This window comes from Sparus aurata, chromosome 20 (genome assembly GCF_900880675.1).
Source record: "Sparus aurata chromosome 20, fSpaAur1.1, whole genome shotgun sequence".
NCBI classification, from domain to species: Eukaryota; Metazoa; Chordata; class Actinopteri; order Spariformes; family Sparidae; genus Sparus; species Sparus aurata.
The window spans coordinates 23,208,572-23,352,750 of record NC_044206.1 but is presented as its reverse complement, the minus strand read 5'-3'; the positions used below and the strand labels follow the sequence as shown (position 1 = coordinate 23,352,750).

Here is a 144,179-nt window from a genome sequence, read left to right as displayed (position 1 = left end):
TCGCCGACTTCCTTCATCACTCTCTGATGAATCTGATGACAGGCGACCAAATGAACCACGAGTTACGATTAATAAAAGTCTGGAGTTCTCTGGATTTGAACATTTGTCGGATTTGGGACGATGCAATCACACAAAGAAGAGATTTTAATGTGGAGATGTTACGTATTACAATGTATATTCAACTTGAATCATCGGATACTACGAATGACTCCCGCACGTTTATTTTACGTATTTGTGATGATAAATACGTGAAATGTCAGAACATGACTTGCAGTTTTAAGAGATCTTTAAAGGAGCATTCTACCAACTTCACACATGTTTAAATCACAGGGATGAAATCTTGGTTATATCTGTGTGTTTAGGCTTAACTTAACTTTAAGCCTGACAGTGAATTACAAATCATCGATGTGGAGAATGACATGGAGGATCTCGCTGACTCTGCTGCTTTGATTCACAGCGTCTTTATTTAAAATCCATTTGTTCAAAGTCCAACAACTGCTGGAAATCCCCTTTTAATAAATCTTGGATCCACACTAATATTCATGACGCAGCTTTCCACCAAACTCCCATTAGAACTCTCGACAAGTCTCGACAATCACTCAGCCGAGACGACGAGTGTGTTTTATTGACACCTGAGCTTCACCTGAGCTCCTCCGGCTGAAGGTGTTTCAGCGGCTCGTCTTCACTCGCGCTGCTCTCCGTTCTCACCTTCAACACGCCCACGTCCAGACGCTCAGTCGCTCGCTGCGGTCGGCGTTTCCCCGTCACTCACACATCAGTGCTACTGTGGTTACCGTGGTTTCATCGCGGCCTTAGCAACAGGTGGAGAGAGGAGGCAACACTTATCTCATCCCAGCAAAAAAAAAAAAAAAACATCTTCCTCTCCCTCTTTTTTTTCCAGATTACTTTCTCCTCTCCTGATCTCTCTATTTATCTTGTCTGCTCCCTCCTTTAATAGCCTTCCTCTATTTTCTCCTCCTCTTCACGTCCCTTCATCTGCCTTCCTGCCTCCTCCCTAAAATAGAGCCGTCAAGAAGCCTCCCTCTCGTCCCCCCACACTCGTCTTTTTCATCTGCTCCTCTTTCCCTCCTCCACTCCTCCACGCCCTGACTGTCTCCTCCTCGCAGGATCGCGGCGACACAACAGTCGTCTCTCATCAGTCGAGACGCCGTCTCACAACAGAATGGCGAGGTTATCGTTCCAGACTCTTGATGGTTTTATCTCTTTCTGCCCTCCTCACCTCCCGTCTCCATTCATCCCGACTCTCTACGCCTCAGCATCTCTTCCTCCACACCCTTTTTGTGACTCCTCCTCCTCCTCTCCTCTTCCGGTCTGTTTCTCTCTCTGTTTGCTTCCTTTAAAATACAAAAAGAATCATTAATCTCCGCAGCAGGTATCCAAACACACACAGGTACAAACTGTAAGAGGACGCAGCTTCATATTCTGAGACGCACTAAATCATAAACCCTGTTTGTTGTCGCCTTTGTTCCGCTGCGCGAGCCAAAAGCACCTGTTACACAGAATAAACAGAGAAGACTGCGGTGTGTGTGTGTGTGTGTGTGTGTGTGTGTGTGTGTGTGTGTGTGTGTGTGCAGGGAGACAATTAAGAACAGCTGACTAAACATAAGGCTGAATCTTATAGAATAAAGGTGCTGAGCCAGCAGCATTTTCTCACGGCAGTGTGTCGGCTCTGCACGGAAACACACACACACACACACACACACACACACACACACACACACACACACACACACATATACTGTAAACGCACAGAGATGTTTATGCACAGACACACAACCACAGACGTTAAACTCTAAATGTCTGTAAATTGCGACATCACATCTAAAAACTCGAGTGTGTCCTGTTACTTTTTACTTGAAGACACACATTGTACTTTTTTTTATACTCCACTACAGTTATTTACTAACTTTAGTTACTAGTTACTTTACAGATTGCAGATACTTTCAATCAATCCCTGAGCGAAATATTGTACTTTTTTTCTTTCTAGGTTGCAAGTTTTAAACAAAAAATGAGGCATTATTTGTATTATAACATTTATTTTGATACATTTAGTTACAAGTTGTATAAACAGTTATTTTTTATATTGTAGCAGTGATGGAATGTAATCAGATACATTTCCTCAGGCAGTGTACTTTACTGTATCTTACTAGAGTATTTTATACCTCCACTCCGCTACATTTAAAAAACAAATATTGAACTTTTTCCTCCATTTACATTTATATCCTAACTTTAGTTACTAGTTACTTTGCAGACTGCAGATACTTCTACTCAATTTCAGAGATAAATATTTTACTTTTCTCTCTGCTACATTCATTTTAAAGCTTTAGTTACTTTCCAGATTACAATTGTACTAAGAAAAAAGCCAATGCATTAGATTTATTGTTACAATTATTTGATTACTTTAGTTTCTAGGGACTTTACAGGTTAAAGAAACATTGATTTTGATCATCAGAAAAGGGAAATGATTGAATCTGATAGTTTACTTGTACTTTTTATCCTGAAGTACATTTAATATCATGGTACTTTAAGACTTTTACTCGAGTACTATTCATCTGGGTGATGTTCACTCCTACCAAAGCAATATTTCTACATTATAGCTTTATTTTTTACTCAAGTGTGACTCTTGACTACTTTTTACAACACTGGAAAAAACAAATTTCTCCTTAATGGTGTGTGTGTGTTGTCAGAGTGCGTTGAGCTCTCAGGACCGATGTAAAGAAGTGAGATAACGCTCGGCTCCAGAAGGTGTTACCTTAAATTACTGTCCCCTTATTAATGATTTATATAAACGGCTGACTCGGGAATTCACGACCAAGATAAAAATGTTGAAGAGAGTGACGAACACACCGTGACACATCCTCCGTATTTGCCTTTTTCTGCTTGTGTCTCCAGCTGTAATTACATGCCACCAGTCTTCTGTGACTGTCACAGGAATGGGAGGGAGGAGGAGAGGGAGTCGCGGGGGACCCGAGAGCTTAGCAGGTGTGTTAATGGATGTAACCATGACAACCAGGGACCCGCCGGGAGAAGGAGGAAGTGAGAGAAGTTTAGTCATCAGGTGGAGAAAATCACACACAGCTCGACATCGAACATGGAGTCGGTTTAGAGCTGCGGACCTTCACGAGTGCGTCTGTGATTGAACTGGATGAACTCGAAAACAAATTGATACGAGCCGCCTCGCCCTGCACTTTGAGTGTGTGTGTGTGTGTGTGTGTGTGTGCGTACACACATATGCGACGGGCTCGGTATGCAGTTTTACATATTTGCTTTGTAACTCAAAGCCCGTCGGGGTGAGTCTTGTAACTGAGGAGGGAAACAGGAAGACGGTGGCAGACGATCCTCTCTGGCGAGACACGTGTACCGAGAAATACCTCAACAGAGTGCAGACGCCAAATAATCAGTTTAATGTGCTCGAAATTGTTGCTTTTTTTCCCCTAAAACTGGATGAAAACATCAATTTGGCAGCTGCACGGTACCAATTTCTGCTAATAATTGGAATCAAAATCCTGGACATGACAGGATATCATCAATATAATCATAATTTGTGATTATTTTATCTTTGTTTGTGAGCAGAACCGGCGCTCCGCTCTGTGATAATGACAGATCCACTCTGATAAAACATCCCATCTGTTTCGAGGGAGGCGAGCAGCACATATATGCATGATGTATCAGTGTTTTTGTGCTGTTTTAACTGAGAGAAGTGGACTGTTGCTTATGTAACATGACTGCCCACGTTCAGTCATTTTTCAACCCACACCCTCTCCAATGTCAATACTGTCAATGCTTTCAATAGGCATGAAGTGGTAGCTTCAGCACACTGGCAATCTGATTTATCCAAAGTGCAGACTAAGAAAAATAGACAGTGGAATTGTACTTTGTCGTTTTCAGATCAATACATTTTGTATGCGAGTGACCGATGAACCTCCAGTCATTCATTCTTTTTTCCCATCAGCAAGTTTGTGAATCTCAACGGGAGCCGCGCTCGATTTTAAAGTGATACTCCGACCCAAAATCTGTCTTTTAGAGTAGGAAGCTCTCGTCCTCTGTGAGGCTGTAAAAAGGTTGGAGGAGGTTTAGTCTTCACTGAGGCGGTGGTCAGCTCGGATCACATCCAGAGATAAAGGTCAGCTTCTGAAACGTACTCCACTTCTCTGCTGTCGTCTTTCTACGCTCAGTATTTTCCAAACAGACATCAAACGATAAATAATGATGTATAGATCATTTAATAGGAGGGGTGATTAGATTAGATTAGAGTAGAGTAGATTAGATAATGAATAAGAACCAGAGATATCTTCCTTTTTAAATGTGTTATTGTTGTAGTGGAAAATGTAGCATGTAAATGAATGATGCTAGCTTCAAGCGGTGTTTATTCCTTTTCAAACAGCTTCGACTGGAGCCACAAAATACTTTTATACAAGTCTTTCAATACAGATTATTGAAAGTAACATTTCTTTGGAGTACAAGTGTCAAAATACTCAATCAGCGGAGAAATGTACAGAGCTAATTTTCAGAAAACTGTGTTGGAACGAACCTTCAGGACTGCTGCAACACGGTGGGCGGTGCCTGCTCAGGCCTGAAAGAGCTGACCAATCAGAGGAGCTGGGCTTTTTTTGCTGGGGGCGGGCCTTAAAGCGACAGTCACTCAAACAGAGCTTTCAGACGGAGGGGGTGAATATAGGTGCTGCGGCATTGACACAATATGAGACAAATAATAAAACCATGAACCTGAAAATGAGCATTCAAATGTGTGACACTGAACTGATTTCACACCTCCTCTTAGCGATGCGCTCTTTTGTTTGTTGACTGCAGTATAAGTCGACCCAACACATCCATACTGATGTATACACGTATAGTGTTTGTCTCTCTTCATGTCCTGCTGCTGCCTTGAAAGCGCAGACGGCCGCACATCTCAGGCAGATACAAACAGGTGGAATCGCTCTTCAACACCAGTTGAACCATATGCTCGCTCGTACGCCGTCATGGTTCCAGGCAACACGAGGGTAATTCCACCTTGGACTGAGTTTCCTCGTCTTCCAGAAGGGTGGTACTGGGTGGAGTCAGACAGGTTACTCTATACCAGGGCGTAATCCCAGCTGGAATGCCCGGCGCACAGCATTTCATGAGCACGGAGCTGGCTGCCCTCCGGTACAGTTCATCACTCCTGACAGACGTTGCCAGGGATATCTGATCACTCCTCGGGCACTATCACGAGCCATTCAAAGGGTTTGGCCGGGTTGTACTATGGGTGCCATATTGCTCACGCTTCTCTGAAAGCAGGAAGTGTTGGCTGTAAAGTGAAACATTAACTGAGCTGCCCATTCTTAAATTCTGCTGCCTTGCTCAGAAACTCAGCAGTGTTAACCTTAAGTATCACCCCCGACAGGATCTGCCTCTGGAGTGAAAACAGGGGAAGCATTTATGAGCACCGGTTGTAGAAACTACTGGGCCAGTCAGAGCCTTTTGCTGGTGTCATTACCACCGCGGGTCAAGAGTCAGATAGATCAGAACCAAAAGAGGTAGCTGGGTTAGCACAAGCAAGCTACTGTTAGCTTTTAAAGACCATGAATGCCCAAGGTACTAGCTTACAGATCAACATATGGTAAGGATGGCTCAGACGCCTCGACAATTATGCTGTTAGCATGATTACTGTCACTGGCTGGAAACTCAGTGAAGACCTGAAAAAAATATAATGTGTTAAAATCCAAAAGAATGTAATAAACTCACCATTGATGGAAGATGTGACCTATTTTTTACCTGTTTGATGAACACTACATTGTGAATACATGTAGAAATCAGCAGGAGGAGAGCTAATTAGCGGTTAGCAGCAGTGTGTTTAACTAAATGAAGAGAATAGCCTCAAACTAACAGAGCTAACAGAGCAAACAGCTATTGAGCAAACAGCTAACAGAGCTAATAGCCCACAGCTAAGAGAGCTAATGGAGCTGATAACCTATAGCTAACAGAGCTAACCAAATAACAGCTAATGGAGCTTATAATCCAAAGATAACATAACTACCTGAGCCAACTACAGCTAACAGAGCTAATAGCCTACAGCTAAGAGAGCTAATGGAGTCCGCCGGCTAATGGAGCTCATAACCTATAGCTAACAGAGCTAACCAAATAACAGCTAATGGAGCTTACGACTTGTAGATAACAGCTAATAGAGGTTACAGTCAACAGCATTAACTGAGTAACAGCTAACAGAGCTAACTGAGCAAAAGCTAAATTGCTAACTGAGTAACAGCTAAAAGAAGCTAAATTGCTAACTGAGTAACAGCTAAAAGAGCTAACTGAATAACAGCTAACTGAGCTAACTGAGTTACAGCTAACTGGACTGATAACTTACGGCTAACAGAGCTAATGCAGCCAAAACCTAACCACGCTGAACAACTACAGATTACAGAGCTAACAGCTAATGGAGCTGATAGTCAACAGCTAATAGAGCAAACAGAGCCAAGAGCTAATTGAGCTGATAACCAACAGCTAACAGAGCTAACTGAATAACAGCTAAAGGGACAGAGAACTTATGGCTAACAGAGCTAACTGAGTAACAGCTAACAGAGCTGATAACCTACAGCTAACAACCCTTACTGAATAACAGCTAACTGAGCTAACTGAGTTACAGCTAACTGGACTGATAACTGACGGCTAACAGAGCTAATGCAGCCAACACCTAACCAAGCTGATAACCTACAGATTACAGATTACAGAGCTAACAGCTAATGGAGCTAATAGTCAACAGCTAATAGAGCAAATAGAGCCAAGAGCTAATGGAGCTGATAACCTACAGCTAACAGAGCTAACTGAGCAAACAGCTAACAAAGATAATAGCCAACGGAGCTAAACACACAGCAGGACTGCTCGGAACATGAAGCAGTCGACTGTTTGAGTATAATGTAGAAATATTTAGATTGATTATACTCTCAGCTACAAACCATAAATGATTATAACTTCATAAAGAACTTTTTCGGGACAGTTAAAACTGTTTTGTTCGAGGAAGGTGGAGGATCTGGATCTTTACATGTGGCTTTCAAATGCTGGAACGAAGGCTGTAGTAATAATGTGGTAAGGAAATGAACATTCAGTCTAAATATCAGCCACCATTTGCTTTTCACAAGATTATTCTAATGGTGAAGGACTTTTTTTGTGTGTGCAAAAGGTTACATTCCTTGGAGTGATGCACAGAAAAAGTCAAGAGCTTAATTCAGACCTTGTTTATAGTTTAAGTCTGCTGAGTCAACCGAGTGCCCTTGAATTGCAGAAGAAACCCGGCGCACAAAATGTGATTTTGATAAAAACTGAAGCAGCCATGATGATATGAAAAGCACACATGTAGAAGATAACAAGCAGACTCAGCGTTAGTACACGGCGCTGCAATTTTCCTCCCCATTCATCACGCAGCGATTTTTTCACCCCCCTCCCCAGTTTATTGTCCTGGTAGATTCTCCAGCCGGTGATATTCTTCGGGGTGAGAGTTGCTGCCAGCCGGGTCCTTTAGAGCCAACATATTGTGTTTTTGCTGAGGCAGCCGTGGAGCAGAATGCTGCGCTTGGCTCTATTTCTCACACTTCACGGGAACAGGATGAAGCTCTGTTAGCTCTGTTAGCGCTGTTAGCTCAATGTACAGGCCTCTCTCTCTATCACATTTAAGAGAGAGAGACAACGAGGAGTTCATGGGAGATGATAAGGTGAAGGGGTTGAGCGAGGCGAGGCGAGAGAGAGAAACAAAGTGAGATGGTCCGACTTGTTGGCCTGGATGTTGATGGTTCTGTTCCAAATGCACTTTCAGCAGTTGACTGCGACCCAAGACTTGCAGATCTTTCTTCCCAATTGAGATCTTCGCTTTAATCAACTCCTTAATCCTCAGCGAGACAGAGTATCTGTGCAACATCCACTCGTAATTACAATGAAAAACACGGGCTAATGGATGAATATACTGATTTGTACGCCCTCTGATCTGAGGACGACGTTGTTCTCAAACAGCGATCGGCTCTAAATGCCTTTAAGGTTAATGAATAAATGAGGTCCACATAGACCATCAGTAAGAAACAGGAAATGAACGGCACGTCGAGTTTAGTCTGTTTTCAGCTTTCATCCTTTACATTTCTACATGTTTATAGGTCTTTCTTTATTTTCTCTTCAGCTTCCTGTCTGTGTTTCATCCGTCTGACTCATTCCATCCCCGTTGTTGTCACGACCACTTACAGTATATTACTGCTGACATCATCACAGAGTCTAATAGCAGGACTTTCTCCTTTTTTAAATGCTGCCTTCCAGTGCAAAGGACAGTAATTTAAAGATAATCAATAGTGAGGAGAAAAAACGTTTGAAAATGATTTGGTATTAAACATTTTGGGGTTTCAGTCAGGGCTAAAAGTAATAAATTATACCAGTTTACAATAGCAAGGTGAGACGAGTACGTTCCTGCTCTGTGGTGAACATATTAAACTAGTCGTCATATTTATATCTTATTCCCAAGGCTCGTTCCAGTTTATTAAAAACAAACACAGCCTCGGTGTTGCTCTTCACTCGACACGTTGAGCCGATGTTAGCAGTTATAAATGTAATACATCCAACTGCTGAGTGAAGTTATTGCTGAGCGTGAGAGGCTGTAGAGAAAAGTAAAAAAAAGAAAAAGAAAAAGTGCACAAACGACACATCGCTGGTGAATTAGCTTAATGTTACAGCGACTGCCTAAGCAGCAGCGGTGGTCTCAGAAGGAGCCGTGGTCTGCAAGAAAAGCTGGCGTAGTGTCAGCTATAGATCACCGCTGAGCAGCTACAGCAGCAGAACCGTACTCAGATTAATTTCTTATCCTGGTCCTGATGGAAGTGGAGGGGCGGGGATCCCCCGAGGGGTCGCACGAGGATACACAGGACAGGAAAACTTTTTTTCAGATGTTTCTTTTCTTTTATTGTGAATTATCAGATTCATTTACTTTAGCAGGATTTTGAGGATTATTTAAATCAGTCAGTTAGCATTTTAGCACCTCCAGTTCAAAGTTAGAGGTTTTTTTAATGATTTTTTAATAAATGCCTAAAAGAAACATAAACGTAAGAAACTGAAACAAACTCAAATACCCCTGCTGTTATTTTAAAAGCATTAACATGTCTTTTAATAATGGTTGCTAACTTTTTTTTGTCAAAGGGTGATGCTAACTCCCAGGCTAGCCTACAAAAACACGTCGCCCCTGCTGCTCCCCACTGAATCACAAGCGGTGATGTTAATCTGACGAATGTAAAGCATCTAAAATGTTTCATCAGAGGTACTCGACACCTTTCCAACGTCTAAAACGCTGCGTCAGACCATTTCTGTAACTTTTCGATACCTGCCAGCTATTCGGCTGCCATCTTGGCAATGTTTTTCCAGGCTAACAAGATCAGGCATCTCGCTTAATGAATGGGAAGAGAGCCAGAACTTCACTTGAAATAGTCACTTCTACATAAAAATGTAATATATTGCACATTTATAGTTTTGTATTAAAAAATAGGTATTCTGTCTATCTCTAATGTCAAAAGTGACCAAAATCGCTACAAGACAGTGATATTTTCTTATTGGTAGAATATGTTTGATGAGGGAGAACTCATGAATGAAATTAGTAGGCTATATGACAACAACAAAGTGGATGATGGCGTCATTTTTGGTGAACTGCTTCTTTACCCTCTCTGGAGACTCCTGCAGCTCTCAGGCTCAGTCCCAGCTGATTGTATGTACACATAAAAACAACGTGGACGTTCTTGTTCCTTTACAGTCCTCTCTCGTGTTGTGTTTTCCTGTTATGACGCCTAATTGGCTCTAGACTCGATCTCCAGAGTCATTTGTTCATCATATCTCTTAAAGCAGCCTCACTTTGGCCTTCAGGCGGGGGGGGGGGGGGGGGTGAAATACAATAGATCAGCTTCCATTCAAATCAAAAGACAGGAGGAGGCAGACAAGACACAGTCAAGTGTACAAAGACCTGGAGTTCAGGACGAAGGCTAAGCGAAGGTGTCAGACGGTCGTATGATTAGGCTAATGTGACTCTGTAGCCATGGCAACAGGAGTGTGCAGAAGGTGATGTAATGGTTTCAGGGGAACCATCCATCTCTCTCCTTTCATATTTGTCACCGTGCATCACTCTGTCTTTTCTCTCCTTTCTCCTCTTCAATCCCGTCTTTGTTTCTCTCTCTTTCTTTCACTTTCAGTCTCTCGTTTTTATGTGTTGTTGTTGTTGTTGTCGTCTCTCTCTCTCTTTGTTTTTTTTCTTTGTCTCACTCACACATCCTCCCATTACCTCCTCCTCCTCCCCTCGCTCACTTCCTCCACCCTCCTATCTCCTCTTTCTTTTCGCTTTTTCTGGTGGAGAGGACGGGCAGACAAAGGCAGAAGTAGGCTGTGCCAGGGAGAAATGTGGACAGACGCTTATGTAGGTCAGATGTTTGGAAAGTAAACTGGCACAGACATCTTAACCCTCTGAACCAACATCTGCTCGTGCTCAGTTTCTTCTCACTTTAGTTACCGTCTTGTTGCTGGTTCAGTACTGTCTGAAGGTCTTTTATCAGGTTATCTGGATGAATCAGGCTACTCAGAACTGCTAACATGTCTAATGTACTTTCAAAGCCCTGTCAATAATGGAACCACTGGCATATCAGTCTATTGTTAGCTCACTAGGCTAATTCATTGGTTTACATTAACCTTTAGCTAAGTATTTCAACCCTCTACTGCTTTTAAATGTTTATCACATACAGTATTTAACCCTCTTTTACTTGTACTGTAGCATAGGCTACATTTAGCTTTCTGTTTCAAATGTGTAGGCTATCCATTACTGAAAGCTAAATATTTATACATTGCTTTTAGCTAACTGTTTCAGATGCTTGTTAAATAGTTCTAGCAAACTGTGCTATGTTTATCTATTAGCACACAGTTTTAACTGTTCATATCCATTTCCCAATAGCTTACTATTTGATCTATCCATCTACTTTTAGCTAACTATAATACTTAGCTAAGTCTTCAACTGTTTATCCATTGTTTTTAGCTAACTAGTTCAAATAGGCTACTTTTAGCTGTTTATTTTAACTTTGATTTAATGATTTAATCTGTTTAACCTTTACCCTTCCTATTATTTTAGCCAATTATCAATTTTGTTGGCTAACTATTTCAACTTATACTTCTAGCTAAATCTTCAACTGTTTAGCCTAGCCATCTCTTTTAGCTAACTATTTCAACTGTTTATCAAATACATTTAGTTGACTTTTCAAACTTTCTGTTTAGGCTATCTGTTGCTCTTAGCTAACTATTTTAACTCTCCTCCTTTTAGCTAACTCTGAAACTATTTGTCCATTGGTTTTAGCTCACTTTTCAGCTGTTAATCTACTTTTAGCTTTTGGTTTTTAGTTGTTGTTTTCTTTTTTACTTTTAGACCATTTAACAATTGTTTTAAACCAACAACTTCAGCCATCTTTGTTGTTTTTAAAGCTAATTTTATCACACATGTTTATCTAACAGGCCTGCTTTGAGCTAAATAGGACTATTTCAGCCATTAATCCAGTAGGATACTGTTTATTTTTAGCTAACAAGGTTATTTCAAAGGGTTTTCCAGACTTTGCGCTTAGCACTAGTGCTACTGAGCGCTAAACTAAGAAACCGAGTAGCCTAAAACTATTCCTTTAACATTAAGGGGAAAGTGTGGATAGTCTGAGCCTCAGTGATGTCACAGAACATTGAACAGAAGCTTTAATTTCTGTGGATTTTGTCACTCTCTTTAATGGTTTGAATGATGTAAACAGTGAGTGTGACAGTGTGATGCTGGCATGGAGTCAGTAAATTAACTGAGTAACGACTCTGAGAAGAAGGCTGACCATTTATGACACAGCATGCATCAGTCAGACGCTCCTGTAAGGCTTTAACTGCTTCGAGCAGATGGCGGACAGACGAGTAAACATGACAGATAAAGAAATAAAGAAAGGAAGAGGAACAAGTGATGATGTGAGGAGGACGAGGAAAAGGCAGAAGGCGGAGGGGTTTCTGAACTGGAACATTGAGAGTACTGGCAGGTCGCCTGCTGGAAATACCCAGACTGTTCCTCACACACACTGAGATGGACGTCATCATTGTCTGCATGTGTGTGTGTGTGTGTGTGTGTTTGGGCTCTAGCGAGGACTGTGTGCTTACAGTTAATCGCGCCATCATCCATCATGTCATGTTGCGCCGCTAAAGCTAAAGGTGCAAAGTAGCAGACGCACACAATCTGCTTGTTTAGTGTCGCACATGAACGGCATCGTCCCTGCAAACAGCACATCAGAGAAGCAGGCGTGACATCTTACATCCTTAATGTTACCGTCTATCTGTCTCTGTCACTTAGGCACACACACACACACACACACACACACACACACACACACACACACACACACATACACACACCAATATCCACTATGGCAGGTCAGCACAAAAACAGCACACATGTACGTTAAAATAATCGGTTTCATTACACGGTTGAACACAAATAGGTGCAAACGCAACATTTCTGAGCTGACTGCATGTTATTAAACCCACAATATTAATACGACTGCTGGTAAGATTAACATCTGTGTCCAAATATGACCTTGTTGCGTAAAAACTCAGCGCACCCTCGTCCCTTCTGCTCATGTTCTGATTCCTTTCAGAGAATTTTACTTTTCTTACACTTGACAAAATGTAAATAAAGACGGAGGGATCTGAGTTCTTGATTTCAGACTTGACGTATAAAGCTGAACATAAATCCAACTTTTGTGGCGCTTGTGTATCAGTAACACACTCACACTCTGCCACTGTCAAACTTTTTCAGACTTTTTGAGCTCGTTGTCGTCTGCGACACCAGAAGTTCTCGGCTGCTGAACAAGTGATTCAGACTCCGGTGAGCTTCTGTAGTCATCGTTAAGAATCTCGTTTATACTCGTTATAAAATGACTTCCTCTCTGGCAGCGTCACAGTCCCTCGAGGAAGTTGTAATGTTGCAATCACAGCAATGAAGACAAATTCAACCGATCCCTGCGAGTTCTGCACGAGCTTGCAAATCTTGCCCGCAAATTTTGAAGACGCAGACGATATTCTGACGTTTACCAGCAAAACAATACTGCTCGAGACTGTGCGAGGAATTTCCCTTATGTGTTTGTCACATTGTTTGCATCGGAGCGTGGTTGTAGTTGAACATGCACATACAAACGCTTTTATTCTGCAGAACACACCCAGAAATGGAGGGCATGTTTGTGTTTAACAGCTAAAACGCTGCAACATGCATCACATTTTTTTAGAAAAGCTGCTGAAATCAGACATTTTATGCCTCAGTTATAAAAAAAAACGTCTGCGAAATCCTGGAGGGACTGCAAATACATGTTAAATTACGAGAGAGCCATCAGAAACTCCAGCAGATTCATGAATAAAGGGATAAAGATCAATTAAGGGGACAAAAAGACTGATCAGGTGGAATTAGAAGTCTGTTGATTGATTACTCGTCCTTGTTCTGTTGAACACAGAGAGCAGATGCTGGCCGACACCTGCAGACACATTAGTCTAGTTTACAGCATCGTTAGCCGCCGTCCTCGTTCGCTCCTTCATCACCTCCTCACCTCCCTCGTCTGACTCGTTCCGCTCTCTTTTATCTTGTTTCTCATCACGGCTGCTTCCGCTTCCTCTCATTCCTCATTTTTTACCTCATATGACTCCTTTTTTTTCCCCCTCCATCCTCCATCCTCCTCCTCCTCCTCCTCCTCCTCCTGCCAGTGACCACATGCCTGCCTCTTGATGTGTTGCCATGACAGCCGGCCAAGGTGTCATCGCCAGGGTCATTTGCATAGCTCTACTGAGCATGCCCACCAGAGTCGGGTCAGGATACCCGTCCTGAAGCGGCCGCGTTCCTGTTGCGCCCGAGTATGCTTCACTTGTGTGTCTGTGTGTGTGTGTGTGTGTGTGTGTGGAAAGTACATGCTGTTTGTGTGTGAATACGCGGATTAGGATGAGCTCTCAGTGTCTATAATGGAAAGTTCATGTCTAATTAACCTTTATAATGTCAGGGAGGGTTATCATTCCACGTGGATTAGAGCGCAGCCTCCAGACGCACACATACATTCAGATCAGACGAGGGTGGCGGACGTATTAAGATCTGATCTCCGAGGACGACGTCGTGAAAGCGAGCTTTTCAAGATGATCCTCAAGGAGGCGACGCGACGGTGTTGTAGAGCCCGAAACATTTATTGAATGTAGCGTCGTCTTGTTACGCGGCTAAAAATAAAAATATACTACTCATATTCTTGTTATGAGGGGACCCAGCAGACGCGCCTCGTGCAAACCAGAAGTTATGAAACTTGCATCATTATTTCATTAGAGGACGAGCTGCAGTTTTAAAACATGAAATAAACATGAAATCTTTTGCCTCCGTGAGTATTTAATACTGACTGAGCTGGGAGAAACAGGAAGTTATTTGTTTCCATTAATTATTTTGCTGATTAAATGTGAGAAAAGTGATTTTATTCAGGTACGTTGTTTTATTCAGCGAACAGTCTGAAACCCAGTCTTTTTTAGACGTCTCACTTGAGATGTCCGAGTGACATCCTTCAAGGTTTTTACAATATAACTTTAGACAACTTTTCAGCTTCAGGTACAGACGTCTGAAGAACTTCATGTGGTTTAACATCTTTCAGCAAAAGCTACAGGTTGGATTTAAACCCCGAGCCTCGACGTCAGCAGCCTGCATGAGGCGTTCTCTTTACCAGGAGAGCTATTTTTTTTATACAGCTTCATGTTTTGGTGATCAGCATCAACAACACCTGATGAAGGTTGGATATAGATTGTTCACATGTCCTTTAAATTTAATTTTCAGTGTGAACAAAAGTTAAAATGATATAAAAACATAGTTATTGAATGTTTGATGTGTGAAAATGTGGATTACCTTTTTTTTTGTTTTTGTTTTAAGGAAATCGGTTAAACGAAAATGTCCCTCTCAATTTTTCAAAGACCAGAACTGATGTATGTATTCAGCTTAATACATCAAGTACGTATTAATATTCATATAATTATTCAGGTAAGATCCTTTTTGGGGCACGAGCTGAATTCTGAAAGACCTAAACTAAAACTTTACAATATTTAACATCACACCAATCACACAAACGGTCAGTCAGGAACAAATATAAAGACCTCGTTTCTCAGATGAATGAGATCTATCTGCTGCTGCGGAGTGTTTTGAAGTGTGACGGGCTGCGATGTGGTTCGATGTGGCGGAGGGATACTCTGCTCGGAGGAGCTATTTGTGGCTCGTGTATCCGGTTGCCTTGGAGACAGCTGGCAGAGAGCCAGCAGGAGACCGAAGTTGACCTCAGACAGGCAGACAGACAGTCAGAGAGACAGACAGTCACAGATAGATGAATAACAGGTGGATGTAAACACGGCAGGCAGACAGATTCTCCTAAATGTTCAATACACTGGCTGATTGATTGTCTCCCTCCCTCTCTCTCTCTCTCTCTCTCTCCTGTAGGTAAGTGGCTGTCATGGTCTCTCTCCCTCTGATTGTGGTCTCGGCCCCTCAGTTAACCCTCGTTTGTCACCCGGCCCACCAGCTGGGCCTCGCTGTCTCTTATCTTGGGAAGTCAGCAGGTAAAAGCAGGAGTTTCCTTTCCTTTTTTTTTCACTCTCAGATGTGATTATCCTGTTTTTGACATTTGAGAAAGGCTGGATGGAGGCGCATGTACGAGGCTGCTCTGCCCACACGAGCTCGACCACGTTGTTAATGGACATTTATCTTTTTCTTTTTACGGCCTGTCTGGTCGAGCCACACCCAAACTCCCTCTCCTCCTCCTCCTCCTCCTCCTCCTCCTGAATGTGATCTAATATTCCTGTCCTGATTCTGCAGGCCGGCATCATCTAACAGTCGCTTGAGTAATATGCACTTACTGTATATGCATCCTTATCTAGTGTTTTTAATCGGGTTTTACGGTGTGTCGGATGTCTGGATTGTGCTTTGTCAGTGTCGGTGGAGTGAGCGAGGGAGAAGTAAAGTGTTTGAGAGCGTCAGAGAGATTCACAGAGAGTCTATCAGACAGAAGATGGAGACAGCCAGAGGAGAGAGAGAGGGAGAGAGGGAGAGAGGGAGGGAGGGAGGGAGGGAAGGAGGCCACGTTCTGTCCAAACAATGAGAGCACTTCTCAGACATGACGGCTGAGAGTCGCCTCCAGGGCTCAGCTGGAGCATTTTATCGTATAGTTATGAGAGAGAGAGAGTGATACTGAGAGTTAAAAGGTGTAGAAATAAATCTGGTACGTAAACACGTAACGTAAAAAATAAACTTTTCTTGTAAGTGTGGTATTTAAACGATGGTGGTGAAGATATTAAAGATATATTTCATGCCTGTTTAATGATTGCAGAGCCCGGGACAGGAACAGCATCTGTTGCTCTGGTAACGACTAACGGAAATACAAATAATTTATTAATTTACAATTAATGACCCACTGCTCAAGAACTTTATAAACTACACTGCTGAAACTTTTAATATAGTTCGTTTAGCTTGTTGTTTACAAAAAGTTTGAACACGTGTTAAAACATGACTGAACATACGAAAACACACATTGAAGACACAAACTATCCCTTTAATATAGTTTGATTGTTTGAAGTTATTATCTACTGTTTAGAGGCAAAGTGTCACCTGTAGCATCATAACAACACATAAGCGTCACACCACCTGTGGAGCTGAGCTGATTGGCTCCCGCTAACGAGCTACACCTGACAGATACCGGTGTGCTGAGCGTACAACGAGCACTGTGTAGTTTTGGAGATTATATTCACACTCAGAATATTCATACAAACTCATAAATATAACTGAATGAACGAGCTGTTCTCAGAGATAATAAATAAGGTCCCCAGGATACTGTTTGGAGCTAGAAAGGTGGCAGGGTCCGCCACATGTAAACAAAGTAAAACGGTATGAAACTGTGGTGTCAGTTTGTTTCTTTAGTCAGTGAAGATCTTTCTCTCTACTGATTGAAATGTTTGATTGAAAAACTACACAGTGCACCTTTTAACGTAACGTGAATTAAACTGTATGACATTACATCGTCCGATATCGTTTCTGCAGAGGTTGTTTAACGTGACCTCATTCCACCTCATGACATCATTCTCTTAATTGTTTCGCTGACAGAAGTTGCATACGGTGGATTTAAAGCCTCTTTTGGTCCCATTTTTTTCCTCCTTTCTCTTCTTTACTCCTCAAAGTCAAAAATGGCCCCAAACGACAAGAAAAAAAAAATAGTATTAGCCAAAATACTTTATCAGATCAATGTCAGTGTCTGGCTTAAAAATACAGTATTGATCGTTTATGGGAATGTTCTTAATGTCGTCTTGTTAGGAGGTGAAGCTTGTTGAGGAAATCTAAATATCGTTCCTCTTCAGTCTTAAACGCATCAGACTTGACCTTTCATACGGAACGCTGTGACTCAGGTGAGACGCCGCGAAGGTTGTTTTTTTTCACATTGATCTCAGAGACAAAGAGCTCTCCTCCAGCACTGTTTTCATTTTAAATGTCACACCACGTTTGCTGTAATTTGGGGGGTTTGAAGGCCGAGGGGGTCGGAGGCTTCTCACATATTGGCCCTGAAATATGTTCCGGCATCCGCGTCTCCGTTTCGGTTAATTAGTATATCGGTTTGCAAGGTTGTCTGTGCCCTCACACGCTGATACACAAATAGAGACGGAGTACGGCTGCCAGCGACACGCAGCGTAGCGGCAGCACCAGGACGTCCACGTGTCCTGTTTGTAGTGATAAGGCTTCGACGATCAGCAGGTGTTGTTACAAGATAAAGAACAAACAGAGGTGGGTATCGGTTACGAAAGGAAACTCAAAGAGGGTTGTAGAGATAATTCAAAGCAATGCAGCGACCCCTCCACGCTGTTTTATCAGTTAAAATCCTGCTTTTCTGGAAACCAGTGGAGAAAATCTGCTCGTGCGGTGCGATTTTGCTTTCTTCCAGTCAGCTCCTGAGTTCAGTCTTGAGAGAATTGTATTATCGAGCACCAGCAAAGTAAATTCTTTCTCACATTGTCAGCATATATTTGTGTGAATGCAGCTGCGACGGAGAAGACACAAAGCTGTATGATTTTCTGGGTGTTTGCGTCGTCAAACCGCAGCTTCTCTTCGCTCCCGTTTCCAGCAATGTGAAAAGTTTCTGAGTGGAGTTTGAGTCCCGATGAAGCCGCATGTCGAAAGCGTCTTAATGGCATCAAATCGGGGGCACTCTCCTATTGATTCCGGATACTGTGGTGGGACATAATGCAGGGTAAATGAGTGGGACATCGTTGTTTGACCAATAAGATGGAAATTAAAGCTCCAAATGGATTAAGGGATACCACACAGGACCGTGCAACAAGGAATCACATTAAAAAGTAATTCCATGGGGGAAACTTTAATGGAACATCGAATGACACACCGCTAATGTCCTGATGCTGTAATCCTCACCCACCTGGTGCTCTGCGCAGGTGGAGGCACATTGCAAAAACAAGTTTTAGTGCTTAAATAGTTCCTTTTGTTCCTGAGCAGATGTCCATGTTTCTGTCTTAACATGGAGACGTTTAAAGGAACAGAATAATGGATACCACATGGAAAAAATGAAATATTAACAATGTGTCATTCTTCTTCTGAAAACGCTGTTAAAGAGGTCATATTATGCTGATTTTCAGGTTCATGTTTTTATTTGGGGGTCCTAGTAGAACAGGTTTATATACTTTTACTTTCAAAAAACACATTATTTTTCTCCCATGATGCATCGCTGCAGCATCGCTTTTCACACTGTGTCATTAATGCTGTGTTTTAGCTGCAGAGTGAGACCTCTCGCCTCTGTTCAATCTTTGGTGAGAGTTGCACATGGGCTTTACTTAAAGTGAAACTCTTGCCAAAAAGCAACCAAGGCTTTATTTGTGATTGAATACGAGTCAAACCTTCGTGTAAAAGCGTTGTTACAATGAAAGAGACACTTTTAAGATTTAAAGTAGTTTCGTTTTCGCGCAAGCTAATTTTCAGTGGGAGTGCTAGGGGCACTTTTACGATAGCATCAAAATCTCTATTTTTAAAACACTAAGAAGTCTCGACACAACATGAAACTTTGCTCGTAGTATCACCAGGGTCTCTACACATGAAGACGAGCATTGAGAACATTGTTTGTGTACACAGAGTTTACTAAAAAGAAGGTTTTTGGAGAACTCACGTTAGCAGTAGCATCTCCGGCGCGCCGCCATCATGGCAGACAAAAAATGTCGAACCCCAAGTGCGACCTAACTGGCAAGAGAGTAATGCTGGACCGCTCAAGCCTTCCTGTTAGGTTGCACTCGGGGATCAACACTTTTTGTCTGCCATGATCGCGGCGCGCCGGAGATGCTACTGCTAACGTGAGTTGTCCAAAAACCTTCTTTTTAGTAAACAAAAACGAAACTACGGTAAATCTCTAAAGTGCCTCTTTCGTTGTAATTATGCTTTTACATGAAGGTTTGACTCATGTTCAATCACAAATATAGCCCTGGTTGCTTTTTGGCCAGAGTTTCACTTTAACGGGCAGGATGTAGCCAATCAGAGGCAGAGTAGGACGGGTCATGCCGAGCAAGGTAGCGTGATCTAAAATAACGGCTACAGCAGTAGCAATCGAATGTCTGCTGAATGAATAGAGTGTATATCTTTTATAATGAATATATAAAAATATATAAAAATACGTTATATATTGACACACATGAGTTACTAGTTCCTTATAAGTTAGTCAGGGACTTTTTATGTGTACTTTTTCATGTACATAAATGCTACATAACACGATAAACGATTAATCCATAATCAATGGATATGACTCTACACTGTAGCTCATTATAAGAGATGTCTGAGCTCTGCGGTTCGCTCACTTTGTGTTCCTGTCAGCTGGGCTGGAGTCCAGCTGGAGGATGCTGAACTGGAGTGCTGTGCAGTCACTTTATCGACAGAGGCCTGAGCTCTTTACTCTAATTAATCACCAACTGCACCACATATCAGATTAAATTTGACTTCCGGCACAATTTAAATCTATTGAGCAGCTCACCAGTAATGAGGGACTGCTAATGTTGGTGCATTAAAAATGTCATATGTCTGATTTGTGCAGCTGATGAACTCCAGTGAGGCTGAACGAGACCTTAAGGAAGGCTGGTTCAACTGATATTCTCACTTTATTAAGAAATAACCCTCAGTTTGCTTTTTGAAAGTGAGCAGAAAACAATCAGCGAGGCGTCCACTCTCCTCTCTCTCTGCATGATGCTGCCCCCGAGTGGTCAGATATAAAAACTGCACCTGGTACACATTATACTGCATCAACAAAAATGGGTTTGTGTTTAGTTTCCATGGCTCTGTAACCAGTGACACCCTAAAAGTAACACACACACTAAACACACAATCCAGATCGTATCTGTGTGGATCAAAATGAACCCTCAGTACATCTTGTTCTGCAGAATTCAGGCAGGAAACTCACATCACTGTAAATTAACTTCACACGCTCTATATTACCTTCTATAGTATTTATTAGGGCTGTAAGTCTAGTGGCTGGAATTGCTTTGCACCCTTCATGTGTGGATGAATAATTCACATGGCCTGTAAACGCCTGAAAGATTTAACATCCACTCTGGAAGACGTGGAGGCTCATGTGTTGCCACTAGAGGGAGCCAGACGCCACAGGAAACCCCTGTAAACATCAGCGTTTGTGCATGTAAAGGTGCAGAACAGTTTGCTTTTGATTATTATTATTATATAAAACAATACATCTTAATTCTTCTGTACTTACCACACCTCTCAGCGTATTTCCTGGGAGGGATGTAAACTCCACCCAGGATAAATCACTCCCTCTCAGATTTATTCATGCTTCCTCTCTCCCCTCCTGTCGTTACGCTTTTACCGCCTGACTCTGATCCATTAGGCACAAACACAACCCGACGCTCTCATGTATGATCACGCCTGCACATGAGATGTCTCCAGTATATATACTGTACATTGTATGTGAGCAGGTCAAACAGGAATGTTTAGTTTTTGCTTTACATTTTTGATCGGCTCTGCGTTGTGCAATATTCTGTGGTGTGCGGTTATGAGTGATTGTGTGTTTTACGGTCTTGCGTTCCCTCATCCGAGCTCCGGTCCTCTACAGGAGGCCTGGGAGCTCAGTATCTCAGCTGGTCTTACCGTGTTGGAGGCTGATGATGAACATCTGGAGTGCGCGTTGTCTCGTAGTGTCCTCGGGCTCTCTGGTAGATGGTTACCAATCGTGTTCTGGACGGGTTTAATCCTCCCCTGGGTCGAGCCAGTTGGAGATGTTTCCAGTGTGACCGCCTCTCCCAACGATCAATGGTTTAATATTGAGTCGCTCCAGAAACGAGGTGTTGTTTACGCTTCTGTGGCTTTTATATTCCTCGGTGCATCATCATTCATCACGCCGCAGTATAAGCAGCAGTTTGCATTTTACATTTTAAAGACAGCGATTCACTGTTAAAGATTTCGAGCTTCGTTAGATGTGAAAGTTTGCTTCTGTTATCTGTTTAATATGATTGTACGTTGAATATCTTTGGATTTTGGGCTGTTAGTCAAACAAAAACAAGCAAATTAAAGATCTCGAGAACACTTTCGGGGCATTTTATATTGATTTATTGCAAAAATGTGCTAAAATGATCATTAAAAGAGCTCCACGTTCTCACTGGTCAACAGTTTAAATCACATGATGATGTTTTTTCTAATATTTATGTTGTTATGTTCGCGTTTTCATTTATAAAATGTGCCTCAGTTCTCCGATGAACCCTCGAGGCCGCGCTGTGTTCACGCTTCCAGATTGCAATATTGTTTGTACCCTGTGGAGGCCAGTAACACACACACGAGCCCACGACTTGATTAACTGCAGTTTCGTGGTCGTGTGCACCGAGCAGTTTGCTGCAGGGAGCGAGTAGCATTAGGAGGGGTGAGATCAGCAGCACGGGGACACGAAGATTGATACGGCAGGGGTGGAGAAAAACAAACCAGAAAGGATGTAGGAGGAGGGAAAAGATGATGAACGAGTACACGGAGAAATAATGCATCTGACTGGCATATTTGCTGCTGACCCACATCCAGAGCCTGACGTTACTCCTGAGTGTGCTGTTTCAGAAAACGGCGGCTGTGCAGCGAAAACAGGGAGAGAAACATGAAAGTGTATTAAAACGGAGAGGAGAGTCGTGTCGCTGTGAAGACATCAACCCCGAGACGAGCGAGCCGAACTCCTAAACCTTTAACATCATCATCTTTTGTTGGGCCACTTTTAAATTTCTGATCCGTGTTCAGAGAAATCACCTGCTGTTAATCCCAGATCCGACACAGACAGACGGCCTTTATGGTCCCATTCATAAGCCCCTCTTACAGATGGAGATAATGAAGGATTACTTTAATGTATCTGAAGTCGCTCTCTGACTGATGACTTATTATAACGCAGTAACTGCAGTTTGGTTTATGATTAGGCGGGACGAGGATTTACTGCTTAATGTACGATCTCACTTTGAACATGTTCTGTTTTAAAACGCCGTCGGAGCGTTTGTCACATTAACCTGAGGAGAACCAGAGATTGTGAATAAAAGGCGAGAGAGAAAACTTTTTAACGAAGGTGAACGACAGTGACGGGCTCCATGAACTCACAGGTGTTAGACAGTTTATTTTGCACACTGCTGCAGAGTTGGACAGATTCATAGTGTGTAATAATGCTTCAAGCGTTGGCGTTGTAACCTTTAACAGCTGCAGAGTGCAGCTGTGCAGTCTGGGGCAACATCTGCAGCCGGTGGTGGATTCTGGGAGATGAAACCGTGGAGCTGGATGATTCCATCCCCACCAGTTATTTCACTGTTGTACCATCATGTCAGCCGAAAGCTACAAAGTTAGCATTGTGTATTATTGAACTATTTTTAAGGCTTGTGTCGACACAACAAGTTTCTGTATCCTGCGTGTGATTTGTTCATTTCTCGTTCCTCCATTCTTCTGTAAATTTTCCTTCCTGAATTCTTCTTTTCAGGAGAACATCCCGACTCACCGTCCGTCTGCATACCGGTTTCTATCTTGCTAATGCTACTAGCTAGCAGCTGCCGTCGTGTTTCTTACCTTGTGCGAGTGTTTTCTTCCCCTTTCTGATGGCCATAGTCATTCACCTGCTATAACTCACCTTACTCTGACATTACCTTTAATAAATTTGAGTTTATCGGGCATCTTTTGAATGTTGCTGTCCGGAGCCTGTTGCCTATGCTGCCATTACGTCGAAAGTCGATTTGTTAATTTCTAACGAGGGGGCGAGCTCAGTGGGAGCAACGCCAACAAACCAACACACGCTCAACCTCCCAAGTTTAGTCTCGTTTTTTTCTAAATGATCATAGAAATATTTTGGGAATATTGCAGGAATGTTACAGGCAGCAGTGTGTCTGTACGATCCTGTCATGACTACATGTTCCTACTTTTGACTTTGATAATAAAGACAACAGTACTCTACAGATATAGTATAGAAATTAGTATTCACAGTGTATTGTTTGGAGATGCTGCTGAGTAATCATAAGAAATATTTTAGAATATTACAGGAAAACTACAGACTGTGTCTCTATGATCCTCTCGCTCTTCCACACTGACATGTCGCTCGCCACTTTGATCATGAAGCTGACATTAAAAAGGCCACAATATAATACAGAGCTGAGTATTTAAACCCTGGATTTATCAATGGACAGCACAGTTAGGCTGATGATGTAGGTTGTAACAGCGAAACACGCGCAGCTGTCGGAACCCAAAAAGGTTTATCACCCGACCTGAACTGTGGCCGCTCCTGCTCCTGAATTATACCCGACGTCATGCACAATAAACGTGGAGTGCTGTTTACACTTGATGCTGCGGTTAATGGCATTCAAGTCAGGTCCAAGTGTTCATTCACTGATTGGCTCAAGCCCAGAGGGAAATATCTGGGGCACGAGCTGTGGAGCAGCTTGGCTGTTACACTCAAAGGTTGGTATAAATCATATACTAGTGTGTGATATCGCCACAGATCATCCTCAGGCGTAATGCGGACAGATAATTAAATATGTAAGATCCCTTTATGTCTTTTAATCAGCAGGTTATGAATCGTATCATCAGCGGTAGAGTTGATGTCTATGAGATGCAGGTTTTCTGTATTAAGACGTCTTCTCCTCTCTCTTCTTCTTCTTCTCTCTTTGTTATTGTCCTGTAGTGGGTTGGGATCTTCCCTCTCCAGGTAGCCAATTAGGGCTCGCTCACATCCCAGACAGCCAATGGCGAGGCTGCTCTGCTGTCACATGTCGTTGTCACGGCTGCAATCCTGCATCCCCGCTCCCATGTTGTTAATATTCAAAGGCTGCAATCCACCGACATGAGCTCATACAGGCACTGATCACACACACACACACATGGACACACAATGCAATGATGCTCTGATCTCTTCACACACAGCTGTAAATCACCTTCATGAGCACATTCTGACACACAGAGGACGACATCACAGGTCTGAGCATGTTGTCAGGTTTTAGTTCTTGAGCTTGTGTTTTGTTCAAGTCGAGAAATCTAATCATTGTTGTCGCCTGAGGCAAAAATCTGCACGTCTTTCTTCTCATTAGATCAAAGCTGATGGATGCAGCTGCCTTGAACGCAGCTAATTTCTCAGATACCTTTAAGGTACGACTCTCCTGTATCTGTGTACATCAGTTTATTATGAATAAAACATGAGTTTCTCAATAATTGATCTGTTATTGCACAGCAGCCTGTGTGAACCTCTTCTGTTCATTTCTAAAAGTCGAGTGAAAGTGTTTCTTTTCCAGTTCAGTGCCGGCGAGGATTATCGTAATCAATCCCGTGTTTGTTGACATATTGAGATGCTAGCACGGCTAACAATGCTAATAGCTGTTAAATTTCTGGTAAATGTTTATTTATACATCCAAAAGAGTTTGTGAGTTGGAGCTGGATCGTCTGACTGAATCGAGTCCATTGAGGTCGACTGTGAAAGCAGCTTATTGTGACCCATTTGTAAATGTTCTGTTAGGTGGTGACCTCTAGTGGTCGTAGTTATTATTACACCTGCAAAGGAGGGAGTGAGGTAAATAAGCATAAAGAGCGACATAGTCTGTATAAGGAGGTACTCAGGATGGACAGTCGGGTTTAACAAGCGCAGGACTTTCAAATAGGAGACCTGAGACACGATGATTTCCTGCCTGCGAGTGTGTGACGACGTTCTGGTACGACTGTCGCTGGTACACAACGGTCATGTTGTTTTGGGAATCACTAACAATCAACCTGTTCTGTTGTTCATGTATCAGGATGTGTTGAATTCATAGCATTTATCTCCATGACAGCAAATGTCGCAATAAACTTTTTTTTGCTGATTATCAACATCAGTTCATTTTGTTTCTTGTGCTGGCTCACTTTGTCTTTGTCTCCAGGTTTATTATACAGTATATTGTCTTTCAAACTGTTTTTGTAAAAGCTGCTGTAAACTTCCAGTCTTTTTTCCTCCTCTCTATGTTCAGCACAATCACACGACTGTCGAGGCAGCTCTCTTTGTCTCTGTTTGTCATCTTTTGGCCTGTTTGGTGGTATAAGTCATCACCAAAGCTCTGGAATTGGTAGTTTTCCCATTTCTGATGTTGTTTACCAGAACAGGAGGATCTCTGCAGGTTCACGAGCAGCCTGGACCGCCTCTTTATGGAGATCTCCGTCCTGATTGGGTAAAGTGTGCAGGGATACCACAGAATCCCAAATGTCACGACATTATTTGCACTTCTGCAACTACGCAGATTCGTTTATTGAACATTTTGGTCAGTTGTCATAATTATTGTCTCCGTCTGACTGTACGTGATTCAGACGTCGTGGTTTCTTTAGTGAATTTCACGTCAGAAATCTGAATTCCGTTCGTCGTCAGCTCCTGTTTTCTCGGTCCGGAGGCAGAGCGGGAGGTATCGGCTCGCTGAAGAGGCTGCGCTGAAGAAGTTTCATAACAGGAGCGTCATGGCTGCACACTTCCTGCACACTGAGCTCTGCTGGACTCCCAGCGTGAGCGTGTCCTGTACGTACCCCGTGAGAAGCATCATCCCCCACCTTCTCTCTCTTTATCTCTCTCAGCCGTAGCCAGCTGGTACTAAGCAGAGGTATTCATCCATCCCTTCTCCCTCCTATTTTTTTCTTCTTCTGCTGTCCCAGCTGCTCTCTCTACCTCTCTCTCTGCCCCCTCCTTCCTCACCCCTCCCTCCCTCCCTCCTCCTCCTCCTCCTCCTATCTCAACCTCCTTTCCTCTGTCATTTCCATCCTGTTCGTATGTCCCGGCGAGACGTCGCGGGCTGAGCGTGAGAGAGTGTGTGTGAGTGTGTGGTTGTGTGTGTGTACATAGAGGATGGCTCAGAGCTCAGGTGCAGGCGGCAAGCAGCTCTGGGAACCAGTCAAGCAGGCAGCAGGACCAGTTAATGTACCCAGGAGACAGAGCACTCTGCTGGGCTAGAGGCTGGAGCTCGGACCTCCAACCCGGAGCGCCACGAACAAACCTGGACCTGAGCTGTTTTTATACGTTATTCTTAATCAAGGGGACATTTCATCAGGCTGTGGACCAGATACATGAATTGTTTTTGTATTTTTCTCTAATTGTTTTGCACTTTGAGCACTGGGCAGTGGAAGCAGCTGCCTTCAGCGGTGGAGGAGGTGAACCACAGGAGTATGAACAGTCCCCGTCCTGCCCCGAACTGGACCGGCGTGGATAACTGCTGAGGGAGATACGGAACAAAAGAAAAAGAGGGAAATCTTGACAACAAGGAGAGGAAAACCCTTCCCCTCTCACACACCTGTCAGGGCTCCTTCTCTGACAAAAAAACCCCACTCAGCTGAGGAACAAAAAGATAATTAGGAGCTGAGAAGAAAAGAAGCTAAAGAGCAGACTTTGGGTCCACGCTCTATTCATCCACCCATCCCTCCATCCTTCTCCCGTTTCCCCACCTGTGAGGATTTAATTGGGCTGGAGCAGCATGGCGCATGCCGCCTCGCAGCTGAAGAAGAGGGCGGATGAGAACCTCAACGCTGCGGAAGATGAGAAGGAGAAGAAGAAGGTGGCGAGGAGGCGTGCGCGCATAGAGAAGAAAAAGGTAGAGAAAGAGAAGGAGGAGGAGGAGGAGGAGGAGGAGGAGGAGGAGGTGGAGGGAAAGTGATGGTGATGGTGATGGTGATGGAGGAAAGGGAGCTGACACAGGGGAGGGAGGCTGGAGACGTGTCGGTCTAGTGGAGTCTAGGAGGTTCTCTTTTGTCATGATGCAGCCTCCTCACACACACACACACACACACACACACACTCATGCACACACACACCCAGTGCGATAATAGTGCCGGGTGGTCCCACTGGGAATACAGAGGGGGGGGGGGGGGGCAGGGAGAGACCGAGGGAGATGGATGAGTCGAGAGCACGGACAGGGAAGAAAAGAAAAGATAACAGGAATCAGACAGAGAGGACGGATTTTAGGCTGCGTGTTGCCAATAATATGACGAGTGTGTGTGTGTGAGTGTGTGTGTGTATGTGTGTGTGAGAAAAAGATGGAGATGATGACTGCTGAGTTATGAAATATTTCTCACAGACATGAAATGAGTTGTAATGACTCTAAAAGCTAAAAATAGGATTAAATGTACTTTCATATCCAAAATGACTCTCTCATGATTAAGTTGTGTGCGTGTGTGTGTGTGTGTGTGTGTGTGACTTGCACTCAGTCACCCCGCTCCGTCTCCATGTTTTCACTTTCATGTACAAAAAAAAATTCCTTCCTCTGTTTTATCTCCCTGATCTGAAAATAATGTGTGTGTGTGATATTTTGGTGTGAATTCAGGGAGGAATCTGTTCTGAAGCCAGGAGCGTCAGCAGTCACACCCTGCGGTTAGGTGTGGGTTGTTTTGGTGCATGTGTGTGTCTGTGTGTGTGTGTGTGTGTGTGTGTGTGCATGCGTCATTGTGCAAGGACGAAGTTAAGACTTGATTCGGACACGCAGGATCGATTGGTCTGACTTGTGATCAATAATCATTCTCACTTCAGTGGCGGCTTTTGACAGAGCAGTTCAGCTGAAGTGTTTGGATAACTTTGTTGACCCGTGTGTGTCTGTGTGTGTGTGTGTGTGTGTGTGTGTGTGTGTGATTATGATTGGCTCGGTGCTTGAAATCATTTGTGTTTGGCTCGAGTGTGTACATGCTGACATTTGGGCGTGTGTGCATGTGTGTGTTTGCTGACTGGCCCGAGGCCGCCATTAGCCTGAGGTCAGCCACCTGTCACAACGAGTCGATACCGGTGACCTCATTAGCATCAAGGTCAAGATGGATTGAGAGGTGACTTCCTGTGGATCCAGGAAGTCACCACGTTGTTGGGAGGTAGCTTTACCACAAAGACGAGACTCCAGAGAGATGAACGCTCTCCGGAGGGGCGTCTTCAAAAATCACAACGTGTCCTCCCAAGAAATGTCCCGTGGTTTTGGAAAATGCCAACAAACGACAGATGTGCCCTTCAGCGGTCGCAGTAGGAAGTTAGCAAACGTTGTTATAAAGTACTTTTCTATCCGCCTGATTTAAAAAGGTCATATGTTCATACTTACATTTTCAAAAAAACACATTATTTTTCTCAAATGGTGCACTGCTGCAGCATTGCTTCTCACACTGTGTATTTCACAGAGTGAGACATCTCGCCTCTGTTCGATCTTTGGTGAGCAGGGTGGGTCATGCCAAGCAAGGTAGTGTGATCTAAAATAACGCCTGCAGCAGTGGTAACTCTATGTCTGCTGACTGACTGGAGTATTTATATTTTAGAATAAAAATACAAATAAACATATTGTTTCAGGCAGTACAGGAGTGTTTTCTGTGGGAGACAATGACTCTTTGGCGTGGACTTTTTCATTTGGCGGAACTTTTACATGAACAAAAATGCTTCATAACACAATAAAGTCGAGGCAAAAACCTAAAAAGCATCAAATGACCTTTTTAATACACATTTTTACCGCATAAATGTTGAACAATGTGGTAAGCAAAAACTTGCTGAGGCGGAAAATTTGGTGTATGTGTAAAAGAATACAAAACACGGATGTCAGTATTAAAGGTTAAGTGTGTAGGATTTAGTGCCAGCTAGAGGTGAGGTTGCAGATTGCAACCAACTGAACACCCCTCACCCTGCAGAGGCCACAAACGACGAGGAAAAACACACAAAACAATCCGTAGATCCAGTTTGGTTTGTCCTTTCTGGGCTACTGTAGAAACATAGAGTCCTCCGCTCCTTCTTTATATATATGAAAGTTTCATGTTGAGGAAATAAAAACCCAATTTTTAGTTTCAGGTGGTGAAAACATAATCCTGTACACTGGACCTTTAATTCACATTTTCTTTAGCAGATTTTCTGGAAATTCTGTTCAAGTTTACATTTAAAGCGACACGAAACTGTTAACGTTGGTTTCGTTTAACCAAGTGGTTGTTATTGTTCTATTATAATGACAGTAAAGTTTGTTACCGGGAGATGAACGCCATCCTTTAGAAGACCAAATGTTTATGACAAGTTTTTTTTAACTTGTGTTTAAATGGCTCGGTGCCACACTCACATTTCTTCACAGATCAGCCAAGAAAAACAACATTACATTTGTAATAAATCTCATTCTGGTTTGCAGCAGCATTGTAAATTACATTACACCCACATTTTTAAACACGTTTTGACTTGGAAGGCCTCAGAACGTATTGATCCTCTCCCTCGTGTTGGACTTGTGATCGATCTCCTGCATTATGACGAGCTTCCATCAAACAACGACAGGATTATCGAGGCAGAACTCTCTTTGGATTCTGCCGCTGAGGCCTGAATGTGATTAGAAATGGAGGAGGGAGGTTTGACCTTGACTGCGCAGAAACGTGAGCCTTTTGTGATCTCAGACTCACGGTTTCCCTAAAAGGCACCAACAGGTGAGGGAAACGTGTTGCTGGAGTATTATGTGTGTCAGGTGGCATCAGCAGTTTCTCTGTGCTTGTAGCGTAGCGTTGTAAGGAGGGTATCAGCTGTCCCGGGATCGCTCAAGGTAAATCCATAACACCGTCTGCCCTCGGCCAATTCTTGGCACCGCTGGGCAAAAATATCCTCTCCCTCCTCGGATCGCAGCACCTCAATTAGCTTTCTTTTATTTTCCTCGCCTCACCTTACCTCACCCCTCTCCTCCAGTCGCTCCTGTTGTGTCTTTACCTGGCTCAGCTTCCTGTCTCCCTCTCAGGTGATTAAACAGACACTCGTCCTCTCTCAACCCTCCCTCAACAATTCGGTAATGATACATATTTGCTTTCTTTCCGAGAGCGACACGAGAAGATCGATATCAAATTTCATTTCTGTGCATTAGCCTGAGTACAGAGTCAGAGTCAAGAACGTGTTAGCATAGCTTAGCTTCAACAGCCTGCCTGGCTCTATACAAAGTTAACAAAATAAATCCTCTAATACGTCTATGATTATTTTATTTTATTTACAGCTGTTCGTTTCCCACACATGAACGGAAACAACACTACTAGCAAGCTAATCTGCTAGCATGTCTAGCAAAACGACTGTGAGCTGTTACTACAATTTTATTTTGTTGTCACGTATACCCACATATTTTTTTAAATAATATGCAGCGCTCCATGTAATAATATCGTTCCCTTCCGTTGAACCTTTAATTTTAAATTGATTCAGTAATGCGTTCCAGGACGGTTGCATCCGCTGGCCCGTTCCACGCACCTCTTGGTGTGTTTATGGGTCTTACAGGAAGAAAACAACAGCCGTGCATTACGAGCAGCACTCAGACGGATTCACCGTGCAGCTGCCATTAAATCTTTTAGCTGCATGCTTCAAACAAACATGTAATATCGAATTAAGTCATGCTTTAAGCTGCGATGTATGAGCCAGTCGATCATACTTTTCAGACTGGCTGGTTGGTAAGATGACTGACTCGTCCACTCTCGTCTGATTGGCTTATTCATTAAGAGGCTGTCTGTCTGATTGCTCAGCTGAGTTTTTGTCCAACTGTCCGGCTGACAGTCTGAATGATCGGCTAAGCAAAGCTAAAGCTACGCATCACAGTCGTTAATATGCAACTTCTTCTACGTTTGAAGCAATCAGTCATTTTCAAACACAAATATTGATATTTGTGCAAAACGCCATCTGTGTGCTGACCTCCCGAGGCAGTCGGAAGAAAGTAATATATGTCTTCCAGCAGAGACTGAAATTGGCAACCGGACAGAATCAGTGTGTGCAACCAAACGGGTGTAATGAAAACGCTCCTCTCAGTCAGAACTGTTGGCATCACTCGTCTTCTCCCACTTGTTTCGTCTCATCATTTCTGGATCTCGTGCTTTCAGTGAGCGTGGAAGTCCAGACGATCGGCAGCAGCTTCACCTCCGCTCTGTCCTCTGTCTCAGATAACTCTCACTCAGACATGAAGACGATGACGGAGCACGATATAATCAAAGAAGAAGAGGTTATCTCGGCATACATCACGGCGTGTATCCTAGTTTATCTTTGAGTTTGTTATAATAAAATTTCAAAGTTGACAAAATGATAAAAACGGGATTATTTATAACCTCAACCTAAATTACGCAGATTATTTCAGAAAGAATAAAGACAGTACTTTCATAGTTTTTGCTGAAAGATGTGACTCAAAATTATTATTCTGAATAATATCACGATCATAACGTCTGTCAAAATAATAGCAATTTGATTTTTTCACCGTATCCTGCAGCCCTAGTTTGTAGTACAGCCTCAGTTGTGCTAATTAGCAAATGTTAGCATGCTAAAAGGATAAACCGATGGTAAACGATAAACCTCTTCAGCATCAATGTGTTAGCGTCCACATTGTGAGCATGTTAGCATAGCATTTAGCTCCTAGCATCACCGTACAGCTTCACACATGTTCTTTAAGTCTTTAAATATAACTTATTATTATACAAGATAGTGAATGTTGATATCTATAGAGTCTTCACATCATCTACATTTAGGTTGTTCCATATAAACCTCACGTTCACTGTGCAGTTTTATCTGCTAACAGGCACGAAATGAAGACTGACTGGTGATCTGCGGTCGCCCGAGTTGCAGCCTGGCACCACTTACATCTGATTTATCGTCTCCATTAGACACTAAATGAGTAAACTGACGCCTCGGCCTGTGTTGTCGCTGCTCTGAGTGGAAACGAAGAAATAATCTGTTTGCAGCGGCGACGAACGACGCTGCCTGGAAAGACGGCGCGGGGAGGGGGAGCTGTTTGTTTCAACTTTAAGGGAAAAAAGCAATTTCATCCAAATCTGTTAAAGAAATACTGTGGGATTGTTTGAGAGGATTAAGATTAGATGGCTCCTCTGAAGCATCCTATAGATAATCTCACAGCTGACGTACACCGCAGATCGTATACTGAGATGATTTTAGATGAGAATAATCGAGGGGAGGATGAAAAAAAAAACGCTGCTTCTTCTGAGGTTTATTTTTGGGACGGACACGATTCTGGCTTCTCTTTTTTGTTTTTTTTTTGTTCATCTGCAGCCTCGACTCCTCTCCTCTCCTCTCCTCTCCTCCACTCTGCTGTCACTCCCCCACCTCCCTTTAGCTTCCCCTCTCCCTCCCTCCCTCCCTCCCTGCATCCCTGTCAGCTGGCGGTGGGCTGTATTGTTCTGCCACACTTCTGCTTCTGGGACCGGGGGGGAGGAAAGCTGGCTACGACACACACGCACACGCACACACACACACACCACACACACACACACACACAGGTCCCTTGTGACCAGGCATTGTACCACATTAATCCCCCGACACTTATTTAAGCCGAGATTCATATTTCCAGCTCCTCGTTTCGTCCTCCTGCTCTCCAGCCAGCGTCTCTGCATCTCTTTGTTCTCCACTTAAAAATATTCAATCCTTACGTTTTGGTTTAGTTTTGAATACACAGTCGATTTACATTCGTCAAAGGCTGCCCGACGTATTTAAGAAAGAAAATATGTCTTTTGGTAGAAGATTCGGGTCGTTTTGCAGAAAAAAGGTGTTTAAAATAGCTGAGAATTCACTTTAGAAAACTGACATTTGAGTGAATATCTCCTTTTTTTAATCAATCAATAGATCAAACTTTGTTTATCAAAATGCAATTCAAAGTGTTTAAAAGTAATTTTATAAAATGGTTTATTAAGAAGACAAAAACAGAGAAAAAGGGACGAATATGATGAGAAAAATAAAAAAATTAAAGATAAATAAACAAAAATAACGATAGAATAAGATAAGATTTTTGAAAATTGTAATCATAATATAATGATAAAAATAATAAACATTAAAATGGTAATATAGATATAAAGAATAAAAGGCTATGATTAAAACAAAAATAAATCAGAATATAAAACTATAAACATTAGAACCATAAAATTATAAGACGCTACATGAGAGCACGACTGAATAAATTTCAGAATAAAGTTTTATGGTTTAAATTTAAAAATATTAATATTTCCAGCTCCTCCTTCAGTCTTCAATCATCCATCTGTTCAAAGAAGCTCGACATTTTTACATTTTTAGCGTACTGAGCAAATCAAATAACGAGCGGATCAATAGATGAACACAGAAGATTAATTTGCAGCAGTTTCAGTAATTTTTCAGGCAGAAATGCCAAAATTCTCAGACTGGTGAGACTGAGTGCTCGTAATCACAAACGATCTCTGGCTACAGAAAGTAATCAGCAAATTGATTCATATTGGAAATAATCATTCTTGTCTTTGTTCTTGTTTTTCCTTCCCTCAGTCTTGCATCAATCCAGTCAGTCAGTTAATCAATCACTGTTGACCCTCGGGGCAGTGAAATGCAAACAAGGGGTAAAACACAAAAGATCGTGTGTCGAAATATAAAATGAGAAGTGAAACATCTTTATAAAGCTGATAAGACGAACATGATCAGTGAATTGCCTCCTTTTTCCTCTGTTTTTGGTCTCCACCACCTCCTGAAAGAAATATGTGACTCATTAGCTGATAAAACTTTCTACTGGTTCTTCTGTTTATATGTGGCGGACCCTGCCATCTTTTATAGCTTCAAACATTGTTCAGTTTTCTGAGAACAGCTTGTTTGTTCACTTACGGAAGTAAATTTCTGTTATTACCACATAAATATTGTGAATATTAAAGTTTTGAGTTTGAATTTTTCTCCAAATCTACGCAGCACCCCTTTAATAACCTCATTCCGGCCCTTTGATTGTTTTGCTAGAAGGCCAATTAGCCCGTTTATTAGTTAAGTTAAAAAAATATATATGAATACGTATAAAACTGTCCAGTGTTTTTTCCCCTGCTGCCTTCTTTCAGATGTATATTGTTTCTTTTTTCATTTTGAAAACTAATAATCAGGAAGAATCACAACATTCACATTGCACATAATTATAGATATATTGATTGGCAGCAGCTCGTAATTGTACGAAACAGACGTCTTTTATGTCTTTGTGTTTTGCAGTAAAGTGAAGCTCACAAACAGCTCAAAGAAAAAATGAGACTCGACTCAATTACAGCTTCATAAAACGCTGTCACAACATGAAACATGGCCGTCGTCTTCTGTCACTCTCTCCTTTGTTGCCTTTTCTTTTTTCGAGCTAAAGCAACTTATTTCTGTCATCGAGAAGAATGCCGTCGTTTGTCAGTGTAATGTTTCGAAAAGGGGAAAAGGGGGAAACACATGTGGAGCAACACTGAGAATCTGCCAGCTCTCAGCCGGAGATGACAAAGTCGGAAACGGGTAAACCGGACAGAGGAGAGAGCGTTTATGAATTATAGAATAAATCCATTAGGAGAGCAGAGAAGGGACGACAGCAGGAGTGGAGGGAAGACAGAGAAGAGAGCTGAGATGAAGTCTGAAACGAGAGGAGGAGGAGGATGGAGGGGTTAGCATGGCGTCTGTTAAAGGTGGCGTGGTTGATGCCACCCTCGCGGCACCAGGCTGTAATGTTCACTGTAGCACGGCTGTCGAGGGGGTTGCTGGGCCAGAGGATTGGTGCAGAGCCTGCCAAGCATCGTGATTGGAGGATCGGGGGGGGGGGGTTGGCGACGAGGAGGGGTTGGATGTGGATGTGGATGTGGATGTGGGGGAACACATCCCCAACATACTGCGAAAAAAGAGATAGAGAGCGAGAGGAGGAGGAGGAGGCGGATGGGATCAAATTAAAATGAAAGAAGGCGTGCAGAGATGGAGGGGAGCGATTGATGAGGAGCAGAGAACGAGGGGGGGAAACTGGAGAGAGAGAAGATGAGGATGTTGTTCGTTAGGCCTTTCATCCTCCTCTCCTCCGCCTCCCTGCAGCTCCTCGCTCTCCTCTCCTCTATAAAGTGGAAGATCGACACTCAGAACTGGGACAGTCCATTTACTCACACACTCCCACACACACACACACACACACACACACACACTCGCATATCAGCATATCCACATTTCACCGAGCACGCCGCTTGTTTTTGTTTTCATTTTTTCTACGGGCGGATTAGTGTTTAGCTGCAGTGACACGACAGTATATTAAATTAATCTGGCTGAATGAGACACCTCCGTGTTTTTATATGTGCTGTGTGCGGCTTTTACAGGCGGTTACTGTCGCATGTAGCCGAGCGCTGATGTCACGATGTCGTCGCTCCAGTGTGCATCCTGCAGACAGCCGCGGTTCTTAAAGAGGAAAAAAGGTATTAAAGATAAGTTGCGTCTCGCTCAATTGAAAATGAATTTGTGCGAGCCAGATCAAGCGCTTCACCAGATGTGGCAGTGGAAACATTACCTCACTCGTCCACAGGGGGCGCCAGAATCAACAGAAAGAAAAGTTTCTCGTTGCTGCTTTAACTAGAGTCAAACCAATGCTTGATTTTTAGAGCTGAAACTGATATTAGCATCATTTTCTGCAGAATTATCAAGAACAAGTTTCCATATTGTTGCACATCTGACATTATATAAGCTGATACTTCTTTTTCATATGTCATTACATCGTAGTGAGGTCACAGCAGAATGGAGAACGTGACTTTACTGACTTTTTAGTGTCTTTTATTATGTCGTGTCGGTCGTAGACGGCCCCCTCACTCTCCTGGATTTCTTAATTATGCAAGCTGACGTAATACGCATAATTTTACTTAAAGCATTGTTGCAAATGGCAGGAGGAAGTTTACAGTATTTGGGGTCGGGACAGGTGCTCAATGGTGTCGCCACAAGGTTCAGGGTTTACATTTGTTGACTTAACATTTTCCTTGCAGCTGTGTGGTTTCCTTCTGGTTCCTCAGCTTTGTAGACAGGTTGGGTGAATTTGAACCATAAAGCCTAATTACAGGACTAAATACTTCTCGTTATGTGAGTTTAGAAAACTGCTGGGTGCGTTTGTTTAAACAAAAAACAAAGTAAAGTTAATGTCGCTGCTGGTGTTCTCTTCACACGCCAGGCAAGAAAAGCACAAGCAGAAAACAGCAGTCGGTATAAACGGTGTAAGAAAATCTACGATCGAGGGAACACCAGCAGAAGAAAAGAGAGAGAACCGGAGAAACAGGATCATGAGATGTGTGGACCCCGTGTCGGCTCTCAGTGGGTGAGGTGTTGATCCGCGGCTCGGGTCCAGCACGGAGTCACGACAGAGACAGGATGTGAGTCGTCTCTGAGGCTGTCTCCTGTATTCTTAGGGTGCTAGCGGACATTTTGAAGGTGAGCGGCAGACAGATGGAGGATCACACAGTCACACACAGTTCACCGAGAAAGAGAAGCTGGTCTTTGACTCGACTCGTGTCGAATTAAAAACGCTGGTTTATCATTAATTCACTCCGGTGCTTCCATGCGCCTAATTAGATCCCGTTGTTGTTTGTCCGAGGCCGAACTTATTCTCATCTCGTCTCGGCCCCTAAAAAAAGCAAACGGCTGATTTTTAACTAAGGAAAACATGTCAAGGTGAGAAAGCAGGTGTAGTGGCCTCTGGTGTTGCCCTCCGTCAGAGGTCGTGTTCTGGAATTAGCTGCTTTACTCTACTTGGAAAGTCGCCATTTGTTACCTGAGTTGTTGTTTGAGGATTCCCAAAGACAGTTCTGTTGCCAATATATTATCATTACATCAGTGACAGAGAGTTGGTCTTAAAATGACAGTAATGTTGTTTATTGCAATTATTTTTGGGACAAAACATCATCCAACAAAAAGTGTTTTAGTTATGGTGACGGGCCTGATATCAAATGTTTTTGCAAATGTCATACACTACATGTGAAAACGACCGCATCTTCCACAGTTTTGATGTGAAAGAGGGGAAAGGCAGCGTTACGTTAAGCAAAGTACGAAGCTTTAGTTGGCGAGAAGATGCAGCAGTGTTGAGTTTGTTCTGCAGCATCACAGCGGTCGCCGTAAAATGTAAACCACTCCAATAACATCCAAAAACTGTACTGAGCTTGCTTTAGGTTATCTTTAGAGAGCAGTCACGGGGGAAGTCGGACCGTGGAAACACTCAAACTGCGAGACGGCCAACCAGAAGTTCTGACATTCCAGAAAAGCCAGATTTTTGGGACGCCATGACCTAACCCTAACCCTAATTCTGGGCTAAAATTGGTCCAAATTGGTATTCTGCTGCCTGGTTTTAGATGTTAACATCTTGTATTTTACTCTTTCTTCGCGCCTCGTTTTTACAAAGCATGCTTGTTAGCTGGAGCTCCATTCATTCTTACGTGAAGCTTCATGATCGCTGAGGTATTTGCAGAACTTCTTCTTCTTTTCGTCTGCAAACTGGGTTCCAATGCAACACCCCATTCATTGCAATAAAATCTTAACCAGCCAAAGTTTCTCTTTCTCTGTCTTTCTCTGGAGAGTCATTTCAGAGTGTTTGAGATTTAGTCCCGCTCTGTTTCAGGGATCTTGTTTCGAGGACGGTTCGTAGGCACGTCGGGATGATTCTCAACCTCCTCTCACCTTGAATAAGAACGTGGAGGTGTTTCTAATGTAAATCCTGTGTGACTCTCTCTCTCTCTCTCGCAGTGCCCCAGTTGGCTGCACAGGATTGGCAGTGGGATTCTCTCTGTGAAAAGCTGCACTGCTGCTTTTTGTTTGAGAGGTTTTCAGGGTTTCTCAGTGTATCTCTGCCCTGGCCTACTAACACTGTGCAGAGGTTTGCAGCACCACGAATCATGGAGTGTTTGAGAGCCAAAAAACACTGTCCTCATTTACACCGTTCCCTGCTGCCCCTCTCTATAGGCGTCCATGTTTTTACTGCTTGCTCTCCGTAGAGCTCATTACATCTCCTGTTTGTCGTACGCTTGTATGATTTATTTTCAGTGTGTTCCTGAGGTTTACTTTTTTATGATATAGCTCCTTTCAGATGCCTAGAAGCTCAACAGCAGTTTGATCAAAATATGGTGGATACTGTTTGTGCCTTTTTCAACGGCTTCTCAAAGGATTTTCAATAAATTAGACTATAGAGCATTTGTTGCGTTTGCATATCTGAGGTTATTTTTTCTGCATCATACCTTACCGTATCGTACTGTACCGTACCGTATCGTATCGTACTGTACCGTATCGTACTGTACCTAATCGTATCGTATCGTACTGTACCGTACCGTATCGTATCGTACTGTACCATATTACAGTATCGTACCGTATCGTATCGTACTGTACCATATTACAGTATCGTACTGTATCGTATCGTACTGTTCCATATTACAGTATCGTACCGTATCGTATCGTACTGTTCCATATTACAGTATCGTACCGTATCGTATCGTACTGTGCCGTACCTTTCCGTATCGTACTGTACCATATTACAGTACCGTATCGTATCGTACTGTGCCGTATCGTACCTTATCGTACTGTACAATATCGTACTGTACCTAATCGTATCGTATCGTACTGTGCCATATTACAGTATCGTACCGTATTGTACCGTATTGTACTGTACCATATCTTACCGTACCTTATCGTATCGTACTGTACAGTATCGTATCATACCAAATTGTACCGAACCATATCTTACCATATCATATCATATCTCACCATCGTCAGTGGGCTTGGAATGAGGTTTTCCTGTTTCTGGAACCCGACCAAGAAGTTCTGGTTTCACTTGGCTGTCTTTATGACCCACAGCTGAGAGAATAAGAATAAAAACAGAATGTAAGATTTCAAGATGGCCACCACATCCCCGGTGAGTGTGTGTGTGTGTGTGTGTTGCTGGTCAGCAGAGAGGAAGCAGCCGTGCTGATGCAGAACACACAACTCGAGTGCCTTTATTGATTCTCTGAGTAATTCCTTAATTGCTTTTGGACTGTATGAGCTGTATAGCTGACGGTCTCGGTGCTCCTGTTCTGTCTGTTTACTGTAGATTTCATTTGGCTGGATGTTTGTTGAATGCGTTACCGGCCATCAAGTGGAAAAAACAAATATTTAGCGTCGAGCAGGAACTGAAGCTGAATTATCGGAGTAACAATATTGACAGATGGAATCACAATCACCACATTTTGTCACAGAGGAGGATCGTTTCAGTGAAAATCTGAAGCTTAATTCGAAAAGAATAAAACTAATGTGAGAAAATACTGAAAAATACATTCAAAAAAATGTTTTACAGATATTTAAAGAATCCTAACTGAAGACGACATCATCAAAATGTCACAAAAACCCCCAAAATATTCAATTTACAATCATATAAAAACCACAAAAGCAGCAAATCTTCACACATGAGAAGCTGAAAACATTATTTATTGGACTTTCTTCCTTCATGTCATTTAATCAATAATCAAAATGTTTGATTGCATTTTCTAAATGAATCGTTTCAGCACTCAAAACATTAATGACCACTGTTTTGTTTAAATATATACATTTACACACAGGTACAATAAGATGTCTTAGTTAAAAAATCATCCTAAAGTCAGTAGAAAATGGACTGAAATGTCTTTAAGAAATCAAGTAAATAAGTCAAAAATACCATTCAAGTCTGTAAAATGTCAGAAAATAGTGACAGATATCGATCAGTGATTCACAAAACACCAAGACGACGTCATCACACGTCTCGTTTTGTCCACAGAGGAGGAAAGACACCAGAACATATTCACATTCAAGATGCTGAAATCAGCTAAATTTGTGAGGAAGGAAGTCGACAAACGTGACCAAACGTAAAGCAAAAGAAACTTTAAAGTGTCTCCTCGCCCGAGAGCATCTCTGTCAGACAGATTGTCATCAGTAATGTTCTTCATGGCGTCACAACCAGGCTGACATCTTCTGTTTTCATTGTTTCTGTTGCAGAATTGACACACTGGGTGTTTAAACTCTGCATCGCTCTTTGTCTCTTTTTCTTTATTCTTCTCTCTGTGTGAGTTCACATTCACCACAGTCTCCCTGTTGGTTCACTGTGTGCTGTCGGCCTCGGCCAGATGTTAATTTATTCATGACCAGAGCTCAGTGTCTGTCAGCAGAGATTAACCCAGCAGTGGTACAGTAGCTTCACTCCTTCACTCCTCCTTCTCTTTGGACTTCACTGTGTTCCTCTCACGTGAGCTTTAGTTTTCGTGAACACACCAGCACACGTGATCGATGTCCGTCTTTCTGATTTCCCTATCCTGGCTGACCAGTGTGTCTACCTTTTAACACTTCACCACATCCAGCCTGACATCAGCACAGCATCTGTAATCCGGCAGCAGCACGACGTCACCCGCCTGTCGTCCAATGAGGGGCGAGCGGAGCAGATCTTGCGCAGCCAATCGCGAGGGAGCCCTGATGAGGGCCGGAGCCTGCAGCTGACAGCGAGAGACAGTTTGGAGGGAGGGCTTCTCTGACGCACGGTGCGAGCGTCTGATGTCTGGAGTTTGGACGTCTTGAAAAGAGACTAAAAATACGTCCAGATTGTGATTCAGCTCCTCAGAACATGTTCAGACGATTCAATAAAAGATCACAGATCTGGAGTCAGTGCAGAGGAGTGAGGCAGGAGAGCAGCAGATGAAGAGTTGTACGCTGTGTTTTCATCCGGCTCTCAGCCGCTGTGAGAGCACCGAGACTGCAGTAGACGAGCAGCCAATCAGATGGCAGCACTCGACACACCGCCTCACACACACACACACACACAAACACACACACTCAGGACGCTTTTATCTTCACATTCTCTGTCGATTTCATAATTTATACCAAAAACAAATGATACGAGCCGTCAGCTAAAAAAGGGACCTGACTCGTTGTTATGTAACCAGTTCTTCAGATCACTGTGTTGTATTGATACAACAGTATTGATTCTGTATTAGATGTTTGTGTTGTGTACTTTTACCACTTTTCTTCACAACAAATGAGGACGGACATGTTTTATTCAGTGTTTACATTAAAAGGACGTTCATCGTCACTGAAGGCTTCTGTGTCCTGCTGCAGTGGGTGCAGTACCACCGACAGACCACCAGGGACCGATAGAGGACCTGAGGATTAATGAGGGTGTGTGTGTGTGTGTGCGTGTGTGTGTGTGTGTGTGTGTTACTCTACAATTGCCAGTGCAGCAGTCTGTTTTTGTTTTGTCCACACACACAAACACGCAGCTGAATATTACTAAAAATACTGTTGGCTTCAGACTTGAACTTTCTTTTAATCATTCCACACTAAAAACAAAATAATAGGATCAAAATCAATTAATTAACAGCTATTTTGACAATTAATTGATGGTTTCAGTCATTTTTCAAGCAAAAATTTCAAACTTTCTTTGTTTTAAGCTTCTAGGATGTGATAATTTGCTGCTTTTTCCTCGTCAGATGACAATTTGTTAATTATCTGAAGGTTTTTACGTAGGAACTAAGTAGCAAACAGTTATGTTGTCTGTTGATTAATCAATTTGTCGATTAGTTTGGTCTATGTTATGTCAGAAAATGGTGAAAAATGTTGATCAGTGTTTCACGAAGCACAAAGATGACGTCCTCAAATGTCTTGTTTCAGTTTATGGTCCAAGAGGAGGAAAAAAAACAGAAAATATTCACATTTAAGAAGCCGAACGAGTTACTCAAAGGGACGAGTCATAGTTCGTTGAGTCGTTAGGCGGGTTAATCAATAATGAGAAGAATGTTTATATGAGCCTTTCTCTGTAACGACTCCTGTGAGATGTGATGTCATCGGTTTAAGTAACAGTACCAGAACTCGATATCTTTTCTCGACGTCTCACTGCGAAATGTTTTTTTCTGCAAAACTCTTTTCAAATTCGAGAAAAACAGCCGACCGATCAAATGTTCAGTGTCTGTTTAGACGCAGTCGTACAGGAATTTTGCATAAATTAATTTTCCATGGTTATTTAAGAGGGATCTGTAATTTCAAATGACAACAAATGATTTGACAATAAAAGCTTTAAAGAGCTGAACTCTTCTGACTGAAATATCTGCATCAGTTCGTAGGAGATCAGCTGGTGTTTCCACTGCAGGAACTTTCCCCAGAGACTCAGAGGAAACTTTGGAGGAACCAGAGTCTGAATTTAGGATCGGCAGCATTATTTTGTGTTCCTGCTCAGGGGGGTAGAACTTTACAAAGTCAGGAACTTTGAGGATGGGACCTGCAGCACTGAACATTCCTGAGTGGACGATTACTTGCTGAAATCTTGGTGTTGTTGTTGTAAAAACAGATTTCACTTCTTCACATGTCAGCAGACTTTTTGCCAGACAGGTGGTGGACATTGAGACAGAAACGGACTTAAAGGAATGATGAAGTTCTTTTAAAAACATGTCCTGGGATTCAGAGTTCTGTCTGCTTTGATGGAGAGAGGACCCTCATATATACATCTGCATCCAGACGGTCCAGATGTGTCTGAACAGACTCTCCTGGATAAATAACCAACATGTCAGTGATCGTAGTTCTGACACCGGATGGTTTTTATTCATCCCACATCAGGCGGTGAAGACGATGCAGCGTTGCAAAATTTTGGAGCTTCAGTTGCCATGGTAACCCCCTTTTCTCTCTCTCTCTCTTGCCCTCCTGCCATGTCTCCCCCCCCCGTACAGATGTCATAAAACACCAAAGACAGATCATTGAACCTGAACTGTGTCTGTGTGTGTGTGTGTGTGTGGGGGGGGAGTGATGTGAGTGTCATGGTCGACTCCCACCTGCACTGACAAAAGAAGACACGCAGTTCTTTTTATCTTAGAGCCGTAAAGATTGAAAAATAACCTGCGTCAGTCATCATAGTAATTCATCTGTGTGTCTACGTGTGTGTCGCCCTCAGCAGCAGTGAGTGTGCTGTAGCCGGATTGGATTGACAGACATTAAGTGATCAGGTGGAGGATTCAGTGTCGAGCTCAAGGAGACTTTCACGGCGCTGCGTGTGGCTGTTGTCTGGATTTACTCTGTAATCTGCTGCAGTCAAGAGGTTCTGGGCTCGGCTGCCTCTGTTCCTGATCCAGTCCAGTGTTCATACGTGTGGCTATCTGGAGGCGATAAGGAGATCCGTCTTTGTCCTTTATTTAGATTTTCCAGCAGTGTGTGGTCAAGTCCAGCAAGTGAACTCATTCTATAAACACACTAGTCATCCTCAGAGGTCATAAATCCATTCTGAGAAGATCTAAAGGAGTTTTAATGAGGGTTGTTTTCAGATTTTGGACATAATAGACGCATATTCTGATAATTTTCAGGTTTATGATTTTATTTTGGTTTACTGCTAGACGAGGTTTACATGCTTTAATGCTTAAAAATCACATTGTTTATTCCCCCTCTGTCTGAAACACTCCTGTCTCTTTAAGGCCCCTCCCCCTCCCTGAATACCAAGTCCGCTCTGATTGGTCGGCTCACACACGCCTGAGCCAGCACCGCTAACAACAACAAAGCAGCTTCGCTAAATCAATTCTCACGTGCCAAACTAGCCACTAGGCATAAATGATACAAACGTCTGTGACGTGGTGATGTCACAGAGTCACAGAGTTAAAGGACTGATGACGAGGCGAAATCCCATTTTCAACATGGCCTCCTCGTTAGCCGTGTACGTATTTAACCCATTTAAACCAACGCTCTTCCCTCTACGCGTTGTTTACAAGGTCTGTCCATTGTTTCAGACCAGGAGGCTCTTTAAGAAGCCATCTTGCTGGAGAGTTTTGAGTACATTTTTGTCTCTGAAACCCAGTTTTTCTTTTTGTGTGCTCGCTCGTTTGAACTCTCACTGTTGAGCTAATAAACTGGCCGGTGCCCGATGCAGCCTGCCTCTTTAATACCTGGAAAACCATCCAAATCCTGCTAATCTGTCTCCTGGGCTCCGGGCCTGATCTCTTTTTTTGCTGTGTGTGTGTGTTTGAGTAGCCTCAGCGTGCTGCACCAGCTACTTGATCCACTATGCAGAAAGAAAGACCAGGAGAGGGAACATACTGGAGGATTTTACTTCCACAGTATGGTTCATTTACATCAGGCGCTCCACAGACGCCTTCTCCTGCGAGTGGATAAGTTGGCGATCCCTGACAGTCGAGCTCTGCGGCTGGAGATTATTCTGGGTGCAGGAGCTGCTGTGTTTACTATGCGACCAGCGGCTCAGCTCAGTGGAAGCAGGAGATGGTGGATTCAGATATGGTGAGTCAGGCTGAGGGATTCCCCCCGAACATGTGTCATGCACAGAGACACACAACAGGAGATGTAGTCGTACTTTACACCAATGAAAGTCACTTTTTCTTTCATTAAAGGATGATCAAACAGTCCAGCGTCACATGTGCAGATATTTTGTTTTGTCTCAAAGCATTTTAAGACAGAGAGAAGCAGTAAATCCTCATAAAAAGATGTGGAAGCGAGCACAATTTAGGCATTTTAACTTATTTTGATGATTGCTTTTGTTTCTATTTACTTATTACTTACTGAGGCACCAAAGTGACCTCTGATCTCTCATCATCTGCATCGTATTTTTGCAGCTCTCTTTGGATTTTCATCACAGCTAAACTCTTAATTTGAGAAGTCATCCGTATCCACAGCTGTCAGGTGAATTTAACGGCGTATAAACAGCACAACTTCTCCCTCATACGTGCAGCGAAGTAAAAAGTATAAAGCGGCGCTGACTGGAAACTAACTTTGATCCACTTCACACACTGGTTGCGGTGCATCCGTGCACTCTTGATCCCGTGTTGCTCCGGCGAGAGTTGGTTTGAGATTAACGCCGGAACTCGTCTGTCTCCCCCGTCCCTCCCCCTCCCTCACCCTGCCTCACCCCTCCTCCATGCTCTGGACTTTCTCACTGCAAGCCAGGTATTTTTAGCCGTGACATAATGCCCCTATCTCCCCCTCCCTCCCTCCCTCCCTCCTTCCTTCCCTCTATCTCTATCTCATTCACACTCTTTCACTCCCTCACCCTCTCTCTCTTTCTCTCTCTCCCTCTCTCTCTCACCCACAGTCAGTCCCTCCCCCTCTCCTCTCCTCCCCTCCCCTCCCTCACCCCCCCTAGCCCTCTCTCCCCCTAGCTTCCCCGGCTATAGGGCTAGCTGCTACAGTAATTGAGTGCTCAGGTTTCACACGTTTCAGCTGCAGGGCTGAAGAAACATGGCAGTGGAGGAGGCAGCAGACTATTTGGCAGAAGTAAGTCTCTACTGTCTGTACTTTCCTGAGAGCTGACTCGCTGTAAACAGACGTCCTCTCTCTCTCCCTCACACATTAATCCTTAACAAGATTTGGAGGGGGGGGAGGAATTTATAGCCTGTAGGATTTGCTGATGTTGTGGCTGGTTAGCAGGTCCGGAGACGGGACATTTGTTGGATGCTGGGACGGGTCGCAGTGGCAACTCTGCTGCACCACTCTGCTGCAGTGTGCGTGGATGTGTGTGTGTGTGTGTGTGTGTGTGTGTGTGTGTGGACAGCTTCAGTGTGATTCTGCATGTTTAAACCTGCTGATTTCTGGACGTGCAGGCCTGAACATACAGCTGCTGTGCGTGTGGGCACAGTTTCATGTTGCACAGGGATGTTGCAGAGGAAGCACCTGACCTTGGACAGTGGCGCATGCTCCGTGTGTGTGTTTGTGTTTTGTGGAAATGGTGAGAAAAAGTAGAGATTAATAAATAAGAGGACGAGGAGAGAGGTTGGAGGGTTTTTTTTGTGTGTCAGTTCATCTTGTAATTAAGTCAGATCCGGTGAGTGAGGGACCTTCAGGAGCTCTGGGGACGAGTCAAAGTGTCCCTAAAGCCGGTGATATGTGATATACAGTATGCAGTATGTGCACGGTCGGCTCACTGCAGGAGCTGAGCAGCAGATCTGAGGCGGTCGAGGAGATCCAGGATCCGATCTGCACCTAACGGTTATTTTCATTATCGATTACACTGCTGATTATATTCACGATAAGTCAAATAATCATTGAGTACGTAAAATGTCAGTATGTTTCATTTTTACAGTCCAAAACACAAAGACTCTTCATTTACTGTCACAAATGACAAAGAAAAGAAGCAAATACACACATTTAAGAAGCTGGAACCAGCAAATGTTTGACAAAAATCAAGTTAAATCAAGTCCAGTGATGTAAATCTAACGTACCAGAAGTGTTTTTGTGAAATGTAACAGTCCAAAACCCAAAGACTTTCATAAATTAGCAAGAAAAGCGGCAAATCTTCATATTTCAGAAGCTAAACTAGCAAATATTTGACTTTTTGGGTCTTGAAAAATGGATGTAAATCTAATAAATTAAATAGTAAAAAAATAAAGGTGTTGATGTGTCTGTTTGACTCTCAGGATGCCGACGGCAGCTGCCATGTTGAAATGGTGGATAAAAATTAGAGGAAGAGGAGAGTGAATTAATTTTCTCATTAACTTAAAATCTACTGATCTACGTCATCATAAAAATGTGAAAAATGTGAAAAGTGCTCAACAAAACATCAAATCAGAGTCTTCAGATTGCCTCTTTTGCAAATATTTTGACATTTTTCTGTTTTATAATTATGAAAAATGATATTATTCGCTGTCGCAGAACAATCTGCAAAGAAAAACCAAGAAAAAGGACATAAATCTAATGAACTACACTGTTAACAGCTGGTCACGTGTCCGACTAACTCTCCCTCAGTGTCGTCGTCGTCGTCGTGCTCTCATGTTGAAATGGGGGGAAAAAAAACTACTGTAGAACTATAAAATGAAGCTTAGAGGAAGATGAGAGAGATTTTGTTATCAGTTAATTTTCTCATTAACTCAAATCTACCGAGAGAGTGACCTTCATGATCGTAAATAACAAAGACAGGCAGCAAATCCTCACGTCCAAGAAGCTGGAAGCAGCTAATATTTGACGTTTTTGATTGAAAAACGACTGAATCTTTGAATCAATCATCGAAACAGTGATTAGCGATTCATTTCCTGCAGATAAAACAAAGGAGGAGGACGTAAATCTAAAGTGCTGTAGTGCTGTTTTTGTTGAATGTTAGTCAGAAATGCCGGCCTGTGTCCTGGTCCTGATCCTGGTCCTGGTCCTGGTCCTGGTCTTGCAGGGGGCAGCTCCCATGTTGGAATGTGTGTAACCATATGAGCGCGAGGCAGCGTGTTCCGGAAAAAGAGCGACTGTAGCATTCTTTGCATATCTCTCATGGATAAATAAAGTCACAGCGACTGAAGCGACACTCAGCCGAACGAGCCTCCACTCGGTGACCAGCGTATGCATTCAAATGTCAGCAGGAGCAAAGTCCTGTGTTTTTTGTAAACAGAAAGGAAATCTAACCTGTTAATATATCCTGTCCACATTTATTCAGAACTAAAATCTCTTTGCTCCTTCTTCCATCGAGTCATAATGTTGACGAGGACGATTGTTTCCATTATCCTGATTATCTCTCTGATTGTTCGCCTGAATCTGTCTTCTAAAACCAGAATTACAGTCTTTAAATTGCTCGTGTTGTCTAACGATCTTAAGCCAGAAGATATTCAGTGGTATGACAGGTGAATACTGCCTGTAGAGTCAGAGCTACTGTCTAAAGGATCATGTTGCACCTTGTTTTTTAGCACATTGTTGCCATTACTTGATGCCGAATTATCCATTAGCAGTTTATGTTTTCACCGCACGCATTCTTGTACAGGCAGCGATCACTGGATCACTGTGGTGCTGAAGAAAGCGTAAAAATCTGATGATTTTCAAGGCAGTTTGGTGCTGCGAGGTGATGTGTGGTTTTGAATGTGTAGTTTTTGTTCTGTCGTTAATCCTGTGGGTGTTGAAATGTGAATAAATCGTATGAAGAACGAACCGAATGATTGTCTCAGCTGCTAACGTGGACGCAGGAAGAGTGAGATAAACAGCATTGTCACTTCTGCATTCCTGGCTCACACCAGCCGATGTGGCAGCAACACGATAGCCGTGATAGTGAAGACTAAAAGGACGGCAGCACTCCCTGGCATGAACATCCACATAAATAGAATGCAGCTTAATTGATTCTAATTCTGTAGTCGAAAGGCCTCCGTGGAGCCTCTGCAGCGGCATTCCTGTGTGCACGTGTTTGTGCATGTACTGCATGACATGCATGCTTCCTGCATGACTGACGGGAAGCTTTGTTTCACTCTCTTTAACTGCTAATATCATGTTTTCTTGTCTCATTTTTCCTATTTGAGACAATACAAAGATGCCAAACACTACACAGGCTTGTAAATATATAAGGCAGTGTTGTAAAAAGCTTAGCTGCGGTTGAGTTGTGTGATAGCGGACGCAGGAAGTGAAGCGCTGAGGTGTGATTCTATGTGATGATGTCATAGTAAAGGGTGCACGACATTAATGTCATTTGTATTCATTTGAGCATGCAGGATGACTTATATCTAATAGTTGTTAAAAACAGTTTACAATTATTTGTTTCGCACTGTTGTAAAGAGCAAACCTGAACACCAACGTTCTACAGGTCAAAGCAGCCAGACTCCCTTAAGAAATCACTCAATTTTGGGAGCGGTTGAGTTGAGAGATACTTTATAAACTGTGTGAAACATTCAATATGATGAATTCTTAATTAATTAGGCCTTCTTGTTAATTCGGCATATATTATACATTTAGTTATTTCGTTCTTTGTTAAAAACGTGGTGCTTTTGCTGGCTTCATTTCAGGGGTGCTGCAGCCCCCCTCAGCAGCCCTGGTAGTATATTAAAATATTCCAACCGCCCACCAATCGTTAGCCAAACGGCTAACGATTGCAAGCATGTTCGCACAGGTGTGTGGCATGATGTTATAGTAATTTAAAGACCGGGTATTTTTTTTTAAGGCTGCAATTTACGATTTTGCCACGTTCCACAAGCTCTCTTAGATGTTTTGTGTGCATTTGTGTTTCAAATTCAACTAAGAACAATTCAAAAAACAGCTATGACAGACAAAACAAATGACAAAGTTCTGCAGTCTGCTTGTCTGTAATAAAAATATAAAGATTGTGGTCTACCGAGACGTTTATTCATTGTCTTGTAGCGTGCAGCTTTCGGTGTCGGATTCAAAAAAACAGAGCGACACTCAGCCGGACTTCAGTACTTTGTAGGAGCGTGATGCTTTGAACTGGAATTCTGATAATGCTCTGAGTTATGAGCGGCCGAGACCGGTGCTCCATTTAACTTAAAAGGCTTGGCATGGTGCCTTACAACCTTTCTCAGGGTTTAGAAAACCTACACAGCACTCTGCAGTCTCACAGGCTGCTACACTCATCAAACAGCGGCTCAATCATTCGCAGGATAAATGTTCTATTTTTGATGAAAAACTGCCCTTTGGAAAATCGTGTTTTTGTGCGTCTCTACTGGCTTTGGTTGATTCTTTCCTGTAATGTGATAACATGCAGGTCATGTGACACAGGAGTTAATAGCTTAGTCATTCCTCTGCAGGATGTTGTGAAGCTTCTCCAGCAGACGTCAGACATTAAGTTTCAGCTGGAGGTGAAATACTTGAAAAGAGGCTCTGTGATGCCAGAACTTGCCTGAGAATCATCACGATTTAAGGTTTTCTTCAGTATCAAAGTCATCCAGTGATATCCGTGTGTACATAAACAGGTACGATGCAAACACAAACTGCTAATTGATTATTCGGCATACTTTTTATTATTGTACCAGTTTGCTAAAATGTGGACTCACTCACACAAATCTGTGCCAAGAATATAATTCCTCTACACATCTGCCAAAGCCTCTAAAGTTCAAGACTTATGATCTCAAAACATAATGCATGATTAAGAAAATAAATAAAAGTGAGACAAAGAACAATAACAGGAGCAACTTTAATAAAAGTCCATCATATTAATGGTGACTGTGGTAGTTTGTTTGATTAATTTCAGGGGAAACTTGCTCTTGTTTTAATGACAGATACCTTTATCTTTACCGAGGAGGCTGATAGACTTACAGCAGCTTATGCTAAATCATTTTGCAAAGATGGGGATGGACTGTGGGTCAGAATGGTGAGATAAGCAGAAAAAGCATAAACATTTGCTGGTTCCAGCTTCTTAAATTAAAGGATTTGCTGGTTTAATGAGTCGGTAATGACAGTAAATGAAGAGTGTTTGAGTTTTGGACTGTTTGTTGGAGAAAAGAGGCAATTTGTAGATGTCATTTTCTGACTCTTGGAAGCTGTGATGAGTATTTTTCTCATTTTTGTGCTTTTTTTATAGACAAAAGGAGTTGTCGTGATTAATCGATAGTGTGAATAGTAAGTAGTTGCAGACGTAGATGTGAACTATGAAAGGGAAAACTTCACTCTTCATCAGGGAACTGAACTTTTGTCTTTACATCACTTGATAAATCAGTGTTGGTGAGGTGGATTCTGTTTTGTTTGGTGTTAATGGTGCGATGTTTCGAATCACACAGTTCAGGCAAGAGATAAGAGTGTTGTGATGCTTTGTTAATGACGTGACAACATTCAGAAACATTTACAAAGACCGCAGTACAGATATAATGTCAATAAGTGATGATAAACAATATTCTAGAGAAGCATTCATTCAGTAAACTTCTGCTGTCATGACGTCCGGTGAGCGCCCCAGTCTGGATGCTGACACCAGAGAGTGTGTGTGTGTGTGTGTGTGTGTGTGTGTGTGTGTGTGTGTGTGTGTGTGTGTGTGTGCGCGGTGATGATGAACTCAGATAAGACCCATTCACTGAGTGGGAAATGAGCTCAGCGATCAGCTTTAGCCAACAATCTGTCTACGATAACAAACGTCACGCTGCAGCGAGCACGGCGAGACTTTCTGCGGCGAGAGTTAATCCTTTAAATTACAGAAAACAAAACTCTGTGTTCATCGACAGTTTTTTAAATCCTGTATCATGTCATCACATGAAGTTGTTATAGCGATACGTGAAGCCTGGATCATTAGACGTGCTGCGACTGTGGTTAGCATTTGTTGTTAGCTTCCAGGAAGAGATGTTTGAGTTCCTCATGGAGACACTTTTCCATTAAATGTTAATATTCTTAATATATTTGTTTTTTTTTCCATAATTTTACAAATATGACTCCCCAAATCAGAACAACATATTTGCCATCTTTGGAAACTTTGAGCTCTTAACCAGAATTTAGATGAAAGTTTAGCTCGCTGGCTTTTTCTATCGATGGCATTTTTTCCCTTTTACAAATAAAAAGTAGAATTTATTAGCAGTAAATCTTTGTTGATCTGGTGTGAACGTTTATGTTTATGATGGTAAAAGTTACTCCAGCTGTAGGAACTGTTAAATAGAGATATTGCTGTGTAATCACATCACTTTAAGACTTAAATAGACAAGAAAATAACATTTCTTTTGAGTATTTTGTTGTTATTTTTGAGGAACCTACAATAAAGTTGTTGTATAAATGTGATTTTCTTCGTTTATATGAATTTATCATCTAGGAGGTAATAAGAAAGTATTACATTTGCTCTCCATAATGATGTTAGTAAACCAAACATGTACAGTAATTGACTGTTTTCTTGATAAAAACAAGTTCAACAATGAACCTGAAACCAAATTATGAATGTTTGATCTCTATCTTTCTCTTTACAACCAACAGATCTGTCTTTGAACGCATCGTCTTTGATTGCTGATCAACTTTATTGTCTTATCAGGAGATTTATGAGTAAATGAAAACAACAAATTTATATTTTTATCTGCGAATGTGGAGCAGTTAGGAGTCTTTTTCGAACCATGAGCAAAGTCTGAAGAGTAGCGGCAGTTTAAATGTCGCCTGAGAGGCAAAATTTGTGGCCCTGAAATAAACAAAAATTAACACACCCACACCTTCTTAAACATCACATTCCCAAGTGTTTCCAGGACTTTTCCAGGCCCTTTTGCTTCTAATTCCACGACTCAACATGGTACAAATTGAGACACAGATCCAGGTTAATATCTTCATTTCTTATTTTTACAAACTAGCAGTTTGTACAGAAGCTCTGCTGTTCTGAACGTTCACTCCACCGACTCCTGAGAGCTACTCGGGGCCGTCAGCATCCCAGAAATTACTGTTTACAAACACTGTAGTGCATTTTTTTTCTTCCAAAAGGCAGCGTAACTGGGACACACACACACGCACACACACACACACACACACACACACACACGAACACACATACTACATGCAGCATGAACAACAGTTTTGTGTCTCAGGGGGAAACAGCAGCGACAAAAGCAGAACAATTTGCAGTTAACCCGTCACGACTGACGATTATCATGCTGAGCTGTGGAATTTACAACAAGTACTGTGTGTGAACATGTGTATCCGTGTGTGTGTGTGTGTGTGTGTGAGAGGATTCAGGGTGTGGCTTGGTGGATGTGTAGAGAGAGAGAGAGCGACAGAGCGAACAGTGACAAGCGAGCGTGGGGTTGAAAAACACGGCGAGGAGGGCAGACGGTCTCCGATTTCTTGATTGCAGTGCAGCGCCACAGCCGGCCACACCCATGTGTTCAAACTCACACAGCTTCAGCACTCTCCAATTACCCTCTGCTCCGGTGCTTATTAACCTACTGTATTCTCTCATTTACACACAAAGAGGCATTATGGGGCTGCGAGCAGGCCGACGCTGCAGCATCACAGACGGTATTCTCTTAGTCCTGCATCTGAGTCGGAGCAGGATTTATGTCCGAAAGAGCTGAAAGATGATGGAAATATCCCAGACTGGATTATTATTAATAATCCCCATTTATTAGACAGCGAACAGGTAGTAATGGACCACATTTTAAAGGGGCACTGTGTAGTTTTTGGAGAAGAAATACAAACTCATCATTTGAATATTTGCACTAAAACGAACTCCTTTTTCATCACTGGATAAAAAAAGGAAAAATAAGGTCCAGGAACTCTGTGTGAAGCTGGAAAAGGTGGCAGGGTCCGCCACATATAGACACAGTCAAACAGCATGAAATTAAGATGAAGAGAGTGTGTTTATTCTGTTTGTTTAGACATTAAAAAAATCACTCAATGATTCAAATTCGGTCCCCAAAAACTACATATTGCATCTTTAAGTTGGATAAAGACAAAACGTGTCCTGCTGCAGATGTGATCCAGATGTGAGACGCTCTGAGGTGATTTTAATGTGTTGTGCAGGGTTTCAATCTTTCCTTGAAGTCCCTGAAAGTTTAACAATGTGAGAGGACGGGTCAAGTTTTCCTATTTTCGCCCGATGAACGTGTACATTTTGAAAATCCCTGCCAGAGGAACCTTTCACAATAAGAGTCGTTACACAGTAATAATACGCTCTCTTCTTCTTCTGCCTCTGCAATTATGTGTAAAACGTAAATATGTGCATGTATCAGGAGCAGCGATCGTCGGAGAACACTGGCACATTGTATATCGGCAAGAACCCAACCGAGTGCATCCCTCGCTGGCACCGAGCGAACCGTCTTATCTATCAGATATAGTAAATCCCTCGGCTGCAGGCCTGGATTTGGCAGGCTGGTTATTCCTGGCGTGCCGTTGTTGTTGCCCTTCACTAAGCAGCAGGCGTGTTGGAGACGGTGTACTCTCACTTCTCTTTCACCCTCAAAACCCCTCAGATGTTTTGTTTTCCCCCCCCCAATTTTTGGCTTTGAATCAGCTTCTGTGAGCTCTCTGAGGTCTTGCCACACAAAATGTACCCTATTTTTTTCTCCCAGTTAATAACACACAAGCCCACGGAGGATTTATTCAACTTATCTCTCGTTGCAGGGATCCGAGCGGAAGCTGTGACACATAAAGCCGCGATATTTGTTATTATTTCCATCAAGATGAACAGAATGAATGAGCTCTGGGTTGTTAGAGAATGTGTAATTGCAGTTTTTGAATAATTCACGCTGTTTCTTTGCGCACAGAAAACGGCAAGTGGAATTAGTTTTGAGTCCCGTTTCATTTTCACCGACCTCACAGCGTCATTTTCTCCTGGTTTCACACACCTGCAGTCGCCTTTTCCTCGTCAGCTCACGAGTCGAGGTGACGAACCAACCTGTTCCTCTCTCTGTGTGTTTCCCCGCAGACGGACGTGAACGCCTGTTACCTGCGATCAGCTCGAGCCGGGAACCTAGAGAAAGCTTTGGACTACCTGAAGAATGGAGTCGACATCAACATCTGCAATCAGGTGAGCCAACGCGCGTAAATCCTCAGGAGCAAGACCCGCACTTCCACTTCATAGTAAAAGTTTTTAATCTATTACAATCACAGTGAAGCTGAAGGTAAAGTCTGTAGAGATCTTAAAGTGATACTCCAACTCTCAATCCGTCCTGTAGCAAAGGTGGAAAATGTTTTTATATTCTGGACAATTTATATTAGAGGCGGTGAAGCAGAAACACGAGATGAAAAACTAATGTAAGAGTGTGAGATTTAATTGTAGCTACGGAAGCGGCGCGGCACTTTGGACCTGCTGAGATATCAAACCGATATTAGATTGACACGATCCACTCACGACGATTTCCAATAACTTTGATTATCTGCTACGGCAGAGCAAAAGGTGGCGATATAACCTTCTACCGTAAGGCCACGCTGGACCATCAGAAACCTGCCAAACAAGAGAAGACGAGCCAAGAAACACAGTTTTCCATGTTGACACATAAACACTGAAAACGGCAATTCTGAAGATCCAAAAGCTCAGTTTTCTGTGACGTGAGACGCCGTTTACATTTCGTATAGAAGGTCAAAACACACAGAATAAAGCTTTGTTTTAAGAAGTGCCCGTGTAGCTGTGTACAGGCCTTCGTCTAAAGTTGACTTTAACTTTGAGTTGTTGTGGAGCCACGGTGAAAAACCAAATTAATCTACTGAAGAAAATATTCTGAAGTGATATTTTTTTACTGTATTTTTCTTCTTGATCCGACTAAAGAGGTGGATGTTGTTCATGTGTCAGTCCCTCTTAATCCGCTGTCGTCCAAAGACGGCTGAAAACACGTCGGCGAGCGTCTCTGGAGTTTAGTTTGACTGAATCCCACATTCACCAAAATGCATGTGAAAATAATCCCCGACAGCACACTTCTCTGGTGTGTAAACAAACCGCAGTTCAGTCCACAAAGAGATTCGAGAGGCGGACCGAGACGATGTTGTTGCAACAATGACAAAAAAAAGGAGTAGAATAACATTAGCCGAGTTCTTTCATAAGGATTATTCGCAAAGTGGCAGCGTTTTGTTTCGGGTGCTTTGCGGTCGAAAAGTTTAATATCAGCCAGCTTTTAATGTCACTGAGTAAAAGTGCGGAAAGCTATTTAAAGGAAGGACGATAGATGGAAGCTCACTCTCTCTTTTCTCCCTCCAGAACGGACTGAACGCTCTCCATCTGGCCTCGAAGGAGGGCCATGTGGAAGTGGTGGCCGAGCTCATCAAGCATGGCGCCAACGTGGACGCAGCTACTAAGGTGTGTGTGCCACCCGGGAGTCACACACACAAACACACACACACACAGCCACCCACACAGGCTTAAAGTGTATGCATGACTTCACACACACACACTTTGCTTTGTCAGCTTCTTCCCAATGTCACATTGCTTAAGCAGCAGTAAGAGAGATGAACGGCTGTGTGTGAGCGGGGAGGTTGACCGGACTGATTTAGTGAAAGGGGAATAATCCGTCCTGTGTTGTGCACGGTGGCGTTCCTCACATCAGAGTTTGTCGGCCGGTCAGCAACAGTGAACCTCTGTAGCCTCCTGAAACCAGCAGGGATGTGATCAGCTGGAAGAAACCTCGCAACTACAAACCTCCATGTTGTGTCGCTACGAAACAACTAAGTGAGAAACCAACACTTGCTAACGCAGTCGTATATTTACCACATCAACTTTACAGGGTGAAAATATATTAGTGTTGCGTTTACAGCTTGTTAATTCAGGTTTAATTGAGCTAGCTAAGTAGCTCACATTGGCTAATATCTCTCAGGAGTCATGTGTGCATGTGTAAGTGCGTTCAGCTGCAGCTCCTGTAGGAGTCGTGAAGCACGAGAGGAAAAGGAGCTGCAGCAGTTCAGAGTCAGGAATGAGGGAGGTGTGTGTCTGGAGTTTCCAACAACAGCTGCTGCTGCTTAGCTGCTGAAGCTGACACACATGCAACAGGTGCCTCCATTAGAGGGTCTGCGTCACTCTCACACCGAGACCTTCTCACTTTTTCAACATCCCAGCTCCGCGTTTTTTATGGTTTTCATTAGCTGGACGTCAGAAAGCTGCAGCTGCTGCAACTGCAAGTGTTGATAAGTGGAACAAACCAGTGGGACAAACTCTCCGTCTCTCTGCGTCTCCATCCACGTGAACTGCAGACACAGTAAAATGATTTAAATGTGTAAAATGTAAATGTTTCCTTTTCTTGTATTTTTTTAAATATCAGAAAGGAAACACAGCACTCCACATAGCTTCCCTCGCCGGCCAGACAGACGTGGTGAAGGAGCTCGTCACCCACAGCGCCAACGTCAACGCACAGTCTCAGGTAAAACACACACACACACACACACACACACACACACTCTCACACACACACACACACACACACGCACACAAAGCTCTCCGATTGTGAAATCATCTTTTTGTGGAGATCCGTGTTGAGTGTGTGCGCTCATGCAGATCGATGCATATACAACTGTTGTACACACACACTGTCCATCTTGTGTGTGTGTGTGTGTGCTGTGTCAGCAGCTCTGCAGTGCTTCCTGGCCCACATTCAATAGTCAGCATGCACACACACACACACACACACACACACACACACACACAGCTCAGGTCACCACAGCAACGATAATAACGTCAATGTCAGAGTCGAGGTCGGAGCTGTAGAGAGGAGGAGAATTAAGTTTGTATCGATGAGCTGTAACTTTTGTTGCTTCACGGAAACTCAATGAAAAGTTTGTTTTGTGCTCTGAGTTTATTAAAGAGTATAATAATAATAAGGCGTTCTGACGCTGGACCATCATAAACCAGCCAAACAAATAAGATGAGACAAAACTTTATTGAAGAGCGTAATTCACGTTACAGCACAATAAGAGAACCAGACGGATCAGCTGATGTGAACTTGATGAACAAAAGTTTCCGACTGTATCCAAGTGTGTAAAGTTTTAATTTCCACTGAGTCCTCGGACCAGAGCGGCGTTCTGACTGTGAGGTTTGAGTGTGATTCCGTAAGAGAGGACGAAGCTTTTGGTGCATTGACACCAGAATAAATACACAGACGAGGAGGAGGAGGAGGAGGAGGAGGAGGAGGAGCATTTTTGCATGCTGAAGTGATTTTTGGATCCTTGTGTTGCTATGGAGATGTGCCTTCTTGGCCTTGTTCTAGTGTCGCACCACACACACACACACACACACACACACACACACACACACACACACACACACACACACACACACACACACACACACACACACTCGAGTCCTCTTCAACAGCCTCTATCGGTGCTGTTATCAGGTGTGAGTGATGCAGCGAGGTGGCAGTCTGCACCTCATGACGGCTTCGCTGCAGCGATGCGTTCAAGTGCAGTTGAAGAGATCAGGAAAAAAACAGAACAAGTCTTCGATCCCGGTGCTTTTACAGTATTTAATACCGATAAAACAAATCTCCCTGAAATTCATTTAAGAAACCATTTATAGATTAAAAACCTTGTGTCAGTTTTTTTTGGCTGACCCAGTGAATTAAATTCCGGACAGATCGAGGCACTTTATCACATTAATGCAAAAATCCTGTAAATCCAATACTGCCATGAAGCAGTCCTGCTTATTGATTTTCAACACGGCCCGCAATGAGCTAATGCAAGCGGAGAAATCGTTGAGATAGATATTACCTACCTGAAGACATTTTTAAAGCTGTATCATTATAATTTTTAACTTTCAGTTTTCCAACAACGTACAGAAGCTTTTGAAGAAAAAGCTGCAGACTGTTTTTGCTGCAGAGGTCCAAACATTCCCCTGATATCGTCCTGGAAATTAGATATTTATAACTTAAAATGTATCTGAGACAACGTAGATTGGTACCAGGTGTAGATGAATGTAACTAAAGAATTTATATCCTACATGTAAGTAAACAGCTAGCAGTCATACAACTCAACAAATCTGGAAAATAAGATTGCTAGTTTCAATGTATCTGGATATGTTTTTTTCCAGTTTTTTTGATATTTGAAAGTCTTTCAAGAGAATTTCTCTCATCCTAAGACTGCTAACTTTCACCCAAGACCACTAATTATGATATCATATTATAACAAATATAAGTTAATGGCTTTTTACTGTGTTTACTGTTTCAGAATTGTCTTTATTTTCCATTTTGACATGTTTTCTTCGATTTGAAGAGGTCAGCACTTACACAAGTATATAAAATACAAACATACACCATCTAAGAAAATGGAAATGGTTCATACAGAAGCACACAAATGAGAAAATAATCTCATATTTTCTCCTGTTATGAGATATTAAAGTCATAATCACAAGATGAGGCCTCCATGCTTTTATTTTGTTGAATGTAGGGCAGCTCCTTCTTCATGGAGGATTCAGTGGTTTAATGGACCTCCCGAGACAAACTTGATGATCATGATTTCAGGTCCGACTCTGTTTTCTTTTCTCTTCCAGAATGGCTTCACTCCGCTCTACATGGCGGCTCAGGAGAACCACATGGACGTGGTTCAGTTCTTACTGGACAACGGCTCCAGTCAGAGCATCGCCACCGAGGTAACTGAGCAAACACAACGACACACACACACACACACACACACACACTTATGAGTCCATGACAGCTTGTAATGCGGAGTATGGACGGAGCTTCTCGGTGGCCAAGAGGTGGCGACTCCACTGGTTGCAAAACAAAGTCTGATTGTGTTTAAGCTTATGAGAAAATTACACTATTTCTCACTTGATAAGTAAAAAGTTTCCTGGGGAGTTTATGGTCTTTCTATTACAGCATGATGTCATCTTGTAAATGATGGTGATTGTGATTGACGGGTCGATACTTCAGCGCGTCCTCGAGTCCTCTCCAGCTCCACTCTCTCCTCTTTTAGCCACTTCTGGCTCTAGAAAACAAAGATGGTGGCAGCCGTGATGTCTAGCTCGAGGCTTCACAATGTTTACACCCGCCTTCATCCAAACCCTCATTTAGCCTCCTCGTGATTAGACGGCAGCATCATGACCAACAGCGGCTCATTTAGGAGACAGAAGCTGCTCATAAAGTCGTCTTTTACTTTGATGAAGTTCATTGTTTTTCTAGATGAATCTGTTAAAGAAAGCGAGGCGTTCACTGACAGCGGCGTGTGTTCATCCGGACCGACCTTGACTGTGTTCAGCTGCCTTCAGAGGGAAACTAATGCCGTTACAGACGTCTGTCATGTGAGGCGTGATCGAGTGTTACACCCGAGAGAGCGTCAGTGCGATCCATCACCTGCTGTCGTGCCGGCAGACGGCCACACCTCGCTGCCTCAAACACGTTTGTGAGGTCACTGCTTATCACATTAAAGGGTAACTCCACCTGTTCTCCACGTTAAAGTGTGTTTACAGGTGTTGGAGTGTACTAAAGTGGTATAAAGCCTTTTTGTGGCTCCAGAGGAAGCTGCATGTGATCTGATGCATTTCCTCCAGTGATGTCACTCAGTGGAAAGGTTGCATCGTGGGTAATGTAGGCAGCAGCTTTTCGGAAAGGAATTCGACATCTCTGGTTGCGTATCAGGTTTTGATCGACTGTCCATAATGAGTTCAGCAGTGTTGTAGCACAATGTCAGACCGGTGGACTGCTTTTAAAATCCTGGCGCCTACATTACCCACAATGCAACCTAGCCGCTGAGTGACATCATTACGTTTTTGTTCTGTCACAACAAATCTGTACTCTAAAGTCCAGATTGTGCACTGTTGCAGCAATTAATCAATTTATCAGTGCAGCGCGTTTGTTTACAGAGCTCGTTCCTCGACAGCTCATTCTTCTTCTCCTTCTTCCTCCTTTTGTCTGCATCCTCCTCTTCCTCGCTCCACCACATCTCGCAGCGCTCCCTCTTCTCCTCCTCCAGTCGGAGACGGAGTGAATTATTCATGCGGGGAAATATATATCCATGTTTGAAGCAACTCCGTGTGTTTAATAATTCACGTTGAACCGTTTCAGCAGCGCACGTGGCAGAAGAGATCAGAAAACCCTTTGTTTTTATAACCTTTTGTCTGCATGTGATCTTTTTTTAATTGCATATATTATATTCTGGAGCTTTACATTACATAAATACATGTAAATGTATGAACTGCAGTGCAAAGTGTATTAATATTCTGCGGTTATATCCACATCTGACCTCATTATTTCTTTCATGATTTCGAGCTTGTGTGCAGGTTTATTTCAATCAGTCGCCTGATTACAGTGGAAACAAGTTGTCGTGTTTTATATATTTACTTTCCGTAGTTTCATTGCTGTGATTTGATTTGATGAATTTTATCTAATTATGTTTCAACGAGGCAAATTTGCTGCGTCACTGCAAGTTTCACAGCCTGAAGATAAAGATCAGATCCCCTCCTGTAGAGGCTTTTTTTTCTCTCGTTTCGTTGCTGCTGTCTGTTGCGTTTTGATGTATTTTCGGGAGATAAAAGTGACGTTGTGTCTTTTTTTTTTTTTCCTGAATTCGTGATGGAGCAGATGAAACGGGAGGAGGGAGGTGCTCAGGGATGGCTTCTGACTTCTGAAAATCTTAAATAGGCTAAATTTATGCGTGTTTGTGAGCCCGTGGGGGTGGGCGGTGTGTCGGCGTGTGTGTGTGTGTGTGCTAACATGGGTGTGTTTGTTTGTGAAGGTTGTTTGTGCAGTTGTGTGTGTGTGTGTGTGTGTGTGTGTGTGCACTGCAGGATCTCTGAGGGGAGGTTCTGCTTTGATGTGTGGGTGTACTGATGCTGACTCGGTTCTATCCAGACAGTCTGCGTCCTGTGTAAACACACACAGACACACAGAGATACACACACATGTATAATCGCTGTTGTCTTACTTATGCTTGTTTCTCCTCGATGATTCATGGTAACCGCTGCTGGTCGCCTAATTTATTACACCGCCTGTGTGAAGTGTGTGCTGCAGGATGCAGTTACCTTCGTCTTGTCTGCTGCTTGATCTGCAGTCATTAGCAGCTAAACGTCCTTCGATTTGTCCTTGTGTGACACTGAACTTCTACCGAAGCACTCAGGATATCTTCAGAGCATCAACTAAAGTGCCTGAATTGCCAAATGGCTGTAAGATTGTCGTGCAGTCGTTTAGTACAGGCGCCCCTTCACGTTAATCTGATGGTGATTCAACACGTCTGTCTGAATAAACGCTCCGGCAACCTGAACGCCAGAATAAATGTTAGCTAAGTGCATTTCTGCAAAACAACAGATAAGTTAAAAACTAAACACTCTTTAATCACTGTGCTGTGTTTATGCTCAAGTTAGATTTAGGCACAAACACGACTTGGTTAGAGTCAGGAAAGCATCGTGGTTTGGCTTAAAATACCTCTTTTGGTCGCCACGGTTACAGATGAGATGGTTCAACTTCCTGTAAAAAAAATACCTGTTTTGGTCATCACAAAAACAGCTGGAAATGTTTTGAAAGTGTCCTAAAAAAAAAGGTCACTTTAATGTAAAAATGCAGGTGGAATAGGTGAGCAACGTTAGGAAGTAATTCATACTTTTACAGCAGGAAATGGAATGCAATCCCAGGTTCCTGTAACAATTTGCCCGATGTAGCGTTACGGGCTAGCTACAAAAAAACCTCAGCACGTCATCGCAGTGTTACACTTTGAAAACGTTTGTCTTAAAGTGTTGCACACAACTCAGAACAGCAACAGTAAGCTAACAGAACCTGTCCAAAGAAAGAGACAGTTCGCTACGCTAGCAGAGCTAACTTGCAGCCACACTCGCTGCAGCATTCACAGGTTGCTTTCAGGAAACTCTGTAAATCGCAGAGAGCTAACACAAATCAGCGAAAGGGGGATAAAACCATGCTAGCTTTATAAATTAACTGTTACGCCTATAAGAAATTTAAATATGCAAGTTAAAAATAATTACTCTTCTTTGCAGAATGTTGGATGTGAAACCAAATTTTCGTTTACAAGCTAGCAGCTAACAAAGTATCCGTCTTGCCGCCCCCTGCTGGTCCTGACTGGTTCTGCTGCTTCACAGGACGGTTTCACTCCTCTGGCGGTGGCGCTGCAGCAGGGCCACGACCAGGTGGTTTCCCTCCTGCTGGAAAACGACACCAAAGGAAAGGTCCGCCTGCCCGCGCTGCACATCGCTGCGAGGAAAGACGACACCAAGGCCGCCGCGCTCCTCCTCCAGAACGACCACAACGCTGACGTGGAGTCAAAGGTACAATACAGAAACTACATCGTGACCCGCTGTCGGAGAGGGAGGGGTTTTATTTATGTCTGTTCTGTTTAATATACAATCCAGCTTATTCCTCACCACATGATACCGTACAAGAATTCTGGGTGTGACTTTGGGAATCTTCTGTCACTGAACCTGCGTCTATGAGTTAGCGTTGTGCTACAGGTGTGTTTCCTTTTCTTAGAGGATTCAGGAAACTAAATAAGATAAAACATGTCAATTAATAAGCCTTTTATGTGCAGGTAGGCAGGCTGCCACCTGACCAAGTCAGGCTCGCTGTTTCCACCTAAAAAATCCTGGGTGGTACGGTGCTAAGCTAGTTTAACGTAGCATCTGTCAAAATCCAATTAAGAACACTGCAAACTATTCTGCAAGAATTCTGAGTAAAAAAAAAGATACATTTGCACTATTCCCCTAAAAATATGTTAGATTTTCTTTTTAAAGATAGATTTTTTTATTGCTTTTACTTTATTATTTGATACTTCAACCAGAGATAGACAACGAAAGGGTTCAAATCTAACCCGGTCTGCTGCTCGCCCCAGAATTAACAATAAATCAAATAAGTAAACATAAGACATTGCAATAAAGATGGCTAGAAGGACTCTCAGAAACCTCTAAGGACCTCTAAGAAAAGTTAAAACACACGTAGCACACCGCTAACTGCTCCAGACAACAGCTCAGTGAACGAGGTGGGTAAGTTCCAGCACTCATATTCTGATCTTTACACGTGTCACGATCTAAGGGCGAGAACAACGTAGTCCTTATTTTGATGAAAATATGCAGATATGTTCATGACATATTATTTCTCAGTGTAGAATAAATGACAGGCGATGAGGGAGAGTGTCAGTCCGTCATCCAGTCGTGTGAACCTCTCTGTTTCGTTTCCTTCCATTACCTCATTCTCATCCACCCATCCTACAGCTTCGTGCAACCATAGTGTTGGTGTTGCTGTTTCAGTTGTTGTGGTGCACTAACCGCCCCATTCTCTCCTCCTCCTCCTCCTCCTCCTCCTCCTCCTCCTCCCTCTATTCGTTCCTTTTTTCTGACCCTACCGCTTCCCCCGTTTTCCCCTTTTCCCTTCTAGATGATGGTGAATAGAACAACAGAGGTACATCTTCTTCTTCTTCTCTTCTCTTCTCTTCTCTTCTTCTTCTCTTCTCTTCTCTCCTCTTCTCTTCTCTTCTCTTCTCTTCTCTTCTCTTCTCTTCTCTCCTCTTCTCTTCTCTTCTTCTTCTCTTCTCTTCTCTTCCTCCTTCTCTTCCTCCTCTTCTTCTGTCATTGTTCACTCATGGCCACCATTGCTCAAAGCCAAAGCCTTCTGTCTGCTAGCATGAACGCTAAATGCTGGCATGAATGCTTTTGCTGCTGACCGTCTCACCTGTGTGCCTGTTTCTTTCAGCATGGATCGCATTTAGACTTTTTTGCTTTGCGTGCATCCGGCGGCTTGCTGCTTCTGTGCAGAGATTAAATAAATAACAGAGTTTCACTTATCTTGAGTAAACCTACAGCTTTGGAAACCATTTCTCTTTCATCAAAGGCAGATTTGGGTCTTTTTCAGTTTAATTTAATATGTGTAATTTGATTTACAGCAGGAGGGGGGTGTGTTTAGCAGGATTAGAGTCAGTATAATGTACATTTGCACAGCAATTGAACCATCAGTACAACTTTGCTGCTCTGATTTTCTAACTTCTTCATTTTTACCAACCGATATTAAGCTGCCATCACTTCCTGGAGGATTTTCACTGTAAAACACAAAATCAGGATAGCTGGAATACCTTCAGTGTTGATTTGCATGAACGAGAAACTAAAAGAGAAAAAATTATAAGTGGAAAGTACAGGAATTAATTGATCAATGAGCAGCACACTGGTGAGGAAATGTACGGGATATCAGGTCGACGCAGAGGAAGTTTTGAGTTTGCATCGATAATGAGGAATGAACGCCTGTTTCTAATATGAGCCTGTTAGAAAATAAAGGCCTGGTTTGGCCTGGAGTTCATTGTTTGTACATATTAGTTACTTTACAATGATCCGTCTCTTCACTGATGATCTATCGACAGATCTTCTGGTAGATGTCAGTTGTGACTTTCTGGTCAAGCTACAGCGTGTGAAACATGGACGTGTTTTCTGTCTTTAATTGTTATTTTAAACTTTTATCTTAGCTGAGCCTGTTCTGAATCCATTAGCTTAGCTTAGCACAAAGACGGGAAATTTGGGCGACAGCTAACCTGGTTCAACAAAATTCACCTACTAGCATCTCTAAAGTGAACATATTTTGAAATACCCGAATTTAAATGATCATAAAGTCATTTTATTTTTGCGGTTTGGCCAGAAAATGACTGACTTGTATCGCTCAAGCACGGAAAAATGATTCAGTGCTTGTTTCTTCAGTGTGTTTGTGTCATAGCGCAAATTAAAAACTCACAGCAGGACATCACAGTTTGCATCCTCTACATTGTACAGAATATACAAGAACAGTTTTTATCCTTTTCCCCTTTGACGTCTCTTTTCCCTCCACAGCAGCACCTCCAGTTTCAACAATAGTTTTTACATCATCACTGAGGAGCTGTGCTTTTGTCGAGCGACTGCATGTGACGCACATCCTCTTGAATTCCTTCAGTTGTCTCAGTGTTGTTCGTGCTGCTGTTCACTAACGTCCTTATTAACTTTAATTGAATTTGGTTGTGCATGTGATCATCTGTCCAGCTGTCGATGAGAGGGACAAAACTGGAGGGCTGACGTGATCGTAACGACGAGCACGCCGATAGATTTTTAGTTAATTGCGTTCTTTAACGAGCAGGAAGTTGACGCTGCGCTGACCGTCCTTTAAGACGATGCAAATTAATGTCGCCGCGGCCAGAAAGCAGCTTCATCAGCTTTAATTAGAAACGGCAACAGGAGCATGTTAACGAATGTTGGCGTAAGTTCAGGATTTATGGATTTATTTATCGGATGAAAACTTTTTAGAGGACTTGAGCTCGTTCGATCTCTTAAAGGAACAGTTCACCCAAAAATGCGAATCCAGTCAGTCTTAACTCACCTCTTTGGATGATGAAACCAGTCGGGTGAAGGTTTGTCGTCCACAAAACATTTCTGGAGCTTTGAAGAAAAGCAGCGTGCAGCATTCAGGCAGCGTCGGGCAATCCACGTCTGGAGGAACCCTGAGATCCCAAATTGATTTGAAAAGGTGCTAATTATAAGCTAAAAGTGTTAGAGCTCGGCCGTGAGTTGAGGATTTAAATAAAGTCTTTTGAAATCAATTTGGAATCTTGGGGCTTTGAGAGACTTGGATTACAGCTGTATGAAACCATTCTGTAATTGTTATTTAAGTTGTTAGTCTTTAATTCTCCATCTGTTTTGGAGAACGCTGCGACTCTGTTTTGCTCTGAAGCTCCAGAAACATTTTGTTGACAACAAAACTTCACCCGACTTTCCATCAGGCGTTCGGTGGTTTTCATTTTTTGGGGTGAAACTGTCCTTTAAAGTGGTTACTTTAGTTACTGACTGTGTCTTTAAAGCAGCTTTTTTTTCCAGAGCTATAAAATCTAGGTAACGCATGCTCACCTGCATGTCTGCTTATTACTTCCGGTCGGATGAATACAAATCACAGAAGAGGGCAAATTTTAGGCGCTGAGAGAAAAACTACAAATTAGACTCACAGATTTTTGGACCCTTGCATGGTTTTCATCTGACAGGAGCTTCTGTTTTTTTCTTACATTATGATTCTATCCACTCAGAAAAAGTGAGAATCCAGCGTCTGATGCACGTTCGGCTTCTGCTCAGCTCCGGTCTGCTGCGTCTGTTAGCTTGCTTCTGGCAAAAAAAAAACAAAAAAAAACCCATCATGCTTTGCTCATGTCGCAATAGAGATATTCCTCTTCCTCCTCCTCTCTCTCTCTTTAATTGACTCCATTGTTTCTCTGTGTCTCTCGTCCCTCTCAGAGCGGCTTCACTCCTCTCCACATCGCGGCTCACTACGGCAACATCAACGTAGCGACGCTGCTGCTGAACCGAGGGGCGGCCGTGGACTTCAAGGCGAGGGTAGGCGCTCGCCTTCAAAGATGGCGCACACACGCAAGAATCCAGCACTGACTCGTGTTATGCTACAGCTGTTGTTGTCGCTCTGCTGCAGGACACTTACACATGTTGTCTGTGTGCTAAACGATCCTACAGACTCCAGGAATGTGTCTCTGTTTGTAGTTTGTATTGTTCTTGCTATTTGACAAAAACAACAGAGGAACACAGACATTTAGATAATTTTTGACTCAATTCTTCATGCAAAACTGCTCAAAATAGACTCCACTAATTTGACTAGTTGGTGAAGTAAAAATGAAGCGATGTGTTTGTGAGTAAAAGAGAGAAAACAAGACTTTTATGCAAGATAAGGAAGAAGGGACGTGTTGAGAAACAGAACAGCGTATTGTTGGTTTTGGGGTTTTTGTGGGATTTTGTGGGTGAAAACATTTAAAAATTAAGATTTACAACAAAATGTGAAATAAGAGAGAAAAGTTCTGACGTGTTGCATGATATCTACTGAATGTAGCATGCTAACCAGCTTAGCCCGGCCTGTCTCGGTCAAAAAGCTCACACGCTAACTGCTGCTAACTGTACCTACCATTAGCTATAGCTACAGATAGCCTCGCAGTTAGCGGTCCGGGCTGGGAGCTCTGAGCGTTATGCTGCCTCCTATTTGTTTTGTGTACACTGCACATGTGGCACCTTTAAGTCAAATCTAGAATAAGTCACATCCTTTAAGATTTACTCAACAAAACTGTGCAAATTAAGGTAAAATAAATAATATTGTGATTATTGTGACAGATATTATGATTGTGTCATGATTCAAGATCAGTTGGAATGATTGTTTTTTTCCTAAACATGTTTTCTTGCATCTGGAGAAGAAGATTTGTCGGCTGCAGAACTCCAGCACTTCATTATAACGCACACATATAGATGATGTAATGAAAGTATAATCAGTAGACCAGATGTCACTCTGTAAATAGATAAAGATATTAAATAAAATACAGTTAAACTGGAACGCTGTGCAGCTGAAGGTGTCAGGATGGTTCTGTTCCTCTAGAGGGGGATGTTTGTCAGTTTTCCTCTGGAGCCAAATCGAGTCTGAAAAAGTTCTGCAGCTTCATTTTTGTCAAATTGTGTAATTGTAGTCCATCGTGTGCACAACATGATACGCAAACAAGAGTCAGGACGCTCTGTGTCTCGTGTCTCTGTGTTGGTCTCTGACGAGGCGACGCTTCTGTTCTCTCCCTCAGAACGACATCACGCCGCTGCACGTCGCGTCCAAACGAGGGAACAGCAACATGGTGCGCCTGCTGCTGGAGAGAGGCGCCAAGATAGATGCACGGACCAAGGTGACAACTCAATCAGTAACATGTCATCATCTCAAGGTGTTATCAGCAGCTGATGGATTGTATCAGCGTAAAAACAAACATTTAATCCTTCAACTAAATCACAAATATCCCCCAAATCCTCCTGAAGCAGCGAGGAAGTAAAAATCCACCTGCAGCAGGTTGTCTTGAGCCCCTTCAGTGCTTCATTGAAGACTCTGTGGGTTCAGATATGAAGCTGATGTACCTGTAACTGTCCTGTTTGTGTCGACAGGACGGTCTGACTCCTCTCCACTGTGGAGCGAGGAGCGGCCACGAGCAGGTGGTGGAGATGCTGCTGGACCGAGGAGCTCCGATACTGTCGAAGACCAAGGTACCTCCCACCGTCTCTTCTTCTGCTCCATCTCCCCCTCGTTTCTCTCTTTCCTAATGCTTTTGTCGATTCAACACGTCCATCCACATCTCCACCTCCTCCTCCTCCTCCCTCCAGAACGGTCTGTCTCCGCTCCACATGGCGACGCAGGGCGACCACCTCAACTGCGTCCAGCTGCTGCTGCACCACGAGGTGCCCGTGGACGACGTGACCAACGACTACCTGACGGCGCTGCACGTCGCCGCCCACTGCGGCCACTACAAGGTGGCGAAGGTCATCGTGGACAAGAAGGCCAACCCCAACGCCAAGGCACTGGTGAGGCTGAGGGGATGGAGGAGGACGCACTCCACCTATTGTAGCTTATTTCACCAGGAAATTATTCAGTTTTAAGGTTTTCTGACTGACTGACTGAGCCGTTAAAGACATATTCTTAGTAGCAAATAACTTTTTTAAGGTTTAAAAGGCCAAAATAATTGTCATTATCTCATATTTCCACAATGTGTGCAAGCGCAGAACTTGTTGCAGTGCGGCCTGAGACTCCTTCACAGTATTTCATGGCTTAATAAACGGATTATTATTACTTTCTTTATGATAATTAGGGGACAAATTGATTATTGCACATCTCTCAGAGGAGGGAACAAGCAGTGCATTGTGTCGCACTCTGGGTTTCTCCCTCGTGTTGCTGCAGGCTTCACTTCAACGTTTGCACGTCGTAAAAAATGGCTGAATGGCTGAATTTTCTTTAAATAACACAGATTAGAATGGATGAATATCTGCGGACGCTTGTGGCCGTGAAACGTCTGCGTGTTTGCAATCAGCTCTCGATGACTTCAACCGCCAATTAACCAGAAATGTCTTCCTTCCTTTCAAGTCTTTCATTTCCTCTCCTCCTCCTCCTCCTCCTTTTCTCTCCTTACTTCCTGACCTCCCCTCATTATCCAGACTTTCAACTTTTGTTTACGACAAAAGAGGCCGAAATGAGATACTTTAATGGAGAACAACGGAGCATGAAGGAGAAATTAATGAAGGAAACGAGAGAAAGGGAACGCAAAGAGACTTAATAACCTCGACCGGTGTCTCGGTGTAAGACAACCATCTCTGCTGTGTAACGGGAGAAGTCTGGGTGTGGTTAGAGCGCTGGGACTTTATAGCCAGAGAGGAGAAAAAAAAAGAAAAAGAAACGGACACGGAGAGGAAAATGAAGTCATAGGATTGAGCCAGAAAACCTCAAAGTGGAGCGTGAGGGAGGGAGGGGGAGAGCGAGCGTGTTGGCCGCAGAAGAGTTGAGTTGTAAAAAGAAAAAAGTATCCGTTTCAGTGCAGTTTTCATTTTTTTAACAGCCGAGAGTCGATTGTTTCCACACATGCTCGCCCGGTTCGTGCGCGCACAAGGGTTAACGGAGAAAGTGTAAGAAAGAAAAAGGAAAAAAAAAGAAGGTTTCCTCTCGTTCCGTACTGTATTTTCCACTCGGCCGTTCCAGATTTGTCGTCTGCCAGCGCCGCGGGGAGAAAAAAAAAGACCTGCAGCAGCGCAGAAGAAAAGAGTTCTGCGACTATTTTTGTACTTTAAAATGTTTCTGTTTTTGATCTGATCGTCTTTGTCTTAGAATGGTTTCACTCCGCTGCACATTGCCTGCAAGAAAAACAGAGTCAAGGTGATGGAGCTACTTCTGAAGCATGGAGCGTCCATCCAGGCGGTCACTGAGGTGAGTGTCGGACTTCGTCAGGTTTCTGCTGCTTTACTCTTCAACTACAGGGAAATAATCTACTTTACTGCTGCAGTTACGTCACACGCTACACAAACCTTCATCTTACAAAGTCATTTTTATCTTTATTTGATCCTAAATGTGTTTATTTTCTCAGCGGCGAGCCTCAGTGAGGCGCCGACCTCCCGCTCGCTGTTTGATTTAGGCTCGTGCACGAAGCGATTGGTCAGTTTCGCTGTCGATCAACGTATCAATAGCTCTGTGGTTGGAATCACTGATGAAGAATGAGGCTCTACTGAGTTTTAGTGAACTATGAAGAGTTCATTTCACCCTCTCGAAGTCAGAAACACGATTTGATTTGTGTACAAAGCACTAAATCTTGTGCTTCATCATTTTCCTCCTGTGTTTTTTCTATTAGTTATGAGATATGAGGCTGATCACGCAGCTGATCGTCAGCTGATCGTGTCCATGACAGGCGCTGATTCAGCTCAGCAGCGTATCAGCCGCAACAAACACAACATTGATTCCAATCTGAGCCGCAGAAGGTTTAATCAGGAGTGACCGTCATCCTCCTAAAGATGATATGTGGAAGTCTTCAAATGATCTTTATGATTCTGAAGAAAGTGATAAAATGTGCAGTTCACCCGTATTTTACACCATTAAGAGTCTCTTATACTTCATGTACATTTCACTGATTAAACTCGTGTACTTAAACCTGAGTAACTGTTTAAACTCTTCAATATTTTACATTCGGTATATTGTGTTAACTTCTCTCCTCTGTGTGTCTTTTCTCTTCTCAGTCCGGTCTGACTCCGATCCATGTTGCAGCGTTCATGGGACACGACAACATCGTCCACCAGCTGATCCACCACGGGGCTTCACCCAACACCAGCAATGTGGTGAGTTCAGGAAGTTCGTCTTTGTTTCATTCCGTCTCACGTCCTTCTTACTTTCTTGTAGTTTCTGCAGTCACTAGTTGTTTTTACGAGTTATTTTCCGTTTACAAAAGAACTTCTGGTACCGACAGATTTAAATTATAGTTAAATGATTGTTTTTAGGCCCAAAGAGGTCAAAATATCCAGAGTTTTTTTTTAAAAAAAAGGCAGATTTGTTCTCTAATCATCTCACAATCTACTCAGATTTCGATCTAATTAAAGTCAAAGTTAAATGCTGCTGACAAAATAATAATGCGTGAATATTTAAGGTACTTTGTTTAAGATAAAACCAGAATTTAGGTGCTTTGACATTGTTATTTTAACTGATATCTGAAACCTGGAACATTAAATCTCACAGAGTCAAACTCGGATGTTCAAACATGGAAAAATGACCTCACGCCAGCCTTTATTAGTTCGTAGGAAACTGAGCAGTGCCTCGATAGTAAAGCTCTGAAGCTGAGGGAGGAGGACGTGAAGTCTATTAACGTCATCACAGGGAAAAGATAAAGTAAAGAGAGATCGATGGCAGACGGAGCTGAAGGAGGAGAAATGAGCAAACAGAAAAGGGGGGTAGAGAGACAGAGAGAGAGTCCTGCACAGTCGACGCTTCAACCCCAAAGTATTTGGTCGCCCACGCCGTGTCTGTGGCCAGGTTACCGTAGAAACGGAGTATTATGGCACGTCATTATGGTGAACTGGGTGTGGAGAGCGAGGGGGTCTCTCTCTTTTCCTTTCTTTCTTCCTGTATATCTGCACGGAGGGCGAGTTTCTGGAGGAGTTGTGTGTGTTTTCACGCAGGAAGGAGGGCAGAAGAAACACAAGAATAATAATCATCAATCCCTCTTTTTGTCCTGTGTGTGTGTGTGTGTGTGTGTGTGTGTGTGTGTGTGTTCCAGAGGGGGGAGACAGCCCTCCACATGGCGGCAAGGGCAGGACAGTCGAACGTGGTCCGGTATCTGATCCAGAACGGGGCGCGGGTGGACGCCACGGCCAAGGTTAGACCACGAGTGACCCTTCAGATACAAGAAAAAAAAGCTGTCCGTCTAAATCGAAAACACGTTGAGCTCGTTCAGCCGCGACACTTGTTTTTTGTTTGTTTGAGACGCAGTAATGAGCGTGCGTTTGCACGCGTCTAATTACTGAGTGACGATGGCACGGAAACATTCCTCTTGTTTCCAGTTTGAGGGTTTGTCTCCAAGAAAAGACGGTAAAAGCTCGGACATGATGACAGAAATCCATTCATTTGCTTTCCTCTGATTATAGTGTCATTCCAAGTTGTGTGATTATCTTAAATTGATGGTTTCTTGGATGTTCATTTAATTAAAAATGCACAAAAAGCTCAATTAGATAGATGATGTCTTGTTTCCGTCAGGACGACCAGACTCCGCTGCACATCTCCAGCCGTCTGGGGAAGCAGGACATCGTCCACCAGCTGCTGGGGAACGGAGCGTGTCCGGACGCCACCACCAGCTCCGGGTACACACCTTTACACCTGGCTGCCAGGGAGGGGCACAGAGACGTGGCCACAGCGCTGCTCGACCAAGGAGCCAACCTGGGAATCATCACCAAGGTGAATACACACACACACACAAACAAACACAAACAAACACAGAGGAGGAAATGTGATCTGTGCAGCAGAAGGAGAAGGAGACGATGAAGAAGAAGAGGAAGAAGGAGATGATGAAGAAGAAGGAGACGACAAAGGAGAACAAGGAGAAGAAAAAAGAGAAGGAGACGATGATGAAGAAGAAGGAGATGATGAAGAAAAAAGGAAGAAGGAGATAGAAGAAGGAGAAGAAGAAGGAGACAACGAAGGAGAACAAGGAGAAGAAGAAGGAGGAGGAGACGATGAAGAAGAAAAAAGAGAAGGAGACGATGATGAAGAAGAAGGAGACGTTGAAGAAGGAGAAGAAGGGGGAGATGATGAAGAAGAACAAGGAGAGGAAGAAGGAGGAGACGATGAAGAAGAAAAAAGAGAAGGAGACGATGATGAAGAAGAAGGAGACGTTGAAGAAGGAGAAGAAGGGGGAGATGATGAAGAAGAACAAGGAGAGGAAGAAGGAGGAGACGATGAAGAAGAAAAAAGGAGACGATGATGAAGAAGAAGAAGGACGAGACGATGAAGAAGAAGAAGAAGAAGAAGGAGATGATGGACAAGAAGAAGAAGGAGAAGAAGAAGAAAGAAATGATGAAGAAGGAGGAGACAATGAAGAACAAGGAGAAGAAGAAGGAGACGAAGAAGGAGAAGACTTTGACTTTAAAATTAACTTTATTTATCAGTTTTTTTTTCCTTCTCAAAATCAAAAGTGCATCAGCAGCACTAAACAACCAATAAAGAAAAACAAACAAACAAGCAAACAAACAAAAACATCAACAAACAAACAAAAGAAGGAGATGATGAAGAAGGAGGAGACAATAAAGAACAAGGAGAAGAAGAAGAAGAAGAACACATGTTCAGTGTTTTTCTCAACACGTGATCACAGCTGTCTGTTATTAAATCATCCATCTTTGCTCGCTGCGTCTCAGTCTGAACCTTCAGATGTGCATAAAATACACAAATGTGAAACGATCAGCTCTCTCATCGATCGACGGTGAGAAACTGATAATTATTGTTTATAGATTTCAGCTGAAAAACATCGACATCATGCAGCCCTAAAAAGATAAACAGTAAACCCAGTGAAACATCCTCAGTAGGAACTATAATTACTTTGTCTGGAGACTCAAACGTCGGTTGTTTTGATGGCTGGAGGCTGAAAACAGGCCGATAGAAAGAACCTGTTGTGTTGGAGAAGCAGCGGGACATTCAACATTCGTGTCGATTCGACTGTAGTCACTGAATTATGTTTTATGTTTATTCAAAGACGAGGCGATGCACGTTAGTTAACATGAGCGGTCCACATGTCACGGCAGTCGGCAGCTGCAGATGTGCTGCACGAGGCTGATTTCACTGGAGGCTCTCTGACTGTCTGCCAGCGGGACAGTTTGGTCGGAACAACTTTCTCTTGCTGTTCCTGGAGAGGCCTTCATTATGAATTACTCGTTTCATAACATCTATTTAAACTGTTACGGAGCAGTTTGATGGGCACGGCTCTCGACACCGAGGAAAGTCCCTAAACTCTAAATACAGTCGAACGGCGGAGCTGATTCCAGGTCAGAGCAACAGACTCTGCGTGATGTCTTCATGTTGGATATCTCGAGGATCGACCGGTTAATAGTCCAATCTAAGGAAGAATAATGTGCGTTCAGGTTCGTGCATCTTAATCATTCACCCACCACAAGAGATACGCATTAATATTCAGGGATCTCGAGCCAAGAAGCTGCTCTGGATTCCGTCGCCGAGTCCCGTAACGATCAGCCGCCTCTCAGTCGTGCACAACCGGGTCTATCTGCACTGAGTCGGTTCTGCGTTGCCTCATAGCTGAAGAATCTGATGTAAGTCGCTCTCCACACCCTCGCTCAATAATCAGTCTCTCATGTTGTCATGACACAACCCTGCAAGCCCCTCAATTATAACTGATTGAACACATGTGGCTTTCACGGAGAGGACCGTAACAAACGCATCACCTGGAGTGTTTTTTAACAGCCGCAGCACATTAGCCGATGAGATATTTGTAATAAATGTAGCCTGTAATATTCTTTGTTGTCGTCGTGTGTGTGTGTGTGTGTGTGTGTGTGTGTGTCTCCAGAAGGGCTTCACTCCGCTACATGTGGCTGCGAAGTACGGGAAGATCGAGGTCGCCAACCTGCTGCTGCAGAGAAACGCTCCGCCCGATGCTGCAGGGAAGGTAAAGACATTTATAACTCACCCCATTTCATTGTTATTCTCTTTTACCACCTCACTGCACTGTTCTGTATGTATATCACCTCCCAACACTGGCTGTATGTGTGTGTGTGTTGCTCAGAGTGGACTAACTCCACTGCATGTGGCGGCGCACTATGATAACCAGAAGGTGGCGCTGCTCTTGCTCAACCAGGGAGCTTCACCGCACGCTGCAGCAAAGGTAAGAATCGGTCGACGCGGCTCCCCGTCGAATGTTCCCGATTGCATTAAAGCACCGAAACATCCCTCCCGCTGCCTCCCGCTCCCTCTCGCTGCCTCTCGCTCTCTGTTTTTTGGCTCTGGGTGAAGTGAAAGCAGGCTGACCTAGTTTCAGTCACCCACATAGTGAAGCGAGCCGAGTCGAGCGGAGCGTCGTCATTGGCTGGCCCGGATAGATGGATGCCTCTTCCACTCTAACAGCATCTTTTCCAGAGAGAGCTGCCACTGAAATTAGCCAGGCCCCAATAAACCTTATTCCCTCACAGAATATTGAATAACTTAGTGTTTCCAGGCAGTGAACCCGGACGAGACGGGAATCTCTGGAGAGAAAGATTTTCATTGAGTGATTTTTTTTATGCCTAAACAAACTGAATGTGCTTATATGTGGCGGACCCTGCCACCTTTCTAGCTTCAAACATAGCTCTTGGCTCTTTATTTTCCTCTGAGAGCAGCTCGTTTATTCACTCATGGAAAGACAGAAATATCTCCGAGTTTGTCTCATTACCTCGTGAATATTGTTGATATTAAAATTCTGAGTTTAAAGTGTAAAAAAATATAGTTCTGCAATGAAATCTATGAAAAACTGTCGGAAGATTGTCGATATAGAGACGAGATGAGCTGGAAGATATGGCTCGAATTAATATGATAATATTAACACGCATGTTTTTCTGGTATTTGTATCTTTATCACAATATTGCAACTTTATGTAATATTGTGAATATGATCTGTTTCTATCGTCGTTTTTTTTTTACAGCACAGAAGTCTTTTTATATAATAATAATCCTAAAATTCAAATAAACAATCAGACAACAAAAGTAAAAACAAAAGACAACAAAGACTGTCGGCAAAACCAGGGCAAAGAAAATTGCGTATAAGATAATCAAATTGATGTAAAATTAAAAATGAGCAGCAATTATTTACATGTAAAACAAAATATTTGACTGCTTTCTTTGTTCTTTTTTAAATTTCACTTTTCTTGGAACGATTATTACGCTCGCTCTCGTGTCTGTCCAGTAAACATGAAGCTACATCCAGCAGCAGGTTAGCGAAGATTAGCTTAGCATAAACACTATAACCCACTTTTTGGCTGCAACTTGGACAGAGCTACGCTAACTGTTCCTCCCTGTTAACAGACTTTGTGCTAAGTTAAGTTTACAGTCACAGAAATGTGGGAATCGCATCAATCTTCACATGCAATTCTTGTCAAGACAGCAAATAAATATAATTATCAAAATGTTGATATTCTTATTCAGTGTCTTATCAGTGACAGATGAGTGACATGTTTGCACATAACGCACATATTCTTCTTTGCTTGTCTCTGTGTGAGCTGATAACGTTGGTGTTAGAACAAAGACACAACTGTCTTCCGTCTCTCTCTCTGCGCTCAGAACGGCTACACGCCGCTTCACATCGCAGCCAAGAAGAATCAGATGGAGATCACCACCACGCTGCTGGAGTACGGCGCCTCCACCAACACGGTGACACGCCAGGGAATCACGCCTCTGCACCTCGCGGCGCAGGAAGGCAACGTGGACATCGTGACGCTGCTGCTGGCTCGAGACGCGCCCGTCAACATGGGCAATAAGGTTCGACATCCGTGTGAAGGAACTGTCTCTGTGCGGGTGTCATACAGGCCGACAGAGATCCACAACATGAGTTTTATTACATGTGTCTTATTTTTATTATTATTATACATCTTATTGCCACATTTTAAGGTATTAATCCATTATGTTTATGCTTATATACACATGTAACTGTAATTGAATTCATTTAATTTAAGCAAACTTTAGGCAAACATGTCTTTCTTTTTTATCTTAAGTTTCCTTGACGGTCTTTACTTAAACTTGAACTTGAAGTTTTCTTGTTCCTGTCACATTTTTACTCATTGAGGAAAATATTTATTATTATTATTTCACCTCTATGGAAACAACACAATCATGGCTAGAAATACGGTGCAGTATAATGTTTAATGTCGCTATAATGCCATAAAAAAGTTGAATTTCATCGGCCCACAAGTGTTACAATATTGAAAAAAATGGAGGCTGTTTAAATGTGTACAGTTTCTTTTTGTTTGTATATTTATTTATTTTCTGTCTGTGTTTTTTAACTGTCTCTCTGTCTGTCCTCAGTCCGGTCTGACTCCGCTCCACCTGGCTGCCCAGGAGGATAAAGTCAACGTCGCTGAGGTCTTAGTCAACCAGGGCGCAACTATCGACCCGGAGACCAAGGTAATGTGACGTGTGTCTCCTTCAGGCTCAAGAGATTATGATTTATTATAGTTTCATCAAGGATTATTCAGGATTTGCTGTTTTTCTCCTCTGTATTGTGTTGAAAATGTTTATATCTCCTGGTTTTGGACTGTTGGTTGAGAAAAAAAAACAATATGAAGATGTTTCTTGCTTTGACTTCAGCTGGGATACACTCCTCTCCATGTGGCCTGTCACTATGGCAACGTGAAGATGGTCAACTTCCTGCTGAAGAACCAGGCGAAGGTCAACGCTAAAACCAAGGTAACTGTTCAGAATGTGTGTTTCCTCCTTTATTCCTGTGTGCAGAGGAGATTAAAGTGCACGAACGTGTTTCAAACCTTTCTCTTGTATTTTGCCTCGTCTGCAGAACGGTTACACGCCGCTCCATCAGGCGGCGCAGCAGGGACACACACACATCATCAACCTCCTGCTGCATCACGGAGCATCGCCCAACGAACTCACCGCCGTCAGTACACACAGATCAATGACATTATTTACACTCAAGTATTTAAAGTTTGTGATCTGTACCGACTACACTCCTCAAGTTATGAAATAGCTTTTTCTAAGAGATGCACTTGTGAAGCAGAGCAGCAGTTCTGACTTCCTGTTTCAAACCAATCGCTCACCTCTCTCTTTTCTTTATTTTTTGCGGTGCAGAACGGGAACAGCGCTCTGTCCATCGCCAGGAGGCTCGGATACATCTCTGTGGTCGACACACTCAAAGTGGTGACGGAGGAAACTCTGACCACTCAGGTGCGTATTGCGTGTTTCTGAGAGTGTGTGTTGCGCAAACTTTTTCTGTCTTTTCTATTTTTTAACTTAAACAAAAATGGCCACGTCCACTCACCATGAATTCAAAGCAGGATTATGTTAGAAACAGGCCGTAATTCCCACTTTTCTAAGTCATTATCCGGATATTTTACCACATTTCTGTTGGAGGTCTCGCTAATTTGCTCTCTAATTAGCTGTCGATGCTTCGATTACAGTTCAAACTCAACAGTTCCTCCTTGTTTAACAGATATTGTGGTAAATCCAGCTGCAAATTAAAGACGGGATGCCAACTAAGCATACAGTGTATTTCTGTTGCTTTAATTTAATTAATTCAACAATATAACCCACTATGTTCAACACTTGTCGAGTCGAGATTACTCTTCTTTAATATGGAGAGCAGTAACTACATTTCAAGTGCCTTGAGGGAACCCTGCAAGTCGACGATTTCCCCACCCCAAAACAAACGTCCCTGTAAAAGTTTCACAATAAAAGCCTTGTTAGGAAATAGAGGGTCTAAAAGTGTTTTAATCTGCAATTGATACAAACCAATAACCGAGGAGAAAGACCTCGTAATGTTGCAGAGAAAATCACGTAGACAGTTTCACGTGGCAAACCGCGACTCCGCTGATGACACATTTTAATCTGAGATTCGTTTAACGGTCGTGACAAAAGCATCTCTTAGCATCCATCCTCTTCTTCTTCTGTTGGGTTTTATAACACCATCCGCTTGATCTACTGTCCCTTCATCCATCTATTCCAGCGCTTCATGTGTGAAAAGGCAGAAAAGAGGGACATTTACACAGTGCAAATGATTTACCAGAACATGTGTGTGAGGCTTCAGTCACCGTCGACACTTTATTAAGAGCGTGTTTCTGTTCGACAGACGGTGATCGAGAAGCACAAGATGAACGTTCCAGAGACCATGAACGAGGTGTTGGACATGTCCGATGACGAAGGTACGGATTCTCTTTTACAGCTTTATTCGTGTGTAAATCTGTTTTATTTAAAACAGCTCCCCAGTCGTACAACCTGACCCCAGTCACAAAATCCCAGAGAGAATCCCGGAGTCTGTAAAATCTCATGGTTGAGTCATATTTGGCTTTTGGGCTGGAATAGTTTGATGTGATGGCCTCATGGTTAACAAACGTCCTCATTGTTGTCAAGGAAATGGTTGTGTTGTTGTTTCTGTTGCTGCTGAGTCATGAAAGTGAAAAAAATCATATTTCTTTTCATCATTAACTTATTTAATTCCATCATTTTACCTTTCAGTTCCAATCCTGATGATTTAAACCTTTATTTTCCAACGATAGAGCCGCTGAAAATGTGCACTCGTCACTTTGTTGTTGATTTTTCCATATTTTTCTGGTTCCCGTTTTTTCTCTCTAACCTTCTCCTCCATCCCAATCACACAGTCTGTAAAGCCAATGTCCCCGAAATGATCACAGAGGACTATATATCTGATGTGGAAGAAGGTATTTTCATCTTTCTTCATTTTTTATTTGCTCTTTCGCTTCTTTCATGCTGCTTTCTGTATGTCCTTACCATTTCCAATCTTCGGTTTCTCTTCCGTGTTTCGTTTCACCCTTTTGCAGTTGTGTCGAGATTTCTGTGTTTCCTGTATTTACTTTTGAGTAGTCAAATGTGTGATAAGGGTTCCCGCAGCTCCTTTAAAAGCCTTAGAAGGTCTTGAAATCAAGAAAATGAAGGTCATGCGTTGTCTTTAATTTACTGTAAATTTGCTGCAGGTGTTAAATGTGCAGTATAAGGCTGATTGGTTGTCTTTTTGTTTGCGTCGGTCGTGGTTGTTAGCTAGCCAACGAGCTACAGATGAGCCAAGATGAGGCGATAAAAGTTTGATGTTAAGTTTCAGAGATGGTTGGCAACGGCAGGAAGACAAAGCATGGTGTAATTTATGACGAAGACTGTTATGCTGGGAACGAAAAGGGCGTGAAAGTCGTTAAATGTGCAGCGGCAACTAGTTATGCTATGCTAACGTGCATTTTTTAGCATGTAGCACACCCGAAACTTCATCCCACTCCCTCGCAACTTCTCAAGAAGCAGTTTTATGTCACGGCCACGATCACAAAATGACATTGTGACATGTAACTAAGTACATTTACTCAAGTCCTGTAGCGCAGTTTTGTGGTACTTTATACTTCAACTCTACTATATGCATTTTGAAGGCGAATACTGCAGTTTTATCATATAAGTTAAAAGTTCAGATAGTGTGTTAGCTCATTGTCTTGAATTTTAAAAGTTAACTTTTTTTAACCCCTCTAACTTACGGGAGTCAGGAAAACGGTTACCTCAGAATTATCAGGTAAAGCTGATGATTTTTCAAAATGTAAATTAACTTTTAGGCACTTTTTACAACACTGTAAAATGTTGAGGTGTCGTGGAGTCTTCACATGTTGACCACCGTTCATTCAAGTCGAATGATGACACCCGTTACGCCTGCATACATTGTCGCCCCTATTTTCTATCAAAGAAACTGTTTTGACATTTGTTTTGGTCTAAATTTATATTCATTGAGGTCTAAAAAAAGCATCTAATCTGACCGTGTGTCTTCTGTAGCCGAGTCCCTTCAGCGCCTGCGTCCCCTCTCGACTCTCTCATGCTGTGTCTTTTTCTCTGCAGTATTTCTCATGCATCAGAAATGCTGGGGGAATATGTCTTTCTCACGGTTGCCATGCCAACCGTCTGCATACGGCGTTGTGTGGTAGTGTGTAACAGATTTCTTTCTTTTCACGGTGCGGAGTGGACGCGCACACACTCGACCCCTTTGTCCTCCGGAGGCTTGTCGTGACGCTTCTATTGTAGATTCACGCGTTCGGGCTAAAAGCAAACATGGTGTCAGCTGCTGTGTGTGTGTGTGTGTGTGTGTGTGTCTGACTCAAAAATGGCCGAACTTGAACTCGTCCTGACCAAATGTCACCGATCGAGGGAGGAGAAAGAAATAACGAGGGATTGATATATTGAGTTTTTTTGAATCGATCGTCTGTTTGGTTTCTCGTTCTGCCCTCCGGTGCTTCTGCTCAGCCGTCTGCACTCATGGTAAAGAATGGGCGGCTTTCTTTTTTAGGTGGTCACATGTCGCTTTGCCCTCTGCAGCTCCAGGTTTTTGAACATCAGCAGCCCGCAGAGATCCACATTTATCTAACACAACTGAAACAGTTCATCTCCAGTAAAGATGGAGCACGTGTAAGGGCCATTAACGTGAGATTACGAGGTGTGATGTACTTAAGTAGATCTTTAGAAACAGGATCTGTGCTTTACTTGAGTACATTTTAACACGAGCGTCTGAACTTTCTGCTGCTCATATTTTCAAAACAGGCTAGTTACTTTAGCTTTTATGAAATTGAGGGGAATTGAGGATTATTTTTATTTCCCAACATCAAAAGATTTAAACCTTTCAGTGCCTGTAACGCACGGCATAGCGAGACGAAACAACATAAAAGACGTAAACAGACAAAGAGAGAGACTAAATGGGGATGTTAGTGTCTCGTCTCCGCAGAGAGTTTCTTATTTTCTCTCTTTCTTGCTGCTCTGGACGCTTTACCGACCCAACATGTGTGTATTTGACGTCCTGGGAATGAGACTCAACAATCAGATATCTTTGTGTTGCGTTCAGGAACAGCTGGGACAAAATCCTGCTGATTCTTTAAGTGTGATAGTCTTTGAATTATATTAATATGACGTGAGCTTCAGTTAGCTTTGCACAGAAACGTCCTCCAGAGGGAGACTTTTAAGTTTGTACTTGTACTTGAGTAAAGAATATGCGTACTTTTGCCACCTCACCATGCAGATCTCTATAAAAACAGTGTGCGCAGGATGTCATGAAGTTGAATTGTGGCGCTTTGCCTGAATTTGTGTCTTTAAAACAAGAGAAACTAGAGGACAGAAAGCAGGGAAGGTGTTTAGACGAGTTTAGAAAGAAAATAGAGGAATGAAAAGGAAAAGGAAAGGTGACACGGGTTCCTGAACATGTCGGGTAAGGTGTGTTTCTGCTTTGTCTAAACAGAGATGGATGTTGGAAATATCTGCATCAGCTATTCCTGTAAGTCCAGCGAGCCGTGACGTCGCTGCAACTAACTCCAGTAACAGTCTGAAGTGTTGCCACTAAACTCCGCCGCTGTGATTTTTTGGCGTGCGCTGAATCTGTTGTTGTTGTTTGTGTTGTAAAGCTTTAATAGAGCGTCCGTCTTTCATTCCCGATCTAAATATATCTCAAGTGTAGCTCACACACACACACACACACACACACACACACACACACACACACGCAGGCCCACATACCAGATGAGCAGCAGCGGCGATTAACATCTCCGGTAACACACACGGCCGAAGATCTAAATCTGGACGGCTCGTAAACCCTCCGCCGTCTTTTGTGAACCGCTGCGGGTTTTCCAGAGAGCATTTTTGCAGAGTTGTGAGTCAGTTTTCAATCAGGGGGGATATAAAATCTGCATCATGACAAAACAAATTACGAGGCAATAACATTTTCACCACGTGAGATTATATCTGTTACTTGTTCCAGTAAGTTAGCAAGTCTGTAGGGTTGTTTAGGCTAAATCTGCTGTAGGTTTTTAATCCTTGAACAACATGCCTGTTTTTGGTTTTAACATTTCATATTCTAAATATAACACGATATAAAAGATAGAAGCAACAGGAGCACACTGATTATGGACACTGATCAGTATACAGCAACTAAAATAATCCAAAGAAGGCTGTTTGTACCTGCGTTAACATGCATCATGGGACATCTCTGTCATTTCACACCTGACATCAACATGTGTCTCTACGTGCATGTCGAGTGACCACCTGTGATCGGATCTCATCTCTACGATCTAAATTTAAATAAAAACGTACATCTTTCTGTTTGCAAAGAGCAAACGCACTGTTGGTTTTAACTGATCGACCCAACAGTATCAGCCAACATGCAGAGACGGACTGAAACAAAGAAAGAAATATCATCGTGTTTACAAAACGCCAAAATGAGAATGTGTCGTTTCATAAAGTTTCTCCAAACACAAAAACTCACAAGTCTTGTTTTGGTCTGCAGTAACAATTTTCCATAATATATGAATGAATAAGCAACATAAAAAATGACAATACATGAAAATAGATAAACAAAAAAACAATAACAAAAGTATATATTGACCAAGAAGTATGTAAGTTGATAAATCTGTTGTGTTGGTTGGTGGTTTGGTTTATAATAATCAATTTACATGCATTTTTATCCATTTTGTTATACTTTATAGATATATACAAACATATTTGATATTTATGTGTCAAACAAAAGGCTGCTATTGTTTCTGAAACAATGACAATAAACATCTATGCAGTTAAATTGTTAGAGCTTTTTTGCTGTAGCATGTAAACTGGATTAGTGCTACAAAGCCACTGGGTTTTGGCAAACAAGAAGAATGCGTGGAATAAATAAATAAATAAATCACTTTTCTTTACTTTTTATCAGACTACCCATTATGATTTGAGGTTTTTATCTATATATTTATATTCATGTGCTAAATTAGTGAAGTAGAGGCTAAGATGGGTCTGATAAAGTTGATGTTGTGTCATCACTGTCCTCCCAGACTAGTGTGAAAAATAAGAATGAGACAAATTCAAGATAAAAAGGTTGAATGCATGACGGACAGTGCAGCAAAATAAAACCCAAACATAAAACAACTACGTGTACAAATAGACACATCAGCAACTTGATTCGATAAACGGTTTGGATTTATACACTCCAATGAATTCTGCGTCTTTTTAATGCCGTTGGTTTGAAGATGTGGGTCAAATCTGCAGCCACACTTTCAGAATTCAAAACTTAATTTCGCTTAATTTCAGAAGTTTGTCTCCAAACCAGCTAAATCTCTCAGTTCAAATTCAGGACATCGCTCTGAATCGATGATCCGAGGTTTTTCCAAATTTCTCTCACAAAACTGCAGCTGCAATCTGACAGATACTGTTGTGTCAACACCAGCTGGAGTATTTGAGGAAGTCTTTTCTGGACAGAGTTGTGAATTTCTGGAAACACTCCCACCTTTTTTTTTTTTTTTATAATTTTCATTAACAAATATGTGACACAACTCACAAAAGAACTGAAACCTTTAGCAACATATTTATCAACAGGCCAAACAACCTAAATATGTAACAAAACATTAGATTAAAAATGACAAAAATTGTGCATAAATACATACAATTATTGTAATTAGAACATAAAGTAATATAATAAACTTTTTTTAGTAGAATAAAAGACAGCAGACACTCAGTAATGTTTATTATTTAGTCGATCGAGAGACAAGAATGAAAAGATCAACACATGAAGGAGTTCAGAAGCTCAGTGAGGACGCTGTCGGGTTTGAACATTCGCCCAAGTCACACACCCACTTACTATTTCTGTCCTGCAGTGAGATCTAGGTGTCTCTTCTGAAACTCACACACACACACACACACACACACATGCACACCCACACATGCACACACACTGGATAATCCGAGTGCCGGGTGGGTAGGCGGGAGAAAGCTGATCTGTTTGTGCGAGCGCCGGGGCTGTGAGAGACAGTGAAACAGAGTCCGGAGGGGTTGAAGAAAAAGAGTCGCAGGAGAAAAAAAAAAGTTAGTTCAGGGTTTGAAAAGTCCCGAAGAACTGGACTGAATGAAGTGCTTTAAACGAGGAGGTGAGTTTGCAGAGAGAGGGAGTTGGAATTTGTCCAGTTGGGGGTCTGCAAAGTGTGTTTGAGTGAGGGGAGGTGGGGGGAGTTTAAAGGGGGAGGGGTGGTGCAGCAGCAGCAGGGGGATGAGGGGACAGGAGGGTGGTGCAGGAGGGGGTCTGTGGTGCTTTGTGGTTGCTGGAATGCCTTCCTTTTTCTTTCTCCTGGTTTCTCCGCCTGCATGCACTTGCTCCCCTCATTCCCCTCCTTTTTAACTCCTCCTCTCTCTTTTCAACTCTGCGGTCAGCGGTTCATCAGTAGGCTCGGATCTACAGTACCTCCGAGGGGGGAATAACATGCTGCTGCTGCTGCCGCTGACTGTGTTTTCTTTCCTGCTAGGCCTGTAAACGTATGTCTCCAACACTTTTCTTTTAACAGCTTGAATGGTTTGTTGTGCTGTGATGTGTGGAGTGTTTTTCACGTCACTTTAACGGGACGATCTGTGCTGTACATGGATCTGTGCTCAGTGTTTTCACATGTAAAGCTGTTAAACTGCTGGTAACTAAACTAACTCAGCATTGAAAATGCAGCTTTACTGTCAGTGTTTTTTGAGCTGAGACCACGATCCTTTAGTGACAGCGAGACTTTTGTTTTTCTGTGTGTGTTTTGTTGGACTCGAGCTGAACTGGAAAACAGCCTCCGGGTCGAGGCTGCATTGATCTGTCTGTCTACAAGAGCCGGTCTGTTGTGGTGCTCATGGCGACACAAACAAGAAAACACAGAGGGGAAGCCAAACATTTTAGAATTTGCATTCACAAAATATCCCCACCTTGTTAAAGATAATCTGGCAGAGCTAATTGTTGTGATGGAGCAGGATGGTGGAGAGATTTACTCATTCATTCTCTCTACGCTTAGTTCCCTCTCGAGTCCTAAAGTTTGGCCCCGGAAGAGAAAAACAGATTCTCTTTCTTCATGTGACATTTCTTCTGCCCTGTGTGTTTCCGTCCATCAGGTGACGATGCGATGACGGGGGACACAGATAAATATCTGGCCCCCCAGGACCTGCGGGAGCTTGGGGACGACTCGCTCCCTCAGGAGGGCTACATGGGCTTCAGCGTTGGTGCCCGTTCACAGAGGTAAGAGACGTCAGAAATCAATCAACGTAGCATTTTGACAACAAATATGTAATGAAACAGCTGTCAGAACTGAGGATATCAGTCAGTCATGTCAGTGATGTGTTGTGAATACATCTGAGATGTGTGAACAGGCCCGGTCACACCAGAATTTAACAGTGTCAGAGGGTTCAACACCGGTGAACTCTGACACACAAACTCACAAAGTCAACAGACAGCAAACCATCTTGACAGTTCAGACATTTGAGTGAACGTAAAGTGAAACAATCTCAAGATGGAGAAAGTTTTTGTAGCTTGTTAGCCGTGATACACCTTCAACTTTTAACCTCTGCAGGAGTTTAAACATCTCCACATAAGAAAAGTGTTTTAAAGAGAGTTATGAGTCAGGATTCAATACTACAACTCACTATCCTGTTAGCAACAGGGCTAACAAGCTTGCTAACTGACAGTTGCTAGCTGTGAGAGCCTTTTCCCCTCTTTAATTACTCTGTATTTAATGATTTAATCAAAGAGAGTGTGTACAGACAGGAGTCCATGCTACAATATGTCTTTTACATAAATTATGTGACTTTATTCAACTTATTTTAAACATAAATTATTTTGTGAGGCTTCCTGTCAGGCACTTCAGCCTGCTGGCTAGCTATTAGCTTATTAGCCAGTGGGCAGAAGTGCTTCCTATCTTCAATTAAACTTTATTTAATGAGATAATACAAATGGACTGAGACACTTATAAGAGGGTCAATCCCTGCTACCAATATGTCTTTTGAATAAACTGCGTGAACTCACTGTTCTGTTAGCTGGCCGGCACCAGATGCACCAGTTAGCTTACTAACTGTTAGCAGGCTTGCTACTGTAGCTTTGAGAGCTTTTTGTCCTCAGCTTTAATTTACCTTTACTTAATCAGATAATCAAAATGGCGTAAAAGAGCTAAAGGACAAAAATGGTTTGAATAAACTGTTTGAACTCACTGTCCTGTTAGCGACCAGGCTAACCACAAGCTTGCTAGCTGTGATAGCTTTTGTTCCCTTCTTCAGTTACTCTGTTTGATGAGATAATGTACAACTATGAGAACAAAAATACTCAGGTTGAGTTCAGGACATGTTATCAGGATAATAATTGCTTGCTAGCCTGTGTGAATGTTTTGTGTTAGCATGTTGCTGGCTGGACTAGCGGCGATGTTGCTAGCTACAGTAGCGTAGCTCTTGGAGTAGATTTTGCTGTACATACACAACTTTGACAACTAGCTACATATCTAACAAAGATGTGTGGATGACTTTTGTTTTTGCCACTTTCTGGTGTGACCGGGTCTCAAAACACAAATCAGGTGTTTGTAGGATTGCTTAAAAAATGCTCATTATAGAGAAGAATACAGGAAACTGCTATTTTACACAGGAAGCAACTTAGTTTACAGGCTGTGCTGTCTTTTTTATATTGCTGGCATGTGTTAGACATTCCCACCACGGTCTCCCCTGGTTATGCTAATTACACTCCAAAGGTATCACAATTAATTTGATGCACCGAATTGAGGCGTACTAAAGAGTCTTTTCGGAGAAACACAATGATTTCTTAATAATCTTCCAGTGAGTAATAGGTTGACCGGGTTACGCTGGAGGCGCATGAACTGGTCCGAACAGAACATCAAGTCTTGTGAAAGCTCATGACCTAAAAACCAACACAGTCATTAACTCACAGAGAGTTTGTTTTATCAGTTTAACATCACGCTGTTTCCAGTTTCCAGTAATATGGTAACAGAAGAGATCCTCGTCTCACCAGTGGGAGGTCGTAGTTCGCTCTCTGTTGAGCTCACACAAAAATATTGACACACTGCGACCCGCTGGAGAGGGAGGAGGGGGAGTTATTGAATATCTGAGGGGTGACACACATGGACGCCGAGCAGCAGGAAATTAGCAGCATGTTCGATTGTGTGGCCTTGAGCGCTGGGTTACATCAACACACTCTGTTTGAATGGGGTGTGTGTGTGTGTGTGTGTGCGTGTGTGTGTGTGTGTGTGTGTGTCACGCCAAGTTTACAATCGTTTTTACAAATTGGTGCACTGCAGGGTTCAGATCACTTCCTGTTCAGTCAATTTAGGAGGGGAAAATCAGTATTAGTGAGGTGAAAGTAAGTCTCAGTGATCACTGATAGCATTTTAGATTTGAGGTTTTTAAAATGATCAATACATCGTGGTTTTGATCGTCTGTAAAAGCGAAAAACTCAGTCAAGGTTTGAGGTGGGAGAAGCCTCAGGGGTCGAACATAGGAACACGTCTGCTGGATAAAACAATAGATTTAAGTTAGAAGGGATTATTTCATCGTAGTTTTGTTTTGATGATTCAACCAAGAGGTTTTATACTCTTTCGAGCTTTTAAGGTGCCAAAAATAGATTAAAAAAATAGATAAAATCACAGCTAACGATGTCTATGCAGAAAACAAAGAGCCTTTCACAACTGGAAATGAAAATGAAACTGAAGTCATTGAGGAGATATGTGGAAATAGTCAGTCAGTCAGGAAAGCATCTTGCATCATTCTACCAAACCTGCATCTCTGCTCTGGCTTCTTCTCCTCTCTGCATCTTTTTGTCTCACTCCCCTGTTTGTTCATGACCTTTTATTCTCTCCTCATGTCCGTTTCTTAATGTTAGTCCCAAAGTCAGGTAAGGCTGAAGGCATGACGAGGCCTCCCTCCACCTCCCACCTCACCCCCTGCCTCCCCCATTTCACCCCTCTCCCCTCCCCCTGGACTCCAGTCACTATCAACATCATGACTTTGTGGTCCAGTGTAATACATATTTGTATGTTTGACTACTAACGTGATGATTTTGACCCGTTCTTTATGTTTTTGTTTGTGTACTGTGGTTAACTTTTGTGACCTTTATGTCTGATTTCTTACTTTCAGTTGAAAACAAGTGCTGCTGTGTTTCCTGCTTGTAGAGAACAGCTTGTTGTGTTTGCTTTTGTTTTTTGACTGTGGTCACTGTATCGTTAATGCCTGGGTTTTTTGTGGGTTAGCTATAATAAGTGGAGCTTTGCATCATTTTGGTTTTCTGTGTGGAGTATTCCTTCATCGAGCTTCCAGGGACCTGAACTGATAAATCTGTGGGCAATAGTTATTGCCTCCATCAGTTTAGAGTCAAATAGTGATGACAAGTAGTGAACAGTGCAGAGTATTCTCACTGTATGTTGTCAGACACTCTCACTGGTGAGAAAGATATGTACATTTCATACAAAAATGTACATCTACGCACATTAAAAAAAGAGTTTTAACAGAAAAAATACCTTAGCGTGTGTTTATTCTGAAAAGAAACAACAGGATGTTGTTGTTTTGCTTTCTTTCTTAAGCACCATAGATTATTTAGTTGTTGTTGTTGCTGTGCACTGCATCACAAGGAACAATTATGTATTATATTCATACTATACATGGTGCCCCGTATGAGGCAACACACAACACGTTTTTAGATCATTGGGGTTTTTTTTTAAGTTTAACAGTTTGTAGGTTTTCTTTGCTTATGCTTTACACAAACCTGGATTTGTTCTGTAATAGATGCATTACAAACAAATGTTCAGGGAGTTCAGATTACTTTAAAATCATGTGTGTTTTTGTCTAATACGGAAGCCTAGAGTGGCCACGGTTGCAAATCTTCCTGTTATTTCAGGATTATTGATGAATGTTTAAAAATGCCTAAACTTATATATACAGACGCACAACACAACCCTGAATTTGTGATTGAATAAATGTCTTATAAAGACAAATGTTCAAGGCGTTTTAGATCAGAACTATTACTTCTATATCAGATGTATTTTTATCTTAAACGGAAGCTAGCTAGGTAGATTTTAAATGTCTAAATTAAAACAAATCAAACATATAGAACTCTGAATTTGTGATCAAACAGATGTCTTTCAAAAAACAAATGTTCAGAAAGTCGTAGATTACAATTATTACTGTTAGATCATACGTATTTTATCTCATACGGAAGCCAACAGCACCTATGATTGGATATTTTTTAGTTGTTATCGTAGGATAATTTATAGAACATTTAAAATGCTTAAATTAAAACAAGTCAAAAAACAAATAAAACAGGAATAATGTGATTAAAACAAAGACAATCAGTATGACTCTTGCATAGGAAATGCACAGGCCTAAAGACTAATTTGAATGACATGATAAGATTATGTCATTACCCAGAAATAACAAGATATCAGGATCATTATCTCATTAGTTCCTTTTCTTTCCATGAGAAAGTCACTTCAAGCTAAATAATTTGCAACGTTGAGGAAATAGGATGAAGAAGTTTATATACTGCAGCCGTGATCCATCTCTGCTTCCGTAGATTTGTCACGTCAGAATATGAGTTGTGTTTTTTACCGCATTTTATGACAGAGCAGCTCCTCTGAGCTGATTGATTCACTTTGCTTTAATTGTGTGGAGCAGATAGTTGTGTTGTAATTGCGTTCGATGTTGCAGGCTTACATTCATCACACGTCATCGCTCAAGAATGCCCTTTATTTGCCTCATAAAAGCCTCTCCCATCACAAACAACATCAGTGAGACAGAAACATAATCTTTTGAAGAAGCTACGGTTTAATATGGATGTGATTAACGCTACAGAAGCTAATTACCCTTCAGATTTGTCATCACGACGGCCGATACCAGCCTCCTGTCCTCGCTCTGTGCCTATTGTCCATCATACAGTAATCTGCTTAACTTTCATAAGCTACTCTCCTTCCCTCAAACTTGCATGGTTGCATGGCGTGAATAGTTCAGTTGCTGCAGGCAGGTACAGACGATATATCCACACACGTTTTCTTGTTTTTTGCTCTGTACATTCACCGTCCAAGAGGTTTTATTCTAGAATCAGACACTGACAGCTGCATCTGGACGTCTACAGATGCTGTTTTGTGCCTCAGATGAATTAGTAGCCTTTTGCTCAACAATCACTTCTTTCTAGTTTTGGGGTTTTTGTCTTGGATTGAGTCTTCGTCAGCGTCCTTTCTTGCCTTGTGGTTGTTGCTGGTGCCATACAGTCAGGTTCCTGGAAGCTGCATGCATTTTAATGTGTTTATGTTTGTTTTTTCTGTTCACTTTCATACTTCCCCCCCCTCCCTCACACCAACCCTCCTCCCAACTCCTCCTCCTTCCTCCTCCTCCCCCTCACCTCCCCTCTCCATCATTGTGACTGTTGTCTTGGTAATCCGTGACTTCAACGGCAACCACACCAAGCCTGCGTTCCTTCAGTTCTGATAGGTCCAACACGCTGAACCGGAGCTCGTTCACGCGGGACAGCATGATGATCGAGGAGATGCTGGCGCCAAAGGAGATGGTACGTACACGGAAAAGGTGCATGTGTTCTGTCTCTTTTCGTCTTCTGTCTCTATTTCGGTCGGTAATCCGCAGGTCGTTAACTTCACGCGAGACACAGTTCTCTCTCCAAATGTGCCGAGCTGTCTTGCGGCTGTGCCAAAAGCCAGGCTATTCACCAATCCTCTTACCCCTGAGTTGGTGATGACATAAAGACGACCAATCCAGTTACATTTTACTGAAAGAGGAAATGAGATTAGCGGTTAGTTCTGCTATCTAAGAGGGATTACAGAGATGGCACACCCACTAAAGGGTGCAGCAAGGATGGCACTTGAGTGGTAGCTCAGGTAGAAGGTGTCTGGAGAAAATATCCAACAAAACAAAAAGACAGCAGGGCTGCTGTCAGCGGACTGTTGCCTCGGTACAGCAGCAGGAATAAAACTCAGATATAACTGAGCATTTTTGCACCAAAGTCAAAAGTTTTTAATTCTGTTTTCAGGTTGTCCATCGGTTTCGCTTGATATCTGGACAACACCTCGAAATTTGGCACAAATGTCTTCTTGGATGAATTGATCAGATTTTGTTGTGACCTTTAAAGAAACAAATGTTCGCCCATTTCTCAACAATTAATCTGATATGACAACAGGATAAAATGATGATACTTTAAACCCAGAGGGCAACGGTCAACTTCACTGTGACATCAACATATTCTGCAAAAAGTCTTCCGGCTGTTATTCAACGCCATGGCTGAGGAACAGTAAATTAACTTTGAACAGGCCTTTAATTACATGCTTGAAATAATGTATGTGGTTCAGAAAAGCTTAAGAGATTGTCCCGTCAGTGAATATCCCAGTTTGAATTATGAAACACTTACATGTCTTAAAAACATGCTAACAAGCGGCTACATGAGACTACAGAAACTGTCGGGGATATTAAACATCACGCCGAATGCGGTGATTCATCTACTCACTAGTTCGTCTTCACGGGCCGACTTTAGCTGCAAATTGTTCTTACTCTTAACTTCACAACTTGTAGATAGATCAATTTATCTTAAAGTGTATGATATAACGTTGGCTATTACTTCCGCATATCTTAGTTTATTCAGCAAGTCAAAATCCAACAGAAGGATGCTAATTTCTGGTCATCCCTGCAGCAACTTAACTTTTTTGGCATGATCATAATGAAACACAGTATTGCCGATGCACTGTATTAATAATGGATGTTGACTATTATAATACAAAGAAATCAAAAAATATATATCTACTGTGTGTATAGCAGCAAGCAAACAAACAGCTTGGTGAACAAATATTTAAACAAAAGCAACAAAACAACCACAGGAATTACTAGAAACACAAGACAAGATCAGCTGTGTGTGTCGATACGGCTCAGTATTAGAAAAATGTACGTGTATAAGTACAAAGTTGTATCTGTAAGTACCTCAAGTATAGCACTTGAGTAAAATGTACATTCCACTGCTTTAACTCCAAACGAGAGCCTTCATTAGGAGTCTGGAGATGCTCTTCTATGCTGTTATTTTCTGCCTGTCAGTGTTACTTCAGCGCAGTGAGACGCAGGATCCAGTCATTTACCTTCAGAGTAACATGATTATATGATCTGTGAATGTAACAGCTGCTGAATAACAGCTTGTCTTCCTCTCACGCTGCTCCAGATGCTCTGTAAGGAAAGGTCTTTCATTGTAGAGCAACACAATAAGGTAGATGCTCATCGAGTCGTCGTGCACTCCCATCTGTCAGCGCATGTGAAGGATGTCAGTCAGACTTCATTATCATTTATTTTATGTTGCATCATCAGAGCATGTATTTAGTCATCATTTATTATTCATTGCTACAACCGTTATATATATTTTGTCTATGACTCAACGTGCAGAAGGTCGCGTGCATCTAATCATGGACAAGAGTCTAATAAGCTAAGCTAACTAGCAAGGACGCCGTCGGTGTCCATGGGCAGATGCAATTTCATCAACAAGTTTCATTTTCTTAATTTTTGCTCTTTTTTGTGGTTGTTTAAATGCACGACTTTATGAACAAACACATTTTGTACACCGATTTTGGAGATTTCCTTTAAAACCCATTCAGATTTCAAACGCACGTCATCATTTCTCGACTTTCTTCTTCACAAAACACTCGTACGTCGGCGTGACCTTTGCCGTCTCTCATCCGCAGCATTTGGCGGCGGCGAAGGACGCGGATAACGACTCCCTGAGGAGGTACAGCTGGACGGCAGACACTCTGGATAACATCAACCTCGTCTCCTCGCCGATACACTCCGGGTAAGCACGTTTTGAAGGGATGAGTGGATAAAGACGGGAGGAGAAGGGAGGGAAAAAGAAGACAAGGATCAGGGTACATGTCGACCACATGCTGTCTCACTGAACAGCAGTCAAGAAGGAGGGGAAAAAAACTTGCTTCGGCTTTTTAGATGAAAAGAGGAATAAGAGGTGTGACGGAAGAAGAGCTCTACCTGTTATGTATTCTCTGTCTGTCGTCCTCACCGAATCTCTCTCTCATTTTCTTTCCCCTCGAGTAATCGGCTCCTACCTGCAGCGGTTTCTCTTCATCCTCTCTGATTGTCTGTTCTTTTTAAAATTTTAAAGCCAATCTGTCCGAAGAGGTTACACCTCCCTCATTTCCTTGATTGCTGTGTGATAACATGGTTTCAAACCTTTAATAAAAACACACCCAGAGCCTGCTGCTGCTTCAGAGAGGTGAAACTCGGCTGTAATTCGTCTCTACAGTGCAAACAAATCCAGAAATCTGAGCAGCTCCCACCTGATGCTGAAGGTCAGGTGAATTATTGACCCGGCAGCAGCAGATTCACGTGTGAGTCACCCAACTGTGGAAATGAAGGAGCTGTAACTCAAAGCAACAGTTTGACATTGTGGGAAAAAAGACAAATTCTGTTTCTGGCAGAGTTAAATGAAAAGATTGATACGACTCTCAAGATAAAAAAGAGGCCCAGAGCTGCTTATTTTGGCACGAAGGCTGGAAGTGGCATCACTCTGTCCAACAAAAGAATCCACCTGCCGCTGCTTCGTTGTATCTCCTGTTGAATCTGTCCAAGACCTGAAGTGTAAAAGCAATTCCAGTCTTGATTTCGAAGCTAAGCTAACTGGCTAACCAGCACAAGACAAAAACAAGTAATTATAAACAGATATAAAATAAAAAAAACAGTGTATAACATCCCGAGGAACACACTGCACCAGCGATGTATCCAAACATAAAAGTTTAAAGGAACATTTCAGGTAATTTTTAACTTGGGTTGAAGTTTCGTAGTCCACAAAACCCTGAGAAGCCCTGAAATCCCAAACTGATTATAAATTATGTTATTTTTACCCTTTATTAAGTCAAAATGTCAAATCAATTTAAGATCTCAGGGCCTCCAGAGTTTTAGATTATGCCAGACGAGCTCTATGAAGCCATTTAATGTTTTATATCTACTTTAGCCGTGTGGAAGATGCTACTAAACTGTTTTTCTATTGACTTTACTTGACTTTCCATCAGCATGGGGTCAAGTTGATAACTTTAAACTCCAACACCACAACAATTTGTTACTTCAGGGTCTCTGTGACTTCCAAAATTTGTTTAAAAGCACTCAAAGAAATCAGATTATGGAGTTTATTTAGCCGACAGACATCGGAGTGGTATCAATCTCCTCATCTAACGCTCCACCAGAAAGCAAATAAGCGTATCTCCCAAAATGTTGAACTGTCCCTTTAAAGGACTCCGTGGTAAACGGTCTTCTCAGTGGTGTTTCCGATGACAAAGCTCTGTTGTTGACCTGTCACTCCTGCGTTGCTTTGTCGTCCATCCTGCAGTTTTTCCTCTCCGCTCCCGCAGTACGACAGCAGGTGATTGACTGTGATTGGTTGCTCTTCTTTATCACCACCCACCGACCTTTGTTTGTGTTTTACTTCCTGTTTCCGGTGACATCACACACATCACCCTCCTCCTCCTGTGTTCCCTCATAACATCTGTGTTTGCTCTCCTCACAAATGAACTGTGTCGTTACAGACTTTATAAAAAAAGTGGTTTGGATTTCTTTGACTTTGTGTTGATGTCTTTTGTCTGGAGGACGCTGTTGTTCGTCTCTCGTTGACGCGGTCAAATAAAAGTCCCGTTCGAGATGAATTTGCTGCAACCACAGATTTACATTTGTGTTACTTAATCATACTTTTCAAACGATGATTTATGCAAAATTATGTTTTATATTCTCACCATTCTGTTCGACAGCAACATACAAACTAACCTGACATCTCGCTCACCGTATTGCATGGTGTGGATTCGTGTGTGTGGATTCGTGTGTGTGTGTGTGATTTCCTTCTTTAAGTCAAAACGAGTTGCACACAGATCTACACCGCCTTCTAACATGGATCAAACTCAGGTTACGCCGGAGGCTCCTGTGTTGGCATCTTGGCTAATTCACTCACATAATGACTGAGCATTTATTCATTTATAATCTTTAAAACTCTGTTTTTAAAGTGCAGCCACTGCCAACACAGAAACCTCCTCACATGTCCGTTCCTCCTCCTTCTTTAATCTATCTTCTCTTTTTTCTCTTTTTTTCGTGTGTTTTGAGGATCACGGCATGGGAACAGACCTCACCTCAACTAAAGCTCTCCTCTCTCCATCATTATTGCTGTTTCACTGATAATGTATTTTGCTTCTTATTCCATTCCTCCTCCCTCTCTGCTTTGCTGTCCTTCTGTCTCTTCCTCCCTTTTTTCCTTCTGTTTCACTCCTCCTTCAGGTTTCTCGTCAGCTTCATGGTCGACGCCAGGGGCGGCTCCATGAGGGGGAGTCGTCACAACGGCATGCGCATCATCATCCCGCCCAGGAAGTGCACGGCGCCCACCAGGATCACCTGCCGACTGGTCAAGAGACACAAACTGGCATCGCCTCCTCCGATGGTGGAAGGAGAAGGCCTGGCCAGCCGATTGGTGGAAGTCGGTCCGGCGGGAGCTCAGTTCCTCGGGTAAGATTCAGTTCTTTTACAAAAACCTCACTTATATTGTTTCGTACTTGCTTACTTTTCCACGTCTGTTCGGTGACTTGACATCTCTTTCCCTCCGCTTCTTGCATCGCCATCCCCAAAACCATCTGTGTTGATATTTGAACGTGTGAATGTGTGTCTGTGCATGTCGAGGCGTAAAAAAAAAAAAAAAACCCTGCTGTTTAATTTGCAGTTTAAGTGTAAATCGTTGCAGTGTGCTCACCCTCAAGCGTCACGTCCAGCTGTGGTTTGCCATCGGCACAGTAAAGGCAACATCACTGACAGATGTGAACTGTGTTAAAGTGTTGATTGTGAAGATTAAAGCGACACAAAGATTACGGAGATACAAATATCTGTTACACTGAACCCTCTAGTGTTGTTTCTAATAGAGCTGATAACTAGGAACTCATTTTGTTGATTGTTGTAATTGAAATCCCTTCTGATTTACCGATGAGGTCTCTTAATTAAAACATTTTTTCTGCTGGAAAAGCACCAAGACGGCATTTTTGCAGCATTTTTCCCAAACATGGCGGCACCCGGCGGGGCCCTGCACACCCCCTGAGTCCAGAGTACATCTGCTCAACTAATTTAGAAAAGAAAATAAGCCAGATATTTGTGATTTGGAGAAACATGAACACACAAGAAGGATTACAAATGAGTGTGAAGCTGATCTTGAGTGTATCTATCCTCACAATAACTATAACCAGCAGATAAGATGCGCAGGAATAGTCTCCCACAAGCTGGAAGATAAATGTCTGAAACATCCAGCAGCTGCAAAGTGCATTTAGGATGAACACACGCTTCAAAAAAAGAGGACAACATCTATTCAAAAGAAGAAATTTGTTGTGTCGATGAACGACTTCTTCTGAAGCCTTCAGCGGTTTGTCAACAAAATAGTTTGGGACCCTCTGATGTCATTTTCCGGGCTTGATTTGTCCCACTTGTGTTAAAAAAAAACAAAAATATCCATCATAAAATCATAAAAAACAGAAGACAACAGCACATGCTCACATTTTAAGAGATGAAAGCAGACACTGTTTGGTATTTCTGCTCGATGAATCTCTCACAGACTAAGAACACCAGGCGGAGAAGCATTTTCATGCCGTCTCTGCTTCCACTTCTGACCACGACCGACACCTGTACACCACCGCAGCAAGGTGAAATCACAGAATGTCAGCAAAGATTAGATTTGCTCTTGTGGCATCTCACAACCGCCGCCAACCTGTGACCTTCCTCCCCTCAAACCTGTGCTGAGAAGACCTCATGTCTGTGCAGGAAGACAGACAGAAAGGCTTTTTGTTCAGCTCTCAGTTCTTTTGTTACGTCAAACTGAATCTCTTCAGTTTCTGTCCTGCGTCCCCTATTTGTACTTTTAAACATATAAGCTGTATTTTAATTTTTCTGACACAAACTCCCTGTTTACCGTAGGGCTAATTCAGTGATCTTTCATATTGATTTGTAAGAAGTGACATGGCGTGTTAGCTAGCTTGTGTTGTTGTTTAACATGCTGTGAAATGATATTTACACAACGCTATTTCCTTTCGGTCTTGCTAGCATAACGTTAGCCATCTGGCTAAGAGCTGAGACGAAGGCTTCGGGCTGAGCGGACTAGCTTAACTCCTGTTGCTGAATCGTATCTGGTAGTGGAGTAGTGAACGTTTCCATTACGTACGAACCCTATTGGATTGTAATGATTCTTTCAGCTATTAGTCACTGTCAGGTGTTGCCAGAAAAACTGAGTTTCTGCTTGTAAAAAAAGTTATATTTTGGCCGCAAACGTTTACGTTAATGGTCATACTGTTTTTTTCTTTGGCAAGCGACCATGTTGGAAGCAGAATAATGCTCTTAAAGGTATAAAGGTGTCTATAATCAGGCAACCTGTCCTCCACATCCTTTAACACCTCGTCAAGCATCGTCCCTTACATAATCAATACTAGTGCTGTGCAATATGGAGAAAACTTTATATCCTGATGACGATTATATATCCTGACGTGTCTTTAAGTGGTAGAAAAGTTCAGACGTGTTTTCGAGTTGCTAGTAACAACCTGTTGGCGGCATGTTTTGCAGATTACCGTTGTCTGGTCGGTGTCTGACTTTTTAAACCCCTTTTCGGCACAAACCTTCTTGGGGTTCTGCTTCTGTATCGTTGATGTAACGTTACTAATAACGTTATTTGCGTCTTCCGTTGCGCTCTCCTCCGTCTCCGCCATGCTGCTTTGCCTCCTGAGCGACCGGCGCTGTAAACGAGTCCTTGCGGGTGACGTAAAAATGCCACCACAAAGCAGTTGCGTTGATGCAGTTACATTCGCCTTCATACAATAAACTTGTTTTGAACTAAAAATGTTGATATCCAACGGTCATTCCGGCGTTGAGTTGTGCTTTACGCGTCGTATTAAATCACAACCGTAGTCTACGTTAACGTTAGCGTAGCATCAGTGCTAAACAAGTAGCCATTATTATATCGCAACACGATTCATCAACACTAGATGCAGCTCTGCTGTCGTGTGAGTAGTTCCCATTACTGTTGTCACTACTGGAAAGAGGGAACAGGAATCTCCTTACTGACTTTGCGAGTGTGTGTTTTGTTGTATGAATGTGGGTGCGTGTGTGTTTCATTATCTTGCGGACGCAGTAAACTACATCTTCCCAGAAAGCTGCCAGCCCTTAATGAAGGCGAGAGCCTGGTTAGTCCAGTGCTACAGCTGGGACCCAGAGGAACTAGATTTGTTGGGTAGGAAACCAACTATAGCTACCTCCCCCTCCCTCCTCCCCCACACTCCTCCCTTCTCCTCCCCCCGTCTGTACCTCCCACCTCTCCCAAGGAAACGACATGACAGAGGCTGATTCATGCTGATGGATATGATTATTTTACCCATCTCCCTTGACTTTGATTTGTTAGGATGCAGCATTACTACTACACTGTGTGGTTGCCATGTAGTTTTGGGAAGAAGTCAATGATATTTACTTACAAGAACAACTTCTTACTTATATTTAAAGTTGGTTGGACGACGAGTCAGAATGTAGCTTTTATACATTTGAGATTTTAAAATTCTTCCTAAAACTACAGAATATAACTTTAAATCCATTACGGTTACTTTCCAGCCACTTTCCATTTAGAGACCATTGTATTTTTTTTATTTCAGAAGCTTTCAGTGGGTTTCTGATGTCACTGAAAGTCAGCGTTTTGATTGGCTGTTTGGACTGGACTGCGCTTGTTGGGCATGAGCCTTTTCCTCCTCAAGCCAAGCATCATCCTGCTTCCCATGACCGTTGTTACTTTACTTCACCTGAACGATCAGTTTTATGATCATCATCTCACAGTGTTTTGTGTGATTAATTTGCCGAGCCACTGATAGAACGAGTTGTACTGATCCAACTTGAGATCGGCAGACTTGCAGAAGTGCCAGAATAAATGTGGCACTGCACATTTCTGCAAACCACAGATATACTGGAACTAAATGTTTCTTTATAGTTTGATTTTCATTTTATGTTGTGATTATGTTGTGTTTATTGTCTGGTTAGCACAACAACCACTTGGTTACAGCTAGGAAAAGATCTTATTTTGTCTTAAATTACCCAGTGTGCTGCCACAAACATGTCCTGACATTTTGGTAAAGATATTTGGTTTTGTTGCCACAAAGACGGCTTGAAAATGTCTCGACGTCTCGCTTTTTTGTTGCCATGTCATTATGTTTAGGAAAATAATGTTTTGGTTTAAAATACCAAGTGTGTCGCCACAAAACACAGCTGGCAAACGTCCAGATGTCTCGTTAAAAATATCCAGTTTTGTTGAAGCAAAAAATCTTGATGTCTCGCTCTTGTGTTGCCACATCATTTTCCCCAGGGAAATAATGTTTTGGCTTAAAATACTCAAGTTTGTTGCCACAAACGTTGTTATGAAATACAATAATGTAACAATTTGATTTTGTCCAGGAAACATGTGATTTAGCAAGCTTGAAACTGGATGGTTTAATAGAAATGTAGGAAAGTTAAAGTTTACTGTTGGAGCAGCTAATAACAGGACAGAAATGGGTGTTGCAAAAGATTTCTTGCCGTCTGTTAAAATGTGATTATAGTTTGTTAAAAAGCTGAAAATTTAAATACAGAGTTGAGGCCTCGTTTAACGGCATTTGATGAGATTTCTTCAAAATAGAACTAGCTCATCTTAAAACGCTTAAAAGGCAAAATCCTTTTTCCCGTAAAGATATAACATGGAGGAGTTCTGTATTAAAATGTCTAAAAACAACTAGAGTTGCGTACTCAACTTATCCTAAATATTTCAAACCCTTACTCAAGCTACCAGTGTTTCGTTTTGTCGTGTGTTCCTACTTCTGGGATATTGAGGTCTTCAAATTTAAAGACTAAACTTAATGTGAATAAACCTTGTTCATAGATATTTTGTGCCTACAGATGTACACACTGCGTTTATCTGCAGCAAACAGCCAGATTACTCTCAGTGAATTCACCAGCAGCTCAAGTATTCTCTCTCTTCTTTTCCCGTCTCCTCTCTGTAACGTTCACAAAGTAAACGACCTGGATTCGTCTCCAACATTACCAGAAAATATCAAAAAGATGTTTGAGGATATCTCAATCTTGGCGGGATGATCAATGAATATACTTCCTCTGATACCTCCACAGTGGTTATTTCAGTCTGTCTTATTCTACCCTGAGAAAGAAATCTGTCCTCAGGCTAGATTCTGTTCATCCTTCTCTCTTACGTTGCATTCATGCCTTGTCTGAATCAGGGCTGTGCAGCTTTCTCTCTCCTTCCTCACTCGTCGTTTCCATTTCATACGTCCTGTCGAGTCACGACATGCGCTGTGAATGTCTCATCCATCCGCAGCACGGCCACAGCTGTCGTTACCACACAACGCTGTCATCAGCACAAGTTCATTCACACCTGTGCAGAATGTTTCTGAGACCCTCAATGTTTCTTATTTATATTTCACTTTATTGTAAATGAATTGTTGTTTATGCTTAAAGAAAAGCTCGATGCTGTCCTGTAGTTTTTGAACTTCAGACGTAATTTTGCATTAGTTTAGCCCGAGAACGAGAAAGAATGAAACTCTCTTCTCTTCTTAGATTTGACCACACGCTCCTTTGATTACGTATGATTAATTAAACCATACTTCCATGACGTCTACCTCACCAGGCCTGTGATAGTGGAGATCCCTCATTTTGGCTCGATGCGAGGCCACGAGAGAGAGCTGATCCTGCTGCGCAGCGAGAACGGAGAGTCCTGGAAGGAGCACCTGTACGACTGTAAGACCGACGACCTCAATCAGCTCCTCAGCGGGATGGATGAAGGTAAAACTCACATTTTACATCTTTTTACTGTGATTATTACGTCTCATAGCGCCACAGAATCGAGTTTAAAGTGTTTTTAATGGGTTTTCCATCCCTGTAGAACTAGACAGTCCTGAGGAGCTGGAGAAGAAGAGAATCTGCCGGATCGTCACCAAGGACTTCCCGCAGTACTTCGCTGTAGTGTCTCGGATCAGACAGGAGACCAATCAGATGGGACCAGAGGGCGGGACTCTGTGCAGCCGGAGCGTCCCATTGGTTCAAGCGTCCTTCCCTGAGGGGGCGTTAACCAAGAAGATCAAAGTCGGACTGCAGGTGAGAAGTTTGTTGTTTTCATTTATCCGTCTCACTCACAGGACCAAGGAGCACGCTAAAGAACAAAGATATAAAAAAACAACAACAAACAAACATATAGATAGAAACATTTAGAATAATTAAACACACCTCATCTCTGACTCCTTGTTTCCTCGTCTCTGTCAGGCTCAGCCAGTTCCCGACGACACGGTGAAGAAAATCCTTGGTAACCGAGCAACCTTCAGCCCCATCGTTACCGTGGAGCCCAGGAGAAGGAAGTTCCACAAGCCCATCACCATGACGATCCCAGTCCCGCCCCTCTCAGGGGAGGGGCTTAGCAACGGCTACAAGGGAGACTGTACCCCGTGTCTCCGCCTCCTCTGTAGTATTACAGGTGTGTGTGTGCGTGTTTACCTATCTTTATGAGGACTAATAAACCAGTTTGAGTTGAAGTACCTTGAGAGAAAGGACTTATTTTTGAAAATCGAGGATATTTTGGCTCTTTATTTTAAAATCAAATCAAATTTTGATTGTACTGCATATTTCAAACACATTAGAGAGGTTATATGTCGTTTTAAATATTTTAACTTGTTAATCTTTTATGAGCAGTCATAAAACAAGTCTGGAGGGAACGTTTTATGAAAAATGTTCAAACATTAAACTTATCTTAGTCGAGCTTGTAACCAGCTGATCCTAAAACATCGAATCTTATTATTAAACTATAATTAGAATAGTATGATCACGACGTCTGTCTTTTAAATCCCTCTGCATGTTCCCCGTCAAATTAAAAGTGGATCTTCAGGATGTTTGATGTGTTTTTATCTGATTGTCTCCCAGGTGGAACGTCCCCGGCTCAGTGGGAAGACATCACCGGCACAACTCCTCTCACCTTCGTCAATGACTGCGTCTCCTTCACCACAAATGTTTCTGCCAGGTGAGACACACTAAACACACTTTATTTTGGGAAGAACTCTGTTGTATATCTCTTCGCGTTTGAACTGATTTCACACGCATCTTGTTCAGGTTCTGGTTAGCAGACTGCCATCAGATCCCAGAGACGGTGGGTTTGGCCATGCAGCTGTACAGGGAGCTGATCTGTGTGCCCTACATGGCCAAGTTTGTGGTGTTTGCGAAGATGAACGACCCGGTGGAGTCCAAACTGAGGTGCTTCTGTATGACGGACGACAAGGTGGACAAGACCCTGGAGCAGCAGGAGAACTTCGAAGAGGTGGCCAGGAGCAAAGACATTGAGGTACATGATTATTGGTTGGTTTTTATCTCTTCTTATCCTGTAGAAAGGCTTTAATTTGAAGCATTATCTAAAATAATGTGTAATCAAGCCCATCTCCTGACTGCATGTCCTTAAAAAGTGCTAACATTGCTTAAATTCAAGGCCTTAAAGGTCATTAAATTACCTTGAGTTTTAATTTGTGAGGTCTTGATGACACAAACTTTTCATCTAATTTAATTTATCCATCTTGTAACTGCTTGTCGTCAAAATTAGTCAAGCTCTTGCTTCTAATGTTACAGTTACGTTATTAAACCTACCACTGAACCGAATACTCTCTTACTTTATACTTGAACTTGAACCTTATTAACTCAATCAATTAACCATATTCCCACATAAAACCTACATGATTTGTCCAATAATCCGTCTTAAATTTGGTTAAATTAAAGTTTAAAAAGCATGCATTTGAATAATGTTGCCTGTTGACACCACAGTTTCAGCGATGTGTTACTTCCAGACCTTAACTCACAACAAGTGATGCGTTTTGTTGTTGTATGTGACCGTTGTTCTCACCTCTGCGTTGTCCTCTCTCAGGTTCTGGAGGGCCGGCCCATCTATGTGGACTGCTATGGAAACTTGGCTCCACTGACTAAAGGTGGTCAGCAGTTAGTACTGAACTTCTACGCCTTCAAGGAGAACCGTTTACCCTTCTGTGTCAAGGTACTACAGTTCACACACTCTGTCATCAACACTGACTACAACACCTCGATGTCAATAGGATGTGTTTCCGTTACATCACTATGTTAGATTGTTTTAACTCTGCTCTACTTCCCACACTAACTTTCAATACAATGAACCCAGGCCACGGGGGATAACCTCGTTCCCTTTGCAACCACTGAATGACCTCATGTTATTGATCAGACAACATCATGTTCTCTGTAATCAGTGCTCTTGCATCATTTGCGGATCTGTTACGATCGAGGCTGCCCGCGAGCTCGAACAGACGTCACTTTATCGCAGCACAACTTATTGGAACTGCAGAAGCACGGCAAACATTTCTGTAACAGAATTTACGAACAGGCCTGTTTCATAATTTCATTCATTCAGTCAAGCTTTATTTATTATTTATAACGACATTGAGTCAATTACAAATCAAAGAAAAACAAAACAGAGACATATTGACAAAGACAAGATAATAAAATAGCAACCTCTAACTGCTGCTAACTATTGCTGCTGTTAGCTAGTTAGCTCAGTTAGCCATGCAGCTAGTAGTCCTGACTGGGGACCAGAGTAATGTTGGTGTTTACACCGCTAGCACAGGAGATTTGGACCGGGGCTAGCTGGTTAGCACTGGTTAGCATGACAGCTTTAATATCTCGGCAACACAATAGCCTGCATAGCGTCATAACACCAAAACTTCACATTCGGCTGATAATTGTAGTTCATTTTCAAATTTAAGGGAACAAGGTTTCATAAAGAAGCATAATGTTCTGTCTGTAGGTGAGAGATCCGAGCCAGGAGCCCTGCGGTCGTCTTACGTTCCTCAAAGAGTGTAAGATGCAAAAAGGCCTCCCGCAGACGGCCGTGTGTAACCTGAACATCACACTCCCCGCGGTGAAGAAGGTAAGGTGGCGTGAACTCACCATTCTCTGTTGTCACCTCCATAACCATGATCACGGTCAGGGTAGTTTCGGCCCCAATAACACTGATGAGATGAAAGACGGAGGAAGACTTTGGCCAAACTGCCGCCACTGTGTCTTTTATCTGTTTAAAGCTTCTCTTTTACATATATCGGTTATCTTTGCAGTGGATTCTCGCCATTGGCTGTTTCATTTCGTTCCTACCTACCTTTTGATTTGGATGACATGCTTATTGGCTGAGGGCTTCTGTGCAAAAGGCTTTTATGACTATAAGGCTGGCTTTCTGTGGCTTGATTTGCTGTTTGCGTGTTGGCGCCTTTTTTTATTTTTGTGTCTGTTCAGTCTTTTTGTTTTTTTTTTCTCATTTGCTTAAGCGGCTTCTCTTCTGAGCTTGAGCTTCTGTCAATCACTCCTTTTTCACACCCTGATGTTTCTTTTCCCCCCTGCTTTCCATTATGTTACTCCCCCTGTTTCTGCAATGCATCTTGGGAACCAGGAAATGGAGTCAGATGCCGAGGATGAGGTAAACCACACCCTCCCCACCATGTGCTGCCCTTTGCGCTAGACCTTAAGCGGCCCTGCTCTGCTCATCATAGCCTTATTCTTTCCGCTTCAACAAGGGGCAATACGAGCTTGTTCAAAGCAACCCGTAGCTGCTCAGTTTTGCATGATATATTGTAGATATGAAAAATAATAATTTGTTTAATGTCCAATTCTTATCCCTTCCACTCTACGGTATGTGATACAAGTGGCGTTGGAGTTAAGATGTACTTACATTGTCCCTAAGTTAAGATTTAATCTTTAGTATAAATAATCTAGATCTGATTATTTGTACTCTATCATGACTAATTTAAGCTAATTTTATTAGCTCAACATAGAACCCTTATTGTAAGTATCAGTACTTACAAAAATAGTCGATTTAAGAGCAGTGAATACTCTTAAAGGAGAATTTGCTGCTGTATTGTGCAACTGTTAAATATGGGCTTTGTCTGTTTCTATTGGGTTCACTTTAAATTAACATAATAAGGTCCAGATGTTGCCCATTTGGCAGCACTTTAAACAATGTAGGGTGACCTAGAACTGATGTGTTGTTTGCTATTGTTGCAGACTGAAAAGCCAGAGCGACGTCATACCTTTGCATCCCTAGCCTTACGTAAGCGCTACAGCTATCTGGCCGAGCCTGCACTGAGTGAGTTTGACATTTTCACTAACAAACCCTTTGATGAACATAATAATGCCAGTTTTCGTGGATAAGTTAGTTTATTAACAATTTTAACTAACCTGTAAAAAATGCGTGATCAGTATGTAGATAGTTGTGACTTACGTAATGTAATAATTGCATATTTCTCATCCCACATGACATGCACTGTTCACATGCTTGTTTACAACATGGTACATATTTTTGCATGGGTCAATGAGTGGACTTTTAAGTTTTTGTGCTGTGCTTGCCCACGTTGTGAGTTGTACTTCTTCTGGGTTTGTTTGGTTGATTTCCACTGCTGAGTTCCAGAGGTCCAAATGCATCAACATTTTTCTTTGGCTTACCAACACAGGCATTTGGGAAAGTCAAAGTAAAATTGAATTTACTTTTCATTTGTCCCCTCAGAGTTGAAAGCTCTTTTTGGCTTTGTGATGGTGTAGCAGCAGCTTTTTGTGGGACAAAAATGCATGTTAGGAGGTCTTGAGTTTGGCTTTCTTCCAGGTTTTTCTTTTTCAGTTTGCTTGTTACCAATTTTTATCGATCTTGCATGACAAAATGGGCCAAAACTTTAGTCTTGGAGAACACATTTTGTCATATTTTGTAAAGGAAAATGGAAACTTCTGCAGCCCTTGGCTGTATTGTATCATAGTATCTAAATTGTCTCTGGGGAATCTGTCATTACATAATTTTTGGACCAAACAGATAAAAGGCACTTCAAAAAGCGGATTGAAATCAGAGCCAGAATCCATATGAGATTTTAGAACATCTGAAGTCCAAAGAGAGAAGTTGTTTTTGTGTTTATCCTGGTGCATTTGTCCTGCCATTTTTCTGTTGTCAGCTGTTAGTCCACGCCATCGTCGTTGGAATTTTACTTTGCTGCTCTGTGTGCTTCGTTGAATTTATTCATTACGTTGTTGCTGTCGCTGTTGTTTGAGTCATCTCCCAATCCTGAATCACACAGGATCACAACTGTTTCTTTTCATAACTCCATCTTCAATCAGTACTCAAATATCTTATCTCGGCACTTCATAAAACTGCTGTTTTTTCCCTCCTTGATACCAGGACTGCGTCACTGACCAACTCTTCCTCCTCTGATCTCTTCTTCTTTCACATTTTTTCTTATTTTCCTTCCCCAACATTGTTTTCTTTTACCTCTTACTACTCCACATCCTTTTGATTATTTTTTCCATTCCTTCTTTGTTATTATTTCCACAAATTCATCTGAAGAAACAGCGGTTGAGCGAAGCACAACAGCAAGAACACTGCCTACTGGTTACCCTCACAAACCTGTCTTTCCAACCAGACCTTACCCACCATGGTCGACTGCTCCTATTACCGTCCCTGGCCAAACAAGGCCCGTCGGAGTGGGGGGTTCCCTCAACTCTACCGATTCACCGGCAGGCTCACCAGCTGCTTCTCCATTAAAAACACCCTGGCCCCTTGCCTCCCCCTCACCTGCATGCGCTGCAACTATGAGAGTCACCCTTGGAGCACCGCCACCAGTACCTACCCAGTCAACCCCAGTTAAATCAGTTAGCGACAAAATGTCCTCATCCCCCAGCAGATCTTACAGGACTATGCCTTCCCCCATCAAAACTGTTGTCCAGCTGGGTCAGTACCCTGTCCAGGGGTCTGCCAGCCTTATGTCCTCTGGAAGCCCATGTAAAGCTGCCACAGATCCAGCATCTATCAAAAGCCTTGCTTCAGCATACACATCCACTTCCCCACTTCACTCAATAGCCAACGGTTCCGTACCAGAAAGGTCATCAGCTTATATGACTACGCCATCATCGCCAAAGACATCTTACAACATGTACAACTCTAACCTGCCTTTTAAAACTGCCCTCGGGTCCACAGTTGCAGATACAGTGGCACCTAAAAGCATCTCCACCCTGTCGTCTTTGAAAACCGCTGTAGATTCAACACTCTCAACCAGAGGAGGGAGGTCATCCCACTCGTCTCTCTCCTCAACAGGGCAGACAACCATTCCTTCCTCAGAACTGTCCATGATGAACGGATCAGTCTCGCCTGTTAAATATCCATCCTCCTCCTCCACACCTTCCTCCCCTTCTTTTCGCCAACTCTCAGAGAGAAGTAGCAGCCTTCAGGAGAGGATCCAAGCCACCACCCAGGCAGCGACCTCCGGTGTCAGTGCAGCCATAAATGAAGCTATAGATTCTCATTCTGTGTCAGGCTATGGCACACTTAGATCACTGTCCTCCTCGCGTAGGACTGCAACAGCCAGCTCTGCTTACGGATCTCTGAGATCTGTAGCTGCCACCTCCAGCCCGGCAGTTTCGTCTAATACAATGACTGTACCTGTGTATTCCTTAGTCAACGTAATTCCAGAGGCCCCTGTCAAACCAGGGCCAGGGTCTCTCAAAATGGCACTGCCTGACCCTCCTCGTGCCTCACCCATGCCTTCCTCCTGTATGTCTTCCTGCGTTACGACATCAAAAATCAATTCCCAACTGAAATCTCCTCCATTTATCACGCCGCCCATCATCCACACAACTGCAACTTCCAACCAGGAGATTCTAAAAGATGTAGCAGACATGAAAGAGGATCTGATCAGAATGACAGCTATTCTTCAGACAGACACACAGACGGCAGCTAAAACTGTCCAAACATCCCATACTGGCACTCCTAAAGAGGCCAAGTTAGAGGATGAGGAGCCGTATACACTAGTGGAGAAAGTGAAGGAAGATTTAGTGAAAGTCAGTGAGATATTACAGAAAGATATCATGAGTGAAGGTAAGGCCATAACAGGTAGAGAGAGAGCCTCAGAGGACGAATGGGAGGAATTTTCTAAAGACGAGATCGAAGAGGCACAAAGAAGTGCCCTCTCAGATTATTACCCTCCGTTTGATGAAAACACACTCCTGCTCAAACACCAGGCCATGTCAAGCAGAGACTTAGAGTTGGCTAAAGTAGTAGACTTTTTAACAAACGACATTGGCGCTAGCTCTCTCTCCAAAATGGCAGAGATAAAGTGTAGGTACGAGGAGGAGACAAAAAGAGAAGGGGAGGAGAAACAGAAACGTGTTCTTAAACCATCTATGTCGATTCAAGAGCACAAACTCAAAATGCCTCCACCAGTCTCAGGCATGCTCAGGTCTCCCTCAGAGAAGGACCTTAGCAAACTGGCTGAATCGTATCAGGGGACGGACACTATTTTGGAATCACCTGAGGACCTGTCTCATGAGCAGGACAAGAGTCCCCTGTCAGACAGTGGCTTTGAGACAAGGAGTGAAAAGACACCTTCTGCTCCTCAGAGTGCAGAGAGTACAGGACCGAAGCCTTTATTCACAGATTCACCCATCCCTCCTTGCGTAACTGAGACTAGAACTGAAGTGGTCCACATTAGGAGTTATGAGCAGCCTGATGATCTTTCTGAGCCTGTACTCATGGAAGAAGCTGCATCTGCTCTTCCATCTATAGAGCCAGATGTGGCTTCAACGAGCTCTGTCAAAGCCTTACAATTGAAAATGCCAGAAGAGGACTCAATGATGAACAAAAGTGTGTGTCTGAAAGAGGAAACTCATATTACGACTACAACTAGAATGGTCTATCACAAGCCCCAACTGACTGACGGAGCTGAGATGATAGAAGAAGGTATGTCAGTAAGCGATATCATGAAAGCCTTCCAGTCAGGTAGGGACCCCTCCAAAGAACTGGCAGGTCTATTTGAACACAAAGCTAGCCAGGATTCTGTTAAAGGTGATGAGCTTACTCCTAGATTTCTCGACAGAGACACTAAATCCAAACCCAAAGTCGAGAGGATAATCGAGGTTCATATTGAAAAGGGCCACAGCACAGCAGAGCCAACGGAGGTGATTATCAGGGAAACCAAAAAACACCCTGAGCTTTATGTCTACAAAGGGGACCATGGGATTAAGGAACTTACTGATTACGATGAGGCCCAACAGGAAGAAGAGGAGCTCACTGCCGAAGAATCACTGCCCTCCTTCCTAGAAACATCTCGAGTTAACACCCCAGTATCACAGGAGGAGGACAGTCGGCCAAGCTCTGCCCAGCTAATAGCAGATGATTCATATAAAGCCCTGAAACTATTGAGCCAGCACTCGGTAGAATACTATGATGATGAGCTATCAGAAATCAGAGGCGAGTCATATAGGTTTGCTGAGAAAATGCTCCTCTCAGAGAAACTAGATGCATCATCATCTCACTCTGATACAGAGGATTCAGCAGTGGGGACTGACAAACACCGCCACTTAGCTTCTGAAGAGAGTGGCAGCCGTGGCAGTGAGAGCATGAGTCAGCAACATGGAAGCCCCAAAAGAGAGTTTGTTTCTAAGTCATCAAAAGATGGTTCCCCTAAATCTGGTAGATTCGTGCACAGGGATGAACCATCTCAGTTCGATAAAGTGACAGTGCTTCATTACTCCACAGAACAGGGTAGCCCCAAACACGCTGTTTGGATGCGATTTACAGAGGATAAACATGACAGGAGTAGGGATAAGCTGATTTATGAGGATAGGGTAGACCAAACTGTCAAGGAAGCTGAGGAAAAACTCAGTGAGGTATCACAGTTCTTCCGTGACAAAACAGAGAAGCTCAATGATGAACTGCAGTCCCCTGAGAAAAAGCCCATTAGAAGAGAGCCAAAGGAACCCAGGTCCTGGCCTAGCTCCGCCTGTAGTAGTCCTGAGAAAACACAGCAGAAACCTACATCAGGTGAAGAGGTCTTTAGTAAAAGCAAACTTAAGGAGCCTTCTGTTGGTAAAATATTTGGCAGTACCACTACAACAGAACAGAAAAGCTCTAGCTTACCAAGTAGTCCCCAGAGAGGCATGATCTCTCGTGTCAGTGAGGAGAAAATTAAACAACAAACTAAAACCAGTGAGTCTGAACCCTCTTCTCCAGCTCATGCACAGTCAACATCCAAAGTCAGTGCAGTGAGGATGAAGTTTGAATCTGCAGCTCAGAAACAAAGTCAGTCAAGCCCAACTAAAACTCCTCCTCCAGTACAGCCAAAACCTTCAATTAAGAAATTACAGGAGAGCAAACTTCCTGTTTATCAATTGTTCACAGGTAAAGCATCAAAAGTATCTGAAACATCAGAAGAAGAAAGCCAGAAAAAGGATGTTGAGAAGGACACATTTGCCACCACTGATAGCAGTAAACCAGCTTCGATATCGCCAACATCTAAAGCCCCGAAACATACAGGAGAAAAATTGACAAACAAGAACATCCCAGAGGCCTCAGTGCAAAAACGAATTAGTGGAATTGAGACTCAAAAAGGAACACCTAAAGGGAAAGATATCGCTTCCAGTGTTACTCAGGACATTAAAGACAGCAATAAAGGTCAGAAGGTCCAGACACCTGTTGTTCATGATACTGCTAAACCATTAGAGAAAGACAGTGGTGCTAAAAAGTACCAGCAAGTCACAAAGAGTGAGTCTGCTTCCAAAGAAGTAATAGCTGAGGTTTTAAGAAAAGACACAGAAGAAGCTCTAAACAAAAACTTGCGAAAAAAGACAGAGTCCCAAATTCCTGTGAGGGCCTCTTCTACTTTGGATAATGACCCCACAAAGAAACAGACATTAACTAGACCCTCGCAGATACCTACATTATCGAAGAGTAAAATACAGATGAGTCTTGAGACAATCCCAGTGAAAACAGATGAAACTCGGACATTTGAAATTCTAGATAATGCACCCAAAGATTCCAACTCTAATAACCTCACCAGTCCTGGAGAAACACTGGAGAAAGTCATTACCCCTTCAGCTGCGGTAACAACTAAAGAGAATTTCAAGGGCATCAAAACATTACCTGTTTATGTCAGTGTCCAAGTAGGAAGGCAGGCAGAGAGGGAGGCCAAAGGGACGGTGTATACAGTAAAACAGAAATCAAACTCGGCACTCAGCCCAATTAGCCCTGATGATGACACGCTAGAACAGGTCTCCTTCATAGACAGCTCAGGTAAAAGCCCAATTACACCAGATACTCCCAGCTCTGAGGAGGTCAGCTATGACCTCACATCCAGGACTACTGAGTGCTTTATGGGATTCATGCCAGGGAAACCCAGCCCCATCATGGAGGTATCTGAAGAATCAGAGGAAGATGACCAAGGCAAAGTTGTGTTCTCTTTCAAAGAGGCCTTACCAGAAAGCAAAACTAGTGTTCTTGCCACTCAAGCAGACCTTGTTAATGCTAATAAGGAGGAAACTAAAATAAATGATAACCAGCAGGAATCAAGTAACAATCTCAACCAGCAGGATAGAGATAATGGCAGGCAAGATGACATGACAGGGCAAGAGCACCAAGAAGTCTCAAAAGACAAAGGTATTGCATATATTGAGTTCCCTCCCCCTCCTCCTCTGGACTCTTCAGAGGCTTCAGACCAGGAAAGGAAAGGTTCCTGTGCCTCTTCAGAGACCGAGACAGAAATGATGGAGGTGAACTTACAGGAAGAACATGACAAACACTTCCTGACTGAGCCGATTATACGTATCCAACCTCCCACCCCGGTGCTCCCTGGGACTGATGACAGTCAATCAAATGATGATGAAGATGACGAGTCCATCTTCCAACCAATTCCTTGTAAGAAATTCGCTGTCAAAGTTCCTGAGGATGAGGAGGAGAAGAAGAAGGAAAAGGAAAAGGCATCTAAACTCAAGAAACATGACAAAAATGGAAACAACAAAGAACCTAATGGGACCAATGGCTCCAATGGTTCCAATGGCAAAGGAGAGGACGATGATTATGAACAAAATGGAAATGACCAGTCAATAACTGACTGTTCAATAGCCACAACTGCTGAATTTTCTCATGACACAGATGCGACAGAGATAGACTCACTAGATGGGTATGAACTTCAGGATGAGGATGATGGCCTGTGCGAACAGGCAGATTTACGGCTGTTTGGTCTACCAGACAGTAGGAGAGACGTCTGGGCAACAGATACATTTAGGTCCACTGACCGCTCTTTTCCACCAACAAAACTGGAAGTTATTGAAGAGGAGAAAACCCCAGAGGAAATCCAAAAGGACACTTGCAAAAAAGATACACCTTCAAATGGTGATAAACCTAATGGTGTCAGTAAGGATGGGGTTACAAGTCAGGAACAAAAACCCTCGGATAAAGAGGGATTTTCAGACACTTACTTTAGTTATAAGTTGGAAGAGGAGTTTAACTCTCCTTTTAAGACTGTTGCCACTAAAGGGCTGGACTTTGACCCCTGGCCCAGTAAAAGTGCAGAGGAGGATGTCGTTGACATGGGCGGGACACGGGAAAGCAATGGTGAGCCTAAGCCTTTTGGACTGGCAGTGGACGACCAGTCTCAGGCCACGACACCAGACACTACCCCAGCCCGAACACCAACGGACGATAGCACGCCAACAAGCGAGCCAAACCCATTCCCCTTCCATGAAGGGAAGATGTTTGAGATGACGCGCAGTGGTGCGATTGACATGAGCAAGAGGGACATGGTGGAGGAGAGGCTCCAGTTTTTTCAGATTGGTGAGCATTACTTCTCGGCGGGCAGGTACAGGGTCAGAGACCTGGAGGTTGATGATTCCTCACAACACAGAGATCAGTTTGATACTCAGAATACAACAAATACCTTAACAGCCCCCCAAGTCCCTATTCAAACTACAACTGTCCAGCTAGAAATAACAAATTCAATTGGCAGTTACAGCACATGCAGAGACTCAACTTCCAACACTGAGCCTACATTCACCACTTTTAGAACAGGATTTAAATTGTCATCTGATAAAACCTCAAATTCGTCAAGTAGCAGTTCTGAATTAAGACTCCCAGGCATTTTTGATGATTCCAGTGACATAACCTCAGGAACAATTGTAGATAGTTCTCATTCTGTAACCTCAAACTACACAGATTATTCTAATTTTAATACATCAGGCATTGCAGATACCCATTTGAGCAATAGACCATCAAGTTTCACAGATTATTATTTGAATCACAGAATTCCTTCAGGTACGTCCAATTTGGACTGGAATCAGAGCACTTATTGCCAAAGCACAGATTCTTCTTCCGCACTTTCACAACAGATTAGAAATCCCCAAACTTCAAGTAGCAATACCAGTAGCAACATCCCTGACTCCCATTATAGCCATTCAGACGTCAATCAGGCTGGCAGTATTGTGTTCAACTTGTTGTCCTCTTCGATACCCACTCTGCAAGAGGTCAGCAGGATAGAAGCATCCTTCAGCCAGCTAGAGGAGAACAGCAGGGAAGGCCAGGCTTTTACTTATGTAGCAATAACAAACACAGGAGCCAAAGAGGTCAAAGGCAAGATATGCAAGTCCAGGTTACCAGTGAGGGCGCCCAGCCACAAACTATGCAGTCGAGGTCAACCAGTAGTGAAAGACAAAGCTCGAGAAAGTGCAGATAAAGTCCTCGTCAGGAAACAAGCCAAGCATAATGTCAAGGAAAGATTAGATCCGTTTGAGAATATATTTCCTAAATCTAGAATCCCAGTATTGAAAGCCATGAAATATCCCTCTTGTTCTCGTGATCAGAAGCAGGTTAGAAGCAAATCTCTGGTTACTGATAGAAGGATTAAAACTGCAAGGGAAAAAACACAAGTAACCAAAGGCAGATCGAGTCCTGGAAACAGACACGGTTTAGTGAAAACCCCGGGTAGAAGTAGCACGAATGACACAGGTAAAAAAAGCAGTACAGTGGTCTCAAAAAACTTTAAAACAAGGTCTGTTACTAGCCAGGCAGCCAATCTTTTGGACCAAACCACTCCCAAGGAGGCTGAAACAAAGTTAGAGGGGAAAACATTGCCCACTGAGGACGAAGAGAGCTGCAGCCTCAGCACTACCAGGAACACTTCCCTGTCAGAACCATCTAGAGCTTCTAGAAGTTCCTGCCCTTCACGCACCTCTACCTCCACCTGCACCAGCACCACCACATCAACACCATCTGCTAGAGATGTGAGAGCTGAGGTTGAGCAGGCCAGCAGTGAGAGGATGAGGAGGAGCAGGAGGAAGAGTAGGCGGACACTTGGAGGGAAGGAGCAAAAGCAGGAGGAGAAGGAGGAAGGGAGTCAGGTTGATCAACCAATCGCGGCTCCTGTCACGGAGAACCAGACTAGTTTGTAAACTCTTTCTAAACACTTGTTATACTTTATCTTTCTCTATGAGATGCATGTAGCTGTTGTGGGTGCTTTGTGATGTGACGTTGTGAGTGTAGCTGTCACTTCTTCTTCTTCTTCTTCCTGTCATTCTTGTTATCTGTGTCCTGTGCCGTCTGATTTAGACAACGGGGTATAGACACGGACAGTCGATGACAGAATCAGCGATACTTTTAGGGAAACGGGTGCCTGTAAAGGTGTTTAGGAAAAAATAGTTACAGGAAGTCGATTGCAATATCAGCAAGAACTTTAGAGTTGTCAGTATTGGTTTGCAAGTAAGCACACTTGAGGGGCTAAGCTAAGAATGCATTTCTTTCTATTACTGTACAGGCTACCACACACATTCTCACTGTTTAGATTAGCCGTGCACCTCACCACATGACACCACACCCACTCACTTCCATGGTCAATACTTAGTCGAAAAAGATTGTTTGGGGGAAACGCGACCTTGTGTTTGTTTTGGTCTGCTTGCCTGGTTTGTAGATTTCATCTGGTGGTCTGCGAAAACAATTCATCGGCTGAACTTGACAATCACGTGAACGCCAGCTGCACAAGCGCGTGTCAGTGTAGTCAGTCAATATCAATGTGGTGGAACAACTTTGTGCAGCTGGGTTACTTCTGATTTCAAGTTGAAGCCATGAAATGTTTTTATGAGTGGGAGGGAATGTTGCCTGATGGTAGATGGTGTGTTGTTAGTGATGTGGAACGAAACTCTTTAACTCTTTGAACTATTACTACTTATACTAATACTACTGAACATCAAACATCGTAGTGTGAAAATGTGATTTTTGTTTTTTTCTTTTCTGGCCTCACTGGTCCTCATGCGTTTGATTTTACTTTTATTATCAGTCGTCTCTGATGTTCTTCAATAGTGCTAGTCTTACAATAGTGGCAGCAGCCATTTAATTAGATCAATATTTTATGTTTAGTTCTCCTCTTTAGACAGGGTATAAAAGCTAGTAGAGTAAAGATGGTGTGGAAATCTTCACTTTTATAGTACAATAGTCTTTTTTCCCATCCAGAGGACACATCTGCATTTCACAAGGTAGTAAAAAAGAGAAAAGAAAACCTAACCTTGTGTTCACTTAGACAACCAATTGCGTTGAGAATGTAATTGTTTACATACGTACTTGCCTATGTACTACTTGTATGTTACTGGAGGATTCCACTAGAGGGCACACCTGAGAACTCAGACTGTATATAACTAGATGTAAAACACGGTATTATTTTGTAGAAAATTGGTCTCAGTGGACCAGCGATTCATAAACTGGTTCAGAGATCTTGTGACTGGTGGACAAAATGCACCACTGGCGAAATCCTAGCTAGGGAGGCCAACAGGGAGGGGACACCAGGTCAGTTGTCCCGGGACACGGTCTTGCGACAAGAATCGTTTCCAGTCTTTATGCTAGGCTAAGCTAACCATCCTCCAGTGCCTGATTCATTTTCAATAGACAGAGACAAGTGAGCGGTATCAGTGTCCTCATGTAATTCTCAGTAAGAAAATTCAGCTTCTTTACCAAAAATGTTTCAACTATTTCTTTGAGAATCTATTATCTAAAGTGATTCATTGAGGAGAGTCTGGCCAGAAAAACTCTTTTCCTTTTTTCTCAGACCTGAGACGTGGGACAGTGAGCTAAAGTTAGTCTTTTTGTGAATTCAGTCACCAACACTACAGGGATTACTATGAATAATTATCTGAAAATAGCAAAAAATGACAAAAAGTTTAGTAGACATTAATTAAGAAGGTATTTAATAGGTTTTTCTGGTTAAGCAACATTAATGCCAACAGTCTGAAACAGACAAACTTTCAGTTCACAATCCCAATCTGTTTCTTTTGGTCCCCTCTGCGGCCATTTTATAGGAGCCATTTTGTGTATCTCTTACTGCGAACAACATTTAATTAATTAGGGGAATGTTGTTGTAACAGCACGTTAATTGTTTGTGTCCTGCCCTTCCCTGCTTCCTCGCACAGGCCCTCAGAGTCCCTGTGAGAGAACTGACCTCCGCATGGCAATAGTAGCCGACCACCTCGGACTCAGCTGGACTGGTGAGTCCGCACACACCTCATCTTTCTTACTATTGATAGAGTTAAATCAGTTTCATCTCAATCAGTTCCTCACTTACAATAATATTCGGGTTGAGTGTGTGTTCTTATTGTACATATTTATTGTATATTTTGTGATGTGTTCTGTCTCTTATGTAGTCGTTGTTGAGCTTGATATATTTTAAAAGCTCAGGTTTGTGCCTCTAGACATATAAACATTAAATAAATATATAAATAAATACCCCTCTTGCACCAAAGAGCATGTGAAATTTAAAGAACACCCACGTGTGACTGAAAAAACTGGACTGAACCCAGTTCTCACATTTTTCAGTGTTGCAGTGTTTGTTGCCATCTGGTGGACATGTATTATAAAAATGTCTGAACTGAGCAGCACTGCAGTGGCATTTACAGTCACATGCATCTTATCAGTACACATATGATGTAACATCAAAGTAGGAAAATACTCAAAACTTAGCTTGCAATGTAATTTCTTGGTTGGATTTTTTAATTTTAACATGCTCCACCTCATGATATTACTTATTAGCAGTTGGGAGGCTGAAAAAACTTATAGCAATAAATGTATTATTAGTTTTAAAAGCAAAAACTTCTAAAGAGATATAGATATATATTCTTTCATGTCATGTACGTTTTTGTTTGAGCGTGAAAAAGGAACCATAAGATGATTTTATGTATAAATCGCACTTGAGCAGTGTTAAGGGTGTGGCCTCTGCAGTTTGGTCCAAGCCTGACCACCTGCACTGCAGCACTGGCCCACGCCTTCCTGCCTGCATATGTCTGAGTGGGCGTTGCCATGTGTGTGTACGCTTGTGTGTGTGTGTGTGTGTGTGTGTGTGTGTGTGTGTGACAGAGAGTGCACAGTGTACACTGGCGCCCATGTGAAGTGTGTACGAGTGTGAATGCTTGTCCGTCCAGTGCAGCTACCGACTGACGGAGTGTTCAGCAGAGAAAAAGGGTCTAATGCATATTTAATGTGTGTTCCTGTTGCAGGGCTGCAGTGAGCCAGTAGATCAGTTGCGGCACATTATGTTCTTGTGTCTTTAAATTTACAGCCAAATTTATGTCCCTGCAAGCTGCATTTCACTGCTTCCTTAGCTTAAGACTGTGGCACGGCTCAGTGAGCACCAGCAGGGATTTCAGTGTTGATTTCTGGTTGAAAACTCTGTGAAAACGTGTCACAAAACACACATTTGTGCAGTAATTTAGATTATTTGTTCATTTGTTAGTTGAAAGAGAGACAATGTTGATATGCGTAATGTGCTCGACACAAAGATGCATTTAATGTTTCATTTGTGCTGCCAACAAGAAGCTTCCATGACATCATAACAGGAGCAGTTACATGCATAATGTAATAAAGGAGATTGTGCGTTCTGTTGGGAAGTGCATGCGCAAATACTCTCAGCCTCCTTACTGGCTGCCCACCAGTCAGAGGTTTGGTGGTTCAATCCCTGACACCAACAGTGAAATGGAAATAGATCATTGCAGGATTTATAATTGCGACATTTTTCATCCGCGATATTGCGCAAATAGAAAGCACATCCAAGTGTCTCAGTTGAACAAAAGAACTGCAAATCCTGGTCAAATTTTGGTCGGAAAGACCTTTTAAACTCTTGAAAAAGGTCTTTGATATATTCATTAATATTAATTTCATTACTTCAAGACTTGAAAAAGGTCTTTGTGACCCAAATGTGGACCTTTTTCAATAATATATCAATGCAGATGTGGAGAAAGTGTGCAGAAATGTTATCCTTTAGGGGATTTGACCTTCTGAACTACAAAAAGAGATGAAGGGAAGTCGAGTGCGTGTTGTCTTCAACTCAGTTTGTTCACATCCATATGATGTGAGGCTGCAGCTTGTCATCAGATGACTGACTGTTTTCTAAAGTTTTTGCATGTGTGGAAGCTTTTTTGTAGATTTTGCAACGCTGTGACTTTTACAGTACTTTTGATTTGATTCTGTCAGCCGCGGAGTAACACAGAACCTGCCACATAATGGATGATAAATCACAGAGCCTCATTGTCCGTGCAGACAAGAGACTTTTATGCGTCGCAACGTCAGCACCGAGGCCGACCCTGTGAGCAGCGAAGGAAAGCATCTTTATTGTTTTTTTTTAACTTTCTCAAGACAAGTGTTTTCTTTTTGGTGTGTGTGTTGCTGTTTCAGAGCTGGCCAGGGAGCTGGATTTCTCTGTGGACGAGATCAACTTCATCAGAGTGGAGAACCCCAATTCCCTGACAGCACAGAGCTTCATGCTCCTAAAGAAATGGGTGCACAGGGACGGTAAAAATGCCACAAGTAAGCAGTGTGTGTGTGATTCTTATATGGTTCAAGTTTTGGATAGAGTTTCTGAACCTGTAACTGTGTTGCCTTCATAATTAATTGATTTATATTGCCAGGTTATATCGAAGTCTACTTTAAAACAGGTGACACATTCTTGTGTTTTCCTTCTTCTATGGGATTTCTGCCAAACTCGTGGTTGGTAAGAGGTCTTACAGTAGTGTTGCATGTAATACATCAGTTTGTTTCTATCTTCTTCAAACTCATCTAGGTGCTAATTTTATGTCCTTATTGTAACTGGTCTTTTATTCTGATTATTAGTGGGATATTAGGGTCTGTGTTAATACAGCTACGAAGGTTTTGTGTTCATTAAAGTGAAACTCTTGCCAGAAAGCAACCAAGGCTTTATATGATTCAAACCTTTGTGTAAAAGCATAATTGCGATGAAACGAAACGACCGAACAGGCAGGAGAGTAATGGTGGACCGCTCCTCAAGCCTTCCTGTTAGGTCACACTTGGGGATCGACACTTTTTGTCGCCGGACATGCTACCGCTAATGTGAGTTGTCCAAAAGCCTTCTTTTTAGTAAACTCTGTGTACACAAACAATGTTCTCAATGCTCGTGTTCATGTGTAGAGACCCTGGTGATACTACGAGCAAAGTTTCATGTTGTGTCGAGCCTTCTTACTGTTTTACAAATAACAATTTTGATGCTATTGACAGTTAGCTTGCCTGAAAACGAAACTACAGTAAATCATAAAAGTGCCTCTTTCGTCGCAATTATGCTTTTACACGAAGGTCTGACTCATATTTAATCACAAATAAAGCCTCGGTTGCTTTCTGGCGAGAGTTTCACTTTAAACGCGATGTGACGTGAGAATAAATGAAATGTCTTTGTCTCCCTCTCCTCCAGCGGACGCTTTAACTGCGGTGCTGACTAAGATCAATCGGTTGGATATTGTGACTTTGCTGGAAGGGCCCATATTTGACTACGGTAACATTTCAGGCACACGCTGCTTTGCCGATGATAACGCAGTATTCCCGGATCAGTCCGATGGTAAAGTGTAGCCCACCCTAGCTGAACTCTCAGTCTATCTCTCAGTCTATCCCTTCACCCTTCTTCACCTCCTCTCTCAGCCAGATAGTCAGACTGTGTAAACGATTACAGAACCAATCGGGCTCCACCAAAATCAATTAGAACTGAACTCAAAACTGCTTAATGCCTCCAGCTGGTTCATTGAGCTCATATCAGTTAATGGACCATCAGGTTATAACATCAGCATTAGAGGAGTCTGCATCAAGCAGTCACCCCAGTCAGCTTGTTTAGTTTTCCAACACTGTTCGGTGCAGTAAATTTGTAGCACTCAATCATTGGAACATTAATGGCAAGAGATAGATTTTTGGGTGATTATTATTAACAATATATATCTTTAAACTTCTATCAAATCTGTACCATTTTGGGTGCATGACACTTTTTTTTTTAGTATGTGTGACTGTTTAAAAGCATGAAGCAAATGTAAGCCTCAAAATGAACCGGCGTCCCCGTCCCGTCCTGATCGCCAAGTCGAGAAGTTAAGCGACTGTTTTCAGATGCGTCGGGGCGCCAGTTCATCATTTGGTTCAACAATAGTTATGTTTATGTGTATGTTACGAGTTTTAAAAACCTTAACCGACACCCAGCACCAGTCTCCTCGTGTCATACGCTGTTAGAAAAAAATACATAAAAACATAATTATAAACAACCAAGTTATTATGATGGCATGCTGGCTTTAAGCAGTATGGCAAGTCTTTTTTCTCTCTTTTCTAACTTTCTCTCTCTCCTCTTAAATGAAAATGAAATGTGGCAGCGACCAGTGTTTTCTGATTCTGACGGACACGATGAGGAACGTTTCAGAACTTTGAGGACAGTGTGCCTTTTGTAACAGATAGTTAATTAAAAAAACATATATTAGTTATATGAAAGGTTCGATAGGCAGTTTAGTTTTATAGAAATAACCACTCGACATATATTAAAGACATCTGTGCATTGTGTTGCAGAGGCTACTTAAGTTAGCATGCTAACCAGCTAGCCTCGGCTCATCACTTTACAGTGAAACCACTCTGAGCTCCCAGCTTAGACCCCTAGCTGCTCGGCTAACTCAGCTAACTAGCTAGCAGCAGCTACAGTTAGCGGTTGCTCTGGTGAGACGCCGCCCCCTGTTTGTTTGGAGTATGAATTCCATCGGAGGAAATACTTAAATATATTTCTACTTTTACTTAAAGGTACAACAAGGAGTTTATAACTTAATCTCGATTTAGTAGAGATGCATCTATTGGACCTACATAATCAAAACAGACAGCGAGAAGATTGGCTGATTTAATATGTAAATATAGCTATTTTTAATCTTTATCAGCGGGTCATAAAGTCATAAAATTATCATTTTTATTGAACTGTAACTGAAACTGTAAAAGGAAGAAATGTAGATATAACTTAGTAAAAATCAGCTCAAGCACAACATCAACATTGAAAAACTTCATGTGTAATAATAATAAAATAATAAGTAATATATGATAATGATGAAAATGGTCCCTGCTGCATGTTGGGACTAAAATTGTTTTTATATTAATGTGTAAGTAAGTAATTCATTCACAACTGCATCAACTGCAGGCTTGCATTTGTTTCCACTGCTTTTATTGAGTTGCCTCCATCAGGTCTTTATATTTATTTTTCCATTGTTGTACCTGTTGTAAGTCCAGGAAACTACAAAATAAAGCTTCTGGTCAGTAATCAGAGGACGGACCTGCAGAATTAGCTTGTTAGCGAGGCGCACTTTGCAACAAACTTCTGAAATGAGCCTCATTTCCAGTCTTGTCTGTTGAGGTTTCTGAATGTCGTCTTGACAAAAGGATCGGTGTTATCGCTTTTTGTGTAACAGGATCTTTGTGCAGAGATGACGTAGAGTGATTTACCAGATGAAAAAGAAACAACAAAGATGCATGGCTCTGGCTTTGTGTGAGAGGCTGCCTGCTCTGATCGCTTCACAACGATACACTTTTAACACTCTTCAAACGGGTGGAGCCTTTTCAACACGCATCCTCGAGTGTTTGCTGGTTTTTTTTCTGCACGGCACGTGTCGATCAGGAACGTGCCTCCGTCTCTCGGCGACACTCGCAGATGGGTTGAAAACGAAACACCTTCTTTCAAAGTGTGCAGTGTATAATTCTGCTTCTGTGTCACTGCTGTTAGCTGTTCTGTACCCGTCATCTCCTGGGTTCCTCCGAGCCTCCCAGCTTCTTCGCACCACTGTAGCTTCTCCTGCTTTGAGACCGGCAGACTCCCCGCCGCCTCTTCCTCCTCTGCCACCTCCTCCTCCTCCTCCTCCTCCTCCTCTTCTTGCTTCTGACTGACTAACTCCTACAGCAAACTCCCCTGTCAGCGCTAAGCACCACTAACCAGCTAATGTCCAACAAGAGCTACCTTTTTGCTAACTTCAACAGCTTCTGGATCCAAACCCAAACCCTCGCTGCTGAGCTCAGGCTGACTAGAGTTGAGACTGGAAGTACAACAGTGCCCCCTGGTGGCATCTGTCCACAAGTCATGTAGGGAGGGAACACTCTCCTCACTGGATCTACAGCTAACTAGCAGGCTTTAGCATTAGCATCCCCCCCCAAACTATATGGCCCTTTAAACAGGAGTGTAACTTTGATGAGGACACCAAGTTTCTTTATGATATTACTGGGAATGTGAAGTTTTGAAGGACTGAGACGGGAGTTTAAGGTCGAATCAGGTTCATATTTCAATGTTATAAACTTTAATTAGTTTTTCTCCAAGAATATGTTGTGTCCTAATTCTCAGGCAGGTTTTAAGGGTGAAGTGTGTTCTAATAGTTTTCCACTTACTTAGCATTAAGCAACGGACAGTTTAAATAAATGAGGAAGAACCAGAGATTTTCTTCTTGGTTAAAAGTTGTAGCATACATTTCCCACAATGCAACGCCACCGACAACAGGTTGATAGGAGGTTCGGGTGTGTTATGCTAGTAGCAGCTAATGTAGCCTCGAGTTTTTGTAACTCCACAGCAATGAATTTTTCGAACTTGCAGTCTTCATTCTCTCCCTCCGGAGACACTGAAGATTAAAAATATCACTTTTTTTCACAGATGTAGTCGAACTCGTCTCGTACCAACAACTTTGATGTGTAAAAATGGTCTTTCTGTCAATGTAACAGTTCAAAAGTGACTAAATTAAGTATATTCAAAACTGTTCATGGACAGAAACACTTCACAACACACACATAAAATATTGGAGTTATAAAAAATATATATATATTTTTAATAATGTAGTTAGTAAATGTCTTACGAATGATTTCGTATAATTCTTTAGCTGTCTCGCCACAATTCTAACTTCTTCTTCTTTGAAGTTTAATCAGCATTGACATTGAAAGGATGTTAACTGCTGTCTAATGTATTTGTGACAGATTGTTTGACTTCCTGTACACAAAACATGATAAATATAATTAGTTAATTAGCATCCGTGTTGGGTCAGATTACTTGAAAATGTAGTCAGTTAAAAAGCACAAATTACATGGTAATTTTAGTTGTACCTCATGAAAAGCGCAATTCTTTTCATGGATTTAATGAAAAAGTTTCAGAATCTTAAAATGTAATCTGACTACGTAATCCCAATAAAATGTAATCCATTGATATCTACCCCTGGTAAGCATGTAGTGTGGAGTTGGGACACAGCAGCTGCCGATCTCACAACATCCCCGACTAAACAACAACATCTTCTTAGATCCTCAGTTGCGGCCCAATAGTCTTTAGTCTTCGTAGATCCCAGAACTTTCTTCTCAGGCAGGACGAAGCCAGAACATCCCTGCTGTTGATTTAGAGGCCTTTTCTTCTCCTGCTTATCAATCGAGATAAGCAATCCTTGTGATTCTGGTGTGCGGTATCTTCGCTTCTGCAGCTTCTTCCAGCCTCCATCAGTCACAAGTTCACTGTGTGCATCGAATCTGTTTTCAGTTTCTAAAAGCTGTTTGTCTTTTCATCGTGTCTAACTGTTGTCCTGTTTCTGTTTTTGTCTCTTGTGAACTGTGTTAAACGCTAATAGCTCCAAAACTTCTGAGGTCTCTTACGTTCCCGCTGCGTACTCGAACGCCTCGGCCTGTAGCCCCTCCCCCTCGCTCCCTCTCCTCTTCCTCTCCTTCTTCTTCTCATCCCGACCCCATCACTTCTTTTTCTTTCCCCTCTCCTCCCTCCGTCTCCTCCTCCTCTCCGTCCTCTTGTCCCACTCGTGTCACCTCTCTCCCCTCCCCTCCTGCCGTCCCCTCTCCTTCCTCCGTCTTCCTCTTCCCGTCTCCCCCGTCCACACCTCCCGTTTACTTCCTACCCGTCGCTCCCGTCCTCCCTCACTTCTTCACCCTGTCTTACTCCCCTCCTCTCCCCTCCTCCCCCCGAAGCCCTTTCGGCAGCACCGCGTTCTTCTATCCTCGTCACCTTCCTCCCTCTCCCCTCTGTCTTCCCTCCTCTCCTCCCTCTTCCTCTCTTTCCCATCTCGGTCCTCGCCCTCCTCCCCCACCTCTCCAGTCATCTCCCTCTCTTCCCTCTCCTCCCATGTCCTGCTCCTCTCCCCCATTTCCATCTCCCCCTCCCTTCTCACCTTCACCTCTTTGCGTTCCCCTTTATTCCCCCACTCTTTCCCCCTCCTCTCCTCCACTTCTTCCGCTATCCTCCCCTCCATCCTCTCCTCTTCCTTCTCCTCCCACTTTGCTCTTCCCCTCCCCTCCTCCCTCCCCCCTCCCTCCTGGTGTCCCTCCTCACTTCAGGCGGGATCGTTCGGTCCCTGAGGTCTACATTTAGATGTAGCCCGTCGCTCGCTCCGCTCTTCTTCTGCCTTCTGTTGAAATCAACGCGACTAACCTGCCTGAACTCTTCTGACGCTTTCGCTCATTCTCATATTAATTATTGAGACGATGAGCTGAAGTCTTTAAAAAAAGTGCTGTCATGAAGAGCCTCTCGCTGATTTTCTACTACCGTTGCATTACAATTGAAATCAGGGTCTGAATTTAAGTGCCAGTTTGAAACCTCACCTGGAACGACAGTAACACTCCTGCAGATGACATTAGTGTAAAAAAATGTGTATGAATACAGTGTCTGTGAAGTTTCTTTATCACTTTTTTATATCCTGTCTTTATATTCTGTTTCCATCTCTTTGTGATCGGGTCATGTGTAGTGTCGTTCAGACGTCACACACGAGTCCTCCGGCACGTCTTTGCTGAAGGAGATTCCTGAAAGATGCACTACGTAAACTGAAAAACGACAACGGAGGTCAACTGTGAAAGCAGCTAATCGTTTTTATATCACTCCATAACCCAAAGTACAAGCTTGTTTTCCTCTAATGTGAATATATTGCTTTAAAGTACATCCAACGCTCGTGTTGGCTCCTGAAAACTGAAATTCAACATATCAAGAGTCCTGTTTTTGTTTAAAAAAAGTTTCGTAGTGCACCTTTAAAGCAGTTTTAGGACACATGGGGGCAGCAGAACAAATAATAACCTGGGGGAACATGTGGAAAACATTCACTTACTTACAGATCTAGTAAATACAGAGTATCATTAGCATTAATTGGGGTCGTGTTTGTAGTCTTTGACTTGTGTTCGGCCCCATTCAGACATGAACAGCCAACTATTGTCACGTTACGTAATTATGCACCCCAGGTATCATAATAGAAGAAGAGACACAACACTGTTTATGCTGCAGGGCCTCACTGCAGATAATTTAATGAATATTCTCCTTATTAAACATGAACCATCTCACCCACCAGCATCACAATTACAACTTTTACGACACAGTCTGCCTGATCTGCGCATCAGTATTACACACACAGAGGGACACACAGCGATGTAATGCGTGTAGATCTTTAAGTTTAAGCTTTATGAGGCGATAAAGTGTCAGGACTGTGTTTACAGCTCGCTCTGCTGCCCCCATGTGGCCAAAGATCAGTCGCTGCAGTGTGTTGGGGGTGTTACACCTGTGTGACGGCTGAACAAACGCGACCCGTAAATGTTACGAGTGTTTCTCATTTCATCGCCGTCACCACTCTACCTCTCCTTCCATCCCTCCTCTCCTGCCCTCTTTTTTCTCTGCCCTCCCCTCGACGATCCCCTTACCCTCTAATCCTTTACTCCTGCCATCCACCCAGGATACCACAATATAGATCTGGAGCTGAAAACCCCCACAGACCTGACCTACGAGCCCCCCACCCCGCTGCGCTCAGACCGCTTCTTTAGCGAGGGCGATGCTAGCGCAGACTCCCCTACCAAGACCACGCTTACTAGACCTAGCGACCTCTCCCTCACTCAGACCACCAGTACCTCCAGCAGCGACCCCCTCACAGTCGCCCCTGCCCCCGGCTCCAAAGCCCTCGAGCCCCCGATCGTCGGAGCTGAAGATACAACCCTGACCACCGATGTGAGAAGGATGTCTGCAGAGGAAGAGACAGGGCTGGTTTCGTATGAGAGGCCGGGTAACGACAGAAGGGCCGTAGAGAAATCAGGAAAGGGAACAGACGGGCACGCTGAGGCCTTAGAGAATGATCTGAAGGCAGGGGAAGGCGTTGCTCTGGAGCATCAGGGAGGAAATCAAAAAGAGGCCGCGGATCGCGGAAATGGACGGCAGGAAGAAGAAGAGGAAGAGGAAGAGATGACCCAGGAGAAGCTGCAGAGTCTGCTGGAGGATATAACCCTGGAGGGAGGCTTGGAGGACGTGGAGATGACGGAGGAGGGGGTGAAAGCCATCCTCGAACAAGTACGGCAGGCAGAAAAAGACATGTGTTCAGTTCCAGGCTGGAGCAGCGAGACGTCCGGCGCCATCGGAGAGTCGGGAGCCCCTGGCCTGAGCGCCGCTGAGGAGGGCAGGTAGGATCTGTTTCTCTACCATATTGCAGTTTAGAGATTTCCCCTCCGAGGTTTTCTCAAGTCTCCTCCTCGCTGTATTTCCCTCCCCGCAGCCCCGACAGTCTGGCTGATTCGTTGGAGCAGCCTTCGGCTCAGACGGGCCGACAGAACGGAGATCACAGAGACGCAGCCAGGGAAGGAAAAGAGAAAGACGCCAAGAAGAACGGCTCTCAGGAGGACAGCAGCACAGCGGGACCAAGCAGAGGACGGGAGGAGGGAGGAGAACGGTCCCAGCACAAAGTCCAGGTGAGAGTCGCTCCTCGAGACAAATGAGGAAATGTCACGTTTTTTACCTTTTAAATGTTTTTGTGAGGCCTTGAAAAAGCCGTAAACCATCTAAATGACCCCACAAAGTCATACAACGAACACACACACTTACATCCTGCCGGGCTGCCTTTGTCAGGGGAGCGTTCGAGCCGACGAGTCCGGCTCTGACGAGGAGACCACCGTCACCACCAGGGTGTACCGCAGACGAGTCATACTCAAGGTGTGTGAGGCCTGCTGGTGTGTGGACGGCTCCACGCAGAGTGAACCTGCATAAGATCGGTGACTCAGAAGGGTCGAGTCACAGAGAGATTGTGAATTTGACGGCATCTGTGTGCTTTTACAGCGTGGAAGTTGGAGAGAGAGTTTCTGATAACGCTTGGCTGTAGTTTCATAGGTGTGTGTGTGTGTGTGTGTGTGTGTGTGTGTGTGTGTGGACGTTTAGCCTCTGCTACAGCATGAAGTGCCGCTCGCTGCTTGCTGGTGTTGAGCCGCTGCTGTTTGGTGGCGTGTTGGTTGTGTTTGTCTTGGTCGCGCTGCGTGTTCGGCTCGTTTTAAAGTTTAATGAACTGTGTTTTCTGAGGCTCGATTAACACGAGAGCAGAATATCTGATTGGCCCGTTCCGCCCTGCTCCTGATGGGCGTTAGATGTTTGCTCACGTTAGAGCTGATGAAGTGATCACGCAATTATTCGTCAACTATTTATTAAAGAATGAAATGTCAAAATTCTCTGATTCCAGCTTCTTAAATGTGAATATTTTCTAGTTTCTCTACTTTTCTATGACGGTAATCCTAAATTTCTTCAGGTTGTAGATGAATCCAGACAATTTTTTTCGCTTTGGGAAACACTGGCCGACATTTTTCACCATTTCGCGACAAAAGAACCGATCGGTTGATCGAGAAAATAATCGACAAATACATCGACGGGGAAAATAATAATTATTTGCAGCTTTACACTCATGAACTGCAACTGTTATTATCCTTTGATTAAAAGATTCGTCCTGTCGTCTATGAAAGTTTCCCAGTTTTGTCTGACCGACAGTCCAGAAGATTAGATTATGATACAATGAAATTACGAATGAAAACAGTAAATTATCACAGCTAAGAACTTACAGGAACCAGAATTTGGGTTTGTAAGAATAACTCGACCGTCCAATTATCTCCTGTGTTGCTGACTCCTTTGCCGTCTGTCGACCAATCGTTGCAGCTGTAACATTCAGGTGATCTGTCTCTGTGTGAGTGGAGCCTCAGTTTTTAGGCGTCTGTTTGCTCTTTATTGTCGATCAAGCAAACTCTTTCTCGTGCATGGAAAAGAATTGTGCTCAGCAGAGTTTGCAGCTGAATGTTTGAGGTTTTGTTTGTGTTGACGTGATTTTACAGCTTAAAAAATAACCACAATAGTTTTCACACCTTTATGAAACACAGGTAAAACAATAGACGAAGCCTGTGTGCTGCACGAGCATCAGTTGGGTTTCCACAGAAAACACACAATACCTGCTGTAAAAGTGAAATTTTAATGAGCAAAACATTTCTCAAATCTTCTTAAGCAGCTTGAGTCGTCAAGTTTCATGCCACCAGAGTAGATTTTCATCCATCCAAGAAGTTTTAAGACTTAAACTGCTCTTCGTTTCTTCATTTCTGTCAAATCCGACACAGTTTTCACATTTGAATTCTTGATTTTAAAAGCTGGAAACCCATCGGCTTTAACAGGAAATGTTCTCTACTGTCTGAATAACCAGATAACCTCTCAACCCTCCCCCTCCCTCCCTCCCTCCATCCATCCCTCCCTCACCCCTCCATCCACCTTTAAACCTCCACCTCCAGGGAGAGGAGGCCAAAAACATTCCTGGCGAGTCTGTGACGGAGGAGCAGTTCACAGACGAAGACGGGAATCTGGTCACCAGAAAAGTAACCGTCCTCACCCTCGTCCATCACCTCCATCTTCATCCGGCAGCTTAACACACACACACACACACACACATACACACTCCTCTGTTCCCATCTCCACCCTCCTTTCCATTGCTTCTCCTCACAATACGCTCCTCCACCTCCTCCCCCCTGACTTGCTTCTTCCTGCAGGTGATCAGAAAGGTGGTGCGCCGTGTGTTCAACACGGAGGAGAGGAGGGACAGTGAAGGCGAAGCTGTCGCAGAGGAAGGAGCTGCTGCTGGTGGTGGTGCTGGTGGTGCTGGTGTTGGTGGGGATGTGGCGACAGGTGGAGCAGCTTCTCCTTCAGCAGGAGCAGCGGCAGCAGGAGCCACAGGGGGGAAGGGCAAGAAGAGGGGGAAGCGCAACCGACAGGGTCACAAGTCTGGAGAGGAGGCGCAGAGAGGGAAAACTGAGGTTGGAGTTAAAACCAACCGACTGACGTAGTTTGCTTGAAGTGGCTCACTGACTCCTGCATGACGCTGTAGTTGTAGTAAACGCTGGATCAAAGCACAGACACAAAGAAACTAACACCAAACTCGTCTCACTCAAACAATCACATGAGACATCCAGATTTCTGTTTTCTTACTTTGGGTAAACTAGACGAGAGCAGAAAACAAGATAAACACCACAGTACCCTCACAGCGGCCTCACTGTGTTTACATGTGCAGTTTGCAGTGGTTGCGTCGCGCTGTGTGCGTTTCCCGTGTGCTGCAGGACGACTAACATCACCACTTCAACTAACACAGAACAGTTTTTCTCTCTGTTAACATGTGTTGTCGACGCATGTGTGATTTCAGAAGCGGTGATGCTAACATCCTTTTTTTCTCTCCTGAACTCTTTTTCCAGCATGTCGCTGCTGCTGTGATCTCCACACTGCGCTTCACTAACGCTCGCAGGTCGTCTCCAGCCGGATCACAACTCTAACTCTTTGTGTTTCTGTCTCTTTCTGCAAAGCCTGGAGACGGCGCCAGCAAGAAACAAGGGAAGAAGAGTCAGTCATAACAGCAGAGCTCTCAACTACACCAGGTAGGAGGCCGATACCTGGACGGTCATCCACTCGTGAAATGCACAATTAGCACTACGATGAATTCTTCTTCTCTGGTGCGTTGACACAAGATGGAGAAGGCCAAAGATATTGATTTTAGAATGATAGAAAACTGAGAAAAGCAGCAAATTCTCACATATTTTTCACTTGGAGAATCACTTAAATGATTGATCTCTTAGTTATCTTTTACCTGTCAGTTATTTCGGTACTTTCCTGCACGCTGCATAACTTTTTAAGCACTTTCAAGGCACCTGAACAAAAGATTTACAGACTACATTCTTCCCTCAATACAGAAATCAATCTGAATCGTCACTTCTTCAAATATTAGTCACTGTTTTTGTGTCATATTAACTTGTTTCGACCGTGTTTTGACTGTGAAAATGTAATTCTTGCTCATTTTGACACCAGGAGACAAATAAAGAATGACGACAGGATTGTTTCATTTCAATATTTTTGAGAGATTGTGTCAATGAAATTGAATTGAAGTGAATGCAAATTCGTTTTGGACACAAACATTTAATTACCTCGAAAAAATTAGCAAATAAAATGAAAAGCATGTTACAAAGAACAATCCAATAACAAGCAGTGATGTGCTGGAAAGGGAGTACGAAGAAGTAATAATTTATTTAATCCTACACCTTCTCCACAGCGCAGTTATTAATCATAATTAATTAACTTCCTTGAAACTTTCAAGCCTTTCTACAAACACTACTGATCCATTTGTTCATGTAACCTTGTTGTTCTTCGTCCTGCAGGTCCACTGACGTCCACCTGCGACACCACACAAACACCCTGGGAGGAAAAAGAAAACCAGACTGGAAAAACCTTTTCGTCAAAATCGCCCGGGGGAAAAAAAACAAAACGTGTCTGAAGCTTTTCACTTTACCAACGCATGGTTTCTACAGCAAGACGAACGCAACAACAAACTTACTTCTCTTTTTCTTTTTTTTTTCTTCTTTTTTTTTTGATTTCGCATGAGCATGTCACCAAAAACTCACCTCACTGTCGGACACCTGAAGGACAAAGCGTGAGCGGACGTGAGCTGGAACTTTTCTCATCGGCGTCCGCGACCAAAGACGGCGAACGACAAAACAGGAAACGACGTGTGACTCACTCTCTCTCTCTCTCTCTCTCTCTCAGACACTCGCCTTATATGGTTCTATTTTTTCCTCCTGGACCCGCAGTATTGGGGCGCACCATGTGGTTCTTTTTTTAAAAAACAAAAAAAAAAGAATGAAATATAATAGTAAATGGGTGATTTTGTTGTATATAAATGACACTGTATAAAATCTTTAAACAGAAAAAAAAAAACAAGGAGAAAAAAAAAAAGAAATCAGTAGCTTCACGGATTGTTTCTGCACTGATTTGAGTTGAAGCTTCGCAGAGTTTTTTTTTTCCGGCGCGTTCGTAATCGAGAAAAAAGGTTCGACACTGTTTGAGCAGCCTTGAGTGTGCGCGACCTGACATGCTCTTCCAATATATTAAAAAACAAGAAAAAGGAACAAAACAGCTGTATGTTGAAAACGAGGATGGAGGGGAAAAAAACGTGCTCGGTTTTTGAAAACGGAGGGACATTTCTTCAGAGAAACGATATTTTGCTGCATGTGACGTCACTTTATTTTTAACGCTCTCCTTTTTTTTTTTCTCTCCTAACCTCGACGCACTGTAACACACCTACGAGAGGGTTTGATGGTACTTCTGTCTTCTGTGAGCGCTCATAACAACACGACCATCCGTCATCTATAACTGTTTTTAATTTTTTCTAACGGTAACACACACACACACTCTCTCTCTCTCCATGCAGATCGCTTCACCCTCACGCTTCAGGACGGTCCCTGAATGTAACCTGCAGACTGGCACAACCTGCTAGCATCCCCCCCCCCTCCGCGAGTGTGTGTCTGCGTGAGTGGGTGTGTGAGTGTGTGTGCGTGAGTGTGTATCTGTATGCCCATCATGCAATTCTAGAAGTGTCCGTTTCAGCTTTTTAGGTCTGCTGTGGTTTTTTAACAGAGGGGCTGTTTTTATTTCTGATCTTTATTTAATAATTACGTGAGAACAGAGAATCTCGTTTTTTTTTGGTTTTTTTTTTAAGCCCCCCCGGCACTCAAATCTAATCATTTTTACTAAAAAAAAAAAAATCACCGTATTGATCGCACATTGTTAAAAATCAGATTTTCTTTTCATGTGTAAATCTTTTTTTCTTTCTTTTTCTCGCTCTCTTGTCTTTTTTCATACAAAAAAAAAAAAACACCCGAGCATCCGTTTGTCGATGATACAAATCTGGTACCAACATGTATGACGAACCAACATAGCCTACACTGGATGATCCAAGTAATTATTTAAAGCAGAAAAATAAATTGTGTTTAAACTGAAACGCCTGTGAGTCCGTCTGGTTTCTGTCAGCTGATCCGAGTTCTGAAGTTTGATGGTTTTAACTCGAGACAAACAGCTCCTGCTCTAAAAATGTACCTGGTGGTTTTGGAAAACAAAATCTAGAAACTCAGAAAGGTCAAATGTTCGTGGTTGACGAGGCAATAATTCAAACACAGAGATATTTTTTTTTTTTATGAGAGAACAAACAAGCTGTTCTAGATAGAAAGGTGGCAGGGTCCGCCACATATAAACAACGGCAAACAGCACGACGTTGTGTTGTCCTTTAAGTCGTGAAACTCAATCAAGGAAAATGTTTCTCTCCCCAAAACCTACATAATGCACCTTTAATAACACCAGAACTGCTCATCTTGTCAATACGCTTTAAAAAGCTCATGTTAAGTGGAGTTTCTCATCTTTTTTGGGCATTCTGGGGCTCCGTAGTGACGTGATTACACCGTCGAGGCTCTGCAGCATTGATTCGTTAAGAAAACAACCCACATGGCTTCTTCCTCTGAGCCAACGAGCAGCAGTTGTTTCACATTCAGTGCATTAAATCGCGTTAAACTGCTTCACTGTCCTCTGTTGTGACGTCCAGCTTGTACTCAACAACTCTGCTGCAGTCAGAACTCATTTATTATCTATCTTGTGTCTTTTTTGTGTATCTACTTTGTAGATTGGGACAAATTAAGTTCTCTGAATTGATGTGAAAGACAGGAGAGGCAGATCACATCTCTGAAGACAGAAACAGTGATGAAAGATTTCCTGCATTTATTGAAGATTTCAAACAAAACACTGCAGCACCATAATGTGTTTGATAAAAGAAAAATGTGGCACACGACAATAAAACAAAAACATTAAGATATTCCTTAAATAAAAAATATATATCTTGTCTAATTAATCACTTTGGTACATGATCAGGTTGAGACACATTCATTCAAAGACATCTGATAAAAGAACGAGGTTTCTTTATGTCTGCAGCAAATTTAAGATGTTATTTCCTGTTTGTTCGTCCACGTTTGGCGACATGATCACTGGGCTTTTCTTTCTTTAATAAAAAACACACATGACTTTAACATCATTGCCACAGAGGTAAGTTAGGAGCAGCTGTACAACAATCTGATGGAGAGAATTTGATTCAAGTTTTTTAAGGATTTGTTTATGTCTGAATCTGTAGAGCTGATGGTTGTGGTTTTATGATTTCTGCATCTAATCATGAAAAAAGCTGCACTGTCAGAACGAGAAGTTGATGACAGACGCAGCTTTTGTGTTTCAATGAAGGAAAATAAGAAGAAAAAAATAATGGAACTTTCCTGTAAAAACAACATCAAGACCATCTGAGTATAATTAATTTAATAGCTGACAAACGACTCAGCGGTCCAGCCAGAGAGAACACATGAAAAAACTCAGATGTCCATCATTTGGAAAAAGAAAATAAACTTCAAATATACCATTAAACTCAACACAACACTGTCAGAAAATAGCGGGAAAATGACAGTTTTCCTAAAACATCTTCAAATGTCTGATTGGTTTCATAATATGTTTATTATCTGGTTCATACTTTATGTTTACATGCTTTAATGTTCAAAAACATAATTTTTCTTATTCTGTCCATAGCTGCAGCACCTCTATTCACCCTGTCTGAACGGTCCTGTCTCTTTAAGGCCCCCCTCTCTCTCAAAGCCCAGTCTGCTCTGATTGGTCAGCTCTTACAGGCCTGAGCCAGCACCGCCCACCGTGTTCCCACAACAGTGTCAAGTGTGCAATGGCTGCTGTTTTCCATATCCACTTGTCCACTTCATAGTCAAAAACACGCAGTATGGTGATGTTTTCATAGAGAAAACAAATTAATATATCTCCTTAAATGTTGAACTGTTCCTTTAACTGAGCATCAGAGACTGGTCAGCTGTGTGGATTCGCCCCCGTGAGTCTGAGCGTGTCTCGTCGGATCCTCTTTCCTTCGCTCGCCCTCGTGGACGCCCATGTGTTTGGTCAGCGATCCGCCCGCCGTGAAGCTTTTCCCGCACACGTTGCACAGGTACGGTTTCTCTCCGGTGTGCGACCTCATGTGGATCTTCAGCGCGCCGCTCTTGTAGAACTTCTTGTCGCATATGACGCAGCGGTGCGTCGACTCGCCCGTGTGGATCATCATGTGTGTTTTCAGAGTTCCCCTCTGTCTGAATCCTTTCCCGCAGACGCTGCAGAGGAACGGCTTCTCGCCCGTGTGGATCCTCATGTGAGCCGTCATGTATTCCTTGTAGCTGAAGCTCTGACCGCACACGCTGCAGACGTACGGTTTCTCCCCCGTGTGGATCCTCATGTGTCCCATCAGGTTTCCGTTTTGAGCGAACGCCTTGCCGCAGATGGCGCAGACGTACGGTTTCTCCCCCGTGTGGGTCCTGATGTGCATCTCCAGCTGTTTCTGTCCGTCGAATTGCTTCCCGCAAACCTCGCAGTCGTTCGTTCGGATGTACGTCTGCAGGTGAAGCCTCAAGCTCTCCTCAGACTCGAAACTTCTCCCGCAGACGCCACAAACATCTGCATCCGTCTCGTCTTCCTGCACATGCTTCAGAAACGAGGTTCTGTAGCAGAAAGACCTGTCGCAGACTTTGCAGCTGTATTTCAAGTGCGATGAATCTTTATTTTTAGATCCTTTATGTTTGTTCGCTGCATGATTTTTTGTTTTTGATGGCTTCCGTCCGCAAAATCCGTCTTTGGTTTCATCTTTCTCGCCGTCGCTTCCTTCACTTTCCCTCCAGTCCTCATCGCTGTCGCCCGCTTTGCTCTCGGCGTCAGAATCCGTCTGATCCCCGCAGATGTTTTCCTCGTTGTGTTTCTGCAGATGCACCTTCAAGCTCTCGTCGGAGTCCAGATGTTTCCCGCAGGCTCCGCACAGATCTGAGCTCTGCTCGTGCTGAAGAACGTGTTTCAGAAAAGAGCGTTTGTACCTGAAGAACTTCCCACAGACTCTGCAGCAGCTCTGTCCGGCAGTCTGAATCTTGTTTGTTGGAGTTATTTGACTTTTTTTTCCTTTAGGGAAAGACATTCGACGCATTTTGCAACCTTGGTTTTGTCTCTGAAGTGTCTTTCTTTTGTTTGACTTCTCGTCTCGCTCTTCTTCACTCTGATCATCATCGCTCCCCGTTTCTGAATGTCTTGATGAAACAACCTCCTGGTCGCTCTGAGTTTCCCCACGCTGCTCTCCTCGTGTCTCTGTTTCTGTGGTCGAGGTTCCCTTTTCTGCTCTCTGTGTTTGGTGAAGATCTGAGGCCTTACCCTGGTTTAACTCAGAGTCCGTCTCTGTAGACGCGTCTTTTATCTGCGGTTTATTTGATGTCTTCTGGACCTGACCGCAGCTCCGGTTCTGCTCAGAGGACAGGTTCTTTTCACAGCCTGACCCAGAGAGCAGCGGTCTGTCTGAGGGGAAGATCACAGAGAAAAATCTGTGTGAAAATACTGTGAATAAAAAATGTATCTATACACTGTGTGTGCATAAACAAAGCTCAGTCAACAGGTGAGCATTTGATTTTCGTCAATAATTACACTCATGCAGAGCTACAACAATAAATCAATTATTTGTCATCTTTTAAATAAACCTCTGTTTAATCCGTTCTCTATGAAAAAAAGTCAAAATCCTTTGATTCCACCTTCTTCATATTCATTTTTTGGGTTTCTTTGCACCTCTCTGACAGTAAACTGAATATCTCGGTGATTTGGAAAGGACGTCATCATCAACATTTTTCACCATTTTCTGACATTTTATAGACCAAACAACTAAACAATCAGTTTGAGAAAATACCAGCAAGAGAATAAAATCAATGCCAGCTGTAATAGAATTAAAAAAAAAACCGTACTGTGTAAATCCGTCTCTGTTTTCAACGTGATGTCCAGCAGCCTGTGGCGATGTTCGACCTCCTCGTTGGAACCGGAGACCTCGGCCTCATATTCAGCCGTCATCTTCTCCAGAATCCTACAGATCTCTTCAGCAACCACCGACAGACGCTCGCGTACGACCGCCCTCTGCTGCTCAGGAGACATTTCTGTAGGAGGGACGAAAGAAACATATCCAGCCAAAGGGAAAATACATTTCCATGTTTACTGCAGATGTGTTCTGCCCAGTTCATTTTATATCCCACAAGAATTTGTATTATTAAACTTAAAGTTAATAAAGGTTTATGTGTCGTCATGTTACTGGGATTTCTAACTTCGATAACAAAACATGATATTGTTGGTTCCACAGGGAATAACTGAACATGAAGTCGCTTCAGTATTTGTTGGATTTTGTTGCCAGTTGTTGAGCAGCGACAGACGGCAGATCTGCCATTAAAATGTAGTCATTATTTTGTGTTATTTCATTTAAAATTCAATAAATGTATGTTTACTTTATCTGTTCTTTTAGCTCCTCGTGTAGCTGACTCTGATTTTACATCCAACACAGATTATTTAAGAGGGTTAATCGTTTACTAAGGGAAACATCTTTCATGTTATAAATTATTTATTGATACAAGATCGTGAAGGCAGCCGACTATCAAATAAAGACATTACTTAAAACGTGCATTCCTAGTTAGGATGTTATTTTTCTTGTCTTTATTGTTTTACCATGTTTTTCTGGTAAAACCAGATGTTTTTCTGCTTCTTTGTTAATCACCTTGTGTTGCACTTTGTGCTTTATAAATAAAGTTTGTTGTTGTTCTCATTATTATTCATATTAAACACCAGTTTAATTTTTCCTGGAATTGAGAATTAGAAAAATAAATCAAAATGGAGTTATCGTGTTTATTTCAGTTTCTAATACACTTGCATTTTGTCTTTTTAATAAATGTACAATCTTTATCAATATATAAACTGCTGGGATCAAAACATGATGTCATGCTGTCTTTATTTTTAGGAGCAGAAGAAGAAAGTGACTGGTTTGAACAACCTAATGGCTGAATTGGAAAAGTCGTAAAAAGAAAAACAGACATTAAAAAAATAGATTTTCCTTCAGAGTTGAGACTTTTAAACCGCCTGTGTTGTGTTTACAGACTGTGTTGTGTTCACTGACCTGCTGTGTGCAGCCTCCTCTTCTTCTTCTTCTCTGTCATCATCTTCTCCACAGCGCTGAATATTTCCTCCACAGCAGCCGTCAGTCTTTCGGCCACCAGCGACCGCAGCACCTCAATTTTAGACATGACGGGCCGATAAAAGTTTGTATTTAGTGTGCGAGCATTTTAAATCTTCACCCGAGGCTTCACCAACAGTTTAACAGCCGTCAGAAAACTAACAAGTTAGCTGTAAATCATACTACTTCCGGGGTCCTCTTCTTCTATCCCGAGCTGGTCAAATCACACGGTCGGCTTGTAAACAGCGCCACTCTGTGTTCGTGAGTGGTACTGCAGCCACACACAGACACTGTGGTGGAAGGAGCAGCTGTACCACAAGTAGCCTACTCTGTTAAAACTAGAAAACCCTGCATGTTTGTAAGTAATGTCATAAATCTACCACAATCCATTAGATTACAGATTACAGGCCGCATCAAAGCCAAATAAGTGCATTTTTAATAAATTGATTTTTATTGGCCAGCAGGGTTTTTAAAAAAAAACAGAAATCACAAATAACAATAATCAGAAAAATCTTAAATATTGCATCTGTTAATTGATCATATTGTGTAAAAGCTACATACATGTAAACATATGTATAATTTTCTGATACTTGAAATGTTTGTGTCGACATTAGCAATTGATTACTTCAGTACTTTTACTCACACATCATTCGTATGAGTAACTTTCACTTTAACCAAAGTAATAGTGGCGTAAAGTTTCACAAAATTGAATTACTAAAAAAAAATTACAAGTAGTACATTATATTCAATGACCTTGGTTCATGTTCCTACTGGATACCTTCTAATTTATAGCGACTTTCTAATCAATTGTTATATTTTCTTGTATTTTATTCAGAGTATTTTCTACATGTTGCTGCCCTTGAAACACATTGAGTTTCTCGTCATAAAACGTGCTGCGCGAGTAGAATCTGGCCTTGGCTCGCCTTTCTTCAGTGTGAACAATGTGCAGAGCTGTGAGAGAATAACACGCTGGATTCAACAAGAAAATTATACCCAGAAGATTTTAAACTTTTGCTACATTGCACTGATGTGAAATCAAAGGAAAAGCAGACAAAGAAAAGATCTCTGAATGGAAATGAGTAGAAGCTTCTTCCCAGCCCTGTTTTCAAACATCTTCTGGGTAATGTAGTTTTTATATTTCGTAAAGGAGGGCATTGACATCAGAGTGGGTACTGATACCAACGTGTGGTGGATCTCACGTGTCTCGGTTTCAGCTCTGCGGTCGTTCACGCTGGTCTGTACAAACACAACACAGGACTGCAGGATCAGCAGTTCGACTGTGAATGACGGGAGTTTTGTCTCTGTGGAGAGAATTTGTTCACTTTTAAACAAACACAAACACTCATTTTAAACTAAAGATATTGAGATGCACTACATAAATAAACTCGTCTCCAAGAAAAATACGTTTAACTCATCTGCAACAGAAAATACATTTTAGCAAAAAAAATGCAAGTCTATGTTGGCATTTAAAAGCAGAAAGTGTAAGTCTTGCAGTCTTATTTAGTGTTTGTGACACGGCACAGAAAAACTCACAGCACTGACATAAAAGCATTTTTTTTTCTGTAACTCAGCGTTCATCACAGATGTCTTGTGTGTATTCTGCAGAACACAAACAGACAAATATTGAAAGTTCAGCTCAGCTTTATGTGCACAGGCTGACACACAAACACACACCGTCGTGTGACGTGTGGATCTATGTCATCACTGTAAATTGGGTTAAAGGGCTTCTTTGTTGCTGAGTCGATGATTTAAAATGTCTTAGTGTTTATCTTCTGGGGCTGGACTACAGCTTAAATGGGACACGGGGGATTTGAAATTGGGGTCATGTGTATATATTTCAAAGAAACCCCTGGATGTAGTTATATTAACATTTTTTATTATCTATTTTTTTGTTGTTGCTTGCCTGCGAATAGTTAAGTTTTTAAGTTTTCTGTAGTATCAACGCAACTTTTCCTTTGTTAGTACAATTTCGGCCGCTCTCATGTCAGAACCATGTGACCGTCCCAACACAAACATAATGTGATAAAATATTAGAAACATTTTCTTACTTATGGCTGATCAGAATATTATGTCACTGACCTCCTCATGCAATTCCCATGGATGGTGATTGACTCAGAATCAGAATCAGAATCAGAATTCCTTTATTTGTCCTGCAAATGGGGATATCTGTGTGTCACAGCAGCCTAACGACAGTTCAATTTAACAATAAACAATAATAATAGTACAAAATAAACAATTAAATTAAAAGGTAAGAAATAGATTCTTAAATACATAATATGTACAAGTGCCCCGCCCCTTTATGTGACATCACCCCCACGAAGTCATCATTCACATCTAATTTAAGTAATTTTATGGTAAAAGTACAGAACAGAAACACTTGATTACATTCCATTAGTACTGGAATAAAAACAAATAAAGACCAGAGAAATGAAATATCAATAAAAAATTACCTTTTTTTAAACCTATTAACAAATGTTTATCTGTGTTGGTCCTATTAATATAAGTTTTATTTTTATTTTAGACTCTTATGACAAGACAGATCGAAAAGTGAAAGGGACCAAGAGGCAGCAAAGGATCATGGGCCCGAAGTCGAACCAGGGGGGAAGATAAACTCACAGTTCACAGTATGTCCGCTCTACCAACTGAGCTAAACAGCATGAAGTGTTTTTCTGCTTGGATCCGGATACACCACGCAAAATAAGTCCTGCCCACAGACTCCTTGACGAATCCAGATGGTGCTCGCCAAAAGCGCATGAAGTTAGCGCATTTCCCTCCAAAACTTGAGATGTTTATATCAATGGCTGGCTGATCTTCTCTCTGGTCTGAGCGGCTCTTCTCTGAGGACACGAACACGGTCAGTAAACTGTTCTGTATGTATCTGCTTTATGTGTCAAGTTACCTGCAGTACAGGTGTATTCATGTCTGTGTGGGAGGTGTACAGCAGATCAGTTATTACCTACAGATCTCAGGTGATAAGCCCAGGTGATGTTCCTTCATATATCATAGTAACTACCTTCATGCGTTGTCTAAGCCCAGTAAGTTCTACATTATGTGCGAGTTAAAAGGGAGCCAGCTTCCTTCTCATGTCAGTGAGATTTGTTTTTGCCTCAGATGTTTCTGAATAACTCTGAAAAGAAGCTGCAGACCTCTCATTTAACTGTGAAGTGTTGCAGTGAATTCGGCTGGAACATAATCCTCTTAATACAACCAATTAAATCCGCCATGGACGTTATGTTTGGCTCCTGCACCAAACTCCATTGTGATTTTGGTCGTTTTATCTCTGCCATGTTTATTACATGAATAATGCATGGTTAATTAAATGTAGGTCGCTATCTCAAAACAAGTTGGTAGTTTCGGTAAAATCGGCATGAAGTTTTTTCTAATTTATCTATGATTTTGAACGGCATGAAAGCTGGTTAGCTAGGCTAATGTTTACTGGTCAGTTAAAGTGAGTGCCTATGTTATGTTGTTAGCTAGCTGACTTTAAAGTTGTTGGAGATGCACTGCACGGTTTGGTAATCACGTTAGCAGCGGCTCAGCTGCCTTTATTAACGAGCAAGGACACATTAACCGGCTACTGACACTATAACGAGCTTATAAAGACGTCTGAGTCATTTCATCGTGTGTTTTTACAGACAGGTTTGCATGTTAGCTAACGTGTGTGTCTGTTGGAGAGTGTTAGCATGACGCCATTATCCTGCTGTGTAATGTTAACTTGTTGCTAGCATCGTTACAGCCGAATTTCAGAGTACAGCACAGTTAGCTAACAGGCTCCACGTGTTGTGTGTAATAATGTCTCAGTATGTTAGTATGTCAGCGTCTAGAAGGTCATTTTGAGCAGCTAAAGAAGTTTTAAAACACAATATGCAGCCTCATTGTAGTCTGCACAGAATGTATTCAGTGCGTTTGTATCAGTTCTGGTTTAACGTGAATGTGTTATTTAATTCACTGCACTGACTCCCTGTGTGTCTAAAGATAGACTTTAAAATATCATTACTCGTGTATAAAGCACTAAAAGTTCTCAGGACTGAATGCATTTGGTTTACTTTTGCTTTACCTTAAAGTAATTAAGATTTAATTAAATCAGATTATAGTATAATTTTACAGTGCAGAGTGATGTGAGACTCCTGAAGTGATGTCATGCACATGGTTACAGACTGCTATATCATTCTTTATTATAAAATTATAATCCTGTTAGAAATCCCCTTTTTGCTGGATGTATCTCTCTGATTACATCTTCTTTTTCTGTTATGATCAATATATATATACTGTATATATATTGTGAAAAACTTCACAAATTCACTAAAAACTTCCACAAATACACCAAAACCTCAACAAATACACAAAACCTCCACAAATACACACAAAATCTCCACGAAGAGACTCATAACCTCCACAGTGACACAAAACATTTCTACAAACCTCCACAAATTCACTAAAAACTTCCACAAATATACACAAAACCTCCACAAAGAGACTCAAAACCTCCACAAGGGCACACAAAATCATCACAAAGAGACGCAAAACCTCCACGATGACACACACAATCTCTACAAACCTCCACAAATTCACTAAACACTTCCACAAATACACAAAACCTGCACAAAGAGACGTGAAACTACCACTGCTCTTCTTTCTCATCTTGCAGGTGACGGACAGTTGGAAGGACGAATCACCAAGACGAACAAGACGATCCAAACAATGGAGACGAGTCGCCACAGGAGCCTGAAGGGAAAGTGTGAGTATCTTTCACCTGGACTTTACGAGGGGGATCAAAGATGGCTGATATATCTGCAGAGTGCTGATGGTCACTGTTGGTTTCTCCAGATCGAGAGGAGCCAGGAGCTGAAAGTGTGGGCGGAGAAACAGGCTGCTGAGGACGAGCTGGACGACGGTTTCCTGAACTGAATCCTGATTTCCTGTAATCAAGTTTTGTGGACTCACATGTTGTCTGGTTGGTGCTCGGCCCAGGACAGGAAGGCTCTGCAGCGGGTGATCCATCCATCCACAGAGCATCAGTGACAGAGGAGAGGTGAGGTGTCTGCTCAGAGCTCAAAGAATACTGAACAGACTAAAAGAACCAGAAGGAACCGCTGACGTAGTTTCTGTTCTCAGGCTGTGAGACTCCTGAACATCCTCAACAACATAGACTGCTCTGGTTTCTGTCCGTCTGTGATGAAGTAATAAATGAGTCAAACTTACTTTACAAGCCTGGTGTTGTCAAATGTTTTCTATCAGATCAGTAGGAAATGTTGTGCTGCTCACAAACAGACTCACACTGTCAGCTGTATAGACTTCAGACATAAGAGCGCCACCGACCATCAGAATCTCCCATGTTAAATTACGAACTTAAAGTCTGGAGGAGAACAAACAGAACCAGTTTTCTTAAGTCGCTGCCGTTCCTCCATCGTTCCCAATCCACATCAATTCACTCAGAATCTTCTGTCGCTCACAATGGAACATTTTGGCAATAAGAGTTTTGGTGTTTTTAATACGAGGAGGAGGTTTTTTTCTTTAATTAAGCAAACTCGCAAACATTCTTTCATTCATCAAGGCAGAAACTCCTGTCAAATATTAATGTTCCCATCTTTGTTTTTAATAAGTAAGTATTTTGTAGTTAATGAGTACGACTGAGGGTCAGTCTAATGTCCATAGCTGTCGGCCATCTTGTCCCTCTCTGTCTCATAAACAGACCACAAGTGTCACAGAAAATAGTAATAAAGCATTTAACTAATTGTACAATAAATATTGGCATTAATACCTTTCTTATTATAAAGTCTAAAATAAACTAAATCACCAAGATTTCAATATAATTATTTAAGGATTTTGACAAAGTATTACTCGAAAAGTACACGGTAAAAGTAAAAGTACTTCATATTATTCATGCAAGTAGTTTTGGAAGAACTAAGTTCAGCAGTATATGAATCTTGGACTACTTATGAAAACAATGTTTTTTTTTTCTCACGTCATCCTTTACTTTGAAACTCAGTAGTATACCTTCATGATACCTTCAGTTTATTACCGAGAATACTTACTGTAATAGTATCATGGTTTTGATGTGAGACTGCAGTCTGACCCACAGTCACTACCAGCAGCTCCTCCTTTGCTGATTTGACCAAGCAAACGCAAACCATGGCTGGCTTGACCACAGTTAAAGTTTCGCCCAGTCAGGATAAATTGTGTCCAGGCAGAGATTTATGTTTTCCCGGGACAGCTGATGAAAAAAGAGAACAATTCTGGGAAAAATGGGACGGGTGGCAACTCTAAAACAGCCCATGTGAAATAATGTTATAATGTACCTGTACTTTACTTAAATA

General features: G+C 42.6%; 2 protein-coding genes and 1 long non-coding RNA gene across 23 annotated transcripts; 1 reads left to right on the top strand and 2 right to left on the bottom strand.

The window, feature by feature from the left end:
* Positions 1-26,289: 26,289 nt before the first annotated feature.
* On the top strand, positions 26,290-132,765 carry LOC115570976 (ankyrin-3-like). Of its 21 annotated transcripts, XM_030399854.1 has the most exons (53): positions 26,292-27,141; positions 54,295-54,396; positions 55,561-55,659; positions 56,615-56,713; positions 58,837-58,935; positions 62,374-62,559; positions 63,662-63,685; positions 66,517-66,615; positions 67,845-67,943; positions 68,194-68,292; positions 68,410-68,607; positions 69,899-69,997; positions 70,798-70,896; positions 71,829-71,927; positions 72,305-72,502; positions 74,619-74,717; positions 74,835-74,933; positions 76,360-76,557; positions 77,101-77,199; positions 77,383-77,481; positions 77,588-77,686; positions 77,878-77,973; positions 78,875-78,947; positions 79,404-79,463; positions 82,013-82,048; positions 85,660-85,783; positions 88,421-88,432; positions 91,012-91,096; positions 92,744-92,788; positions 93,258-93,364; positions 94,910-94,942; positions 95,842-96,066; positions 98,717-98,815; positions 101,237-101,391; positions 101,492-101,703; positions 101,869-102,076; positions 102,520-102,616; positions 102,706-102,934; positions 103,505-103,630; positions 104,411-104,533; positions 105,047-105,073; positions 105,658-105,739; positions 106,979-113,236; positions 116,851-116,925; positions 119,105-119,236; positions 120,132-120,275; positions 126,400-127,114; positions 127,207-127,399; positions 127,557-127,640; positions 129,242-129,325; positions 129,497-129,760; positions 130,301-130,372; positions 131,147-132,765. In XM_030399854.1, the coding sequence occupies exons 1-52, from the start codon at positions 27,025-27,027 to the stop codon at positions 130,346-130,348; spliced, it is 12,660 nt and encodes a 4,219-aa protein (XP_030255714.1). In that variant the 5' UTR covers positions 26,292-27,024; the 3' UTR covers positions 130,349-130,372; positions 131,147-132,765. The 21 variants fall into 21 exon arrangements, with proteins under 21 accessions (XP_030255732.1, XP_030255733.1, XP_030255734.1 ...); XM_030399855.1 differs by lacking the exons at positions 79,404-79,463; positions 88,421-88,432 and having other exon boundaries at positions 90,997-91,096; XM_030399858.1 differs by lacking the exons at positions 88,421-88,432; positions 98,717-98,815 and having other exon boundaries at positions 90,997-91,096.
* On the bottom strand, positions 101,453-101,903 carry LOC115570980 (uncharacterized). Its single transcript, XR_003981856.1, has 2 exons — positions 101,833-101,903; positions 101,453-101,758 (listed from the first exon to the last, which is right to left on the bottom strand). It is a non-coding gene; the product is annotated as an uncharacterized LOC115570980 (long non-coding RNA).
* Positions 132,766-134,524: 1,759 nt separating the features above from the next.
* On the bottom strand, positions 134,525-138,200 carry LOC115570979 (zinc finger protein 2 homolog). The gene is made up of 3 exons (XM_030399877.1): positions 137,806-138,200; positions 136,616-136,801; positions 134,525-136,178 (listed from the first exon to the last, which is right to left on the bottom strand). The coding sequence occupies exons 1-3, from the start codon at positions 137,930-137,932 to the stop codon at positions 134,653-134,655; spliced, it is 1,839 nt and encodes a 612-aa protein (XP_030255737.1). The 5' UTR covers positions 137,933-138,200; the 3' UTR covers positions 134,525-134,652.
* Positions 138,201-144,179: the final 5,979 nt, after the last annotated feature.

Excerpts from the sequence above, each read along its gene's own strand:
- LOC115570976 (XM_030399854.1), top strand. The coding sequence starts at position 27,025 with ATGGCGCATGCCGCCTCGCAGCTGAAGAAGAGGGCGGATGAGAACCTC. Across the intron at positions 56,714-58,836 it reads ACGTCAACGCACAGTCTCAG|AATGGCTTCACTCCGCTCTA; the intron begins GTAAAACACACA and ends TTTCTCTTCCAG. Across the intron at positions 77,687-77,877 it reads CGCCCAACGAACTCACCGCC|AACGGGAACAGCGCTCTGTC; the intron begins GTCAGTACACAC and ends TTTGCGGTGCAG.
- LOC115570979 (XM_030399877.1), bottom strand. The coding sequence starts at position 137,932 with ATGTCTAAAATTGAGGTGCTGCGGTCGCTGGTGGCCGAAAGACTGACG. Across the intron at positions 136,802-137,805 it reads GAGGAGGCTGCACACAGCAG|AAATGTCTCCTGAGCAGCAG; the intron begins GTCAGTGAACAC and ends TCCCTCCTACAG. Across the intron at positions 136,179-136,615 it reads AACAGAGACGGATTTACACA|ACAGACCGCTGCTCTCTGGG; the intron begins GTACGGTTTTTT and ends TCTTCCCCTCAG.